Genomic DNA, 143,774 nt, shown 5'->3' with positions numbered 1-143,774 from the left:
GAATGGTGTGTGTGTGTGTGTGTGTGTGTGTGTGTGTTTGTGGGTGTTTTAAAGGGACTTTGGGTTTAGTGGCAGCATTCCACCATTAATCTGATCCTGTATAACTTTTGAATAAATAGTTCCTTTCCTTTTTACCAAACTCTGGCATTGAGAGTCACAATTCCTACCAGTGGCAGGCAAAGAAGAATCATAGAACAAAAATACCCCTGAGTGTTTCTGTAACAGTATGACTACTGGACTGAAAATTAAAAACATTGCTTAGAATTGACATTACTGTTACATTCTCCACACCAGTAGAAATGTTGGCAGTGATACAGCACCAGGTATTAGAGTAACCTTGGCACTTGAGCTCTGGCTGAGAAAGATTCAGAGACTAGAGTCAAACTATAAGAGAAAGTTTATTTTGATAGAGGTAGAAGAAATGAGTGGTAGAAGAAATGGGCTCAGGAAAATGAGTTAGAGTTGAATAGTTGAATAAGCGGGCTCAATAAACAAGAAAAAGAGAGATATGCACCTTGACAGAAAGAGGGAAGAAAGGCTCCAGCATGCTACGAAGGAAAAGAGAGAGAGAGAGAGGGCTTGGAATTCCTGTTTTAGGGCTTTTATCTGGAGGTCTCAGGAGGATCTCAATAGAATATTCATCAGCTTTCCAGGTGTGCCCCCTGGGGGGCCATGGTCTCCACTGATCGGTCTGTAGGAGGTCATTAGTCAAAACAGTTGGTCCCGTTGTCAGCCATGGCATTGCTGTGTCTTATCTTACTGCTTCTCTGAGCCTGAAGCTGAAACATAGCTGAGGCCTAGGTGTCGTCTGTAGGGGTCAGTGCTTTAGGGAGTGGTCCTGCAAGGGTTTGTAGTTTTGCTGGTTACTAGGCACCCAGGGCTCTCCGCCCTGGTGACTCTGCACCTGGCCTATTTTTCCTACTCCGCTCATGCCTATCTAACTACCTATTACAGAAATGCCTTCCTTCTATTGATGAAATTGTCCCTCCCCTTCTCATGGATACCCATTGTCTTTGCCTCCTAATCAGAATGTTATCTGGGCTTCTGCCTGAATTAATGATTACCAAATACCTATATTTATTCATCTTAAATAAATGCTCATTTGCCTCTTACTTTGAAAGGACCTTTTATTTTTAAGTTAACATAGTTTGTCTATTCCTCCCATAATTGGGTCTGATTTTGTGTCATAATTTTAAGAAAAAATTATTAGGTTCACACAAGTTCAAAATTTTTTATCTTTGATGACTTATCTCCTTTAATACTGTAATCCTTAAAAAATTGTTCTGCCTGCTATTAATATTCTACCTAAGGTAGTATATGTCTAGTATATGTTCTCTCTGTTTTCAGTCTTTCTTTATAGTTCTTTAGGTTTGTCTCTTGGAAATGACATACAATTTTTTACAAGATTTAAAAAATTTATCTGAGTATCTACTTTTAATTGGTGAATGTAACTAGTTTATATTGATAATGATTACAGAAATATTTGGACTTATTTCTGACATTTGTATATATACACACATACTCTCAGGGCTGATATTCACCTAAAACAAGTTGGTTAACCCCTTGAATTGTTACAAATTGAAATTCTTGCACCTGATTGTTGTTTTGGAACGTCACAGTGGCCCCCACACTTGACCTTCACCTGGTGTGGCAACAAAAAGGGCAGTGCTTGTCTCGTCACAGGGAGGCCCTCCAGGACCTTTTCCAAATCTAATTGGTCAGCAAACAGGCCAGAGAGGTGGCTTAATATTTTATTTAAAAATATTTTGAATATCATGAAATATGCTTTCTCTTTGTTTTTCTACCTTCCTTTGGATTATTTTAATTTTCTTTGTTTAAACAACGGGTGGAACAGATGATACTAGAATTACAAGTGTATCAATAAATAATTACTACTAAATACATTTACCAGAATACCCCTCGAAAACCTCAAAATTTATCATGTCAAAAAATGAACCTAGGTCCTTTGCCTCTCAACCTGCTTTTTCTCATGGGTTCTGTATCCCACGTGGGATATCATTTCTGCCAAGGCATCCGGCTGGAGATTTGATAGTGACTTCATTTCCATCTGCCAGAACCACTTTTCAGGTCCTAGAGATTGAGAAGGATTCACCATGAAGCTTGCAAATTATGCTTGCAGGCGGTCCCCATGGGAGAGTCTCAGGAATGTTTTATGAGGTCATATGTTTTTGTAGAATTTGCAAAAGTAAGCTATTTAAAGTGAAACCAGTGAAGACAGATGGTTCTTTCTACTCTGATTTTTCCTCCATCCCAGTTCTTCTCAAGCCCCTCATGTTGGAGTGGCCATAGGCATTTTGGAGATCTATCTAGGGAAAGGTAAGCTGAAGATACCTTTAGTTTCAGTTTAGTAGAATATGTTTATGTTATCTGTGGTCGTTTCTATTTGTAGTTATATTGCTGCTAGTCTTCCCAGCGTAGGGAATGGCTTCTAGGATCACCATTCTGATTCAGCCAGCTGAGTTATAAACATGTACCACAGCATCTGTTTTTGGAAATACCCATATGTTGCCATGTATAATGCATATTTTTTGCCCAAATTTTTGAGGGAAAATAAGGATGTGCATTATACATGGATAGTACTAATTCCATACCTATATAAATGTTTTTAATTATTTTATTTGTGTTTATGTGTTAAAAGAGTAACTCTAAAAAGCAATAACAATATCTGTATGCAAAATAATACCCTGGAATATGATAATCAGTTTTGTATATAAGTGAAAAATTGAATTAAAAAATTGAAATGTCCTTGGCTGGTGTGGCTCAGTGGATTGAACACCCTTCTGCGAACCAAAGGGTTGCTGGTTCGATGCCCAGTCGAACACAAGTGGGTTGCGGGCCAGGTCCCTGGTGAGGGGTGTTCAAGAGGCAACCACACATTGATGTTTCTCTCCCTCTCTCCCATGCTTCCCCTCTGTCTAAAAATAAATAAATAAAATCTTTTAAAAAATTAAAAAATAAAATGAAAGGTTTCTTTTCCTCAAAGTTTGGGCCAAAAATGTGGTGCATTACACATGGGAGTGCATTATGCAAGGCAGAATATGGCATGTATGCAGTGGCGGAGAAACAAGCTTTGTCATGAATGGAGTCAGAAACTACTCTATGGGAAATTCTTTCAGTCATTGTATATGTAAAGTTTTAAGCATGTAAGTCTATTCTCATCCATGCCTATTTAAAACAGATTAGGATTCTTTCCTATAGGGAATATACTTGATAAGGCAACAGATACAATTATAACATACACACATACATAAATACATCTTCTTTGAACAATTCAGGAAATATATTTTACTAGAAACCTTGTGTGCTAAGGCACAAGCTGCAGGAGTACTACAAATAGAAGTACTTCTGTGTGTGAAATTAAATATTTTATACATCTACCATATCAGATGGCATCTCAGCTTATCTGACATATTTGATTCTTATGAAATATGTACACTTCTACATGTACATGCTAAGGAAAGATGAAAGTTTATGATGACTCGATGTAAAATATATCTAAAGTACAACACAAAACTCAATCCATCACTTTAATAAGAATATCCATCACAAACTGGAAAATACTTGTGTCAATATAAGAAGTATTTAAGATTAGACACTGCACAAGAAAACTTAAAATGCCTGAAATCTCATAGCTCATACATGAAATTTGATAGAAAGTTTCCACTTTGACAATAGTTATAACATTTGTGTGATATTACTAGTGGTATTAACCATTTGCAACTAAAATAGTTTATTTTGTAAATTTTATAAAAACTTCTGACCATACTGGAGGAACTGGAGTCTTTTTGTTCTATCTGACAAATATTATTACAAAATTCTGCCCTGGCTCAGTGGACTGAGCGTCGGCCTGCGAACCAAAGGGTTGCTGGTTCAATTCCCAGTGAGGGCACATGCCTGTGTTGCAGGCTAGGTACCCAGTTGGGGTCACACAAGAGGCAACCAATTGTTGTATCTCTCGTACATCAATGTTTCTCTCCCTCTCTTTCTCCCTTTCTTCCCGTCCCTCTAAAAATAAATTCTTTGTTCACAGATTTTTCTTCCTATTTCCTTTTTCTTTATTTTTTCATTTTATTGTTATTATTTAAAATTTTTTCTTCCTAACTATTTCTTACATCAGACCCTCAGTCTCCATACCTTAAGTACCACTGTCCTAGTTTCCAGGCCCTTGTGATCTCTAGGCTGGATTTCTGCAGGATTGTTTTAACTGATCTTGCTGGCTCTAGCTTCATTGCCCTGAAATCTGTCCTCCAGAGTGGTACAGGATGCACTTGTGACTATATCACTCCTTAAGAACCACCAGGGGCTCTCCACAATAAGGTTAAGTCTCTTAACCTGACACATAAGACCATGCCTCCCTGTTTGCAGCCCATATAACTTGACCCCGGAAGTGTCAAATTGCTCGCAAACACTCCTCACCCACCGTACTGTGACATGCCCCCATACCTTTGCTCATGCTGTCTCCTTGTAGGTAGTGCCTTTCCCTTTTTCAATCTGGCAGCAACTTCTCATTCTCCAAGATTCTGCTTAACTATCATTTTTTATCAAATAGAACCCCTTGGATTTCCCTTTTCACAATAGGAGACTAAACACGTGCTCTAGTCCAGGGGTGTCAAACTCATTTTCAGGGGGGGCCACATCAGCCTCATGGTTGCCTTCAAAGGGCCGAATGTAATTTTAGGACTGTATAAATGTAACTACTCCTTAACAGTTAAGCGGGAGTTTGGCACTGCCGCTGGGTAGAAAAAAGGTGCTGGGCCGGATAAAACAAGGTGGAGGGTCATATTCAGCCTGTGGGCCTTGTGTTTGCCACCTGTGCTCTAGTCTCTCCTCAGCTGCAAACCCCGGAAATGACAGGAAAGGAAAAAAATTAGTGTCCTCAAAAATGAGAGCAAAGAATGTTCAGAGAAGCAGAAGTGCTAAGGAATATCTGAGAAGCCAAAAGCAGACCGGATGGGATTTAAAATTGCAGCCCAGCTTATGAGCAGTGGTCAAGAATATAATATGTGTAATCTTGAATGTATATACTATGCACTATAAAGGTGGGAGCAGAGACAAGTGTACTCATGCCCAGAGGTAAGGGAGGATTGGAGTAAGAAGGGGTCAATGGCGTACTGATGGGTGGATTAAACAATAGCCTCCATGGAAGTAGGTGATGAGCTGACTCCTGAGCATCACCCTAAACCCCACCATTGCAGACAAGATGACCAAGACAGACACATCTGTCTGCAGGTATGAACTGTGTCAGGGAGTGAGAGACAGAGCAAGGCCTTATGGATGGCAAAGCCAGGGAGTAATGGGCAGCAGCTAAGCCCCAAAAGCCAACTACAAGAGCATCCACCCAACAGTGTATCCTGCCCATTCTGTACTCTTCCTGAAAGCAATGTGGAACACACATTCATGGAATGGTTTTTACCCCTCTATCATAGTGAGTTATGCAAGCATATTTCTTGCAGGAAATCTCACAAGAAAACATGGGTTCACTGTCAAAAAATTAAATACCCGTTGGAGAAGCACCAACACCATGAAAGGGAGACATAACTGAGGGAACAGAATAATAATTGCTAATATTTAGTAAGCATTTAAATATCAGGCACTATTGTAAACATATTGCATATATCAAAAACAGTTGTCTCTGCCCTGGCCAGTGTGACTCATTTGGTTGGAGAGTTATCCCACAACCTAATTGGTTGCAGGTTCAATTCCTAGTCGGGGCACATACCTGGGTGGCAGTTTGATACCCGGTACAGGTGCATATGATCTTTGGTTTGGCACATACATGAGGCAACCAATCAATGTTTCTCTTTCTCCCTTGATCTCTCTCTAAAAGTAGTGAAAAAATGTCCTCAGGGAGGATAAAAAAAAACCCCAACTTGATCTCTAACAGCAACTTTTTAAGGTGGGACTATTTTCATCCCCATTTCACACATGAGGAAACTAAGGGGTAAGTAATTAAGTAACCTGACACAAAGTCATACAGCTTAGTGTGTGAAGCCACAATTCAAACTCAGGCTGTCTGCCTACAGATACCAAGGCCAAACCAGAACAAATAAGACAACCAGTACTGAGCTTTGAAGTAAGTGTAATTAATATTCTCAAATAAGAGAATATAAAAAAGACTCAATTAGAGATGTTAGAAATGAAAAAATTGTTTAAAGAAATGAAAAATACATTTATAATAAAAAAAAAGAAACCCACCTCAGTGGATGAGCTATGAGGTAGTGGAAGAACTAGTGAGCTACAAAATTGGACAAAGCAGTTTTCTCTGAAAACAACAGAAAGGGATATATTAACAGAAAGTAGAAAAAAAAACATGGAAGATAGTTTCAGAAATACCAACATCCGTCTATCAGGTTTAAAAAAAGAAAGAAAGAAAGAGAACTCTAGCCCTGGCTGATGTGGCTCAGTGGATTGAGCGTCAGCCTGAGAACCAAAGGGTCACCAGTTTGATTCCCAGTCAGGGCACATGCCGGGGTTGCAGGCCAGGTTCCCAGTAGGGGGCGATCGAGAGGCAACCACACATTGATATTTCTCTCCCTTTCTTCCCCTCTGTCTAGAAATTAAATAAAATATTTTTAAAAGACACTAGAGGAATAGCTGTCCAGTTACCTGTGCTTCATTGGCAGGCAGTGTGAGTTCACTTCCTCTTCATCCCCGAATCCCGATAAAATGACCATAGAGGAATGGCATTGGTTACAACATGCAAGCGCAAGAGGAACAAGAAAGGAGAAAACAGTGGATAAGAATTTCCACAACATTTTTCTGAATATAGAAAGCCTATGGAGCGGTGGTAACTGAGTTGGCAGAATAGAGGGTGCTTTCACTTGTGTGACCCTAGAGGGAGGAAATAACGAGAAGCCCCCTGATTTTTCCCTACTGTATCCCTAGAGTCTCAGAAAGATTTTGCCTTAAAGATGTGAGGTACAGGGAGAGGTTGAAACAGGAACAGAGGTTTGGAAACCATAGGTCATCTCCCTATTCCCCTTCAGCAAAGGTCCCCTCTGCCAACGGGGGAAAAAGAGGCCTAATCTGTTATAGAAATTAAAATGTGGGGACTGAAGAATGAGAGATGTGAGGCACTACATTTAGGCAGAGGAGGTAAGGTATGGGGCTAACCACAAGGATTAAGCAAAAATCTGCATATTGAATGATGACATCCCAATCCCCAGGGCATGAGCAACCTGATTTACAATCCACAAGGAGGACCCTGGAGGAATCATCAGTTGAGAAAGTAAGCATCCCAGACAAGTTTCCCCCAATAACTGACATTTGCTGGTTCCTTCAATGCAAAAGCTGACTGATCCTCAAACACCCTGCAGTGAAGTCCATCATCCACAGCCTCACTCCCACACAGAGATTCCAGTCAGTGTTTTGTGCCTCATCCCTAAATGTGAATGTCCAACCAGGGGTCACCACCTTGTGAGGAAGGCCTTCGGCTGTCCTGGTTTGCCAGTGACTGAGGGGTTCCCCAGAATTTGGGGACATTCAGTACTAAAACTGGAAAAGACACTAGCAAACCAGGACAAGTTGGTCACTCAACTCCAGTATGTAAGAGCAAAATCCATAAGATTGGCTTTGCTTAATAATTTGCAAGCCTGACATTTCGTGTGCACAGCACAGTCATCTGCTATAATTTATAGCATCTAGTGGCCAAATCTGCCAAAAATTTTATAAAATGGTTTGTGACTTTTGCTGATCCTCTTCCAGCCTATGACATAATACACAGAGAAAAATATGGATGACACTGTTACTAATTTCCAGTTGGCTCCTTTTCTTTTTAACTTGGTCTTCAATCACTTGAAACCACTTTTGGATGGGCTGCAGGAATGCTTTCCTGCTGGACTCAGTGCTGCCCACCAGCCAGTGTCAGTTCTGAACGGTCAGTGCCTGTGTCACACAGGCTGTTAAATACGGTATCACCAGGCCATGTTAAGGATTACTGTGCCATCCTGCCCCACATTAGAGAACAGAAAGCTAAGCATTCTCCTGGATGCAAGTTACCTGATTTTGATACCATGGACTAGGAGTGAGTGGTCTTTCTTTTTTCCCAAAGATTTCATTTATTTATTTTTACAGAGAGGGGAAGGGAGGGAGAAAGAGAGGGAGAGAAACATTCATATGTGAGAGATAACATCAGTCAGTTGCCTCTCACATGACTCCAACCGAGGACCTGTCCTGAAACCCAGGCATGTGCCCTGACCAGGAATCAAACCAGTGACCATTCAGTTTGCGGGACAATGCCCAATGCACTGAGCCACATCAGTCAGGGCAAGGAGTGATCTTTCTTAATAGACAATTGTTACTGCTTCCTCATTACCTCCAGAAATAAGCACTACAAATTCTGGGTTGTAAATAATTATTTTAATAGATATCCTTCAACTGTAGAGAGATTTATAGAAAATAACTATAAATAGGACTTCTGGTCCAGATGGCAGCATAAGTAAATGTGGTACTCACGTCTTCCCACAACCACACCTAAACTAAACTACAGAACAACCATTGTTCAGAACCCCCTGAGAACAAGCTCAACAAAAGTCCTACATCTGGGGATTTAAAGAAGACACAGGAGACTGGCAGGGTTTGAGACACAGATCAGGCTGGTCCCATACCCACGTGTGGCAGATAAAAATCAGGGAGGCTATCTCTGCAATGGAGTTCCCCCTGAGGAGTGAAGGGTCTCACCTTACACCAAGCCCCCCAGCCCAGGGTTCCAGTGCCAGGAGGAGGAATCCCCATAACTTCTGGCTATAAAAAGCAACTGAGAAAGATGAAGGGCTTCTGGAGTCCCAAGCAGTTCCTCTTAAAGGGCCCATAGATGTACCTACTCAGATTCATTAGCTCTGAGCTCCATTGCTGGGACAGTAGCTCAAAAGGCACCAGGGACATACAGGGAGGAACTGAATTGTCCAGCATCAGTTCAAGAGCTGGGGGCGGGGTGGGGGTTGTATTTTTCCCAAGACAGAAGTGCTAGTAGAGACCATTGCTCTTTTGATGAGTCCTCTCTACACAGGACTGTCAGGTGGGGGCCATATCTGAAGCTCTATCAACCTGGCTCACACTGTTCACCCTTCTCTGGTGAAACCCTGAGGCCCTGCCCCATCCACCTTTTGAGCCCACCTAAGTTGTTCCCAATAGATTTTCCATATGTATGGTCTGTCTTGTCTCATGTTTCAAATTTTCCTAAAATTTCTCAAGTAAGCAGCATCTGGCCTCAGTGTGCCCCATACCTCTTGCTGGGTGGCCCCAGGCCTGGCACTAGCAGCAGCTGGCCTTGGTTTGCAGCTTGGCCTCACCTGGTCACCTCTAAGCCCAGCACAAGTAGCCATTATCTGCATAAAGTTTTGTAACTCATGCCAGGTGGTCCCAGGTAGAACACAGGCAGCAGCTGACTTTGACCTGCACCTCCCTGGAGGCCCTAGAGTCAGAGTACCCAATGGACAGTTTCAGACCATGTCAAAGCATGACTACCCAAGCACCTCCACACATGACACACTCAAGGGGCGACACATTCAGTAGGTACCAGAGCCCTGCTGAAGTGAGTCTTGCTCTGTGGGGTGGGCTAGTGCACAGCTGATCCTCCATAGTTGTTAAGGGTTTGTATTGGTGGTCAGAGGTTGGTGTTGGTGGTCATAGCCAGTCCTTTAGCAATTGGCCTGTGGGTAAATCCGTCCCATTGAAGTATCAACAACAATCAAGGATCAACTATAAGAGGAGGGTCTACGCAGCCTGCATGGTGGGACCACTTAGAGTACCCAGTTTGGGTAATAGGGGAGGCTGTGCCATTAGACCCTGCAGGACACCTACTACATTAGGCCACTCTACCAAGCCTAGGAGATGTAACAACTCTACCTAATACATAGAAACAATTACAGGGAGGCTGCCAAAATGAGGAGAAAAAGACACATGGCCCAAATTGAAGAACAAAACAAAACTCCAGCAAAAGGACTAAACAAAATACAGACAAGCAATCTACTAGATGCAGAGTTCAAAACACTGGTTATAAGCACGCTCAATGAACTGAGGGGAAGAGCAGATGAACTCAGAGAGAACTTCAACAGCATTAAAAAAGGACATGAAAACATGAAAAAGAACCAGAATAAATGAAGTATACACTAACTGAAATGAAGAACAATTTACAGGGAATCAACAGTAGAGTGGATGAAACCAAGAATAAAATCAGTGCTTTGGAATACAAGAAAGCATGAAACATCCAATCAGAACAGCAAAAAGAAAAACGAATCCAAAAAATGAGGATAGTGTAAGAACCCTCTGGGACAACTTCAGGAGGTCCAACACTTGCATCATGGGGGTGCTGGAAGGAGGAGAGAGAGGGCAAGAAACGGAAAACCTATTTTTAAAAATAATGACAGAAAATTTCCCTAACTTGGTGAAGGAAATAGACATATAAGTCTAGGAAGTGCAGAGAGTCCCAAACAAGACAGGCCCAAAGAAGCCCACACCAAGACACATCATAATTAAAATACCAAAGGTTAAAGACAAAGAGAGAATCTTAAAAGCAGCAATAGAAAAGCAGTTAGTTACCTACTAGGGAGCTCCCATATTACTGTCAGCTGATTTCTCAAAAGAAACTTTGCAGGCTAGAAGGGAATGGCAAGAAATATTCAAAGTAATGAAAAGCAAGGACCTACAGCCAAGATTACTCTATCCAGCAAAGCTTTCATTTAGCATCAAAGCACAGATAAAGACCTTCCCAGACAAGAAAAAGCTAAAGGAATTCATCACCACCAAGCCAATATTATATGAAATGGTAAACAGTCTTTCTTCTTTAAGAAGAAGAAGAAAAAAAAGATTAAAAAATATGAACAATGGGGGAGGTACAGGGAGGAGGGGGATAAAGGGGAGAAAAAGATTGGGACAACTATAATAACATTATCAATAAAATATACTTAAAATATGAACAATAAAATGGTAATAAATATATATCTATCAACAATTAAATCTAAAAAACAAAATAATGAAAAGCGGAAGAGAAATGTACTCATAGATATGGAAAGAATTTTGATGGTTACCAGATAGGAGGGGGCTGGGGGAGATGGGTGAAAAAGTTGAAGGGATTAAGAAGTACATATTGGTTGTTACAGAATAGTAATGGGGATGAAAAGTACAGTGTAGGGAACATAGTCAATAATATTCTACTAACCATTATATGGTGTTAGGTGGGTATAAGATTTATCTGGATGATCAGTTAGTACATTATTGAATGTCTAATCATTGGGGTGTCTAATCACCTGAAACTAATATAGTAATGTATGTCAAAAGTAATTGAAAAATTAAAAAATGAGTTTAAATAAATAAATAAATAAAAGAAGATAACTATAAGTAGTAAGTTACCTTATTTAGTTACTTTGTAAGTCCATTTTGCAAGCAGTTTAGCTAGCAGGGACCATTTTGCAAAATGAGATGTGTGGCAGACTTTTTTTGTGTGGGGCCAAATAGAGTATATGGTTACACATCTGCATCACAGGTTTCCCAGGCTAAGTTCCAGAACGTGGCACAGCACATTCGGATGTGGAACTGTAGAGCCTCAATTACCCATTTGTTGCATTATTACAGAACCCTCAAAATTCCTCTCAAAGCAACTCTTGGTTCTGCCAGCAGAGACTCCTCTGCTGCACTTTAGACACACCTTTAGAGGGGGCGTGGGTTGATCTTCTCTTGAAGAATGTCGTCTCGCTGGCACCTGACTTTTCATAAGAGGACCTAATTAAAGTCCCAGCTCAGTTTATTATTAAGTGTTGTGGCTCATTTCTTTTTTTTTTTATCTTTATTATTTTTTCCATTACCATTCAGTCCCCTTCTAGCCCCTCCCCCCCTTTTAATTTATTTTTAGGGAGGGGAAGGGAGGAAGAAAGAGAGGGAGAGAAACATCAATGTGTAGTTGCCTCTCACATGCCCCCTACTGGGGACCTAGCCCACAACCCAGGCTTGTGCCCTGACTGGGAATTGAACGAGTGATCCTTCAGTTTATAGGCCAGTGCTCAATCCACAGAGCCACACCAGCCAGAGCTCAATTTCATAATTGGCAATGAAAGTTACAAACACTTCAAGTAGAATCTCAACCTCATAGCCACAGTGTAATTTTTGAAAGCTTGGCTGAGAGAAATGCTGTTTGTGGACAAGTGCATGCAAAGTGCATATTGGATTCCCTCTCTAGACACATATTTTTAAATGTTATCAGTTTACTCAGAGCAGCAGAGTTGTGTGCTTGACTGCCTCCCATGGCTTCTTGAAGAATTACTTTGAATGTTTTGTGCTTTTGTTGGTGACCCCCCCAACTTTCACTGAGGGACATTGTACAAAATATGGTTTGTAACATTGACGCTGTATCTATTGTAGATATTGAAGATGTTACTTATGTCCTCAGTGGCCTCTCTATGAGGACCACTCATAGAAGTGAATTTGCTCTTTGGTCTCACTATCTGGAATAGTTGCTTTTTCTTTGCAACCTGAAAATACTCTGGATCTTATTTAATGGGTCATATTTCCCCCTCCCCGTCAGCTTCTAGGGTCTTAGAGCTACGTTGGTGAATAACCATGAGACCACACAAAGGGGGACTAAATCACTGAGGTGGGCACCGTTGGTGAGTATGGAATCAGAGCATGGGATGTGGCAAGATGCTCTAAGGGCTGTGCCTGCCATGCTGAGTGTCAGGGAATCCCCTCCCTGGACAAGGACTGGAGATGCCCATGGCTTCCTCCAAACCAGTCTCACAGAGGTGACTGCAGATCATCCCTCTCCCTTAGAGTTAGGGTTAGGCTCAGCTATGGTAGGGCAATTACATGAGGAGACAGGCATATCTGGTCCCACACCATTCTCCCTCACCTGCTTTCTCTCTTTTAACAAACACATCATTGCTGGTAGTCAATGGGCACCATGTGTGAAGTCAAATGCTATCTGCTTGCCATCGTTTCACCCATCACAGTCCCCAGGCACGACAGTATGTACATTCTTATTCTCAAGTTCACTTCTATTATGTAAGCCAGGGAAGAGGAATGCTGTAGACATTCAAAGTGTGGGCCCGGGAGTTGGAGGGCCAATTTCAAATCCTGCCCCACACTCACTAGATGAGTGGCTTTGGGTAAGACATTTAGTCTCTTCATCTGTAAAACAGGAACAAAAACATTCCTTACCAAACACAGTTGTTAGAGACATGTAATATAACTACTGTGAACTGTGTAGCACAGAACTTGACACAGCAATAGCTGTTGGCTATGAAGAAACACATTCTGGTAGTGAAGAGTTTGGGCCTTGGAATTGGAGGTACCCGAGTTCAAATTCCAGCTCTTCCCTGGCTACCTGTGAAACTTCGGTCATTTCTAACTTCTTTATTTCTCAGTTTTTTTGTTCTGTAAAATGGGGCTCATAATACGTGGAAAACTCTTGGCACACTGCTTGCTATGAAGTGTGTGCTTCATAAATAATAGTTCTCACTGCTTGTTGTTTAGCTCTAGCTAAACAGGCAAGAGGGACCACCTGAAGGAAGTTCTCAACAGCTATGTGCTAACAAGAAACCTCGGTGGTAACAGGAAACTGACTCCATCTCCAACATACGGTTGTAACATGGCTGCTTAGATGTACTCTTTTCTGTGTCCTAGGTGATGTACTAAGAGTTTTTATATTTCTGGCTTATCTGGGACTAGTTATGGTGGATCTTAATAGGTTGGGGGTCACAAGTACTGCATCAGTCTGGGTCTAATCAGGAGACAGAAACCACTGGGGTTTAAGCAATGAAACTTTAAAAACTTAATAGGGTATGATAAAGAGTAACCATAGGATCTAAGGCAAACATCATAGGGCTACTCTCCCTACACCTGAGGAAGGGTGCCCAAGGAAGGACAACCGGAGAAGGGAGTCTGTCATTGGAGAAGGTGTTGTGGCAGCCCCCTGGATGGCAGGGAAATTTGATGGTGTCCAACCCAGAGCTGGTCTGCAGTTGCTGGACAAGCAAGAGGCAAATCTCCAGTGGGTGGGTGTGTGGGTAGGTAGAGGGAGTCAGGGGGCATGGAGCACACAGTGTCTGTGTTGGGTGGGTCATGGGAAGACGATCACTAGGCCAAACAGGACTGCAAGGTCTCCAAGGGAGCTCTGGGCACATGACTGGGGCAGAGCACTGCAGGATATCCTACACCTGCCAAAATGAGCAAGAGAAGCCCCTCCCTCTTGCTGTGTTCTAGCACCCTTTTCTGAGAAAATTTAGCATTATGCTCACTGTAAGGGAAAGAAGCTTATGGGAATTCTGCCCTTATCATAGAGCAGGCATTGGTGGGTGAACTTGGAGCTGAGGAGTATAAATTAATAACTAGCACATACACCTCAGAGACATTTGAAGGAAACTAGGAACATGTGTGGATCCATGTACTCATGCATGTGCACATGTATATAGTGATCCACCCTGCTCATGGGGGATACTACTCCTAGGGTGTTCACAGACCCCAAGTGAGAGCACCTAGAAGGGAAGGTATTCAAAGGCTGGCTTGTTCATGGTTCCAGAGCAGCCACAAAAAAGCCCCACAGAGCACAGAACTCTCTGAGGGAGGTGCAGCAAGGTGGTATGAAGGAAATGGTCACGAGAGTTTGGCAACCCTGTCTGAGTTATGGAGTGTGACTTCTCTCCCTCTTCCTCTATTCCTTTCCATTGCTCATGCACCCAAGGGGAGACCTAAAGACTCTAGCGGGCTCTGGCCAGTGTAGCTCAGTTGGTTAGATGTCATCCCGTGGCTGAAATGTTGTAGGTTCGATTCCTGGTCAGGGCACATGCCTGGGTTGCAGATTTGATCCCCTGTCCAGATGCGTAAAATCCCCAGTCCAGATGTGTATGGGGAGCAACTGATCCATGGTTCTCTCTCACATTGATGTTTTTCTCTCTCTCCCTTGCTGTCTCTCTGAAAGCGATGAAAAAAATTTCCTCAGATGAAGATAAAAAAAAAAGACTCTAGCAGGTCAAGGCCATTTTCTTTTTGTATATTCATTCCCCACCGAGCCTAGCTAATCTATCAGCTGGAGCACACGGTGGGCACTGCGCCATGAAAAACAGGCTTCCTGGGTTATCACACAGACTCACGGACAGTCGTCGTGCTCCCCCAACTAGACACCAGATTCCCTGTTGGTAGCGACAAACATCAGTCTCCACAGTTTCTACTGCTCTAGCGCAGTAAGTACCTGCTTGTGGCCCTGCTGGGGGTGAGGGCTAAAAACTTCTCTCCTACCCGGCTCAACCTCACCAATGGGGCTGGATATTGGCATTAGTCAGAGAGTCCTGAAGAATGTAATTAATTCCATCAGGTGCTCAAAAAATATATGATGCATGAATAGGACTCTCTGCCTCCATCCCACATCTGCCAGAGTCAGGAAGGGGCCAGGAGGTGAGTGTATTCTGGATAAGACTACCCCTCCCTGCCATATCGCCTCTGGCAGAGTGGAGAGAGCCTCTGAAGCTCAGGCCCCAGGCTGTCCCTTATCTTCCGGACTAGGTCCATATGATTCTCTCAATCCCCTCCCCCAGCCTTGATTTTTTCCCTCATAGCACATAGCATTGCCTGACATGTAGTTCAATTGCCTGACCTGTCTGTCTCCCTCGATGAAGCATGGGATGTTTTGTCTCTTTTTTAACCTCTATACTCCAACATCTAGAAGGTACGTGGCATGTAGCAGGTACTTAATAAACATATAGAGAAGGGATGAATGAGTAAACAAAGCATCTTTAATGCCTTTTGTTCTCTGGGACTCAGCCTCCACTTCAGTCTTCTCATCAAGGGCCTCAACCACAGGTCTTCTCTCACACAGGCTTACCCCAACTATCCAGCATGACGATTTCAACAGTGTGCCATGGTACACTAGTGTGCCCAAGGGATTTTTAAAACATGCAATGCCTGCCCTGGCTGGTGTGGCTCAGTGGATTGAGTGTTGGCCTGTGGACCGAAGGAGCGCTGGTTCCACTCCCAGTTGGGGCACATGCCTGGGTTGTGGGCCAGGTCCTCAGTTAGGGGCATGTAAGAGGCAACCAATTGATGTTTCTTTCCCTCTCTCCCTCTTTTCCCCTCTCTCTAAATATAAATAAATAAAATAATAAAGATAATAAAATATGTAACACCTGACTATTTAGCCAAGGGCACTGAACTCTTTTCCCTTAGATTGTCAAATAAAAAATGACAACAGCCAACACAACAATAGCCATCTGGTGTGAATGAATCAAAATTATACCAAATTTTTCTGTCAGAAAGGCAAAAAATGTAATATATTTAAAAAATTTTTAAAGATATTATTTATTTTTATAAACAGAGGGGAAGGGAGGGAGAAAGACAGGGAGAGAAACATCAGTGTGTGGGTTGCCTCTCATGCACCCCCTTCTGGAGACTTGGCCCACAACCCAAACATGTGCCCTGACTGGGAATTGAACTGGTGACCCTTTGGTTTGCAGGCCCATGCTCAATCCACTGAGCCACACCAGCCAGGTCCTGTAATATATTCTTTTGATGTGACACAGAATTTTAGTAATTAGCTTATGTCTGCTGTGAGATGTCAAATGTTGAAAATTGCTGATCTAGCAGTTTCAGAGAATGGACTTGAGAGACAGGTTTTGGTTTAATCCAGACTCTGCCAACATGAGGCTTGTAACACATCTGTGCTTCAGTTTCCTTTATTTGTAAAACTGGGAATTTGTTGTCAAGCAGATTAAATGGAAGGTGAGTATAAAGGGCTCAGCACAACTGCTGGCACATAGTAAGTGCACAATAAACAACAGCCATTAGAGCAGCAACTGAGCAGGGTGAGGGAGAGCCAACAGCTGCCTCTGGCAAGCCATTGGCTGTTGGTTGGTAGGGATGCCTGGAGCATTGTGCTGAATGGACTCTGGGCAGGCCCTGCGCTCAGGGTTGGGGCGGGGGAAGAGTCCCACAGATGATTCAGGAAGACTTCATGGACCTGAGGGATGCTGGGGATGGGAGACAAAAGAAAGTAGTAGCTCTGATTAATGTGGCTCAGTTAGTTGGGCATTATCCTGTGGGGTGAAAGGTAGCTGGTTCGATTCGCTGTCAGGGCACACACCTGAGCTGGGGGTTCAGTCCCCGGTCAGGTGCATGTGAAAGGAAACCAGTCGATGTTTCTCTCCTTCCCTTCCCCTCTCTCTAAAAGTAAATAAATAAAACTGTTAAAAGGAAGGAAGGAAGGAAGGAAGGAAGGAAGGAAGGAAGGAAGGAAGGAAGGAAGGAAGGAAGGAAAAAACCCAGGCTACACATTCATTGTCCTGATCTAGACTTTCCACTGCAGCTCCTTTTCCTTTGCACATCTTGACAATTTGCAATGGTAAGAGCTCCTCTCTTGCCTGGAACGCTTTCTCCCCTGACCTCACAGTCCTTCACACACACACACACACACACACACACACACACACACACACACACACACACCCCTTGCTGCTCTTCTGAGTCCCAGCCTCCTTTTCTATGCTGTTCCTTTACTAGTCACAATATAGCATTTTTGCTTATTTTTAAAACTTTCAGGTCTCTTGTCTGCATATATAGATGGCAAATGCCTTCATGGTAGATTTTGCCTTTGAGACCTGTCAGCGTCAGAAATGTACAAACCTGTAAGAATTTTTATGAGTTTATTTGAGCCAAACTGATGATAATTGCTGGGAAGCAAAACCTCAATGAGTTGAGAAAATACTCCAGAGAATAGCAGGAAACCTCAGATTGGATAAAAATAAAATGATAGGCACTTACTTTTACACAGGTGGACACAGGATACTTAAGTCAACAATTAACGTGATAACAATAACAGTAACAATGAGGGGACTTGTGGTCTTTCTCTAGTGTGGTGCCTGTGCTTTGAGGGGTCTGGAAAAAGAAAATCTGACATTCCAAAGGTATGTTGTCACAGATGCAAAAAGACAACAGACAGACTCAGTTAAGGTAAAGATTGACCTTTGTTAGGAAAAAAATACTGTCCTAGTACATAACTACTCACCTTGAACTGCTTTTAGTTAGAAAGTTTTAATTTCAGACCATCCTAGGTGGTGGCTTTAGGCTTCTGAGTTTGTAAGGGCACCATGCATACCTCCCCTGAGGTTATCAGGTTTAGAATGTGGCCCCTTTTCTTCCACAGACCTAACATAGTAAAGCAGAAAGTGCACTAGGTTAGGAGTCAGAAAATCTGACCTTGTTGAATGACCTTGAACATATTCTCTTGTCTTTCTGAGCCTGTTTCCCAACTGAAAATGGTGATCTTAAAGTGCCTTCCCTGCCACCATCCCCCAGGGCTGCTGTGGGAATCAATCTTTTCCTGGTACATCCCTGTGTTGTCCTCTGCCACCATGTCTAAAACTAGAGCTTCTACAGTTGCTCGGTACATTTTCTCAGCAAAGGAGTGGGAGAGTGAGGGCTGCGAATGGGAGCAATGGGCATTCCAGAGGCACTGACAGCAGAGCTGGGAGAACAGTAAAGAAAACCCAACTTTTATCCCCTTAGACCTGCGATTGGGAAGTTAGGAGCTGGGAAAGCTACATGCTGTCACCTGCTGGTCATTTTCTGTGTAGCAGCATCAAATTTTAATAGTTCTGTAAAGCTCTTATTTAAATTTAGCGTAAGGAGGAGAGGACCAGGTGGATGGACCAGCATGATCTGTAAGGATGAAGAGAGAGGGCCTTGAAAGGTAAAGAGGATGTTTTAGGTGGGTACTGAGAAGGAAAGGAGGAATGTGTCCTAGGCAGACTAAGAGGAGGGTTTCAAGACATGCCCTTGGAAAGCTTGACATGTGTCCTCTTCCCTTGTTTCCTTGTTTGGGGAGCTGAAGGTTGGCCTCCAGATCTCTAAGTACATCTGTTCGGGGGAGCTTTGAAAGATTTCTGGAAGGAAGAGTGAAATAAACACCCATGTAGTCCCCACCAGCTTTAAGAAATACAATCCTATTGTTATCTTAAAAGCATTCTATTATACGAATATATTATAATTTATTTGCACATCCTACTGCAAATGGACATTTGAATTGTTTCCCACTGTTTGCAATGTTTGCTGCCTTGTACATCCATGTGCATGTGTTTCTGTCGAGTATATACCCGGGGTGGGGTGGATTGCTGGGTTGAAGAGCATGTGCATTTTCCGCTTTGTAGATGGTTGCAATTTATTATCTCAAGAGGTTGCACCAACTTAAAAATCACATCTGAAGTGTGTGTGTGAGTCCTTATAACTCCAAATTCACTACAAACACTGCCTGTCAGATATTTTAACATTTTACTCATTTGGTAAGATGAAATGGATTTTCATTTACTTTTTCTCAATAAATAATGAGCATGTTTTCATGTTTGCTGATATTTTGATTTCCTTCTGTGAAATATCTGTTTATTTCTTTTGTCTATTTTTCTATTGTTTTATCATTTTTCTTATTAATATGTAAGTTTTAAAATATATTCTGGATACAACTCTTATTATTTATGAATATTGTAAAATTTTATCCCATTCTGTAGTTTACTTGTCCAGTTTCTTAGAAGTGTCTCTGGAAGAAGAGAAGTTATAGATTATAATATAATTGTGCTAGACAAAATTCTAAGATGACCCCCATTATCCCTACCCTGGTATATTATCTCTGTCCCCCAGGAAAGTGGACCAAACCTGTGAACATGACAGGTATCATTCTTGATCATGTTGTACTGTTCGCTGTTGGTCCGGATCTACTCCCAGTCCCTAGAGACAGCCTGCATTGCCACAGAGCCCCGTCCAGCTTCAAAGCCAGCAGTGGCATCGCGATTCCCTCTCATGCTTTGAATCTCTCTGACTTTTTCTATTTTTTAAAAAAATATATTTTATTGATTATGCTATTATAGTTGTCCCATTTCCCCCCCTTCACTCCACTCCATCCTGCCTACCCCCTCCTTCCCACATTCCCCCCCTATAGTTCATGTCCATGGGTCATACATATAAGTTCTTTGGCTTCTACATTTCCTACACTATTCTTACCCTCCACCTGTCTATTTTCCACCTATCATTTATGCTACTTATTCTCTGTACCTTTCCCTCCCCCTCCCACTCCCCTATTGATAACCCTCTATGTGATCTCCATTTCTGTGGTTCTGTTCCTATTCTAGTTGTTATTTTAGTTTGCTTTTGTTTTGGTTTTAGGTGTGGTTGTTAATAACTGTGAGTTTGCTGTCACTTTTACTGTTCATATTTTGTACCTTCTTTTTCTAGATAAGTCCCTTTAACATTTCATATAATAAGGGCTTGGTGATGATGAACTCCTTTAACTTGACCTTATCTGGGAAGCACTTTATCTGCTCTCTATTCTAAATGAAAGCTTTGCTGGATAGAGTAATCTTGGATGTAGGTCCTTGTCTTTCATGACTTGGAATACTTCTTTCCAGCCCCTTCTTGTCTGTAAGGTCTCTTTTGAGAAATCAGCTTATAGTCTTATGGGAACTCCTTTGTAGGTAACTGTGTCCTTTTCTCTTGTTGCTTCTAAGATTCTCTCCTTCTGCTTAATCTTGGCTAATGTAATTATGATGTGCTTTGGTGTGTTCCTCCTTGGGTCCAGCTTCTTTGGGACTCTCTGAGCTTTCTGGACTTCCTGGAAGTCTATTTCCTTTGCCAGACTGGGGAAGTTCTCCTTCATTATTTGTTCAAATAAGTTTTCAATTTTTTGCTCTTCCTCTTCTCCTTCTGGTACCCCTATAATTTGGATGTTGGAACGTTGAAAGATGTCCTGGAAGTTCCTAAGCCTCTCCTCATTTTTCGGAATTCTTGTTGCTTCATTCTTTTCTGGTTGAATGTTTCTTTCTTCCTTCTGGTCCACACCATTGATTTGAGTTCCAGTTTCCTTCCCATCGCTATTGGTTCCCTGTACATTTTCCTTTGTTTCTCTTAGCATAGCCTTCATTTTTTCATCTAAAATGCAACCAAATTCAACCAATTCTGTGAGCTTCCTGATTACCAGTGTTTTGAACTGTGCATCTGATAGGTTGTCTATCTCTTTGTTGCTTAGTTGTATTTTTTCTGGAGCTTTGATCTGTTCTTTCATTTGGGCCATTTCTTTTTTCTTTCTTTTTTTTTTTTTTTTGTCTTGGTGTGCCTGTTACATAAAGGGGCAGAGCCTTAGGTGTTCACCAGGGCGGGGTAACACTGGTTGCTGCACTGTGATGCTGTATGTGGGGGAGGGGCCGAGAGGGAGCAATGGCGTTTGTTCTACTCTCTGCTGGATTTCAGTCACTCCCTCCACTACCCACAATCAAACTGGCCCCCTCTGGTGCTGACTCCCGGGTGGGTGGGTTTGTGTATGTTCTAGGACCCTGTGGGTCTTTCCAATGAACTCTCCTGTGAGGCTGGGAGTTTCTCCTGCTGCTGCCTCAACTCCCACAGGTGTTTTCAATCAGTGGTTTGAGGCTTTATTTCCACACACTGGAACTCTGGGTTGTGCAGTCTGTCGCCCGGTCCACCAGCTGCTGCTTTGGTGGCCAGCTGCAGCTTTGCCCACCCCGCTCCACAATCCACCAGCTTGCTAGGTCTGCCAACCTCCACCTTACCTCGAGTCCTCTCCACCTGGCTGCCCGTCCCTGCCCCTCCTACTGGTCTGGATGAATGTTTCTTCTTTATCTCCTTGGTTGTCGAACTTCCATACAGTTTGATTTTCTGTCAGTTCTGGTTGTTTTTTGTTTTTAAATTGTTGCTGTCCTTCTTTTGGTTGTTTGAGGAGGCACAGTGTGTCTACCTATGCCTCCATCTTGGCTGGAAGTCCTCTCTCTGACTTTTTCTGATTCTGATCTCTAAACCCAGGTTTGAAGGGATCATGTCACTTGGTCAGGCCCATCTGGATAATCTCCCTCTTGATGAACTTATACTCAGTTAATTAGTAATCCTAGTTATATCCGGGAACAAGGACCTGGAGACCACAGTCCCACAACCTAAAGGAGCTAAATCTGCCATAACCCCATGACCTGGGAAGAGGACCCAGGGATACAGAGGAAGCCACAATCCAACCAGCACCTTGATTTCAGCCTGTGAGGCCCTGAGCAGACAGCCCAGTCATGCCTACTTTGGGCTTCTGGCCTACTCCAGCTCACCCATGAGCAAACAAATGGGTGCTGTTTTGAGCTGAACTTTGTGACATTATTCATATGTTAGGTCTCTGCAACATGTCCCCTACCTCTCATTCACTTCTCTGTATTTTCCATCCTTTTTTTCCATCCTTTCTGAGCTGCAACTGCAGTTTTCTACTGACCTAACTTCCCCTTCCCTAATCTCTTTTGTTCTAACTTGTTAAATTGATCTACCAGATTCTTAATCTCAATTATTCTTTTCAATCTTATAATTTCTATTTGTTTGTTTGAATGTTTATAGTCACTACAGGTTTCCCTGTATTCCCTTCCCCCTTTTTTCTTTTTTAAATTGAGATATAATTGACATGTAACACTGTTTAAGTTTAAGGTGTACCATGGGCTACTTTGATACATTTACATCATTTATATAAGGTCATATGATTACTGCTGTAGCTTAGCTAACACCTGCATTGTGTCACATAATTATCACTTTTTTTTTGTGGTGAGAACATTTAAGATCTAGTCTCGTATCAACTTTGAAATACATGCATTGGTGACTGTAATCACTATGCTAGGCATCAGATCTCCATACACATTCATTTCCTAGTTGCAAGCTTTATTGAATTTCTTTTTAAAAAAGATTTTATTTGTTTGTTTTTAGAGAGAAAAGAAGGGAGGGAGAAACAGTGGGAGAGAAACATCAATGTGTGGTTGCCTCTCACATGCCCCCAACCAGGGACCTGGCCTGCAAGCCAGGCATGTGCCCTGACCGGGAATCAAACCTGTGACCTTTTGGTTCACAGGCCATCACTCAATCCACTGAGCCACACCAGCCAGCGCTACATTTATAAAATTGACGGTGGTGTATTTGAGTATGATTTCAACTGCTATGCAGTGATATTTTCCTACCTTTCTGGCATTCATTTCACAAATATTCTGTCATTTTCTTATCTTTATGGAGTATCTTTTCATACATGCCATGTTTCTCTTTGATTTTTACTTATCTGGAAATGATATGAGTTCCTCCTCAACTAGGTATTTGTAAGACATTTACTGGGGATGAGAGCAGAGGTCCCCAACCTTTTTGGTATCAGGGGTGGGTCTCGTGGAAGACCATTTTCCCATGGATAGTGGGGGGGGGGGCGGGGATGGACTTGGGATGACTCAGGTGCATTACATGCAAGCTCACCTCCTGCTGTGCAGCCTGGTTCCTAACAGGCCCACACTGGTACCGATCTGTGGCCCAGAGGTTGGGGACCCCTGCTCTAGAATACTGGAGACCTCCCCAGGACCCAGGGCTGTGTGTCTGAGTTATTTTAGCATTTATTTTTTCCAGGCTAATAGAGCTTGGCAGACACAGAGCTAGCTGCTGTCAAAAACAATCTTTCTCCTCCATCATACCTCACTGACAGAGGATGTGGTTACCCTGGGGCAATTTGGGGCAGTGTCTGGCAATTTGGTTGACTGAGGATAAAGACAGGTTACAGAAATGTTCAGAGCTGCCCTTCAAAGGAGGGGAAACTGCTACATTTTGCTGGCCAGGAGCTGCAGCTGGGAGTAATGGATAAGGAGCACCTTTCGCTGGTCTGCTGTGGGGCTAATGAACAAAAATCCTGGGAGTTGTGCTGATACACATGATCAAGATCCTAGCCTTGATCAGATAGGTGGAAGGCCAAAATGAACTAGGAGAAATTTCCTACAGGTTCATGTTAACATTCTCTCCTTGGGTTCAAGTAATTAATTTAAAAAATTCAGGCCCTGGCTGGTGTGGCTTAGTGGATTGAGTGCTAGCCTAAGAAGCAAAGGTTTGCTGGTTGGATTCCCAGCCAGGGCACATGCCTGGGTTGTGTGCCAGGTCCCCAGTAGGGAGTGTGCGAGAGGCAACTGCACATTGATGTTTCTCTCCCTCTCTTTCTCCTTTCCCTTCCCCTCTCTCTAAAAATAAATAAAAATAAAAGTCTTAAAAAAAAATTTCAGGATTGGAGAACTGACTCAGAAAGGGTCCTTGGGGACAAGTCTAGGGGTTTTGGTTGGCTCCAAGACTAAAACAAGTCCAATAAACTATTGCCACCTTTAGAAAGATTAATAAAGACATGAAAAGGGAAGTAGGGAGGTAATAGTCCCCTACTACACTGGTCAGTGTATTACACGGGCTTGTATTTGGTGTTGAGGGTACAAAATATACGAAGCTTACGTTCAAGGATAAGAAAGCAATTACACTGAAGATACCATGTAATGAGTGCTCTGGTGGGGGGCAGATAGTGCTGAGACAAAGTTGTCTTAACTCTGCAGGGCTAGAATGGTAAGGGAGGGCAGTCAGGAAGGCTCCCCAGAGACCCCGTGTCAGTTGATATCTGACAGATAATCAGGAGCTCTATAGATGGACATTTCAATCTAGATAGCCAAAAATGGATGGGAGGGACCAGCATAGTCCTGAGAGGAAATACTGTGTGTGCAAAACCACAGAGTCGGAGGAGTAGGGCAGGACTGGAACTCACCAGATTCAAGCAGTGAGACTACAGGTGGTGACTGGAGGAGAGGGCACCGTCTCACACACTCTGCTGTGGGCCTGGAGGCTACTGAGGGATTCTGGGTAGGCATGTGACATGATCATTCTGGACGGGGATGAGGAGGAAGGTAAAGTAGCAAAGGGATAAAAGAACTTTGGAGGGGAAGTCAGAAATGTGTAAAGGGAAGTGTCGTCAAGTTTCTGCTGTATGAGGTGAGATGTGATGCTCCATCCGTCTCCCCGGAAAACATGATGCAAATGATCCATTTCCAGGTAAGAAGGGAGGGAGAGAGGAAAACCACATGGAAGCAGGGTTAAACATGAAATGCCTGGGGAAGTCTTCAAAGGGCTCTTGTGTGGAAGGAGGAACAGACTTGTGTGAAGGTCACAAAGTGTCCTGTGGGTAGAAGTGGAAGGAGCCAGACTTTGCTTCTAATTAATTATTAGAACAAGCCATTTAGAAATAGGATAAACTGCTTCCAGAAGAACAGACCCCCCGCCCCCTCCCCCCCCCCCCGACTACTGGAAGTACACAAGCAGAGATTGGCTGTCCGTGTGCCAGAGAGGCTGCTCACATGAGTCCTGGATGAGGTAGGATGTTGACTGGTGACTCTAAGGTCCCTAAGCTTTTGATTGAGGCTGAGAAAGACAGACAGTCTCATCCCATTAGATCCTCCATTCTCCAATGATTCTTTCAGGCATGGAGACAGTCATTTTTCATTCACTGGAGGTTGTTAAACTCCACCTATATGCTCAGAGCAAGGCTTGGGTTACCCATGGCAGGTCTATAAAGAAATGTAGTAGGAGAAGGCAGAATTTGCAAGGAGAGCGGAAGAAGAAAGGTTCTTGTTGATGATTCAGAGTTCAGACTCCAAGAGTAAAGATCATTCCATCTGGGCCAGATGTTTATATATCATTTTCCCCTGAGGGCTGTATTCATTAGGGCTTCTACAGGATACAAAATCACCTTACGTGGCTCCCATGAAGATGCTACAGAGACTAATGACAGAGGTGTGGGCAGGTTAAGGAGACACACTGGGAAGGGAGAGGCCTCCAGAGGTTGGCAACAGGGGAGAGCCTTTACCACCACCAGGCTAAAGGGATCAAGAGAAGAAATTGTGTCCTGGGCTCCTTGAAAGCCAGAGCCATGGAGGAGGGGCCTCCTGAAGGAACTGTGATCATGAAGCCCACACCTGCAGACGGAGACAGAACGGTGAAGATGGCGGGAAGCAGGGAAGAAATACTGCCAGCCCTCTCTTCTCCCACCTTCCAGAGCCCCACTGCACCTCCTGTTGGTTAACCCACTGGAAGCCAGAGGCAAAGGAGCCAGAACTCAGTCTACAGAATGAGTGCTCCTTAGCACAGAGCAGACAGACAGGTGAAGTGGGGAAGGCATGACAAACAGAAGGACTAGCAGAAGGGTTCCTTTCCTTGCCCTTTGTGACAGACGCCGCAGGCTGCCCCACAATGTGTGCTGCCTGGAATGCAGACACATAGCGAGGGGCATTTGGGATCATGAAAATGAGGGCAGAACCCCGACAGGGCAGAGAAATTACAGGAAGCCTGGCTCCCAAAGCCACAGGGCTGTTGTCTCGGCCCCAGATGGGTGCCATCAGGATTGTTACATGAGGGAGTCCCAAAGTAGCAGTGGCTCGAGCTGCCAAAGTGTGCCCACTCAATCTATTACAGCCTTTTGTAGATTTTGAGGAGGATGGAGCCAACTCTCAGGAGGGTTTACTGCATGTTTTACAGTGGTCCACAGGGTTGAGTTCTCTTCTTACCAGGACCTCCAACCCTGCCATTGCTCAGAGCTGCTGTCACCTCGTTCAGGGAACCGCTCTCAGTATAGGAGTCACCCCTGAGCGGGGCAGGCAGTCTGGGGCTGGGTGACAGAGGCTGCACTCTCTGTCTCTGTATCCTGCACTGGTGTTCTCCTCACCATGGCCACCACCTCCCTGGTCCAGACAGCCAGTAGCAAGAATCACTTCCTGCAGGGTCCTGAGGGCAGAAGCAAAGGCCAGATGTGCAGTGCCATTCTGCTCCAGCAGGGGTCCCTGCTCATACCTCAGGGAGTGTAGGATGCAGGGACAGGAAGTGGAGAGGCGGTACAGGGAATGAGGGATGAGCAACAAGGCACACATTTGCAGGAATTACAATAACCCTATTTTTTACTAGTATTTATTCAGGTTACAGAACAATTTCACACAGTGTTTTGTGCCATCTGAGAAGCTTGGAAAAAGCAGTTTTCACTCCCATTTTGCAGATAAAAAGGGCTGAGGTGTAGAGGGGCAGAAAACTTACCCAGGCACATGTAACACCCATTTTCTGATATTCACGCCAGAGAGTCTGCCCCTGGTCCCAGAGAGCTCCACATGGTTGAAGAAGCACTTTCCTTCCTCACTGAGCATCTTATGAAGCAACACTTAGAAAATTCTGACCTTCTCCGTCCTCCTTGCTCTGGTTCAGAGATAAAGTGGTCATCAGGTGGACATCTCCTAGGGCCCAGCTCAGGAAGTTGGAATCCACCTAACTTTATAAGTGAAAGAGATGGTTCCAAAGAGCTTGTCTAGATACTTATGTTTTATGACAAAGTGTGGGGTGTGTATGGCGCATGTGTTGTATATGCGATGGCAGGTGGATATATCTGTGTGTCTGTGTAGACTGGTATGTGTGTTGGGTGTGTTCACTTGAGGGTATGTGTGGGGTGGGTGTTTAATGTGTATGACGTGATGGTTGGTGTGTGTGATAATAGTGTGTGTGTGCAGCTCGGGTATGTATGTATGCTGTGTGATAATTGGTATGTGTGAGTGTATAGGGTGGGTCTTTTTGAGTCTGCTGATTAGTGTGTGTGTGGGGGGTGTTGGTGTGTTCTCATGAGTGTATACAGATATGTGATGTGTGACATGTGAGTGTGCAGTATGGTGTGGGTGAGTATGCGTATGTGTGGGGGCAGGCCAGGTCTGGAACAGCGGGAGCTGGGACAGGACACCTGTGACCCCAGCAGCACATGTGTTGTGGCTCACGGCCCCTAGGTGCTGACACCAGCCTCACTGCCTGGCTAAGTGAGCATGCCCAGCTGAGGCCTGTTTCCATGTGTCGACTGCATGTTCTTTTGTTTTCAACAGGGCCAACTTCTCGGCACAGACTGTGATTTCACACTGGCCCCATCCCTGACTGCAGACACCATCTGGGCCACACCAGCTGCCTCGAGCTCCAGAGGGAGCTCCCCCCACAGAAGTGCCTCTCCCTGCTCAGCACAGGGAGAATCCTTTCTCTATCCTGACCCAGAGGAGCCATGTCAAGAACTCTTTGCCCTCCCTGCCCCTGAAAATAGTCAAACCGAGTGTCTGACGCCAGCATTCTAAACACCTAAATCCTTTGGCGGCAGAGGTCTGGTGGCCTCCTCAGCTGTCATCCTGTCAGGGAGGCCACCAGACCTCCCTCTTTCAGACCTGCAGAGCCACCCCTGCCCCTCCACCCACCTGCCCCCTTTTTGGTGGTCCCTTTTTCTTTTTATTTTTTAAAAGATTTTATGTATTTTTAGAGAGAGGGGAAGAGAGGGAGAGAAACATCAATGTGTGGTTCCATCTCACACGCCCCCTACTGGGGACCTGACCCACAACCCAGGCATGTGCCCTGACTGGGAATTGAACCAGCAACCCTTTGGTTCACAGGCCTGTCCTCAATCCACTGAGACGCACCAGCCAGGGCCCTTTTTCTCTTTTTAAAATAGAATTTACCCTTCTGTGTAATTTACTTCACATGTTTATTATTATTTGTCCCTCCTCACTAGAATGTAAGCTCCTTGAGGGCAGGGATCTATGTTCTGTTTTTCATGTGCCTAGAGGAGGGAGTGCATGACATTTAGGAGGCACTCATGGAGGGGAGGGTCCCCTCCTCACTGGGTCCTCCTGCTCACTACCTGGGGACAGCCAGGAGCAGGGCTGCAGATTGCGAGGAGGGGCTGTCAACTTTCCCGCCACAGGCCTGATGGGAGGGCACAACTGTGGGTGGGAGGGCAGCAGGAGGAAGAATGGGTTCAGTTTTGAGGACAAAGCTTCTGGCCTGGGATAGACTTAGTTCAGCTCCAGTCTGGTGAGGAGGGCAGATTAGTGTAGGTCAGTGCAGTTCTTTTCCTGGGCTGGAGGCTGTGGCTGGAAATCAGCATTTCGTTCAAGTGTGTTCTGGGCCAAATACACCTGAAGGCAGGCCCAGAGGGACTGTCCTTCCTCCAGGAGAACAAGACAGCTGGGCCTCACCTGCCTGGGCCACAGTGAGTCAAAAGAGCAGGTTTAGGACTTTACAGCCTACAAACCCCTGTCACAGGTATGGTCTCATTTGGGTCCCACAGTCCCCTGGGAACTGAAGTTCCCACTTTACAGGCAAGGAGAGAGAAGTGTGAGGGTGCAGGAGGCCTGTGGGAGCAGCTGGTGACAGACGGAACCCAGGACTCCAGATGCAGCCTCCCTCTTTCATCAGCAGCCCCTGTGATGGAAGGAGACTGACACACTCCTCTGTTTCCTGGACTGTGAAGTGGGCCCTCCAGGAGGCGGGACAACCCCTCTAAGCCTGCGCCCAGGTCCCATGCTGATGTCAGGAAGGCTGGGAATCAGAGTATCTGGGTTTGATCCTTAGTTTGGCTGCAGATTGGGCAAGCCACCGCTGCTCCCTGGGATTCAGTTTCCCTACCTGGACAACCCAAGGCCTGTCCAATTGATGGCGCCCAGGTGAGCTTCAGTGAGACTCAGACAACATTAGGCTTTGTACCTCATAGACTCTGCTCACTGAACAGAAACTTCCAGAGGCTTCCACAGGAGTTCACCTTTTCTCTTTCTTCCCACCTTCCCTTTCTCTTCCCATCCTCTTGTCCCTGTGCCCTGGGCCGTGTAATTTGAATAAAGGCCAGAGCACCTCAGAGCTGCTCTTCAGGGCCACTGCCCAGCAGTGCCTCCAGTAAGCCACTGTGGCCGCCACAGCAGCTGCCTGGGCTGGCAGGTGCCTGATGTGTCACTCATTCTAGTGTGGTCCCCATGACAGAACTGACACTTTATTGGGGAAAGGGGGCAGTGTTGGGGTGGGTGGTTTTTGCTCACCCCACTGTTTGAGTGATGATGGTGCGGCCTCAGGCTTTCAATACTTTCTCTTCAAAGTGGGGCCAATGGCGAAAACAACCAAATGTCCACTGACAGATAAGTGGATAAACGAGATTAGCATATCCACCCAAAGGAATGTTATTCAGCCACAAAAAAGACTGGAATACTGGTTCATCCTACAACACATGTGAGCCTTGAAAAGATTATGCTAAATGAAAGAAGCCAGCCACAGAAAGTCACATGTTGTGTGAATCCATGTATCTGAAACATCCAGAACAGGCAAATCCAAGAAACAGAAAATAAGAGTTTGTGGTGGCTGGGGAGAGGGGAGAATGGGGAGTGATTGCTTACCGAGTATGGGGTCTCTTTTCGTTGTGATGAAGATGTTCTGGAACTAGATAAAGGTAGTGGTTGCACCAAATGCCATTAAATTATAACTCTCAAATTGTTAATTTTATGTTACATGATTTTTACTTTAATTTAAAAAGTAGGGCTAATCACTAGCCCCCGGTGCCTGTACCTCCCCACCTACCCCAGCCTCTGGGGCCTCCAGATCCCAGCACTGAGCCCATGAACACCCCTCCTCCACTATCACCAACCGTGCTTCCACCCTTCTCCGATTCCAGGCCAGCACTCCCCACAGGGCTCCACTAAACTCAACGCAGCAGTCCCCGTTTAGCTAGCACCTGCTGTATGCTGGGCCCTGCTGAGTATACATGCCCAAGAAGCAGTCACTTTCTCTCCATCTGACAGTGAGGTGTGAGGTTCCCAGTGCTGATACACTGCAGCTCCCTCATGGGTGGCTAGACCTCAGGCCAGGCCTCTTGCATTGCCACACAAGGCCTGTCACCCCCTAAAACCACCCTGGATACCCCAGTACAAGCTTCCCTTCTGTACTACTCCCTCAGCTTTGCTCCCAGCTTGCTGCCATGTACAAGCCCCTGTGGGCACAGGCCTAGACTCAATGGGTCACATAACAACAGGCCCCAGCCCGTACCCATCTATCTGTAGCCTGGGCAGTGGCTAGAGCATGTCCCAACCTTTGGGCAAGGCCAGGCCTTCCTGGGACACCCATCTAAGATCAGGGTGTGACTCTCTTCCCTCTAAGGCAGAATCCCCAGGGCTTCAGAGATGACCTGTTGCTCTCAGTTTCACCAGGAAGATCCACCAGATCCAATAACTTTGATACCATAAGATTATGGGGAAAGATCTGCCATTCCTTTGCAAGTTCTTTTGCACTGTTGTCTTGCTGAAGCCTCACCGAGGTCCCAAAAGTGCAGAGTGACATCATGATCCAATAGGCAGCCTCTGCCACTTGAGTTCCTGGGTTCATTCCCAGTTCCATGACTTAGTCACTCTGTGACCTTAAACAAGTTACTTAACCTCTCTGAACCTCTCTCTGAGCAGTTCTTCATTACAAAGACAACTGCTCTAATTTCACTGGCTTGTGGTGACAACTTGGTTTTTCGCCTATTTCACGAGATGCTCCCGACACAAGGTTGCTTCCTGAATTGCTGTTATTATTGCAGTCCCTGTTTCACAGATGTCAAAGCTAAGGCTCAGAGAGCTGAAGCAACCTGTCCAAGGTCACCCATCTGGTGCTAACAGGCAATTGGGACCATGATTATTTCAAGATAGAATATAAACTTTTGAAGCAGGAGAAAAGAGCAGGGGGCAGTTCTTCAGGGGATGGGGACATCTAGTTGCCTTGAGGGAGACCAGTGAGGCTTGAGCCAGACGTTCAACAGCAGAGCAGGCCTGGGCAGAATGATGCCGGAACAGTGGGGCTCCAAAACAGGAGGACAGAGGGAGGATGGGGTTGTTGGGGAAACGAAGGGAAGGCTGCACAGGCCCCGCAGGCAGCACAGTTGCTTTTCTCACCTAGAAAACAAGGTGATGACACAGTCCTAGCAAACAGATGTAGTAGCCAGCCCCGAACCTAAAGTAACCACCAGTGGTGGGCAGAGGTTTCAAGGGACCCTGGGCAAGATATAGCTGGTACTGGAGTCAGCACTGGCCCCTGGGCCTGGGTCCTGAGCCTTCCGTGGCCCAGATGGGGTGCCTCTAGCATCTCATCAGGGTGGCTGTCCAACAGCTGCATCTGACAGATGAGGTAATGGGCCCGGAGGGGGTATAAGTGACTTGTTCAGGGTCCCAATACACAGCTGCATTGGGACCCAGATCTCATTCCCCATCTAGAACACCCTCATTGCACCACACTGGAAACTAAATGGGGAGGGAAAACAGGAAGCTTCTGGGACCTCATGGAACCAGATTAAGGTGCCACAAGGCCCCTGGTCCCCAGTGTCTCCCCAGACTTTATCCCAGTCCTAGGATCCCATCATTAGAGGTGATTTCCCTGGTGGTAAGGGACAACTATTCAACATTTGGGGTTACTTTATAAGCACAGGCAGAGACTGTGTACAGTAAAAAAATTATTCTTAAAAACATCATAGGAAGACACCTGGCGGACCTATCCACTCAGTCCCTCAACAAACCCACAAGGGCAGGTCCTCCCCCCTCACCCACTCTTTCTTTGGTGGGCACCAGACAAAGCAGCTGATTTGTGTTTCAAGGTCATATATAACAGTACATTTATGCTCACCCAGAATCACTCCCATAACCAAAAGGAACATGTGTGGTGCCAGACACTGGGGATCCAGCTGGGAGCAACAGATTTGGTCCTCCCATTGCATACTTCCTCCCAGCATATTGAGATCATGGGGTCTCCAGCCTGGGCTAAATCATTCTCACTCCTGGTCAGACGTGTTCAGCTGAAATAGCTTACATCCACAGCTCACGGGATGTTTGATGTCCAGGTGGGAGTGAATTATACAGCTACCTGGGTGCTCCTGGGCAGATAGATGATTGGTCTGTCTCTACTAGGCCATGTGATAGAGGGGAGAAAGAGCAAGGGCTCAAAAGCCATCAGACCATGGGAAGTGGGCTTAGCTGTATCATATTTCTGTGAGTAAATCAAGTTCCTTGTCCTCTCTAATTCTGTATTCCCTTATTTATAAAAGAGAAAAAGCAAGATAGTTGAGGATGAAATGAAACAAGCTTTTCATGTAACAAGCATTGTGCATGTGCGTGTATACACAGACACACAGACACACAGACACACCTCTGTTAGGTGGCAGATGTTGATGAGGACATGGAAAGGGAGATCAGAGATCCAACACCCTGGAAGGTCACACATAACAGTACCTTTATGTAGGAAGGCAGCTGGAAAAAGCACTTAGGGTCCTGGGTGGGAGAGAAGCTGGAAGACTGATAAGTGGGGTGCTACTAAACCAAGAGGACCCACCCCAAGTCCCGTCCCACCCCCACACAAGGTAGAGGTGTCTTGGAAAACCCAGACAGCCAGGGAGCAAATAGATGGACAAGAATCCAAACATCTAAGCCGAGGCCGAGGTTTTGGCCAAATGGAGAGCAGCAGGAAATGTGTCTCTGAGTTGAAAGACCTAAGAAACCGTGTGTGTCTGAGCTCCCTGCAGCTTTAGAGACATGGACTGAGAGGCTGGGAGTCTTCTGGATTCTGTCCAGAGCCCTGACTAGCCCTGCTCCACTGTCTATGTGACTCATGTTGGGGAAAGAGAGGAGAAAATACAGAGGCAGGGGAGGGGAAGGCACGCAGCTGTTCCTGAGCTGGGGGCCTCAGAAATTCGAGCCAGCCATAGGCTGCTACAGCCAAGAGAGGGCCTCTTGGAAGCCGACTTCTGAGGCGCTGGCCCAGCTTCACCAGCAGTCCTGAGATTAGCTCAGCAGCCTTCTCTGAGCTCTGAACATCTGCAGCCTGGAGTCTACTTCCCTCTCTCCCAGCCCCATAGGCAGCCCTCTATAATGGGGGGAGGGAGGACAGACAGCTGCCACATGGAGGGGGGTAGTAGGGGCCCCAAATGGTCTAAGACTCAGGGATTAGGACACAGCAATAGTACAGAAACTGCCTGGGCCTCATTCCAAAAATGCCTTCCCCTTTCCCCATTTTGGGAGCTTGAAGGAGATGGGACAAGAAAAAAAGGGCCATTGGATACCAGGGAGGTGCTGGCTACTTTACCTGTTACTTGTACCTATCTCAAGGTTGGCCTTATTATTTCCATCCTTCATTTGAGAAAACAGGCTCAAAGACATTAAGTAACTTGCTCACAGTGACCCAATAAGTTAGTATTAGAGCCAAGATAAAAACCCAGGCCAATCTAATTCAAAATCCGGGGTCCCATCTTTATCTGGGCCCCAAAGAATTATTAGAACAAGGCAAGTCAGAATGGATGCCAGGATGGGGCTAGCCTGTCCAAGGCTAAGGGCAGTCATTGGCTTTTTCACTGACGTAGAGCACCACTGAAAAGGAGGGAAGGGGCAACAAAGGCTTTGCAAATTGCTCCTGCACTATCACGTCCAGTTCTCACATTTCATTCTGTCCAGAAGAAAAGATCAGGTGAGAAGACAGGCCATAGGAGGCTTGGCTGAAAACACTGGGGCTCTGTAGCTTAGAGAAGACTCAGAGGAGGCTGTGTTGTTGTGGGCCCTGAGCAGACTCATTCTGTGGGACTGATTCATCCAGGATAGGTTAGGTGTTGCTGCAATAATGTACAATCCCCAAATCTTAGTGGCTTACACAACCAGGCTTATTTCTTGCTCATATCGCATGTTCAGTACAGGTCAGGAGAAAGCTCTGCTTGTTCTCATAACTCAGGAATCCAATCCAAGTGGGGTTTTCTCCATACATGAGTGCCTCAAACACTGTGCATAGGAAAGAGTTGAACTGTGCACTGGCTTTTGAAGCTTCACATTTCACTGGCTGAAGGAAGTCACATGGAAACATTGAACTTCAGGAGACCATGAAACTCAATCCCATACAGTGCCTAGGAGCAGACAGAAGTGTTTGATGGGCAGCACTAATGACTACATCAGGGCCCAAAGAGGTAACTCAGGCTATGGGTAAATGCATTACAAAGTTGATCCTTAAGTCCATTTAAGCATGAGCTTCCCAGGGACATAGTGAGTACTTGCCAACAGAGGTGGACCTCCCCAAGGCAGGGTGGATATATTGCAGGGGGGTGGTAGAAGAGTCTCTGCCCTTACTGGAGTGATGGGATATGGCCTGTGTGGCAGTAAAGGGCAGTGGCAGTTAAGGGCAAGGGCTGTGGAGCCAGAAGTGCTTGTGTTCAAATCCTGTTCTCTTATTAGCTGTTACTTTGTGCAGACTATCTAAATCTCTGGGCTCCAGTCTCCTCCTCTGTTATGTGGTGGTAATAACAATGCCATAGAGTTGTTGTGAGGATTAAATGAGATACTATATGTAAAACCTATTGCACACCATGCTGGCACATGGGAAGGTCTCATCAAGTCAGCTGCTTTTGTTGTTCTCATTCTTACCCAAGATCCTGTGATCTGTGTCTCCTGGAATCCTGGCTGCATCCCCTCTTGGGCCTCTTACATCCCTAAGACATTAGTCAGCAGCCAGGGCAGAGCTGGGAGAGTTCTATGCACTTCTCAAGCGGGCTGCTTTTTCTGCCACTGTCACATAGTCTACAGAGGCAGGGTGCTTTCTGGGATTTTCTCTAACTCCACCCCCAGTATGTTTTCCTTTCTTCTTGCCCCCTAAGCCTACCTGAAAGGAATTACCTTCTTCAGTTCATCCCCAAATCTTCCTTGACAACAATTGATGTAATTATGGTCTCCAGGATTTTAAAAGCCTTTTCTACAATGTCATATAAATGGAGTCTTACAGTATGTAGCTTCTCTGCTATCTCTTAATTTACCTGCTTTATTAAGGTTTGGCCATATTAGCTGGGAGATGACTCTACCTCTCCTCCAGCTTTCTCCCTGTCCAGTTGGATCACTGGTATTTGTTCCTTGGTTGCTTTTGTGTAACTGTAATTAATGTGTGTGACCTTTGGCTGTACACTGTATCCCTCAGGCCCCACAGTTTCTGAGATATCAGTTTTTGGAGCTATCAGTGTCTCCAAAACCTCTAAAATGATCACTTTAGAACCTTCAGGAGTAGGTATGGCAAAGTGGGGTGGTGTGTTTCAGAAATGAGTGCTGCAGGAGCTTAGAGAGGAGAAGGAAGTTAAGAGAGGCTGTCTGGAAGAGGTAAGGTTTGAGTTGAGCCTCATCCACTCTTCACAGGTCAGCTGCTGGTCAACCTGCTCTCTGGGTCTGTGAGCCTTGACCTGCAGTACCTCATCCAGACACCAGGGGGAACACAAGTGGCTTTGCTGGGACCCCTATGCTCAGATGGAAAGAAGGCCCACTGGGCTCTCCTTACCATTATACACACCTTTGAGCAGGGGGAGAAGCTGACTAGGTTCTCAGCCTTCAGCCCTCTATCCTGACAGACGGAGGCTTGAATCCATGAATATGGTCTAAAAATAAACTGTAGTTTCCAGGCCTTATGTCCATTGATACTGACTCAACTGCATTCCAGCTTCTCAAACTGTGGCCCCTGGGCCCCCTGTATGGGAATCAGTTTGTTGAAATGTAGATTCCCAGGCCCTGCTCTAGACCTCTTGTCAGGAAATGGGGCCCAGGAATCTGCATGTTTAGTACTCAGTCCCTGTTCCTCTCATACATAGGAGAGACTGACAACCTCAAGTTCAAGGCTCTCCATGATCTTAGCCCATCAAACGTCTTCACCCTTTTCTCTACTATTTTGCACAGCAGTGTTCAGGTAAACGATCTGTAATGTGGGGAAACACTGCACATCTGATTCCTGCAGTTATAGTGCAAACCAGTGTCAAAAGCCCTATAATGAAGAAGCCTGTATGACTTTGTTAAATGTAGCATTTTCCAAATTAATTGACAGGGAACACTCTTTTTCCATGTTTAATACTTACATCACATGTAGCACACCTTGAGAAAGGTCACCCTGACTACCGTCAGGCCTGACCCAAATGTTACCTCCATGGTTCCTGCAAACATCAGACATTTTGCCACTTCTACACCATGCCCTAACTCTCCCCTGGCACACAGGCCTAAGCTAACCCTCTCCGCAAAAGGATTCCTAGATCTCTGTAGGATGCCCAGGGCTTTTCAGGGCTACAGCCCCAATACCCACCTCAGTCATATTGCATTTTTTGGTCACTTCTTGGATGCTCACCTCTACTTCTTCCCTCCCTTTGTTCTTGAGGAAAATTGTAGACACAGGCCCCTCTAGACAACATCTCCAAGAGAAAAAAAAGGCAAGATCATTCCAATCCCCCACAAGCTGAACCCATTCCACAGCCTGAGCCCCAGCACATTAGCCTGGTTCCTTCTCAGTTCAGCATCTCATCATCCATCATGCTGCACCATGCAGGCTGGCTTACTCATCACTGCCCTGGGCTGATCTCCAGAGGAGCAAAGGTAAGTGCATGTGCTCAAGAGGGACCCAAAAGTCACTGCAGCCAAAGTCAGAGACACATGGATTTCTACTCTCCACTTATCTAGCCATGTGGTTCCCAGACTTTTATAAGTAACTCCCAATTTATAGGGCCAAATCAAGTTCCCAACTTTTAAGTTTGCCAGGAAGCCCATTAAAATATTATCTGATCTGCACTTCTTTTTTTCCCCAAAATGTAGTTCCTGGAGCCTTTGAATGGGAATGTCATCATTTTATAAAATAATTTTATAACAAATTTTAATATCAACATTTTTACTTTAATAGCAAAACAAGAAAGAGAAACAGACTGTCCAAATAAAAAATGTTTTCCAAGTTAATAAATTTAGGTTTGTGAAACATTCATTATATTGCCCTCAGTTTTTCTATTTTGTGCAAACAAATCAACAACTGACCACACACCAGCCTGTGTCCTTGGGCCAGGGTTTGGGGAGCAAGCTGGTGTGAGCGTCTGGTTTCAGCAGAGCTCCAGCTGTGCTGTGATTGTGATACTGAGGTGGTGTCAGTGCTGGGCTTTCAGTACATATTTCATGAAATATTAAGACCTGATGCTTTAAATGAAAAGGAGGTATTATTGCCATTGTTTTCTATATGTGGTCCTTGTGCTGTTCCGAGGGTTGAGAGTTTAAGAAAATTTAAGAAAATGATACCATCTGTGAACACCTAGCATCTACTGTGAGGTTAGGGATGGGCCTAGAGCCTGTGCACAGTACTAGTCACTGCCCTCTGGGTAGCATGGTCAGGAGGGTGAAGGGTGGACACCCGCACAGTGAGGGGAATAAAAGGAGGAGCTGAAAGTATGCTCTACAGGCGATGAGCCCCAAGAAGGCTGTTATTTGGGCATCCTATCTCTGAAGGACTGGCCCAGGAAGAGTGAGCTGCCTGTCACTCTGAGACCCTGGAAAAAAGAGCTAGGCCCAAAAGAGCAAGAAAATACAGAGAGGCAAATTTAAGCTTAATAGAAGAAAGAAGTTCTAGGAATCAGAGATGCCTAAATATAGGAAGTGAGCTTCTCATTCATTACTGTGCACAGAGGTTGAACAGTCATTAGTCTGGGAGGTGATTGAAAGGATTACTGCATTTAAATGGAAAAAATACAATTAAATAGAAAAAACCAAAAAAAACAATAATTTTAAGCTTATAGTACTAGACATGTAATAAGTTGTTTTGGTACAACTGAGTTTTAAAATAGTCTTGAGAGGTATATAAAACTTATTCTGATTTCAGGTTCAAGATGGCAGATTGAGGATACACTGCAGTGAATGAAACATAAAATGCCTGCCTTTGTGGACCTTACAATATAGAAAATCCATAGATTTTACATTATCCTTGAGACACACAAGAACTGGAGGATAGAGTAGACTAAGACAATGCAAGGAAAAAAGAAAGGCAATTATAAACTCCTAGAAAAAAGATAAGAACAATGATAAAATGCAATTTAATTATAACATACTATTAATTACAATGTAAATATTATGTAGTTATAAGTATACAAACATTATTTTTGATTTTTAAAAACAACTTATCTGCAAAGCATAGAAGCTTAATGATGATTAAAGAGAGAGTGTAAATGTTAACAATCTTGACAACATAAAAATAAATGTATAATAAGTATATACTTGAATTAGAGGGGCAAGTGAAATAAAAGATGAAAGAATTAATAGTCTAGTCTTCATACAGGGTTGCTGAGATATTGAATTGAATTGATGAAACAAGGAATAGAGGTATAAGTGCATTGTTTAAATGGTCAAATGTAGCCAGTGGAAGATTAGATAGATAGACAGATAGATGGAACAGAGCTGAAGAGAAAAAGGAAGGAATTTATACAACCTAAATTCTCATTTTTTATATGATGGAGTCAATGGATTACCTAAAGTTGGTAAACCAAGAAATAGATCTATAGCATTTTATTTGGAATTATAGGGTCTAACTACTTATTTATTTTATTTTTATTTTTAAGTATGTTTTATTGATTATACTATTACAGTTTTCCCATTTTTTTCTCCTCTTTATCCCCCCTCTGCCTTGCACCCCCAACCCTCCAACATTCCCCGCCTTAGCTCATGTCCATGGGTTGTATATTTAAGTTCTTTGGCTTCTCCATTTCCTATACTATTCTTAACCTCTCCCTGTCTATTTTATGCCTAGCAATTATGCTTCTTATTTCTTGTACTTTTTTCCTTATTCTCCCCTACTCTCCCTCCCTGCTGATAACCCTGTATGTGATCTCCAGTTCTCTGGTTCTGTTCCTGTTCTAGTTGTTTACTTAGTTTGTGTTTGTTTTTAGGTTCAGTTGTTGATAGTTGTGAGTTTGTTGTAATCTTACTGTTCATAGTTTTTTTTTCTATTTCTTAGATAAGTCCCTTTAACATTTCATATAATAAGGGCTTGAGGATGATGAACTCCTTTAACTTGACCTTATCTGGGAAGCACTTTATCTGCCCTTCCATTCTAAATGCTAGCTTTGCTGGATAGAGTAATCTTGGATGTAGGTCCTTGCCTTTCATGACTTTGAATACTTCCTTCCAACCTCTTCTTGCCTGTAAGGTTTCTTTTGAGAAATCAGCTGACAGTTGTATGGGAACTCCCTTGTAGGTAACTCTCTCCTTTCCTCTTACTGCTTTTAAGATTCTCTCCTTATTTTTAATCTTGGGTAACTTAATGATGATACGCCTTGGTGTGTTCCTTCTTGGGTTCAATTTCTTTGGGACTCTCTGGGCTTCCTGGACTTCCTGGAAGTCTATTTCCTTCACTACACTGGGGAATTTTTCCTTCATTATTTGTTCAAATAAGTTTCCAACTTCTTGCTCTTGTTCTTTTCCTTCTGGCAGCCCTATGACTCTAATGTCAGAGTGCTTAAAGTTGTCCCAGAGGTTTCTAAGCCTCGCCTCACTTTTTTGAATTCTTGTTTCTTCATTCTGCTCTGGTTGGATGGTTATTTCTTCCTTTTGCTCCAAATCATTATTCTGAGTCCCAGTTTCCTTCTCTTCACTGTTGGTTCCCTGTATATTTTGCTTTATATTTTGGGTAGCCTTCATTGCTTCCTTCATTTTGCCACTGAGCTCAATCATTTCTGTGAGCATCCTGATTACCACTGCTTTGAACACTGCATCAGATAGGTTGGCTATCTCCTCATTGCTTAGCTCTTTTTCTGGAGTTTTGATCTGTTCTTTCATTTGGGCCATATTTCTTTGAGTGCCCCTGTTATGTTGCAAAGGGGTGGGGCCTTAGGTATTCAACAGGGCGGGGCAACCCTCTTTGCTGCATTGTGGAGCTGCCTGTGGGGGAGGGGTCAGAGACAGCTTGCTTGCTTTCCTCTAGCCCCACTTTCCAACAAACTCTCTCGTGTGAGACTGGGAATTTCTCCTGCTGTGGCAACCCCCACAGTAGTTTACAGCTAGTGTTGAGTCTTTAGTTTCCCATTCAGTCAGCCCTGCCTTGCCCACACAGTCAGCTGCCTTGCTATGTGTCGTCTCTGCTCAGCTGCCCATCTCCTGTCTCTGCCCCTCCTATGGTCTGGGTGAATGTTTCTTTAACTCCTTGGTTGTTGGAGTTCCATGCAGTTTGATTTTCTGGCACTTCTGGTTGTTTACTGTTTTTAGATTGGTTGCTGTCCTTCTTTTGGTTGTGCGAGGAAGCAAAGTGTTTCTACCTACAACTCTATCTTGGCTGGAACTCTACAGAGGCTAACTACTTAAATAAACAAAAGTGCAGCTGGTTAAAAGAGGTTACCTTGGGGGAATGAGTTAGGGTAGGGAAGATTGAACCAAGAAAGTTGTCTTTCATTATGCAAATGTATATATTTCTTGATTAAAAAATACAATGTAATATATTATTTCCACATTTTAAAATTGAAAATCTACCTTCTCCATTAAATAGAAACTGAGGTGGTACCAGGAACAGACACTGTATCTTATGACACCAGCTCCTCTGAGCTGCATGTGGCTGCACCAAATAACCCTGAGCTTGCTCCTCTGATTCACCACACATTCCTTCATAACTCTGACTCTTTCTTTTGTCCTTCTTTTGTGTTCTGTCCCTGCCTCTACTATAATGTTTATTTAAGTATTTGGTTACCCATTCATTGGTCTATCTTACTGTCTCATTTGCTAGACTCTGAAACCCTCAAGGCAGAGGTTTAGTCTATTTCAACACTGTACCCCAGCTTCCATTCCAATGCTTGCCACTGGGCATTCGAAAGTGTCTGGGGAATTTGTGAATGGGTGGAGCGCATGTGTCTTTGCCTCTAAGATTCTGGGCTGGTGGCCCAAGGCCCCAAACCCTGGCCACAAGCCTGACATCTGTGGAGGAGGCTGCTTTATTAGGTTCATACTCATCCCTAAATGACTCCCCTACTGCCAGCCTTCATACTCTGTCACCCTCCTGTTTTCTTGTTCTTCTGCACCCCAAGGCTAATCTGCATATCTCAGCACTCCCAAGTGGAGCCTCCATCTGGACTGAATTAAATAACTGACAGAGTTATGTTCCCAAGTCAGCAGGGGCTAGAGGGAGGCTTTGAGGAAGGGCTCAGGCTTTTTCTCCTTAAAGGAACTAAATCAGAAGAAAAATAATGTGCCCGTAAATTGTTGCCCAAAGGGCTGGGAGTAGGGAGATGGACAGATTGAGGAGCCTTCACTCTGTGTGTGTATCGGGGCAGGTCCTCAGTGTCTCTGGGCCTCCCCGTCCCCACCTGACCACAGGAGGGGTGATACATGCTCCGTTGTGGTGGGGACTAAGAAATGAGACAAAGCATGAGCAGGGTCAGGGGAGGGTCTGGAACAATGCTGGCTCAGAATGGGTGCTCAGCTTTCCTTCCTATCTAGTTCTTTTCTTTTTCTTTATTTTTGCCTTTTATTTTTATCACAGTTAATCGTGGACATAGTTAAAGAGGCAAATTATTCTTTTGTTACCACAAAAACCAGTTTCTCACCCTGTCCTCAGTATTTTTTCCCTAGAGGCAACCACTTCTTTTTCTTTTATTGAATTTATTGGAGTGACACTGGTTAACAAAATTGTACAGGTTTAAGGCGCATGATTCCACATCACGTCATCTGAACACTGTACTCTGTGTTCACCATCCTTATCCCTACTATTCACTCCATCACCTCCCCCACCTCCCTCCTCCCAGCAACCACCATACTGTTGTCCATATCCTTGAGTTTTTTCTCTTTCTTTTTCCCTTTTTCTCAATCCCTCTGTCCTCCACATCCCTAACATCTTCCCCCTTGACAGTTGTCAGCTTGTTCACTGTCTATGAGTCTGTTTCTATTTTCCTTATTTGTTTATTTAGTTCATTAGATTCCCCATACGAGTGAAATCATATGGTACTTGTTTTTCTCTCACTGGTTTATTTCACTTATTTCATTATTTCATAATGCTCTCCGGGTCCTTTCATGTTGTCACAAAGGATAAGATTTCCTTTTTTTAATGGCTGAATAATATTCCATTCTTATCCACTCAGCTACTGATGGACTCTTGGGTTGCTTCCAAATCTTGGCTATTATAAATAATGCTGTGATGAACATAGGGGTGCATAGAATTAGCATTTTGGGTTCCTTCAGATATATGCTCAGAAGTGGAATTGCTGGGTCATAAAAATGGAATTGGGTTCCATTTTTAATTTTTTGAGGCATCTCCATACTGCTTTCCACAGTGGCTGCACCAGTCTGCATTCCCACCAACAGGGCATGAGGGTTCTCTTTTCGCCACATCCTCTCCAGCACTTGTTGTTTGTTGATTTATTAATGTTGGTCATTCTGACAGGAGTGAGATGATATATCATTGTGTATTTTTTAAAGATTTTATTTATTTATTTCTAGAAAGAAAGTAAGGGAGAGAGAAAGAGAGAGAGAGAAACATGGATGTGTGAGAGAAACATTGTTTTGTTGCCTCTTGCACACCACCAACTGGGGACCTGGCCTGAGATCCAGGCATGTGCCCTGACCGGAATAGAGCCAGCAACATTTCAGTTGGCAGGCCAGTGCCCAGCCCACTGAGCCACACCAGCCAGGGCTTATTGTGGTTTTGATTTGCATTTCTCTGATGGTTAGTGACTTAAGCATCTTTTCATATGTCTATGAGCCATGTGTATGTCCTCTTTGGAGAAGTGTCTATTCAGGTCCTCTGCCCATTTTTTAAATTGGATTTCTTGCTTTTCTGGTGTTGAGTTTTGTAAGTTATTTATAAATTTTGGGTATTAAGCCCTTATCAGATGTATTGTTGGTGAATTTGTTATCTCATTTGCTAGGTTCTGTTTTAATTTTGTTGATGATTTCCTTTGCTGTGCAAAATCGTTTTAGTTTGATGTAGTTCCATTTGTTTATTTTTTCTTTTGTTTCTCTTGCCTGGGGCAATATCTCAGAAAAAAATATCACGACAAGAAATCTCTGAGATTTTACTGCCTATGTTTTTTTCTCAGATTTTTATGGTTTAGAGTCTAACATTTAAGTCTTTAATTCCTTTTGAGTTATTCTTGTGTGTGGTGTAAGAAGGTGGTCTAGTCTGATTTTTTGCATGTATCTGTCCAATTTTCCCATCACCATGTTTTGAATAGACTATCTTTATCCCATTGTATGTTTTTGCCTCCTTTATCAAATATTAATTGACTACAAAGGCATGGGGAGGCAACCACTTTCAATTCTTTTTAACAATTCTTTTGGTATTTACTTCCATATTGCAAAATAACTTGCTTGTGTTGATACTTTTAAAATCCATCTACTGAAGGACATCTTGGTTGCTTTTAGTTTTTAGCAAGTATGAATAAAGTTGCTATAAACATATGTGTACAGGGTTTTGTGTGAACATAAGCTTTCAACTCATTTAGTTGAATACTTAGGAGCATGATTTCTGGATCATATGGTAAGAATATGTTTAGTTTAGTAAGAAAATTCCAGACTGTCTTCCAAAGTTGCTGTAAAATTTTGCATTTCCAGCAGCAGTAAGTGAGAGTTTCTGTTGATGTATATCCTCTCCAGCATTTGATGTTATCAGTGTTTTGGATTTTAACCATTCTAAAATGTATATAGTGGTATCTTGTTATTTTAATTTATAATTCCTAATGACATATAATGTCAAACTTCTTTTCATATTTGTCATCTGCATATCCTTTTTAAAAAGATTTTATTTATTTATTTTTTTAGAGAAAAGGGAAGGGAGGGAGAAAAGAGGGAGAGAAACATAAATGTGTGGTTGCCTCTCATACATCCCCCACTGGGAACCTGGCCTGCAACTCAGGCATGTGCCCTGACTGGGAACTGAACCGGCGACTGGGTTTGCAGGCCCACGCTCAATCCACTGAGTCACACCAGCCAGACTGTATATCTTTTTTGAGGAGGTATCTGTTTAGCCCTTTTGCCTATTTTTAATTAGGTTGTTTGTTTTCTTATTGTTCAGTTTTAAGGGTTTGTTACATATTTTACTTAAAAAAATTGATTTTAGAGAGAGAGAGAGAGGAGAGAGAACAAAAGAAAGATAGAAACATCAATGTGAGAGAGAAACATTGATCAGTTGCCTCTTCTATGCACCCCAAATGGGGATTGAACCCACAACCTAGGTATGTGCCCTGACTGGGACTCAACCTGCAACCTTTTGGTATATGGGACAACACTCCAACCAACTGAGCCACCTGGCCAAGGCAAGAGTTCTTTCTATATTTTAGATACAAGCCTTTATCGAATGTGTGGTTTTCAAATACTTTCTCTCAGTCTTCAGCATGTCCTTTCATCCCCTTCACCTACGGAACTTTTATTGTTATTATGTGATTAATTTCAGAGTTCATTTTTGTTCTCCAGATATTCTTTCTTTGAGTTCCTTCCTTTTTGTTTCATGGATGCAGTAATTTTTCTTATCTCTCTGAAGATATTCATGACAATTTTTTCTGAAGTTTACCTCTCCATGCACAGCTTCTGTTTCTTCCAAGTTGCTTTTATTTCTTAGCATAGGCTTTCCTTGAACAATAGGTGATTTTTGGGTATCTTCTTGTCTGAGGAAGATACCAAAGATCTGACTGGATACTCTGTATGTGTGTGTGTATCTGGGGGTGTGCTTCATGACTGTGGGCTCCTTTCTAGGGTAAAGGAGCCAAGCATTTTGTTAGGAAGCCTGCCTACACAGTTCTTGCCTGGACCTGCTACAGCTAGTGGTTTAGGATTTGAGTGGGGGAGGAAGACTGGAGGTTTTAGTATCTAGTACATGCACTTCCATTCAACCCCTACTTTTAATGCTCCACACTCACCTGTGCCTGGTGTCTTTCTGTCTGGATAGCCTTATTTTATCCTCTCTAGATTACGAAGCTTCAAGCTTCTGCTTAGGTAGAAAACAGAGATTCTGCCACCTGTGTAGTGAGACAGGGAATGAATCCTGAGTTAAACTTGTTTTGGATTTTTTTTTTTGGTATAATAGATTGAGTTTATTCCAAAGGGAAAATTTCATTTTTCCCAAGTGCTTTAGTATTCTATGAGAATAACATCTAATGTCTTTTAATTTACTTGTGAACTACACTTTAAGATCAGAAATGGTGGTACTAAATGTATGTGTATTTATACTAATTTCCAATATTCTTTTGGGAAAAACATGATGAACTTATTTTTCTGTCATCCTAAGATAAGATTTTACTAAAATTCATACTTTTCTGTCATTTATTCATCCAAAGATTCAGCTTTATTACCCTTAATCTCTATTTATAATGAAGGAAGTTGGACAAAACATTCCTATTAGGAAATATTTATATATATTTTAGTTCAGTAGATTCTTCAAGGTATTCTGGCTAGCATTATCTATTATTTCCATTTATTTATTAAAAACAAACTTTCTGTTTAGGAGTCCTGTCTCCTTAGGCTCTTCTTAGATCTGAATTTCTGAGACTTCCCTTGTTTTTGATGACCTTAACAGTCTGGTAGAGTGTTGGTCAAGTGTTCTGTAGAATGGCCTTCAGTTGGGATATGCTGATGTCTCTCTCGTGGTTAGACTGGGGTATGTGTTCTTGAGAGACAGACCACAGAGGTATAATGTCATTCTCATCACATTGCTAAGAGTACATAACGTCAACGTACTTTATCACCTATGATGTAAACTTTGATCACCTGACCGAGGTACTGTTTGACTCTCTCCACCTTCCCCTCCCCTTCCATACTGTTCTCTTTGGAAGGAAGTCACTATTTACAGCCCACATTTAAAGACTGGGGAGTTATGTTCCCTCTCCTTGAAGGCAGAGTATTTATATAAATTATTTGGAATTCTTCTGCACAAAAGATAAATATTCTCTATTTACTTATTTAATTATTATTTGTATCAGTATGGACAAAAGGATATTTATTTTCTTCTTTGAGTTATAATCCAATACTATTTTATTTAGTTGTTCAAATTGTCCCAGCTTTGGCTCTGAGGAGCTCTTTCAGTGTCCTCTGGCAAGCCTACATCCTTGTGGGTGCATTGTGTGTGTGTGTATGCACTTCCTTACTTTCTTTTTTTTGTTTGTTTTTAAAGTATATTGTAATGATTATGCTATTACAATTGTCCCATTTTTTCTCTCTCCCTTATCCCTCTCCTCCCTGCACCAACTCCCACCCTCCAGCATTCCCTCACTTTAGTCCATGGGATATACATATAAGCTCTTCGGCTTCTACATTTCTTACACTATTCCTAACCTCCCCCTGTCTATTTTCTACCTACTATTTATGCTTCTTATTCCCTGTATCTTTTCCTCCCATTCCTCTCTCTCCCTCCCCACTGATAACCCTCATGTAATCTCCATTTTTGTGATTCTGTTCCTGTGCTAGTTGTTTGCTTAGTTTGTGTTTGTTTTTTAGGTTCAGTTGTTGATTGTTGTGAGTTTGTTGTCATTTTACTGTTCATAGTTTTGATCTACTTCTTTTTCTTAGATGAGTCCCTTTAACATTTCATATAATAAGGGCTTGGTGATGATGAACTCCTTTAACTTGGCCTTATCTGGGAAGCACTTTATCTGCCCTTCCATTCTAAATGCTAGTTTTGCTTGGTAGAGCAATCTTGGATGTAGGTCCTTGCCTTTCATGACTTTTGAGTACTTCTTTCCAGTCCCTTCTTGCCTGTAAGGTTTCTTTTGAGAAATCAGCTGACAGTCTTATGGGAACTCCTTTGTAGGTAACTGTGTCCTTTTCTCTTGCTTCTTTTAAGATTCTCTCCTTATCTTTAACCTTGGGTAATTTAATTATGATGTGTCTTGGTATGTCCTTCCTTGGGTCCAATTTCTTTGGGACTCTCTGGGCTTCCTGGACTTCCTGGAAGTCTATTTCCTTTGCCATATTGGGAAAGTTCTCCTCCATTATTTATTCAAATAAGTTTTCAATATCTTGCTTTTCTTTTTTTCCTTCTGGCACCCCTATAATTCAGATGTTGGAATGCTTGACGTTGTCCCAGAGGTTTCTAAGCTTCTCCTCATTTTTTTGAATTCTTGTTTCTTCATTCTCTTCTGGTTAGGTGGTTATTTCTTCCTTTTGTTCCAAATCATTGATTTGAGTCCTGGTTTTCTTCCCTTCACTGTTGGTCCCCTGTATATTTTTCTTTATTTCACTGTGTGTAGCCTTCACTTCTTCCTTTATTTTGTGGCCAAATTCAATAATTTCTGTGAGCATACTGATTACCACTGTTTTGAATTTTGCATCTGATAGGTTAGCTATGTCTTTGTCACTTAGTTCTTTTTCTGCAGTTTTGATCTGTTCTTGCATTTGGGCCATATTTCTTTGTCTCAGCACACCTGTTACATGGTAAGGGGTGGAGACTTAGTTATTTGCCAGGGCAGGGCAATCCTCTTTGCTGCATTGTGGTGCTGTCTGTGTGGGAGGGGTGAGAGAGGGAGCAATGCCACTTGCTCTGCTCTGGTCCCACTTTCCGTCACTTCCCTCACTTCCCACAAGCAGATTGTGCACTTTCAGGTGCTGATTCAACAACTGAACCTAAAAACAAAAACAAAAACATACTAAGCAAACAACTAGAATAGCAATAGAATCACAGAAATAAAGATCACATGGAGGATTATCAGGGAAGGGAGGGGGAAATGGGGGAAAAGGTACAGGAAATAAGAAACATAATTGGTAGGTATAAAATAGACAGGGGGAGGTTAAGAACAGTATAGGAAATGAAGAAGCCAAAGAACTTATATGTATGACCCATGGACATGAACTAAAGTGGGGGATGCTGGAGGGTGGGAGTCAGTGCAGGGAGGAGAGGGATAAGGGGGAGAGAAAAAAATGGGACAACTGTAATAGCATAATCAATAAGATATACTTAAAAAACAAGAAATGAGCTTCAGTGAACAGCAACAGTTAGAAGTTAGTGAGATGAGGGTGAACCAGTGAGGGAGACTGAGGGGACACAGCCTGAGGGTTAGGAGAGAACTCAGGCAAAAGAAGTGTCCTGGAGACAAGAGAAGAAGGTATCTCAGGACAAGCAGAGTTCTCTTGTATGAAATGTAGCCAGTAGACGAGGGAAGATGAACTCTGGGAATTGTTGGATTCAGCTTGGTAAGGGCACTGGAGATCTTGATAGGAGCTGTCTGGGGGAACTAAGAGAGGCAGAAGCCTGCTGGAGTTGGAATGAGACATTAGGAATACACGGAGAGGGAGTGTGTGATGTCACAGTGTCTCAGGAAACTGATGGGTCCCTTCACTGCACGTGGATTGTAGGACAGGGGAGGATGCAATTGGAAGAAGTCAAAGAGGGTTTGCGACTGTGTGAATATGCAGAATGTGGAAGGGCAAAGCTCTAGTTGCCACCCAGCATTCTGGCTTGTGTCCCTGGCAGGATTTTCTGACCTTTCTGAGATTGCAAAGATGGGAAGAGTAGCAAGTCTTCAAGGGGTGCTGAGGAGTTCAGCATGGCATGATGAGTTGGGGCACCCCAAGACTTTAAGTAGACAGGGCTGGGGTGCACTGGATATTCAAGACTTCAGGAGAGAGATCTGGTCTGAGATGCCGATTTAGAGATTAAAGAAAGACCAAGGCTGAAAGCTGGCTCTATAGTAAATTATCACAAGTATCTCCCATTTATCAAGTCCATTCTATCAGACATTAGATGCTTATATGCCTCACCTTGTTTGCTCTCGCAGCTACCCTGTGACATCAGTAGCATCACTTTCCCAGATGTGGTACAAATACTTGACAGTGTTAAGTGACTTGCTCAAATCACATTTGAATTAAATGGTATTTCAACATACAAACTGTCTTGACACCAAAACCCAGGCTCTTTCCAGGGCTTCTGAGTTTAGCAGGGACATTCGACCTGCCCCCCCCCAAACTACACAGTATGCCAGGCTTGGTGCTGAGGTCCTAGATGAGGGTCCTGTGGTGGCACGGGCACACAGTAGGAGATCTCTAAATGATGCTGGATTGGAATGTACTAATGAGTTCTGCCAAAGTCCATGAGTGTGGGCAGCCTGGAATCTGAAGCTGATCAGTTGTCCTTGTCCACTGGCAGAAGGTGTGCCTGGTTCAGGGCTGGTTGCCCTGGCAGAACCTAGGAAAATTCCCAGAGACAAGCTTCCTACGGGGAAGAGTTGACCAAAAAAGCTATAGCCCACAGAAAGTGTTCCTGGAGACTAGGAGCTGAGCAGCCACCTTCCCCGTTTCCCTGCATCTGCCTGCCTTGCCCATGTTACTACCCTTAGCCAGAGCTGCCAGTCCTAGGGACTTGATCTTGCCCAGGCAGCACAATTTTCTCTCTTGGGGTGGGCAAGGCGGTGGCTCCTCAAAGAGTTAAAGATAGAATTACCATATGACCCAGCAATTCCACTCCTAGGTATACACCCAAAAGAACTGAAAACAGGTACTTGAACAAATATGTATATGCCTCTTTATAGCAGCACTATTCACAATAGCCAAAACATGGGAACAGCCCAAATATCCATCAACTGATGAATGGATAAGCAAAATTTGGTATCATTCAGCCATAAAAAGAAGTGAAATAATGATACAGCTACAACATAAACCTTAAAAACATTTCACTAAGTGAAAAAAACCATACAAAAAAGACCTCATTTTGGATGACTCCATTTATATGAAATGTCCAGAACAGGTAAACCTACATATATAGAGTAGGCAGTTTAGGGGTTACCAAGGGCTGGAGTGAGCAGGAGGGAAAATTGGCATGGGTTTCTTTTTGCAGTCATGAAAATGGTGTGGAATTTGTGGTGATGATTGCACAACTTTATGAATACACTCAAAAGACTAAATTATACACTTTAAATGGATGAATTTATGCATGTGAATTAGTTGTCTACCTTTATCCACAGGGGATACAATCCAAGACCCTCAGTGGTTGCCTGAAACTGTGGATAATACCAAGCCTTACACATACTATGTTTTTTCCTATACCTGCTTACTTTTTCACTTAGAGGAAGCACTTTGCAGCTTCTCTGGCATATCCAAATTGCCAGTATCATGACTCTTGTGCTTTGGAGGCATTATTAAGTAAAAAAAGGGTGACCAGAACACAAACACTGAGATACCATGACAGTTAATTCGATAACCAAGATCGCTACTGAGTGACTAACAGGCAGATAGCATATACAGTGTGGAAACACTCGGCAAAAAGACGACCCATGTCGCCGATGGGACACAACTGAATGGTACAAGATTTCATCATGCTACTCAGAACAGCATGCAATTTAAAACTTATAAATGGTTTATTTTTGGAATTCTCCATTTAATATCTTTGGACTTCAGTTGACTGCAGGTAATTGAAACAGTGGAAAGCAAAACTGCAGATAGGGGAGACTACTGGACACCTTAATTTTTTTAAAAGCTGAGAGCAAATTCTCAGATCATGTAGGGACATTCTGTAGCACCCCTGATGTGTGAACACAGACTCTTGTTCCTTGTTCTTGTTCTTCACCTCCACCTTTGGCTGTGTTGAAGAAACAGTAAGTGTGGGGACATGGAAAAGGAGCCCTCTCCGAGTAGCTTGATCAAAAGAGAAGATTTACCAGATAGATGCAGGAATAGTTCATGATGTCTGAAGGCAGGCAGGGCAGGACTGGGGAAGTGAAAACAGGAAGGGAAAGCTGTCAGGAACCAAGGCAGCCCCTTTTCCAGCCTCCCTCCTGTCTCTGCTCCAAGCTCTGTCTCTGCTTATGTAAGAATCCACATGACTGCCCCAAAGGCCCTGTCTGTTTACCTCCAGAGCTCAACACTGGCTAATACCTGACCTTGACACTCTATGCTCCAGTTCTAGGATACATACAATCTGATAGGACCAATCCTGTTTTTGAATAGATTCCCAATTGGCTGAACCTCAGAAGAGGCTGGGGAAAAATGGGCCATTCCTTTTGTATTCTAAGGATAGTTTACACCACTAAGTGGTGGGACAGGCAGGCTGAAGAACACCTGACCCCTGGACTCCAACATGCTGTGTCATCTGTCTCTGCTTCTCTCTGGGTGTCAGCTTTGTTCCCTCACTGCAAGCTGGTGTTTTCTACATGGCTGCCAGCAGCTGCAGGTCTACACACCACGGAGAAGGAAGGATTCTTCCACTCCCAACATGAGGAATATCAGAGAACTCTGTTTAGCCCAGCTTAGGTCATGGAAAAGGACATGAGGTCAATGGAGACCCAGAGATGGGTAATAATCCAGCAAGGCGCTCCTTCTATAGACATGTGAACAGGGTAAGGACAGTTCCCAGGAAGAAGGAGAGAAGACAGAACTACAGATGTCTTCCGTAGGGTCTATAAAAGTTGGAGATTGGGACAGTATAGGAGCACTACCTCATCTGATCAATATGTGGGGGCATCCTGGATGAAGGCAGGAGTGGGGAAGTGTTTCCATGACAGAAGAGTTACCATCGGGTGCCTTCAAAGTTGCAGTTACTACAACAAATATTGGTAACTATCTCAACCGATTCTGATAATCAGGAGAGTGTCAGGGAGGCCTTCACCAACAAATCACCATAAGCGACACACCTGTTGAGAACCCAGTGTATGCTCAGTACTTTCACATTCCCAGAGCACCTCTGCAAATGCATTCTTTCCCTGCTTTTCAGAAAAGGGAAACTGAGGCTCTGAGAGACAAAGTCACCCATATCAGAGGAGCAAGATTCACTGAAGGACTTCTGACTCCAGCTTGGACTCCTTCGATAGTTGTGCATACCTCCCCCTTTGCAGACCTCTGAGGTGGCAGGGGGTCAGGGCTGGGGCTGGATGTGGAGCCTCGATGTGTGAGGCCAGATGCGAGCAGCCTAGACCTCAGAAACTGTAGCCACAAAGCCTGTGGCTGTTGCCAGACACTTCAGAGCTCCTGTGGGAGCTGCTGGGGTAGGAGACAGGCAGAGAGTTTGTATGTCTGGGAGATCACATCCTCCAAACAAACACGTCTATGAGGAAACTGGGGCTCCTCCCTGTGACGGAGGACACTTGTTCCCAAGCAATAAACTGTGGCTGACCTGGAGAATGGCCGATGATTCCAGGGAAGAAACTCATCGTTGCTCCATGGACTCCAAGGTGCTTTCCGTGAGGGCCTCCCCCAGACCTCCAATACAGATGTTGGGGTCCTTCTGTGCCCACCATCGCTGAGGAGACAGGCCTGGGAGGTGCCTGTTTGTTCCAGAGAAGTCTTGGGGGAAATGCAATCACTGTTTACACTTCCTGGTAAGACTGAGATTTGGGGCAGATGAAGCAGATGTGTCCTAGAAACCCCAGAGAAGACACAGAGGGGAAGATTCCAACCCAACGTGAAGAGACTTCTAATGGCGAGAGATGTCTGTAGAACAAATGTTGGTTACTCTGTGAGTAGTGGGAACCTTATCATTGGAGGTGCATGAGCTGAGATCAAATGTCACTGAAGGACAGATGAGGGGGAATTGCAGCAGCACCAGTGAGTCAGTCTATATGACCTTCACAGTCCTCTCCCAACCCCGGGCTTCCGGGCTTCCAGGCTTCTGTGCCCCTCTCCCAAGCTTTATTTCCATCCCATTCCTTTTTTTCTAGGGAATACTTATGGGATGAACATTAGTTTTGCTCCCCAGTATCTTTTACACCCTCCCAACATTCCAGGACAGCTGCCATGCACTTTTGGCAGACTGGCCCCACCTCCAGCCCTAGAAGAGTGTGAGGAAGCCCTGGTTAGTCTCAGCAGGTCAGCATGCCCCTATCTCTTGCCACAGTGAAGGTTTACTGGGTGGGCAGTAACTGAAGACTAAGGCAATCAGGCAGAGTATTCACCTGGACATAGGTTTTAGTTCAGGTGTGGGCACAGGACCTCAGTAAGACAAACCAGAGTGCAGTCCAAGACTACAGTGTGACCTCTATGGGAAGGATTGCTCCATCTCCCAATGGGCATGATTGAGAAGCACATGCCCAGAATAACAGATGTACTTGGTGCCCTTCCCATACCCCCTGTCCTATTTCCAATTGCTAGCTTTTGGGTTTTGTTTTTTTTTTTCCTTGAGGCTTTTTCTGAGGATTCTGGAGCTCACTCTGCCTGCTCCTAAGGTTGTTGGGATAACTCTGGTACATGGTTCTACATCATTCCCCCCAATTCCATAGTGGGATTGCTCTAGTTTTCAAAAGGTTCTTTTCTAGATGACCCTTTAGGCACTATTTCCCTTCCCTATCAGTTTCCCATTTTTTTACTGATGTTTGCTGGGATTGCCTCCCAAATAAACTATTTATTCTTACATCCCCATCTCAGGATGTGGGAGAATCTAACCTGAAGTACTTAGATTGTTGCTGACAGCCATGCTGATGCCGCAGGGGAGCCAGCAGTAGGATGAGACTAGAACCGTGGAAGAAGGCAGGCCAGGAGAACAACAAAAGTGGGTCCTCAGGGACATTGGTGAGCCATTGGATCCACCCTTGATTGAAGTCTAAACATTTCTTTTCCTCTAAACATTTCATTTATATGAACAACAAATTCCTTTCCTGGTCTAAGCCAGCTTGAGTTGGGCTTTCTAGTACTTGTGACCAAAATCATTGTGAGTGATTTCATTCCCACCATGGAGAACCCCAAGTGTGGCCTTGCAGGGTGGGGTGGGAGACAGTAGATGCTTGATAATAAGGAAGGGAGAGACAGCCTGCCATGGTAGACAGAGTCAGATGGATGCATTAAACTGTCAGCCCTGCCACTCAGAAGAGCCACTTACTTTTCCTCTTTCAGGCTTAGCGTGCTTATCTATAAAACAGGAGCAAAGTTATCAATCTTTCAGGATTATTGGGAGTTAAAAAAACACTTGAAAAGTGACTAGCATATAGCAAATATTCAATAAATGGTAGTTATCACTGATAATAGAAGAAGGAGAAAGAAAGGAGAAGGGAGAGGAGGATTTAATCTTGAAGACTGTCAAACAGAAATTCAGAGTTGGGGAGAGAAACAGGGAATGGCCCAGTCTGACTGGAGAGGAGGGTCTGTCTTGGGATGCAGAGAGGTAAAGGTAGTAGCTAACGTTATATAGCACTTTCTGAGCACCAGACATTGTTCTGAGCCCTTTTCACTTATTTATTCATTTAATCTTCACAAAAACTCTATGAAGCATGTACTATTATTACCATCACTTACCACTTTACAGAGAAGGAAACTGCGGCATGGAAAGGTTAAGGAACTTGCTCGAGGTCTCGGAGCAAGTACATGGCAGAGTCAGATTGGAGCCTAAGTGGTCTAGCTGCAGAACCCACACTTTTGACGTCACTCAGCTGATTCTTTGCAGCCCCGAGATAAGAGTAATAATACTGCAAATGCTAAGTGGCTTTCATTACAGGATAAGGCATTTGGGCTCTATCTAGTAGGCAATAAATGTTTACTGGTACAGGCCTGGGGACAGTGAGAACATTGCATAAACCCCTGGTAATTGGTTAAATAGCTATGGAGTCATCCTAGGAAGCAGAGTTTCATCCGATCCTTCCCACAGGAACAAAACCTCCAGTGTGTTTTCTAAAGGGGAATCCAGAGATCTGGGAAGCTGTTTTTACCCCAGTGAGAGATGAGCTAATGATGGAGGAAAAAGAATGATGGTCAAAATAAACTTTAAGAAAAACTACCAAATGTACCCTAAACTGTTCAGGAGGTTGGGAAACATCATTCTCCAAGGAAGGCAGGCTCTTACTCATCTTGAGACTGTTGAGGTTGAAGGAATACCATAAGGTCTTTTAAAAATAAACCCCAGGAAAGGATTTACATGTTCTTCTAAGTTTCAAGTCACACAGCTATCTTGCCCCCTACCCAAAGACCTAAAAAGATTATAGCAAAAATATTTAAAAGTCACCAAATAAATACATAACAGTTCTCAGAAATAAGGAGAAGATATAGAAGTGAACCAGAAATATGGAGAATCCTTAAGAAACCCAAAACAGATGATGGGCTTGGATCTTAAAAATAAAGTGTGACACAGAGTACAATATAATATCTGTGGTACATCCAAAGAAAAGCATCTCTGCTCAGCTAGAGGTAAGGAAGGGGACTGTGGCTGGAGATACAACCTGGGGAGTCCTTGGGATGGATCTGCCTGGAGGCCACCAGTGAGGGCACTGAATGGATGGAATCGCCCAGGGAGAGGGCACTCTGGGTAGTGTGAAGGAGATAAGGGCAAAGGTTATGAGAGGTAGTCAGAGGGAAGTGATTCTACTCAATGACCAATCATTCAGTTCCTTGACTCTAACCCTGAATGTCACCATCTTTATCACTCTCCCCAGAAGGTTTGCTGCAAGACATTCTTAGGAAGTTGAGAATGGATATGCCAGAGACAAGTTTACTGGTGGGATTCTTTCTCTCTGTCCCTAATCCCATCCACCATTTGTGTTATTTCCTTGGGCTGAGCCATAGCCAAACATGACCTTGCTCTGAGGCCTCCAGCTCAGAATATTGAGCCAATGCCCTTCCCTTCTCAATAGGTTTAGGTCTTCAAACCCCTCAGGAAGGATTCATCAAGGGCAGGGGGGTTAGGACTGGGGCCCTCTCTGGGACAAAGATTTGAAGCAGAGGGTCTTCTCACATGACTGAATTCACAGCATCCAGGACTTAACAAACACTCATTCTCCCTGCTACATTCAGGAGATAGAATCTCAGCCTTTGAGAAAGGAAGAGAAAGTACTTCTGGTTGAACTTGGTGGGTTGAACACTGACATTAGCTTTTACCCCATCATTTTCTAAAATGAGAGTAAAAGATCAAGAAAAGGTAAACCAATAAAAATAATGGGACTACTAGAGGGAATTATGCAACATAATTTTCCAGGCTGGAAAGCTCATGTAAGAGGGTAACTAGTGTTAGTAGAATAGAGAAAGCTGAATTATAAAAAGCACAGGTAAAAAGCCATGAGGCAAGCTAATTTACAGTGCAGAAGCCCCAAAGGCATGGGAACAGGTGACATTCCTTTCCTATGGAAGTGAGTGTGAAGGTAGAGCCAAGAAGAGGAATGATTGGTCAAAAGCCTGTTTAATTGCCCAACTGATTTGAAAATTTATGTCCAAGGACTTCTGGTCAAGATGGAGGCATAGGTAGATATGCTTTGCTTCCTTGCACAACCAAAAGAAAGACAACAACCAATTTAAAAACAAAAAACAACCAGAATTTCCAGAAAATTGAATTGTATGGAAGGCAAACAACCAAAGAGTTAAAAGAAGAAACATTCATCCAGACTGGGGTGGACATGGGAAGCCAGGGAGGAGAGGATGAGTGGCAAGGCAGTTGCTGCTAGGCTGGGCAGACCCACATTCATTTGTGGATAAACCGGGAGGAACAACTGGGGAACGAGAGAGACCACACAACCCAGGGTTCCAGCATGGGGAAATAAAGCCTCAAAGCCTCTGACTGCAAAACCCTGTGGGGGTTGTAGAGGCACAAGAAAATCCCAGTCTCACCGGAGAGTCCATTGGAGGGACCTACTGGGGCCGAGAACACACACAAACCCACCTGCCTGGAATCAACACCAGAAGGGCCCAATTTGCTTGTGGGTAGCAGAGGAAGTGATTGAAAGTGGGGCAAGAGTTGAGCAAGTGGCATTGTTCCCTCTCTGATGCCTCCCCCATATACAGCGCCACAACACAGTGAAGTGGATTGCCCTGCCCTGGCCAATTCCTAAGATTTAGCCCCTGCCAAAGTAACAGGTGTGCTGAGACAAAGGAATATGGCCCACATGAAAGAACAGATCAAAACTCCAAAAAAAGAGAACTAAGTGATGAGGAGATAGCCAATCTATCAGCTGCAGAGTTCAAAACACTGGTAATCAGGATGCTCACAGAAATTATCGAAAGCCACTTTTCTGCATTGTGGTGCTGTATGTGGGGGAGGGGTCTGAGAGCAAACAATGCCACTTGCTTGGCTCTTGGCTGGCTTTCAGTCACTTTCCCTGCTACCCACAAGCAAATCGGGCCCTTCTGGTGCTGATTACTGGGTGGGTGGGTGAGTTTGTGTACGTTCTGGGACCCTGTGGGTCTCTCCAATGAACTCTTTTGTGAGGCTGGGAGTTTCTGCCACTGCTGCAACCCCCACAGGTTTCTACAGCCAGATTTTTTTTTTTGTTCTGTTTTTAACTTTTTTATTGTTGTTCAAGTACAGTTGTCTCCATTTCCCCCCCACCTCCACTCTCCTCGACCCCAGCCATCCCCACTTCCCACCCTTGATCCTATCCCCTTTTGGTTTTGTCCATGTGTCCTAAAAATGTGGACTGCTTCACGAATTTGCGTGTCATCTTTGCACAGGGGCCTTACTAATCTTCTCTGTATCATGCCAATTTCAGTACATGTGCTGCCGGAGTGAGCACACAGCCAGAAGTTTTGAGGTTTTCTTTTCTTGTGCTGGAACCCTGGGTTTTGTGGTCTGTCTTGCTCCCCACTTGTTTCTCCTGGTTTATCTGCATGAGAATGTGGCACCACCAGCCTCCCCTGCCTGGTTCTCCAGCCACCACCTCGCCACACCTCCTCTCCACCTTGGCTGCCCATCTCCGCCCCTCCTACCAGTCTGGATGAATGTTTCTTCTTTAACTCCTTGGTTGTTGGACTTACGTACAGTTTGATTTTCTGAGAGTTCTGGGGTTTTTTTGTTTTTAAATTGATTGTTGTCTTTCTTTTGGTTGTGCAGGGAGGCAAAGTGTATCTACCTATGCCTCCATTCTTGGCCAGAAGTCTCATTTCTTCATTCCTATTTTATTTTTTAGAAGATTTTATTTATTTATTTTTAGAGAGAGGGGAAGAGAGGGGGAAAGAATGGGGGAGATACCATGGTTGCCCCTCGAGCGTTTGCTACTGGGGACCTGGTCCAAAACCCGGGCATGTGCCCTGGGTTTCAACTGGGAATCGAACCAGTAACCCTTTGCTTTGTCTTCTGGTGCTCAGTCCACTGAGCCACACCAGCCAGGGCCTTAATTCCTATTTTCTGCATATACTTACTCCATGGGAGGTCTCATCCTGTCCCATGGATTTCAATACCATATCTATGTTGATGATTTCCAGCCCTAGTCCAGACCTCTATCTTTAATTTTACCTCAAACTGCCTACTTGACATCTCCATTAGAATGTCTAACAGACTTCTCAAATGAACCATATCCAATACTGAGCTCCTAATCTTTCTCATAAACCTGCTCTCCTGCAGTCTGTCCTTTCCATTTCAGTTAATAGCAACTCTATTTTTTCCAGTTGCTTAGGTAAAAAAACACTTGGTATTATCTCTCACAATCCACACGGAATCTATCAGGAAGTTCTGCCAGCTCTACTTTCAGAATATATCCAGAGTCCAACCACTTCCCACCACCCTGCCAGCTAACAAGCCATCATCTCTTGCCTGGATTACCAGTGGTTTCCAACTAGTGTCCCTGCTTCTGCCCTAGCCTGCTTCTAAGTATAATTCAGATCATCTCACTCCACTCACTCATCTCACCCTCCATGTCACACCCAACGTTAGTCACTATCCTTACAATGACCCACAAGGCTCTGTGTGGGACCCTGTTTCCTCTCCAAACTTTATCATCTTCTATTTTCCCTCTTGTTGTCCTGGGTCCTGCTCCATGTCCTTGAATATGGCCAGCCTAGTCCAACCTCAAAGTTTTTGAACTTGTTTCCTCTCCCTAGAATGCTGTTTCTACTGATATCTCCAAGGTTTTACTCCCTCATTTCATTCAAGTTTTCACTTATCACCTTCTCAGAGAGGGCTACCTTAACTACCCCATCTAAAACATCAACTGCTGGCTTTTCTTATCCTCCTTTCCTCCTTTATTTTTTCTTCATAGCACTTATACTTCATAACATGTTACTTATTTACTTACTTGTTGTGATGATTAGTTTTGGGTGTCAATCTGACTGGGTGCCCAGATACTTGTAAAATAGTAGTCTGGATGTCTCTGTGAAGGTTTCTTTGCATGAAAATAACATTTAAATCAGTGGACTGAGTAAAGCAGATTGCCCTCCCCTATGTGGATGGACCTGATCCAATCTGTTGAAGGTCTGAATAGAATAAAAGGCTAAGTGAGTAATAATTCTCTCTACTGGGGCATTGGTCTTCTCCTGCTTTCACACACAGACTTGGACTGGGGAATGTGTGTGTGTGTGTGTGTGTGTGTGTGTTTATAAAAGAGAGAGAGAGAGAGAGAGAGCTACTATTGGTTCTGTTTCTCTGGAGAACCTAGACTAACACAGTTATCTATTGTCTAAATTCCTTCACTAAAATGTAAGCTTGCTGAGAGTAAAATTTTTTTTGTAGTTTTGTGGACTATTTTATCTCCAGTACCTAGAACAGTGCCTGCACAAAGGAGGTACTAAGTAAAGTTTTGGTGAATGAACAGCTCCTCTCTGGTCTCTGCTTGTTAGGTCCTCCCTTCCAGGATTCCCTCCACATTGTAGCCAAGGTATCCTGTCAGAAGCACATATTCAATCATGCCATCTCTTTGACCAAGAATCTAGTGGCCTCAGACTGTGTGATTGTGTGAGGTTGTCCAGCTACCCTTGGCTTTCCAGGCCAATCTAGAGAAGGCTGATGATAGATGAATCTACACCAGAAATTTTCTGGGCAGGTGAGATGCCAGGCCAATGGGGCCAATGAAATGCTGACAAGAATGATAGACAAGATATACCAAGACAGGTGAGGTACATGAGGAAAGAAGAAAAGACAGGAGTAAGAGAAGGTGGGTGATGAAGTTGGAAGGAGAGGAGGCATGGTCTAAGAGAGATGTTTGCACTTTCATTGTTGAGGAGGGTGATTCTGAGTGGCACAGCCAGCATGTGGCCAGGGAAAGTGTGAGGACTGGAATACAGTGGAAGGGTACAGTCCTTGGAAATGAGGCTGTTGAGGAACTGAGAGAGCAGGTGGTGATGAACCATCATATAATTTCTGGTCCCCTCTGGAAGTGAAAGAAAACGAATTTACAATCGACACAGGAATAGCTGGCATGAGTCTGGACTGTCTTGAGCAAACTGAGACACGTAGTCATCCTAGTACTTAGCCACTCAGGCTGATGGCAGGCAGGCCTCAGGGTGGAAGAAAAGACAGTGCCCTGGTGTGATGTCACCAGGGACTGAAGGGGCATGCAGGCAGTTGAGCACCGTGTGAGGAAAGGTGGCATGGCCAAGAAGCTCACCAAGTGAGAGAAGCCTGGGTGGGGGGGTTATTAAGCTAGACAATGAGATTTGTTCAACCAAATACACAAGTCACAGCTTTTTGGACTTTTCCAAACTTTTTTCCGAGCCTCATAACTGTCCTGAGAGTTATCTATTGTGCTTCCTGTTTTCAGAAAATGAAACCAAGGTAGAGTGTGATTTAGGTGACTGACCCAAGGCAAATCAAGGAAGCCCCTGAAGTAGGGTTGCCGCATAAGAGACCAGGCACCAAATGAAATCTGAACTTCAGATAAACAGCAAATAGTATTTTAGTATAAGTATGTCTCAAATATTGCATTAGACATACTAATACTAAAAAAAAAATCATTGTTTATCTGGGCAAACTTGGTTTTGTTTGTTTGTTTTTTATTTTGTTTTTGCTAAATCTGGCAACCCAAAAGGAAGGGTAGTAGGCCAGAGTGGCAGTGTGATTCAGAGAATCTTGGTGGTGGCCCAGGAGGCTGGAAGAACAGGGACAGATCTGAATATGCCTGAGAGAAGAATGTCAGAGGAGGATGGCTAACATGGGTAAAGTACTCTAAACCGGCAGAGTCAGCCTGTGGACATGAAGGCCAATATGTGACTATGAATGGCTTTCTGCACATGCACTCATGATCAGATAGAGCCTTGGAGCCCACAAACGGTGCTCACATGTGTTATTTTAATTGGATCCTCCAGCTCTGGGGAGTAGGCACTGCACAGATCCCCCTGCCTAGAGCACTGACCAGGACACTAAGGTTCAGGGGGGTTTTGTTGAGGTTCTGCAGTTGGACTCACATAGGAAGGGGTCTTGGGAAAGGGCACCAGCCCATTCAGGAACCACGGAAAACCGTGAAACAGGCCCTGGGGAGTGTGGTGCCACTAAGGGGGCAGGTAGGGTGCAGGGGAAGGCCTCAGCCTGAGAGCCAGCAGGGAGAGGGAGGGGGAGGCAGGGAGAAGACAAATGACCAAAGCTCAGGATCCACTGGTAAATCATTAGCCTTCACAGAACACAGAAGCTGTGGGCTGTTATTATAAACGAATAAAATGAAATAAAATACACTAAAAAGGAAATACAATAAAGCAAAATAAATGAGCAAAACTAAAAAGAATAAAGGTGTCAAACCCTCTGATAAAGGTTCAGACAACTTGAACTCTCTCAGGGCCTGAGGTGGGCACAAAGCCTTTGAGTACAGACTGGGAAGCCCAGGGACAACAAGGGACAGTGGTGTCAGGCAGCTGAAGCTCTCGGTGACCTTATGGCATCTCTTATCTCTTTGGGCCTCACTTTCCTCTTCCATAAAGCCCAGTGGTGAGCTGAATAGCAATTCACAGCCTAGGTTCTTCAGAGGAGCTTGGGAGACCTTCAAGCTACTTTCCAATTGTCATACAACAGATGAGTGTGCCCTAGGTGCTGGGGTCAGTGCATTCATTCATCGGCATGAACAGATGCCCGACTGTGTGCCAGGCAGCTTACCATGTGCTAGGCAAGGTCTTTGCTTTCATGGGACCTACATCCTGGGGTACGTTTGGGAAGAGTAGGGAAAGACAGACAATAAATAAGTGAATAAACAAATAAACAAGCAGGAAGGCAATGTTTGAGTCGGAGCCCAAATGATCTGTGCAGCCAGGCAAATGTTGGGGGCTGAGTAGTCCAGACAGTGGAGATGGCCAGTACAAAGATCTGCAGGGGCAATCAAGCTGAGGGTGTTAGAACAGAAATAAGGCCAGTGACTACAGAGAAAGTGGGTAAAGTGAGAGGGAGGGGCAGGTTCTGCAGGACCGTGCCCAAGCTAAGGACTCTGGGTTTTTTTTAAGTGTGGTGGAAGCTATTTGAAGGGTTTAAACAGCAGTACAATAACATCTGGTAGATGTTTTAAAAGGTAGCATAAGAAATACATGTTGATCTCTGGCCAGATTGGCTCAGTTGGTTCTGTAAACCAAAAGGTTGCTGGTTCGATTCCTAGTCAGGGCACATGCTTGGGTTACATGTTTGGTCCCTAGTTGAGGCATATGTGAGAGGCAACTGATTGATGTTTCTCTCTCACATTGCTGTTTCTCTCCCTTTTTCTCTCCCTCCCTTCCCCTGTCTCTAAAATCAACAAGATGTCCTTGTTGAGGACACTGTGCTAAGCCAGGCTCAGAAGACAAATACCACATGCTATCACTTACGTGAGAAATCCAACAGTGTTAAACTCTGAGAAGCAGAGAGTGGAACAATGATTGCCAGAGCTGGGAGGAGTGAGAAATGGGGGAGGTATTAGTTGAAGGGTACAAATTTTCAGGTATACAAAGTGACTAAAGATCTACTGTACAGCAAAGTCCCAATAGTAGCAATATTGTATTGTATACTTAAAAATATACTAAGAAAGTAGATCTTAGGTTAAGTGTTTTCTCTCTCTCTCCCTCTCCCTCCCCCTCTCTCTCTCTCTCTCCCTCCCTCCCTTCTTCCCTCCTCGCTACCATACACACACAAGAAAAAAAGAAAAAAGAAATGTTATATCATGACCAGGTACACCAGTGATGTATACAAGTGTATGTTTTTTAAAATAAATGAAACAAAAGTATCACAAAACAATAGATATTTTGTGCAATGTATACTGATAGTCTTAATTCTTCTATTTCAATAAAATAAAAACCAAGCCACAACCCACTCATTGATTGTAACTTATAATGTCGCACTGCTTTTAGAACATCACTCTGGCTCTTGGCTGTAAAATGTATTGTGGGAGAGTACAGGGGGTTAAGAGAAGCAGTAGGAAAAGCAGTGAGGAGGGTGTTGCACAAATCCAGGCCCAAGAAGATAGAGGACTGGACGAGGATGTTGGAGATTACGACAGAAGCAGGTGGGCAGACATGGACTATATATCTTAGAAGCAGCATGGATGGGACTTATTAGTGAATTAGATGCAAAGAGAAGGAGTAGGAGGAATTAATAATGACTTTGTTTTTAGCTTGGGCTTTGGGGGAACAGTAGTGCTGATTACTGACATGGGTTACCCTGGGAAGGAGCAGATTGTAGGTAACCAAGAGTTCTGTTTGGGCTATGTCAATTTCAGTGCAATTTTATTCCTCTTAATTCATTTCTAGACTTAGAGTCAGCTCCAGAGAAAGTACAGAACAGGTAGAAAGCAACACCACAGTGAAATGTTAAGGCAAAATGAAAAACTTAGTTATATCTATTCAAGGCTTACTCTGTGCTAGGCAATGTTAAGAGCATTCCACATATCTGTTCAATTCTCAAGATAATGTTATGAAATAGGTGCTATCATTATCTGCATTTTACAGAAGAGACACAAAGAAGTTACTTTCTTTGTCTTTAGTCGCACAGCAAATACATGCCAGAGCTGAGATATAAACTAGGTCTGCTTGATTGCAAAATATAGCTCTGTCAAGGAAAGAGGTACTCAATTTCTGGAGGAGAAATCTTGACTCAGAAAGATGACCACATTATATGGCAGAGTTGAAAAACAAAAGCATGATTCATATCATAAACAGTGCATGCAATTTTTGATCTGCTTTTGTGGTAAAAATTATTCATGCGTATATATGTATAGATAAAAGCCCAAAGTGATTCCTATAAAAAAGCCAACACTGGTTATTCCTGACCAATGGGATTATAGGTGTTTTAAATTTTTGACACTGATAATATACAGCCATTGTAAAATAATTTCTTTAAAAAATAGGGAAAACATTGAGAGTGTTCTGTGCATCTAGTGTATGTGATACAGACAACATACATGGACAAATGAGGTGTGTGTTGTGTGGAGTCCTCAGAAAACCTGGACTCTCATCTCAGTACTACCTGTGATTCACTGTGTGGCCTTGGTCAAACCTCAAGCCCCCTCTGGACCATAGATTCCTCAGAGGAGGATCTTAAGAAAAGTGCCTAAGAGCAGTGGTGTCCTGATTAATGTCTAGCAACCAACTTGCAAAAAAAAAATTCTTGATTTATGGCATTAGCTAATTTCCATGATACAAATACTTTCACGAGTTCTACATCTGTACTTGTGACAAGCACAGATTGGGAAGGATGCACACAGCACTCTGTTATCTAGCTTTTCTGCCATGAACATACAGTAGTACATCAACCACCTCAAGAGCATAGATAACAGCAAAATATAATCCAATTATTAGGATGTGATGAACTAATTTTTAATAATGACTGTGTTTAACAATTGGCAGACAAAAATCCATAAAAATTTAGCAATCACCTCTTATGAATCCAGCATACCATCGTCTAGGTGTCTTTTGGGCTCAGATAAGCCAAAGGTCCAAGAGTAGAAGGAGCTATGAGCCCACTGAGGCCAGTAAACATGGGAACTGAGCCCAGCCCCTGCTCCTTGGCCCCACAAGGCATCTTGGCCTGAATCACAGTCTCCGGAAGGAGAGAAAGAAAGGGGCACAGGAGAGAAGGTCTCCAAGCAGGAAGACAGCGGCAGGAAGGGCTGACGGCATCATTGTAATCATGGGAGCTGTTTTTCTCTGTCTTATCAATGGCAGAGGCCAGGGAAAACAATACCTCTGGCTATATCACATCATGAGCCAAGAGGAAAACCCTCCAAATGTGGGTCTGTGATGAGTTGTCCAATTTGGGTGGGCCTGGAGTCCTTTCCCAGGCCTGAGCTCTCATGTTCTGCCTGCCTCTGCTTTCCATCTTCCAACATGTTGATTATACAGCTCTGAGTCTCAGCTTCCCCTTCTCCGAATTAGTCTAATGTGCCAGGTCCTGGAGACACTGGAAGGAGTAGCTGCCTGTCCTTCACTGTGAAGACCATAGCAGAAGCAAGGCCAGTCTTCTGGTTTCTTGGCTTCAGGTGTCCTGCATGGATGCCATCTACTCTCCGCATCATCTTCACTTCAGGAGCTGTGTAGGTGCTGAGCATATCACCTCCCTTTAGCAGGTTTGGAAACAGGTCCAAGGAGGTCAGGGCACCTGCCATATTTTTAACAGGAGTACCTGCACACACATTTGGCAAAATAAAAAAGTCAAATCAAGTGTTGGGGAGGGAGTGGACCCACAGCACCTCTTGTGCTTGAAATCATTTAGGTGTATCTTGTAAAGGTGAACAATTACATATCCTACAATGCAGCAAATGCATATACTCAAGAGATACTCTTGCAAATGCATGTCAGGAAGAGTCCTAGCTGCAGTGTTGCAGAACCATCAAGAGGAGAATGGTTGAATAAACTGTGCTATAGTCACACAATGGAAGAGAATACAGCCATCTAAATGAATGAATTATAGTGGTATACCTTAATATGATTAAAATTTAGCAGTGCTTCCCTGGCCAGGTGGCTCAGTTGGTTGGAGCATTGTCTCATACACCAAAAGGTTGCAGGCTTGATTGTTGGAAGGTTGCAGAGCACATACCTAGGTTGCGGGTGTGGTCCCTGGTCAGGGCATGTGCAGGAGGGAGGTGATCAATGTTTTGCTCTCACATCAATGTTTCTCTCTTTCTCTCTCCCTCCACCTTCCTCTCTAAAAAAAATTCAATATGCCCTGGCCAGTGTGGCTCAGTTGGTTGGAGCATCGTCCTGTAACTGAGGGGTTTGCAGGTTTAATTCTTGGTCAGAGTGTGTATGAGAGGCAACCAATCAATGCTTCTCTCTTGCAACCATGTTTCTCTTTCTCCCTTCCTCTCTCTCTAAAAGCAATGAAGAAATGTCCTTGGGTGAGGATAAAATAATAATAATAAAATCAATGAACATATCCTCAGGTAAGGACTAAAATTTAGCAGTACTATATTAAGTGGAAAAAGTGAGTTACAATGACGTCAAACATCATGATAGTCTTTTAATAAAGTTAATCAACAAATCAGAGATATATACTATATTTTGCCATGTATAATGTGCACCCACATTTTTGGCCCAAACTTTCAGGAAAAATATCTTTGGTTTTAATTTTTAAATTCAATTATTTATTTATTTACATTTAGATACTTGTTTTTTGTATTATAAAAGAATTTTAGTACTTATTTTTATCATATTATGGTACAAGAAATTTGATGTAATAAATAATTATAAAACATAAGAACAGAAAAAAGATATTTCAGGTACTACCCATGTACAATGTGCATCCTTATTTTTCCCTCAAAAATTTGGGCAAAAGAGTGCTCATTATATACAGCAAAATATGGTACTTCTAGAATACATGTATGTAAGACAAAACTATATAAATAAGAAAGCAAGAGAATGATTCCACATGGTGATTATCTCTGGTTGGGGGAGGCTGGGGAATTGGCTAAGGGCAGACCTCATAGGTAGATATGCCATTGCCAAGGTATGAGTTTTTATATTGGCTGGTTTGTTCACAGGAACTTACATATTAATAAACAAACAATTAAATTAATAAAAATATTACCAAGCAGGGATTATGGTTAATGTCCTTCTATGAGTGCGGGCTGAGGGAGAGGGAGAAGGTTGGCACTGGAAATCAGAAGACTTGGCAGCTGCCACCAAGTAGTGTTCAAAGGGACAATTCAAAATCACAGAGCCAGAAGCCATGTAATTTTCCTCTTCTGGGCATCAGTTTTCATACAGTAAAATGAGTTGTTTAGACCAGATCATCTTTGGGTCCGTCTATTTTCTGATCTAGAGCAGGCTCTGCTGCTATAACAAATAAGCACCAACCTCAGTGGCTGACCACAAGAAGGTTTGTTTCGAGCTTACTCAGAAGTCTGAGAGGCCCTCCTGGCAGCCCTCCTGCAATGCTGAGTTAGGGGTCTGGCCTCTGTCATCTCGAAGTCGTTCACTCCCTCCCCTCCAGAGTGGGAGATTGAAAATGTAGAGAACCCACAACTACTCTTGCTGTCTCACTAGAGACACAGTGTTTCTACCACCATCCTCTGGTCAAGAATGAGTCCCATGGTCCCGGCCCTGCTGCAAGGGAGACTGGGAAACAGAGCAAACAGTAGCTCTCACTACCATAGCCCCCTGCATCTCTATAATCCTCTGAGTCCCTGAGACCAGATTTAACAATTTTCTGTCCCTGAGACTACAAACCACAATGGCTTTCTAGTTTAACTCATTTATTAAGTAAACAGAGGGTCTGCTCTGATTCAGCATTGGGCCAGGCATAAAAGCTCAGTCTAGTGGTGGGGCTGGGAGGGAAGAGGGTGAGAAGGGATGACTGACCATTTTATAAATATCATAATACCATATGAACACTCTGTAGTTGAGAATAAAAGATAGACTAATGGGGGTGTGTGAGAGTGGATGTAGGAGTTGTGATGACAAAAGGCTTCTTTGAGAAAAGAATTTTTTCTGCTAGGTCTTGAAGGGTGAGAGGAGACTTCCAGGAAAATGAAAAGGGATGACTCTTCCTGGCAGGGAACAGCGTGTGCAAAGGCATGGAGGCAAGGAGGGCCTTGCTTGAGTAGGGTTTCATTAGAAGGTAGGGCACCAAGGTGGTATTGGGGTTGAAGAGTAGGTTGTACTTGCAGTTAGTGTGGAAAGGTGGACTGGAGTCAGAGGACAAAAGGGCTTGAATGTCATGTTCAGTACATGTTTGGACTTTATTCAAAGGGCAGCCATAAAAAGATTCTAAGTAGGCAAGAAAGACCAAGGAGTAATTTGAAGGGCAGTTTCAACTCCTTCCAAAGTTTCCTTAGCCAGCTTACCTTCCATTCTTTGATGTGCGTAGGACTTCTCCCAATGTAAAGAGCTCTGCACACTTCACTTTAGGGTGAGTATCTTATCCTCATCTTCCAAACAGATGTCCCGTAAGCCTAAGTACGTACATACTTCAAAGCCACTCTTCCTTGTCCCCTGCAAGAGGACATGTTCACATTTGACCACTAGTCCTGAGTGTCTAGGCATCTTTCCAGCACTAAAGTTCTGGGGTCCCTCCACAGGCTGAGACAATTGATAAAATGTATGTTTTTTAAAAATAAAAGTGGGTACAAAATTGGAAGGAGAGGAGAAAAGTCATTCCTGCCTGTAGCTTCTATGTCAGAAAGGGCCCATCTCCACCCCATTACTTTTCTGAGGGTCGTTCCTTGTGTAATGGGGGCTGGGGTAGGGCTACTAGGTCTATTCCTATGACTACTAGGAACTAGAGGTCCAAGGGCTTCTGCCAAGTTGCTCTGAGCCATGCATAAAAGGCTGGGAGGAGAACCCAGCCTTTTGACTTCCAGGCTTCTGACATCCAGGCTGCCACCCCTCATGACCACCTCACAGTGCCTAACCTTGAAACCAAGCAAGCACTCTCCAAGGGTCTTCCAGAAGCCAGGGCCTTCTGAGTGCCCAGTGCCTTCTTGTGTCCTGGCATTCAAGCAACAGTGGGAAATTTTTATACACAAGGAAACTGTAGAGCAGAGGATATTTAGGTTGCCAATGTCACACAGCTAGGGAGGAGACAGTCTCCAAAAGCCCAGCACTTTATACAACTCAGAACCAATGTGGAGTGGCTGGCTGAATTTAAGATTCATAGGTCTTTCCATCTTTTGCACTTCTCTTATGGTCAAGAGTCAAGGGGTGGGGCTGACATGGTCAGGCTGTCCCTAAGGTTTTATTATCACAGTCCTGCACAAAGATATCTGGGGTTAGTGGTGCTGAAAGGAAGCTATCATCCACCAAGTTGTATGCCTGGCAACAAGGGGGCCGTATCTGTGGGTGGAGGAGGTACCTTTTGCGTGTGTGTGCATGCATGCAAATGGGCGTGCAAAGGTGACTTCTATACAGGATTTGAGCCCGCTGGCATTGAGGACATCCTCTTTTCTAATCTGTACAAAATCACCATATAGGTTAGAAATTGTCCTGGGAGGGTGGATATAAGTCAAGGATGGTAAATTGTTTTCATCTTCTGGGTCAACTCTATTCTTAGTGGCAACGCAGATGGCTATGTTGAGAAGGAACCTGAACTCATGTCTGGGAAGGGGCACTGCGCTCAGTGATTTCTGGCCTGGGTAGCAGATGGGCAGTGGCGCTTGCAGGGAGAGTATTTGCTGTTTTGCTATCACTGCTGTAAACTGACACCTTCTGTGTCAACACACAGCCCCAAGGAACCCAATGCCCAGTCCTGGCCCAGAGGAGAGGGGAACCTTAGCTTTTGCTCTTTATTCCTGAGGCATGGAGTGTGGGCAAGTTTAAGAGGGTTAGGGATTCCTTTTGTATCATAAATCACTATGAGACATGTTTTAGAGAAATAAGCAGCATCAATTTGCACAGGATTGTGAAGCCCCCTCTTCTGCTCATCTCTGTCTGCCTTTCAAGCCCAAACTGAAAGCTGGTTCCTCCATGAAGACCCACTTGCTCTTCTTTCTGAGGTTTTTCCTGTCTCTCTGAGCTCAAAGCTCTTAAAACAGCCAAACACCTATCAGACCTGTTGCCTGGGCAACTTTAGGGGCAGATACTTCTCTACATATACTCTCCTCCTCCCAACCACCACTCTAGATAAATTGACTATTACTCTTATTAAAATCATTAATGCTATGTATCCCTGCCACATGATTGCTTATTCACAGCTAGCAAAGCACCTTCTTGTTCATACTCTTATCTGACCCCATCAGCCACTAATTGAGAAAACTGAGGTTTACAGAGAGGGCAGAGACTTCCCTAAGGCCACTCAGCCAGATTTCTTTTCTCCAAATCCTGTCTCCCCTCCATTGTCCCATTCTGAAGACTACAGGGTAGACAGAGTCACCACAAAGGGAAGGAGACAGGAACCCAAGTCTCACCTTAGACTTCCCTTCTACCAGCAGTTCTGAGGACAATGCTGCCATGTCAGGAGACTGCCAGACCAGGACCAGCGAAGGGAAAGTTAGGATGTGGAGTGGATCAGGAGCAGGTGGCTTAGCCATTAGGCTTTCTGCGTGACTCTGGGTGAGTCCCTTTCCTTCTCTGGCCATGGTGCCTTCTCCTCTATAAAGTAAAGGCTTTGGCTACAACCTCTGACATTTTAAATGCAAGGCTTCTTAACGTGTATATGATGGGGAGTGGGGAGGTACAGAGTTTAGCTATGGCCCAGTCTTCTGGGCCTCTGACACCCATCAGGTCACCCTTACCAATCACCCCACCCCCATCCTACAGGAGGTGCTGTCTCAGGGAATCCTGAGAGGTCAGCTGAGGAGTTGACCTCAGGTCAGTCAGCTGCTATCTAGGCAAACTGCCTATCAGTTGCTCACATTTACTGATCACCCACTGGGTACAGAGCCCACATGTTAAGCAGGTGTGCTGTGGGCAAGGAGAGGGAGAAAAATACAAAACCAAAGCAGGATTCAGTCTTCAAAGGGGAGCATAATCTGGCCATCCTTCTGTCCCACTATTTAACCATTGACTTAGCAAACAGTTTTGGATCATCTACTACCTATGTATGCATCAGGTCCTATGTAAGGGTGGCGGGGATTTGTGAAAGGGATAAAGGCCATTAGTGTGTTCACCAGGTATGACAAGCACCCTCACAGCATCAAATAACTTTGAAGGACAGGGAACCCAAACCACATGTCTCTAAGCAGGTGTCAGACTGTCTCAGGCTGAGACCCATGACAGAAGGGTTTTGTGTGTCTAGCAGTTTAGTTCACATGCTCCATCACTGCCTGTTTATTGCCTTATACCTGGTGGTAATGGCCTGACCCCTAAAGCAATTTGATTTTGCAACTCACACTAGGACTGCCTTCAGATTAACAGGACTACCCTTGCCCAGGAGAAGAGTGGGAGGCAGAGACAGAGAGCTCTAGCCGGAGGTGAGTGTTTCAGGGTCTTCTCTGGGCTCCCCAACTGCTTCCTTGTGCTATTAGATGTCCCCTCTCTGAACAGAAGTTTTCTCTATAAAATCCAGGGAGAGTCTGGATCAGTGTCCAAATTCTGTCTACCACTATGCCCCACCCTGGAACCTCAAAGATAGTATAGCAGAGTTCCAGAGATGACCCCAAATATTTTCAAGACTAAAATGGTTATCATATTCCTAATGGTGTGTGTGTACCTTTTCTTTAAACAAATAGGTTAATACTGTTTTAAAGTATAAAGGACACTGTATAGAGGTTTCTTTGATAAATAAAATATTAAGATATGATTGGTATATGAGCTATGGTTTGTATCAACAATTGCAAATCATTTGATAGATGAAATCTTTAAAAACATGATCAAATGAGTCAGAAAAAAATTGAAGGGGCTCTTGGTTAGTGACATGGTGGAAAAGAGCTTCATTGGTGTTCACTGAAGTCCTTTGAGGTCCAAGTACCCACAGATGTGGGTGGATGTAGATCATGGGAGAAATCTTCGTGGAGAGGGGTGGCAGAGAGCTAACCTTTATGGGATATCTTCTGATTACCAAGCTCAAATTGGTAAATTCACAAATATCCCCAGAGATTGGATGGTGACTGTCCCAATTTTACAGGTTGACTCTCATAGCTTAGGTGCCACACCCTGGTTATTTAGCTGGAAGGTGGCAGAGCTGGCACTTGTATGTTGGTGGAATGGCACCAGAACCAGGTTTGAGGTGGGAGAGGTGACTCAGGTCCCCTCCAGGAGCCTTGACGCTAGGTTCCTGGTGCTGGTGCAGTGCAGGCAGCGGGTGACCACCTCAGAGTGAGAGGGCCCCAGGGCTTTGGGGTGAGTCAGGTGGGGGCGGGGGCTCACTCCAGGCATACTTGGACTAGCTGGGTTGTCCTGGGAGACATGGGGTGGGGGGTGGCAGTCGTCTTCCAAGCTCCCTCGGACCCATCTGGTGTCTTGGCGACTCGTAGGGCCCCGCGGATCTCGGAGGAAGAAAGGGACGAGAAGAGAGGCTGGCCCAGAGCAGAAACAGGAGAGGGAGAGGGGGTGGGGAGAAGGCGAGGGAAGGAGGCGGGGAGTCCTTCCTGGGGCAGGAACCCAGGCCCCCCTTGGCAGGGCCGGCCCGCAAAGCGATTCTGCAGATGGAAGGAATTAAGTGGGAGGGGGAGGGTCCTACAGTGATAGCGAGAGAAAGGAGGGAGAAGTGAGTGAGTGAATGTATGTGTGTGTGTGTGTGTGTGTCTGGGTCTGGGAGGGGCGGGGGAGACAGAGACACATCAGACTAGACGGAAATGGAATGGACGAAGAGACACAGTGAGACGGAGCCACAGAGAAACACGGGCAGAGAGACAAGGGACACGGGAGATAACAATCTAAGAGAGAAGGCAGAGTGTGAGACAGGTTGGGAAAATATAAAAAGAAAACCGAGCGAAAATGAAGTTACTGGAGAGGATTTGGAAAGAACGAGAGACAGAAGAGAGCCAAGGGCAGCACAAGATGAGCTTGATCAGCACGCTGCTGTGCTGAGTTCCCGTAGACCTCGGATTAAGACTAGGGGCGCCAGGGGAGGGGTGGGGCCTGGAAGGGGGCCGCCCAGGGGCAGCCCTACACAGAGCTACAAATTTAAATGACTCTATTCCCCTCTCCGCCCCGCCCCGCTACTTTATATTCAAGAAGACAGCCAATAGAGGTCGAGGAAGGTGCTAGAAGGGGAGTGGCCTCCGTGGGCTCCACCCCGAGAGCTGTCGCCGAAGGGGTCAGCATTGAGGCAGATAGCGGATCGCCGCGCGGAGCGGGGCGGGCAGAGCGAAGTGGGAGGGCCCAAAAGTTTCCTGCCCAACTTTCGCTGCCTCCTTCCTCCGCCCGCGCGCGCTGCAGCCGCAGTTTGGGGAGGCGGCGGCGGCTGCTGCGGGCAGGGCGCAGGGAACAGGGCGCAGGCGATCGCCGTCGGGGCGCGGGCGGCAGGCAGTGGGCGCAGGCTCCCCGGTGCCCGCCCCTCCGCTGGAGGTGGGGGGCGCGAGCGGGCTGCCGGGGAGGGACCGGCACCGCAGCCGCAAAATGAGCCTGCTGTCGGCCATCGACACGAGCGCCGCCTCGGTTTACCAGCCGGCCCAGCTGCTCAACTGGGTCTACCTGTCGCTGCAGGACACACACCAGGCGAGCGCCTTCGATGCCTTCCGGCCCGAGCCTCCCCCTGGCGCAGCGCCTCCAGAGCTGGCCTTCGGCAAGGGCCGCCCGGAGCAGCTGGGCTCGCCCCTGCACTCCAGCTATCTCAACAGCTTCTTCCAGCTGCAGCGCGGAGAGGTGGGTGCCCCTGCGCGCCCCCGCCCTCTGCCGATGGCCTGGGGCCTTTTCATATCTGCCCCGTTCTTCCTGGCCTGGCCTGGCTCCGTATTGCCCGGCCCCGCTTGGCTTGGCTTTGCTCAGCTCTGCCAAACTCGCTGCCCGAAGTCCCCCGGGCGCTGGGAGCGCGTCACCTCCCGGCTGAGCCCAGCCGGGAGCAGCTCTGGCGCGGGCGGGGCTCTCCCACCCCTCTCCTAGCCCGGGGCACCCAGCTCAAAGGGGTCAGGGGCGGGCCAGATGGTTGGGGGGCTCCGGATTCTCTCCAGACAGCCAGGGCGCGGCCAGGGCAGGGAGCCCCTTCCAAGTATCCTTCCCACACCCAGCCCCATCCCCCTCTTGGCCACCGCTAGCTGGGACCGACCGAGCAGATTCTACTCCGATCTCCTCTGGAGGGGCCTAAAATCTTTTCTCCTTCGACCTCGGTGGTTTCCGTCCCGAAGTGCACCCTGGAGTGACTCGCCCAGAGGGCTTTTCCTGCTGTTCGCACACTGGGACCCCCAGATACATCCTCCAGCTGCTCGCCCTCCCCCGGCCACATAGGAAGTGGTTTTTGAGGGCTTGACCCCACAGACTACACTGTCCCCCGCCCTCCCAGCCTGGAAGGAAATGAAAGGGAAATCCTTTTGAGCTCTTGGGAGGGGGGCTAGTAGGGGGAAAGATTCCAGCGGCCCAGTGACTTCTCTAGAAACCTGGGCCCGCTGCTTACAAAGTCTGCTGTTGGGTGGATTCAGTTACAAAGTGGAATGGGCAGTGCATCTTCCCCAGCTAGATAAACACACAAATTGCCAGGAACTCACAGCCCTTTTTGAGGGTCTTCATAGTCTTCCAATATACGACTCCTCTCTATCTTCAGCTGGACTCCTCCTCCCCCTCTTCCCCCACTCCCACTGATTCCTGCTTCATTTGTGAACTGCAGACACCCTTCTGTGGCCTTCCTTCACTCCCCTTCTGTCAGCTCTCTCTGTAAAAGTTCAAGGGGAAGGGGTGAGGGAGAGGACACACTGTGAGGGTCATTTTCCTTCTAGATTTGAGCACACCGGTTAGTTTTAGGAGAGTCCGAGGCCTGAACGTATGCAGGAGAAGGCCTGTGTAGGTAGGTACCAGTGTGCTGGGGATGAAAGGTGAGACAGAGGGTCGCCCTTTCTGGCCCCATCATGCGTTCAACTCTGCCATTATTGACTAGGGGAGACGTGGACATATAAAATGCTGGCCTCAGGCTAGAGGTGGGCCAATACCAGGTGAGCTGCGAGAAGGACTGGTTGACCTGTGTTGGGCTGGTTGGGCACAGTTGAAGGAGAGGAGCGTGGAGAGGCAGCCTTTGGTGCCAGGAGAAAGAATTTGTATGCCAAAGCTCTTTGTAGACTGTAAAGCACTCTCCACACGAGGAATTGTTTTTGGCTGGGAATCTTTCTTTCTTGTAAGAGAATTTGCTGCCTCTTCAGGGAACTGGCTTCGAGGATCAGTGACTTTGGAGGACAGTTTGTGAGGTGTTTTTTCAGTGAGTGGGTCTTTTTGGCTGTCTTACCAAAAATTTGTTGAGTTTTGTGTGGGCCTCTGGGGATTCATTCACGGGCTTGTGGGGCCCAGATTAAAAGACAGACGGGATGATACTGTGTGAATGGCTGGGTGATTTCATGGAGGTCCTGTGGAAACCATAAGGGGGGAGGGTGAGTGATCTACAGGTCAAGGGGGGGTCCCTAATCACCCCTACCAGCCTTCCTCTGCTCCCATCCTATGGTGGGTCTGTGCTGAGAGGGCCTGGGAGTTTTGGCCATCAGGAGTCCCTTGGGAGGAGGATGGTGTGCTTCATCTTGGAAATTTCTGGCATCCAGAATCCTAGCAAGGTCTGTGTCCTGTCACTTCACTGCTGCTTACCTCAGTTTCCCCATGAAGAGGCACATTCCTTCACTGGGGTCAGTGTAAGGAGCTAGCCAAGGTTATGTAGAGCAGTGGTAGAAAAGTCTTTCATGACCTAACTTTGGGGAACACCCCTGTCTCTGGGCCTCGGTTCACCTATCTGTTAATATAATCTCAGGGTGGTGTGCATGGGATCTGAGAGTTATACAAACAGGAGAGGATGTACCTAGAGACAGGCTGTATGAGGGAGGTAACAAGGGATTCTCCTGTGCTCCTAGGCCAGTGGCTTCCTGGGAGGGGCTGGAGAACTGTGCTTGCTGACTTCCAGAAGGCTCTCTTGGCTTCAAGCTCACTTACTCTCACCTATCATCCACTTCACCTCCTAAACCCTCTTGGAGCCCTAGCTGTGCTCCTTCAGACAGGCTTCTCCTGCATCTAGCACTTAGTCAGTGACCTAATGTGGATCCCAAACAGCCATTGGCTGAGAAGGCAAGAAAAATACCCCACAACTGAATGCTACCAAGGGGCCAGTTGAAAAGGAAGCAGGTCGTGTGTGGACTGGAGGGGACTCTATGAAGGAACGCAGGGACCCAGGAGCGTCGCCATTCTGTGCGAGGCCTGGCAGGCCTGGTGGCAGTGCCTGCGAATGTGACTTGCATGCTGACTGCTGACCACAGCCTGTCTGCGCCAGTCCCTGTGCCAAGAGCCCACCCCCTCCTGCACCACCCCCTGGCTGCTCCCACCACAATAGCAAAACACCATGAATGCAGCTGGGATTTGGGTGGGGGGTGGGGAGGTTGAGGACATGGGGGCACAGAAGCCCATTGTGCCCCTGGAACCTCAGCTCTGGAAGCTGAAGATAAGCCAAGGGTTCTGAGTGGAACAGGGGCCCTAGAAGCAGAGAGAAAGGTGGCAGAGTTCATGTGCAAGTGCAGGAGTAAGCATCAGGAGGTGACTTGGATGTTTGGGGGTGCTCCTCAGCTCCTCAGCTTGTGGTGAGGGTACCAGGCCAAAGCAGGCACAGGCACTTTGTGCAATTTTTTAAAAAGGCATCTAGGTCTAGAAACTGGGCCCTGTGAACCCTCTTTCAACCCATGATCTGTGGCAACTATATGTCTTTGGAGAGAGACGCCTGAGGCCCTTGGCTTAGCGCTATCTCTCTCTCCAGGTACTCAAGGAAGGCAGCTCTTAGAGGGAGGGGGAGCTGGGAGGCATGGGGTCTTCCCTGCCATGTTTTGTTTGGAATTTAAATTCACAGCTGTGTATGTGCTGTGGGACCCCATTTCCAGAAAAACAGAATTATGACCTTCTTGACATTAGCTCTTGTGCCCCTCAGAGTGATGCCCAGAGACCCGCCTGGGTAGTCCCTGTACCCTCTTAAGGGGAGAGGTGGCTATACCACCCCGGGTCAGATTAGGGAAGCCCCTTTCTTTCCCTCTTCCTCCAGGGACAGGTGTGGCTTGCAGATGTGGCCTTATGGTCAAGTAATGCTTTATGGGGATTGTGGGGAAGGGCTTTGGGGTTGAATGCATCTGGAAATCATAGCATCCTGTCCCTCCTTTAGAGACACACAATGCCCTCTAGCACTGTAAAGGCTCTGAGAAGTCCTGCAGCACAAAACCTACTAACCTGCCTTCAACCCAACATTTTCCATACCTATTTGACTGGAGCACATTTTTGGCACAGAACACCTACCAGTGTTTTTTGGAACATCTCCAGACCCAGGGAACACTCTATCGAGGCAGACGTCTCCCTTATTGGATAGGTCCAACCCTTAGGAGGCTCCTCTTGGAGCTGTGAACCCAGGGGCCCTCCCCAGGTCCTAGCACCGTCTTCTGCAGCACTGAAGGACCCCCCTCCCCACCCCTTTACCACTCTGACCTGGCTGTGGGAGATTTGAGAAAAGTGGCAGAGGTGTCACAAGGCTTAACAGATAGGGCTTCACCAATTCTGCATAGACAGGGTTTGTAGAACCCTAGGAGGAGCGACTATGGGGTCCTGTTTTAAAAGGACACCAGGTCTTGACAAGTCTTCTGAAGGTTTTGATGTGTTCCCTGTGCCCTCCACAGGGACAGATGAATCAAGGGGTCACATTACCAGTGTGGATGTGTAAAACAAAGCCACATACCTGTGTGAGGATGGGAGTTTGCCTCACTGGGGCTAAGAGTGGGTTTTAGGAGCTGAATTTGTTCTCAGCAGCCTTTGTAGTCTGTATGGAGTGGGGTGGGGGTACAGACCCAGGTCCTGGGAAGAATGACCGTTCTGGCCCAGACAGGAGTTTGAGAGGATGCCTGGCTTCCTTCGGCCACCCCCAGGAAGCCAAGCTGTGACTCAAAAAAGAACTGTCATTCGAGGGCCTATTGGCTGAGATGGCCTGATCCACCCTCCATCAAATGAAGTTAACTGGGTGGGCCTAGCCTCAGAGAGGAGACCGCACCTCACAGAACTTATGAGTCAGGGGGTAGTGAGGAAAGCAAGCAACATTAGTAATTACTAATTAGCGGTGACAGAGAGCTCTGTCAGCACCAAGAGGAGGGCCCTGTGGAGAAGATGCTCTTGAGTAGCAGTCGCTTACTCTCCAGTGGTGCTTTAATCTTAGCCTCTCTTTCTTCATAGCCTCCACTTTCAGAAGAGAAAGCAGAAATCTGGCTGGTCAGCCAGCAAGTCAGTGGCAGAGCCAGATCTAGAACTCTTCTGTAGTCCAGTTGCAATAGTCTCAGTGTCTCGTCCTTCCGGTCTCTAGGGTGGCTCTCATCTGGGCTGGACCATTCTTGTGGGTACCAGTGCAAGGCAGGCCGTACCCAGGAGCATTCTGTCAAGCCTCAGTGCCTCTGACGTTGTGTTCTTGATCCCAGACCTTTTGAGGAGTGGTAGCACTGGTCATGGGTACTGGGTCCCCTGCTGTGCCCCTGCTCCAGCCACTCCTCAGACACTCAGCGTGGGACTCCATGGGATGTGAGTCTAAGGGCAGCCTCGCTTGGGAGAGGCAGAGGAGATGGACACTGAGCACTTACTTTTGTCTCATATTATAACCTGTGTGTAGCATCCACATTGTCTGGATGGAGAAACTAAGGCTCTTCAAGAAGAGGATGAAACAGTCAGGAAATCAGTGGTAGACCAGGGCTGCAGCCTAGACCTCAGGATGATTGAACTGTCCTCTGTGTGTGTGTGTGTTTGCAGCCCTAGCATCTGGTCATTAGCCAGTGCCCAGGATGTACTAGGTGCTGAGGTAATGTTTACTAGGCGGATAGGTAAGAGGATGACTTGAATTGAACCTTCTCCTCTTTTCCTTCCCCAGACTTGCAATTATGTGAACATTCTCCTTAGTCTTGTAACCTTTCATTTTATCTCACAGAAGTAATGTTTGATGGGATCTTGGTTAATTGGAAAGAGGATTTGGGAGATGGTGAAACTTTGTCCCTGGAGGAGTCCCAGCAGAAACTTAGGTGTGCTGATGGTTCTTGACCTTCTTTGAGAATCTGAAGATGCCTAGAGCTTCTCTCCTTTCCACTATGGACACAGCACAGCATACATGCACATGCAGTACACATGGTTGTGCATGATTTCAAGGGGATCGTGGCACCTTCATGTCAACAGTGGAGTCCTCATCAAGGTCTTCTGGGCAGAGGGCTTCATTGTGCGAACCATGAACACCTGTCTCGTGATTGGTGACTTGGGTAGGAGCAGGAGGATGTGAGTGGGGACAGGGTGTCTCCCCTGTGTCCTCTATGCCTTGTCCCGCTGACACTTCTCCTCCATCTCCTCGTCCTTTCCCCATTTCGCTCTCCCTGCTCCTCTACCAAAAAGATCATGGATTGCTTATTTAAATTAGAATGTCTCATTGAGCACTGGCTGTGTTTGGGAAATCGTGTTTTTCATGTCCCGGGTGAATGGACCTCCAGGAGGCAATGGTGCCCTTGCTGGTCCTAGGCAAAGGGTTGCCTGGGTGAAGGTGCTGGTTCTGCCACCTTCCTGACCTACAGGTCAGCTTTGGACCATGGAAACAAACAGGAGCAGAGCTGGAGTCTGCCTGTGGCTAGGGAAACCTTCCCTCCAGGTGTGGCTTCATTTTCCTATTGGCCAACTTCTTGCCTTGACAACTGGTTGTCTCTTTTCCCTGAACCCAACCCATATCCGCCTCTGTTCATGTGTATAGGGTGCGTGCCTGTGTGTGTGCACTTGACTCTGGGGCTGAAGCCCCAGTAGACCCTAGGGGTAGAAGTACAGATCCCTTGGAGAAGGGGTGGAGTCATTTGTGAGATAAGTGGTGTCTTGTCTCAGAGAGAGAAGTATGGGTGTGTATGTATGTGCAAGTGTGTATGTGTGCATGCACGTCTGTGTGGGGGGGTACAGAGGAGACTTTTGGGATAAGGAAGCAGTTGTGTTCAGCTGATGAAAGAGCCCCCACATAGCTGGGGACTAGGATCAGAGAGTTTCCCCTCTGGGTTCATCTCAGGCCTGCAGGGCAGGGCTCATCGTTTACTTCAGCCAGGCCTCCTCAGATGCTGCCCTTCTCATTGGCTCACCCACTATCATGTCCTTCCCTGCAGGTGCTGCTCTGTGTCTGCCCGCTGTCCCTGCCTCTCCACTCTGCATTGGTGTCTTCTCCCTCTAGGCTGGCCTTGGAAGCTTCTGTCCACCTGCCCTAATTCTGGCCTGTCCCCCACCTACTGTGCCCTCTTACTGTCCTGGTATGGGAAGAAGGATGGGGGAGAGGAGGAGCACAGCTTGGCAGGCTGAGTCAGCCCTGGAAGTCTCTGTCTCTATACCCCAGATCCCTCAGCAGAACCACCAACCCCAGGGCCCAAATCCCTCACATAGCCCAGAAAAGCCAACGCCTCATCTTGCCAGTGCCGAGGGGCTTGGCAATATGATGTCACAAGGCCTCTGTGCCAAGAAGAGTGGTTCACACCTGGCATTTTCCTCTGGCTCCCCTTCCTGGAGGGGAAGCCAAGCCTTGGAGGCTGTGTTGTGGCTGGAATATAATAGGCCAGCAGATCTGGGTGAGTGTGAATCTCCTCTCAGCTGCACACTTGGGCAAGTTCCTCAGCCTCTTTGAGCCTCAGTTTCCAGTTCTATAAAATAGTGCCGAGGACTAAGAAAGGGAAAGGATCTACTCAAGTATGTGACACAACTAATATCAGGATAAACTTAGTGTCTTCCCATCTAACTTTCCCCAGCCACCAAGCCAGAACCTTGGAGAAGTTCCAACGATGGACGGGAGTCTGATACTCTGTTCCCCAGATGTGGTGTGAGGCTCCCACACTTCTTGCTGGCTGCTTGGGTCACCGACCTAAGGAGGAAGGACAGATGGTTTTTTCCCCCAGGCTGGTGATTTGGGCCTTGATGGACCAGAGGCTTCTGCCCATCACACTAGTGGGCTGCTCTCAACTAATACTCAGAACAGCTTAATCTAGGGGGAGACCACCCTCCAATTTGGTCCACAGGAACCTGGAGACCTCAATGTAACTCTGCAAGGTGTTAAGGCATCTGTTCTCTCTTCCATCAAGTGGGGCTCTAGGCCCTTCCCTGCCTGGGATTATCTGTACCAAGGACTGCCACGGGTGTAAGGAGAGGCTCTGGAGTGACAAGCATGGCAGAATCTTTGCCTTCAGGATGTCCAGCCTTGTGGACATGAGGAGGCATCACATGGCAAAGAGATTAGAGAGAGACTTAAGAGCTCCTTCAGGCAAGGACGGAGGAGTCATGGGGTGGGCCCCACCCCCCACTCCCACCCCCACCCCCCACTCCCACCCCCACCCCCACCTACAGCACTGAGGGACAGAGCTATGGCAGGAAGGTCCAGGAGACCCCTGGAAGAAGCTGGGGCCTCTGTGATCAGCAAGGCCTCAGGAGCTCCTGAATCTGTGCTGTCACACTGTCCTGTGGAGTCTGAGGCCTGAGTAAGAGGAAGGGGTGGCTTCGAGGCCCCACCACTAGAGTTAGAACCAGACCAGGAGCCGGGGCCCGGAGGAGGTCGGGATGGACATAGAGAGGGCCTCCTGGAGGTGGACAGCAAGTGCAGAACTGGAGGCAGAAAAGCACTTGTCCTGTGGGATGCAGAGAGGAACATCTCTGCTGTTGCAGAGTTAGGGGCTGCCTGAAAAGGGAGCTTCTGCCCAGTCTTGCCCTCAGCTACAGATGGCAGGACCTGAAACAGATGGCACCCTTGTTGATTAAGTGCAGTCTGCATTCTTAAGTTCAGTCAGACCTTAAGAAAGTAGGGCTGCAGGAATCATCAAGTTTGTCCACCTTCCCTGCTCCATTTTAAATTTTGCCCCTGGGAAACTCAAGTGGTCAGGCCTCAGCTCTGCAGCCAGAGAGAGGGGAGGAAGCTCTGTGTGTCCCAGCTTTTGCTCTGTCCAGTTGCCATAGGCCATGGAAACATCTGAGAGGCCGACTCACCTTTCACCTCCATGGCCTGAGCTCCTCCTCAGACTTTTTCGGAGAGGAAACAGCTTGCTGCCCCACCCACCCTTTGCAACACTGGCAGGCAGGACTGGCCTGTGGGCCTGGCTGTGTTCCCTGGTCTGTGCCCCTGGTCCTTGCTGGGTCTCAGTTTCTCTATCTGTGAGAGTGAGGTTGTATCAGCTCACCACTCTCTGTCCTGTTCTAACTCTAAGGTGGCATCCTCTTGAACTGGGGCTGAAGCAGCCATGGGGGACAGGCCAGAGGACTCTAGAGGTGGGAGCAGCAGTGAGGAGAGGAGCTCTGGCCTCCCCTCTCTGACCTGGAGCTGCCTGTGTGACAGGGGCAAAGCTGGGACCCTCTCGAGGTGTCGAGCTGCCAGGGAGAGGGCAGCCTGCTCAGAGGCCTCAGGCTGCCTGGGGATACCAGCAGGGCTGCCCATGGGCAGGAGAGTGTGGCCGCACCATGAGGGAAAAGTTTTTCAGAGTGTAATTAGCACACTTTCTGGCACCCACGAAGCTTCCCCTTCCTCTCGACTATTAGCTGCCAAAACAGTCCTGATTCCTGTGGACTTGCTTCTATCTCATCCAGAAAAGAAAAAGGAAAAAAAGAAAGAAAAAGGGGGGAAAAGAGGGTTGTTATTTGTGAAATTGCATTTCCCAGCCATGAGGGTGAGTCACACATTTAGAGCTTCAAGTTTCGTGTTTGGATGAACTTTCCTCTGGGAGGCTGGGGCTATGCTGCCCTCCCTCAGGCCTGTGGGGTGGGGAGAGGCCTAGAGTCCATCTACTGAGAGACCTTGACAGTTGGAAAGTCCAGGGGCTCTGCCAGGTGGTTGTACCTGAACTGCCTGGGAGAGCTTTAAAAATGCGTATTTGAACTTGGGGTGGGGGAGGGGGAGTTAGTGTTTAATGGGGACAGAGCTTCAGTTAGGGATGATGAAAAGTTTCTGGAGATGGACGGTGGTGATGGCTGCACAGCAATGTGAATGTACTCAATGCCACTGAGCTGTACACTTAAAAATGGTTAAATTGGTAGATTTTATGCATGTATATTAACCACAATAAAAAGTGTGGACTCCAGGTCCTCAGTCCCAGGTGGCTGCTTTGGTAGGTCTGAAGTGGGGTCCACAAAACTATTTGTTAGACGTTTCCCAGGTCATTCAATGCAAGTTGGAACATCAGCAATCTGTCCAATGGGGACAATGCCTCATTATTCCCCATTGTGAGCATCAACTATCCTAATATATGTAAAGTTTTCAGGGCCTAGTACATAGTTGGTGCTCAGTTATCGTCTAATCTCATTTCCATCAGAACCCTCCCATACCATTTAAGGTTGTTCAATGTTGGTTCCCACACATTCAGGGATGGGGACCCTCCACCTCTCAGGTAGGGCCACGCCATTTTGGGCCACCTGAGAGTTGGAGTTGCCCTCAGATGAATGCAGGTTTGTGTGGTATCTTCCACTGGCCCTGGGCTTCATGGTGGCCCTGGTCAGTGGTAGAGCAGAGATGGTCATAGGAGCCTTCGAGTTCTGTGCCCAGGTGCTGGAGGCTGGCTGTGTGTTGGGCCTTGGATGTGCTGTCTGTGGATTTCCTTCCAGATCCTAGGCTTCGCTCTAAACCTGCACGAGAGGGATCAGAGGCCCAGAGAGGGAAGGAGCCGGCCCAGGGTCATGTAGCAGGGTGTCCAGGGAGCCAAGGGGAGTGTTGGCACCCAGACAGTGAGGGCTGTGTCCTCTAGAGGGTGAGTACTAGGTTCCCGGGGATGGAACAAGCAGGGAGGCTGAGGCAAACATGTGTGAGGGGTGGGCTCTATCCTGATTATGTAGGGTGCCTGGTCCCCTGGTGCCAGCTCTTAGCTCACCTTCATCCCCTTCTCACACTGAGGGGACACAGAAAGAACTATCATCACCCTGGGCCCCTGTCTGCCCTGTTTTTGTAAGGGAGACTGAGGCAACTATCTCTCAGGCTTTCCTCACCCATCAGCCCGGGGACTCTCAAGAACAAGGCCATGTCTCTCCATTTAGACCCAAGGCTCCCCAAGGCCTGTAGTTCATTCCTGGAGTTCCTGGGCACCTGAGCTGGGGTCAGGCAATGCCCAAGCCCATGGCTGGGTTTGCCATGGACCCTCCTGACGAAGCTGCCTCTTTCCTGCCTTGGCCTCGCCCCAGGAAAGGGGGCCCATGGCCTCACCGCAGGCCCGCCTTCGCTAAATTCCAGTGTGCTTGGCCGCGGAGCCTATGACTCCTATAAATAGAGGGTGTATACACCAGGAGGGGGCCTGGGCTGCGTCTACTTTGAAGCCAGGCAAGACATCTGGTTCCTGTCAACTGGAGGTGGGAGAGGTGGGCAACTTCCTCCCTGGGCTCCCAGAGAGCTGGCTGGCTGGGCCGAGGGCTCCCCGGACACAGTCTGCGCAGGCCTCGTGCCGCAGGAGAGCAAGCAAAGCACTGACTTGCAGTCTGCTCTTCTGTACAGCGGAAACTGTGCAGCATCTGACATTCCTCTTCATTACAAGTTGAGGAAACTGAGTCAGCTCAGAGATAAGTGTCTACAGTCACTCTGGCAGTAAGCGACAGAGCCCCAAACCTAGCAGGTTGTTTTCTGCTATACCTGCTTATCTCTTGGCAGTGTGTAAAGAACTAATGATAATAATAATTATCGTTATCATCACCATGATCATCACCACTTACTGAGTGGTTCCTAAGTGCCAGGCAGGAGATAAGTGCTATATGTTTGTGATTTCATGTTAGTCTTATAGAAACCCTAGGAGGTAGTTACCATTCCTGTTTTCCAGACGGGGCCGCTGCAGCTCAGAGTGGTTAACTGGTGTGCCATGGACACACAACCAGAGTTGGATTAGAATTCAAGCTCCAGGAGGCCAGAGCCCATGGGCAGCTGCTGGGTCATTATGAATTCACATGTGCGTGCCCACCCATGGAAACTTCCCCTAGTTCATAGGTGTGAATGAGTGTGTCCAGGCCTTCCAGAGCCCTCACAGCCTCTGTCCCCGCAGGCACTGAGCAGCAGTGTGTACAAGAGTGCCTCGCCCTATGGCTCCCTCAACAACATTGCCGATGGCCTCAGCTCCCTCACCGAGCACTTCTCTGACCTGACTCTCACCTCCGAGACCCGAAAGCCCAGCAAGAGGCCCCCACCCAACTACTTGTGCCACCTGTGCTTCAACAAAGGACACTACATCAAGGATTGCCCCCAGGTAAGGCAACCTGGCCCAGGTGGGGCTTGTGGGCTCCCTACTGACCTGTGTAACAGTTTCTATGGGTAGATGGGTAGGTCAGATGGATCAGCTCCCCCCCTGTCCTCTTCCATGAGCAAGTGGCCCTGTGGCTCCCTCTGGTCCCCACCTTTTTGTCCCTCTGGTATTTCTGAGATAAGTCTGCCTGGTATGAACGGGACAGAGGCTCAGCTTGGACCTGCACTGGTTAGGTAGCAATCTGGGTAGGGTACCCCAAAATGAGGTTTTGGGCCTTGAAGGCCCTACTGGTCTTCCTGCCAGGGTGGGTCTTGTTACAGTGAAGTGGGATGGAGGCCAGCGGCCTCCTCACAGCTCTCTCCTGAGACCCCATCTCCTCACACTCACAGGGAAGGAATGTGGGCTCCAGGCCAGGAATCCAGATGTGCACCCCCTCCCCCAAGCCCCACTTCTACCTCCTCTGCAGTAGGCTCCTCAACCTGCTGCCTGTGAGGACGGAGGGGGGCCTGCCATAACTCTGTGCCCCCACAATGGGTCTGGGTGAAGGCATTGTGGGGCTGGGGAGCAAAGGGGACCGGGAAGTCAAGGGTGTGGGGAGCAACCCCTGTCTCTCACCAAATGCTTCGCCATGACTGAGTGGGACTTCTGAGGCTGACCCCACTCACGAGATGACCCCTGGCTCTCTGATAGACATGGCTTTGGAATCCTGGGAAGAGAGGTTAACAGTTGTTTTAAATATGGTATGAAATTATCAGTGATTTTTCCCTACTACTTTTTCATATTTTCCTATGTTCTTAAGATGTGGTACTACTTTATTTTATATATGTAATGGAAACGGAATCCTGTAAACTCAGAAAATCCATGTTGTCTCACCCTCCAGATGTTGGAAACTGAGGGCCTGGCTGGGTGGAGCTGGTCCCGCCAGGACCAGCGGGAGGCTGAGATGTGCTTCCAGCTCACCACTCCCATCACAAATGGTCATGCCGTGCTTTTTGTCCTTGCTACTTAAAGTACAGCCAGGCATAACTGAATCCGTGTTGCCTGGGAACTTGTCAGAAATACAAAATCTCAGGCCCACCCCAGAGCTGCATTTTAGTAAGACTTGCCCACCCAGTGATTCATGTACACCAGCAATCTGGCCTCCCCCTCCCCCTGGGCAAGAGAGGCCCTCCCTGGTTCCTGAGTAGTGGGAGCTGACCCACTGATGGCTGTTCTTCAGATCCACACTCCGATGGGCCCTGTCTATCTCTCAATATGTAGTGAGCAGGGGCCCTGGGCACAAGGGGATCTCAGCAGAAGGTGAGGCCCTACCCCCAAAGCGTGTCTGAATAGGACAAGGGGCAAACAAGCAACTAAGGATCCAGATGGTCTTCAGAGTTGTGTCCATTGGCCCACCTAGTCAGCACCTCCCTGTGCCCTCCCCAGCTGAGCCCTCAAGCAGAGGGACTCTGCTCTCAGTCATTCACAACAATACCTTGAAAACCTCCCTCTATCCTCTCCTGCCTACAGTCTGTGAGGTGGGCAGAGCAGGACTTAGCCCCACGGAAGGACACAGGCAGTGTGATAAGTGCTCTCGAAGCATTATTTCATTCATCACAGAACTGCCGTTTGTGTAAAGTACTCTTATTAGCCCATGTTACACGATGCTTTGTGTGAGCCAAGAACTACACAGGATCTTTGAGCTGGTCAGTGGAGGAGCTGGGCTATTACCCCTCCTCCCTCACTAGACAGGTGACACTCAGACACCATCAGGGGTTCTCGGGGCTCCGAGGAGGTATGCTCACACTGGACTCACAGCCTGGGAAGGCTTCCAGGGGAAGGAGGGCTTGAATGGGGCTGGTGGGTCGATGGGAGAAAGGTGGCTGTGCCTCCCACAGTGAGACCACTATCCAAAGGCAACAGATGGTGAGCCAGAGGTGGCAGGCTGGTGAAAGAGTGTGTGAGTGTGTGCGCACACACTGCCTTCTCTCCAGACAGAGTCAGAGCTCTTCTAAATGTGGGCACAGAGGGTCCCTTGCCCTCAGTGCCTCTCACTTTCCAGTGCAGGGCTAACCCTGGTTCTTCCTTCATGTGGGTTATACAGCATGTTCACTTACCTCGTGCAGGGCTCTTAACTCTCTGGAGAAACAGGAGTCATGGCCCTACTTTACAGTTGAAGAAACAGAGTCTCGGGGAGGTGGAGTGCTGAGGAGAGGGCAGATGTACATGAGCACCCTGCTCTTGGCCTCCTGGAGCACCCATGCCACTCCAAGTGAAGCACCCATGGCCTGCAGAGCCTCAGTTCCTCCCTTGAATGGGTAGAGGCCCTTTTCTGGCCTCATCACAAACCTGATTCTATCTGGGACTCCCGCAGGCCCAGGCATCTCCCTCCACCCTTCACGAGAGGTGGGAGGGCAAGGGCTCAAAATATCAGTTTTACCATCGGTAAAATGAGGCTAATGAGGACACTGACTCATAGGACTGTGAAGGTCCATTGAAATAATGCGTGGAAAGTGCCTAGCACAATGCCTGGCACACAGTGGGCACTCAGGAAATGTTGGCTAGCATTATCTTTTTCTCCCTTGGGTCACAGTGGAGAGTGTGCCCTCCTGGCAAGGTACTAGGTATTTTGGCAGGCTGGAATTTAATTGGATGCCCCCAACCCCTCACCTGACCACAAGCGCAGGGGCAGTGCTGGGCGAGACTCACCCCTGTGCCTCTCACTGTCTGACCCCCGTGCCAGCTCAAGGAGCCACACCCAGCAGGTGCTCAGTGCAAGCCTTCCTGGATGAAGGGACACGTGGGCAGGGCTTTCTTAAGGCATGGAAAACTTTGCTCTGAATAAAATGTTACAAAGAGCTCAGAATATATAATATTTAAGAGTGGAGTGCTTATTTTGGTAATAGCTTTAATGAGATCTAATTTACATACCATATAATTTACCTATTGAAAGTGTACAATTCAATGATTTTCAGTATGTTCACAGAGTTGTGTAACCATCACTATGACAGTTATAGGACATTTTTATCACCTCACAAAGAGACCTCACATTCTTTAGCTGTCACCCCCTATTCCTCAGCCCCTAGTTAGCCACTAATTTATTTTCTGTCTCTATAAATTTGCCTATTCTAGACATTTTACGTAAATGGAATCATATAATACATGACCTTTTGTGCCTAGATTCTTTTGCTTAACATATTGTTTTCATGCTTCATTCATGTAATATCATTTACCAGTTCCACAAGTTGGGGAGTGTTCCATCCTGTTCTATTTTCTGGTAGATTTTGTGAAAAATTAATATTAATTCTTTTTTAAATGCTTGGTAAAATTCATCTGCAAAACCATCTGAGCTTGGGCTTTCTTTTGTGGGTAGATTTTTAAAATTACTAGTTCAGTCTCTTTACTTGTTATAAGTCTATTCAGATTTTCTATTTCTTCTTGTGTCAGTTTCTGTAATTTGTGTCTTTCTAGGAATTTGTCCATTTCATCTGTTATCTAATTTATTGGCATACAGTTCTTCATAATATTCTATTGTAACTGTATTTATCTCTGTAAGCTTGGTATAAGGTTCCCCTCTTTCATTTCTGATTCTTGTAATTTGACTCTTTTCTCTTTTTTTTGTCCTTAGTCTAGCAAAAGTTTTGTCAGTTTTGTTGACCTTTTCAAAGAACCAACTTAGGGTTTAGTTAATTTCCTGTACTATTTTTCTGTTTTCTATTTTATTACTTAACATTCTAATCTATTAAGAAATTGTGGCAAAGTACATATAACATACAATGTACCATCTTAACCATTTTTAAGTGTATAGTTCAGTGACATTAAGTACATTCATATTGTCATGCCATCGTCACTTCCATCCACCCACAGAACTCTTTTTTACCTTGCAAAATGGAAGCTCTGTTCCTTCCCATTAAGCAATAACTCCCTCTCCTTTACTCCCCTAGACCCTGGCAACCACCATTTTATTTCCTTTCTCTATGAATTTCAGTACTCTAGGGACTTCTTATAAGTGGAATTATACACTATTTGTCCTTTTGTAACTGGCTTATTTCACTTAAAACGTCCCCACGGTTCATTCATGTTGTAGCATCTGACAGGATTTCCTTCCTTTTTTAAGGCTGAATAATGTTCGCCTGTGTGCGTGTGTGTGATCACCACATTTTGTTTATGCATTTATTCACCAACGGACAACTAGACTACTTCCATCTTTTGGATATTGTGAATAATGCTTCAATGAACATGGGTGTACAAATATTCCTCTGAGTCTTCACTTTCAGTTCTTCACTCTCATCTTTATTATTTCCTTCATTCAGCTTGCTTTGAGTTTAGTTTTCTTTTTCTAGTTTCTTTTCATATGTACAGCACATTATCAGTGGATGTCACTTCATTATAACATTGATGAGGTACTGTTGGAAATTAACTGCTATTTATGTCAGTTATCCTATGGTAAAATCAGTTTCGTTATTCATTGTTTCACTTAAAGTCACACAATCGATCAATGATGTAAATGAGAATTTACTGTAAATGTTTACAACTATACATTTTCCTCTGAGCTGCATCTGTAAGTTTTGGTATGTCGTATCTTCTTTTTAACTTATCACATGGTATTTTCTGATATCCCTTTTTCTTCTTTGACCCACTAGGTATGTAGAAGTATGTTTTTAGTATCCACATGTGTATGAGTTTCCCAGGTATCTTTTTAAAATGATTTCTAATTTTGTTCTATTGGAGGTCACAGAACATACTTTATATTATTTCAATACTTCTAACTTTATTGTGAATTGTTTTATAGCCCAGCTGTGGGCTATCCTAGAGAATCGTTCACATGCACTTAAGAAGAATAATCTGCTGATATTGGGTGGAGTGTTCTAATAGATGTCTGTTAGCTCTATTTAGTTTAAAGTGTTGTTCATGTCTTCTGAATCCTTGTTGATGTTCTGCCTAGTTCTTCTGTTCATTATAGTAAGTAGGGGTATTGAAATCTCTGTTATTGTTTTTGTAAAGATTTTTATTTATTTATTTATTTAAATATTCCCCTCCTTTCCCCTCTGGCTAGAAGGGAAGGGAGGGAGGAAGAGAGGAAGAGAAACATCAATGTATGGTTACCTCTCACACAGCCCCTACTGGGGACCTGGCCCACAACTCAGGCGTGTGCCTTGACTGGGAATCAAACCAATGACCCTTTGGTTCACAGGCTGGCACTCAATCCACTGAGCCACACCAGCTAGGGCTATTATTGTTTAATTGACCATTTTTTCTTCAGTTCTGTCTGTTTTTGCTGTATGTATTTTGATGCTTTGTTCTTAGGTTCATCTATGTTCATAATTAATTGTATTTCCCTGATTGGTTGATCTTTTCATTTTTGATTGATTGAGAGAGAAAGAGGAAGGGAAAGAGAGAGAGAAAGAGAGAGATCTATTCATTGACCCACCCATTCATGTATTTATTGGTTGCCTCTTGCATGTGCCCTCCCTGGAGATTGAATTTGCAACCTTGATGCATTGGGATGATGGTCCAACCAACTGATCTACCCTGCCAGGGCCATCCTTTTTATCATCATAAAAATGCCCTCTTTATCTCTGGTAACATTTGTTGTTTTAAAATCTATTTTTTCTGATATCAGCATAGCCAGGTTTTTTTAATGGATGCTGTTTACATGATAGATCTTTTTCTTTCTTTCTTTCTTTTTTACTTTCAGTCTGTTCAAATCTTTGAATCTAAAGTGCATGTCCCGTAGATAACATTCAGGTGGATCTTGGTTTAGTTTTTATTCAATCGGACAATCTCTGCCTTTTGTTTGGATCGTTTAATCCTTTCAAATTATTGATAATGCTATTATTAATGCTATTATCGATATAGTTGGATTTAGGTCTGCCATTTTACTTTTTGTTTTCTAAATTATTCCTGTTTTTTCTCATCTTATATTCCTCTTTTACTGTTTCCTTATGAATTAAATGATGATTTTTAATGTAACATTTAAATTTCTTTAATGATTTTTTTTTACTATTTTTGAAACTATTTCCGAAACTATTTCCTTAGTTATTGCTCCAGGACTTATCTTATACATCTTAACTTATCAGAGTCTGCTTCTGATTTATACTAACTTAACTCTAGTGACTAGTATGCTTACATAGATCTAGTCTTTTTTCCTTGCTTTTGTAGCATTATTGTTACATTTTATATCTATATATGTTAAACATTCAACAGTACTTGTTATAACTATTATTTTGTATAATTTTATGTGTTTTAAAGAAGGTTGAAAAAGAAAAGAAAGCAGTTACATAATTGCTGTATTGAGAAAGAGAGAGAGGGAGGGAGCAAGCGAGTGCTCTGAACTGTTTGTCAGATTAGCCTTCTTATTTCCCATTCCTGGTTCTCTTCACTTGTTACTGTAGATTCAAGTTACTTACCACCTGGAGTCATTTTCTTAGCCCAAGACAGGTTTGCACCCACCTGCCTCTTTTGTGCTGTTATTGGCAAATATATTTATATATGTTATAGGACAAATAGTATAATTTTATGCATACTGTTTTATACAATTGCTTTTTACATCAGCTAAGAGAAGAAACAAAAGGAAATATTTATTTATACTGTCTTTCACATTACATAATCCCTTTATCAGTACTCCTTGTTTTTATTCACGTTTATTTGCATTCCTGTTTGGGTCACTTGCTATCAGCCTGAAGAACTTCCTTTAGTATTTCTTGTCAGGGTGGTGTACTAGCAATGAAACCTCTGTTTTCGTTGACCTGCTATCTCACTTTCATTTTTCGAACAGATAGCTTTGCTCGGTATAGAATTCTTGGCCTACAGGTTTTATTTTTCTTTGAGTACGTTGGATATGTTGTCCTACTTCCCTTTGACCTCCTTTATTTCTGATGAGAAGTCAGTTGTTAGTATTATTGGAGTTCTATTATAAATGATGTCATTTTTCTCTCGTTACTTTCAAGATTTCCTCCTCGTTTAGCTTTCAGCAGTTTTACTATCATGTGTTCATTTGTGGGTCTCTTCATTTTTATTTTACTTGAGGTCTCTTGAGTTGCTTGGATGTGCTGATTAAAGTTTTTCATCAGATTTGGGAAGTTTTCAGCCATTATTTCTTTGAATATTTTTTCTGCTGCTTTTTTCTCTCCTGTGAAGTGATTTTTAAATGGTCTAAATATCTTTAAAATGGCCTAAATGGGAGTGGAATGTGCAGAACTCTAAGCTAGCCCTTCCTAGCTCCTGAAGTTATTCGTGCAGCCCCAGGGCTCTGAGGCAGGCACAGTGAAAATGCTATTAAAACATTGACTGCCAATGCCCCAGGTGGCATAACACAGGAACCAGGGGATGGGAATCTGTGTTTTTCCAATCTTAAGCATGTGATAGAGGTATCAAGAGCTCAGCTCATCAGACCAGTGGGGCTTCTCATAGATCCCTGGGGCAGTGTAGGGGATTGGGTTCTTCAGGGAGATTGGGAGACCTGAAGCAGAAATGCAAGGCACTGGAGACCAGTTTCCAGTTTTGCTGAAGGACAGCCCCTCTCATGGGGTGAAGCTGTGCCTGGACTTGGGTCTATCTCCAGCCAATGCCAGGACTGGCTCAAGAAGTCTAGGGAGTCAAGAATGTCTACCATGCTGTTCTTGAAAAGCCTGCTTCTACTGTTGTGCCAGGCCTCTAGGTCAAGGGTAATAATAACATTAACAACAATGATAATAGTTTCTAAGCATTGAGTTTACCATTGAGTTTAGCATGTTTTGTGCATCAGCTCATTTAATTCTTTAAAAAACTCTTATCAGTCAATTGCCAGATCATAAAACTGAGGCCCAGAGAAGTTAAGTGACTTGCCTAAAGTTGCACAGCTAGTGAGCAGCAAAGCTGGAATTGGAACTTGGGTCTTCCTGATTCAAGAGCCCATGTTTTTCAAACTAGGTTCTACTATCTGCCTTTGCATCCAAACCTTGATCTCCACTATCATTCTCAGAACGTCAGAGTTTTTAAAAAAGATGGGTTGCTAGAAATAATGAGGAACAAGGACAATGTAGGCAGAGGACATACTAGGCTTGGTCTGGCCAAGTTGGTGTGTCCAGTAGATTCTACCACTGGCCCAGCGAGTGGGCATCTGCTGTCTCAGTGCAGTCAGGATGCCAGGGGTGGATGGGGGCTGCCCACTGGAGTGGCTGCAGAGATCCCAGGTGGCTGTAGAAGAGTCACAGTTACCTACCTACCTGCCTGGGCACCTCGTGCTGGCCTCTGCACACCAGTGTGGCAGGACTGTGAAGACCTGAGCAGCAGCATCTTGCTCTGAGCCAGCTGCACTTGCCTGCATACATATATGGGTTTGTGGTGGGGACTTGGCTCAGTGTCACATCTGTGCCCAGGACACACAGCCTGTTTAGTTGAGCCAGGCCCAGGACTTACTACAATCCCCCAACCCTTCGTAAGCTCTTACAGTGTACCAGGCCCATGCTAGATATGGCCCTACCCCTGTCCTCCATGGGACAGACTGAGACACTGTTGGCCATTCAGGGTGATCAGGGCTACAGTTGAGGTTTGCAGTGAGAAACCAGCTCTGCCTGGGCTTCATGGGAGGCCTCTGAGAGGAGGAGTCTGAGGCAGGGAAGGCTTCTAAGCAATTGTGTATATAACGGGAGTTTGCTTTCCGAGCATTGCGGGGCCTTGGTGACAGCTGGCACTCTGGGTGCCTAGGGGGAGGAGCAGGAGGTGTGGCTGCAACAGGTGGTGAAAGGCCTGTGTACCAGGCTGCACAAACTTGGACTTTATCTGGAGGGAAGGGAAAGCCATGCAAGCGTTTCAGGTGACATGCTCAGATTGGCATTTTGAAATATCACGCTAGTGGCAGGTTAGAGGCCAGGCTGTAGGAGGCAAGACTGCTAGCAAAACCAGTCCAGGAACGTGGATAGAGGATAAAACCAGATATAGGGCAAGGGTGAGCAAAGGTTGGAAGTGAGGGGACAAATTCTGGACACCATGACAATGTAGCATCTGTGGGGTATGGTGACCATGAGGGTGAGGTGAAGAGGGATAAGGTGTCAAGGGAGGCTACCAGCTTTTGAGGTGGCCACCGGGGCAAGTGGGGTGCTCCTAACTGGGATACACATTTACCTGCCTGAAATGATAGGCTCTCCCTCATGTATTCATTCAGCAAGTATTTATGGAGCACCTATAATGGGCTAAGCATTTACAGATGCCACAGCGAGCAAACCAGAAAAGGTTTCTGCTATCTTGGAATTTACCTTCTAGTTGGTGAAGTTAGACAGTAAGCACAAGTTAATAAGATAAGGAGATATCAGACAGCAAGAAGTGTTCTGCAGAAGCTGAGTGGTTTGACAGAGAACTCCAGGCTGACTTCTCCAGGACAAATGGCAGGCCTGTGATTCCTTAAATGCCCACAAAAATGTTTTAATGTTTATTTACTTTAAAGCCAGAAGAAAAGAATAAATGTAATAATAATGAATCCAGCCCTGGCCAGTGTGGCTCAGCTGGTTGGAGCATCGTCCCCTAACGGAAAGGTTGTGGGTTTGATTCCCAGTCAGGATACATACTAGGGTTGCGGGTTCAATCCCCGGTCCAGGCACATACAAACCCCGGTCTGGGCACATACAGGAGGAGGCAGCCAATGGATGCTTCTTTCTTGCATTCTTTCTCTCCCTCTCTCTCTAAAAGCAATGAAAAAAATGTCCTTAGGTGAAGATAAAAATATATATATTAAAAATAATAATGATAATAATCTAGCCTGGATAATGATTGTCTTTATACCAATGCAGTCATAAAACACCAGTTTTAACAACGTTTCATGGAGGAATGGGCCCATAAAACTCATCCTGTAGCCCTGAAGAAGATCAGCAGGCTGCTTTAGGTTGGGTGGCCACCACGGGCCTCACTGATGATAGGATGTGGAAACTCCAGATACTACCTTCTACCTAAAGGTCAGATAGGGTTAGGGTCCATAAGCCAACGTAAGGACCCTGATCTTCGTGAAGGGACATCTTGTGGAGATCAAAGGAATAACTTCAAGTTTTTAACCCAAAGACCAGAGTTCAAGTTCCAACTCTGCCACTTACCGCTTGTGCAACCTTGAACAAGCCATTTAACCTCTCCTCATTTCTGAAATGTATCTGTAATTTGGGGCCACCTTTCCTCATTTCCGAAATGGATCTGTAATTTGGGGTCAGTGCACGGCTTCCTGACCTGATAGTCCACTCATCACCTCTGTAGGAATAGAGACTGGGGTGCAGATGGGGGCAGGACATCCAGAACCTGGTGTCCTTTCCCTAAGCCCTCTGCCCACCCTTCAGAGTGGTCAGGCCCAGCCGCACCCAGCCTGGCAACCATCCATCAGGCACTGAGCTGAAAGCAGAAATTCTCTAAGCCCTCAACCTCCACTACTCCCAATATATCCTTGGGGGGTGGGTTACTTCTTTGAGGGAGGCTTGAGGGGTGTTGTCACCTGTGCCTCCTGTGTCCAGCTGAGGACGGGGCTCTGTGAGGGGTCTAGGGAGGGCCTGCGCCTAGGGAAGCTGCCATTCCTGAGTCAGCATGCCCAGGGCTGCTAATGAAATCCAGATGTCAGACAGAAAACAATCAGCACCCCCACCCATCTGGCAGCTCATGTTTCTTGGAGATTGCAAAAGAAGAAAAATAGAGCAGGGAAAGAATCGAATCCTAGAACAGCTGAAACCTTAGAGGAGGCGTGTAAATAGTTTCAGGGTCCTGCTGGGGGAAGGGACAGGAGGCAGGGGGAAAGCAGAGACTGGTCCAGATCCCCTTTTCCCTGACCCCGGTCTTTGTAGCACTCTGGACCCCATCCTTGCACCTCTCCCCAGGGCGGAGCAGGCTGGTCCCTGTAGGATGTCCTAAGGAGGCAGGAGGGCCTAGGCCACCAGCCGGTGTCTGTCTCCTGCCTGGGGTTTCCAATCCCCGACTCAGGTGCTGACTTCACTGCAGGCCTGGGTTTCATCGGGCCTGAGTGGCTGAATCCTGGGGAGGGACAGGCAGAGGGGACTGATGCTATGTAAGATTTTCCCTGCAGAACCTGGGGCCCAGACCCGTCAGTGTACCGGTTAGGGAAACATGTTTTCTCACAGCACAGGTCAAGGACTACGTGTTATGAAAGATCAATAGAGGGAGGAAGGGAACAGGTGGGGAGGGAAGGAGGGACAGGGGAAAGAGGAAGGCAGGGCGAGAAGACAGACAGTGTCATGACAGGGCTGCACCGAGGGAGACCCGGCCGGGGCCTGTGTGCAGGGCAGGCGTGCCTGCAGGGGCCTCCTCGGGAAGCCGCGCTGGCGCACTGGCGAGGTGGGGGGGGCCTGGGCCCTGCCCTTCCAGCACTTGGCACAGAACCTGGAATTTTGCAAGTGCCCAGAGAATGCTAGCTGGGGTGGTTGTTGCTGGGGATGGTGTGGTGACTGCTGACACTGGCGAAGTCCCCAAACCAAGGCCCTCTCCTTGTGCCTCAGTGAGGTGAGAACAGCCTCAGAAGCCAGCCCACCTGGGTCGAACCCCCTGCTCTGCCTCGGACTATCTGGGGGCCTTTGGGAAAATTAAATGTCTCTAGGCCTCAGTTTTCTCCTCTGTAAGATGAAGATAATAAAAACCTTCCCCATGGGAAGTTGTGAGGATAAATGAGTTATTTTATACAAAATGCTTAACAGGGAGCCTGACACCTCATACGCACCCTGGCACTGCCGTATGCTGTTGTGACTATGTTAATGACCCTCATTATTATTATGCCTCAGCTCAGCTAGTTTGAGGTGTTCCAGAGGTGCTTCGGGGCTGTGGGGGTTATCAGAGGGGGCTCTGGTCCTTCATCCCACCCTCATCCCACAGAGGGGGACTACCATAGGCATGGGCTGCAGGGAGGTCATGTGACCAGGCTGCGCTTTCTCAGGCGCCTTAGGGTGGGGGCAGGGGCAGGCTCTGTTGACTTCATGTCACCCAGGTTGGCTGGAAGGGCGGCCAGGCAGGGACTGGGTCCTGGATGCTCTGCTTGGCGCACGTGGGTGCTCCAGGAGGAGGGGTGGTGGGCATGGCTGGAAGGTGCCCAGTGCCACCTGTGGGCTGTCAGCTCCCCTCTGGCCAGGCAGAGGGATGGGCTTGCCAAGTGCTCACCCTGGCACAGACAAGTGAGAGCAGCTGCAGGGGAGATGGAGGGCGGGGTGCAGGGCGTGGGGGCACACAGGACAGTCACTTGTACATCCTTCCTGCTGCCCCAGACTAGCAGGAAAGAGTCCCAGAGGACCAGTTTCACATCCTCACTGCCAGTTCTCCTTTTAAATGGACCACAGCTGGTGACTCGGGGCTCCTGTGTCCCCATACTTATTGGACCTCCCAGGAATCTTGCCGTATCAGTTGGCCTCACCTTCTTAATCCTCTGCCCATGGGCCTTGAGGGACGGGGATATTGGCAGAGCCTGGGAGCTAGGACCTATCCCTGGTTCTTGAACTACCTGCAAGGCTTAGTGGATGGAGACTTGGAGGGAGCACTTGCATCCTTGCACTGAATAGTGTCACCTTCTCCGGCAGCCTTCTCTGATTTCACCTGTCCTCAATCTCAAAAGGATTGCCCTCCTCTGAACACTGGAAGGACTCCATTCACTCACTCACTTATTAATAACCCCTGCCCATGGCCTCCTGTAGGCCACACTCCTGACCTGAACCTCTCACGTGGGTTGTTTTTCTCTTGGAGTAGCTCGGGGCAGTTCTGTAGGCCCCATGGAAAGTTCTGATGGGGTCATTTTCTGCTCCCCTCAACCTCACAGGACATGAGAGTGCAGGGTAGCTAAGTCTTCTTGAAGTGTTCTCAGACCTCACTTCTGCCCTGTCGTACCTGTGTCCTGGGAACATTGCACAATTCCACCTGGGCATCTGTGAAATGGGCTCACCACCTTGTGGGGTGTTTGTGTGCAGTGGGTGGGCAGAGCAGCTGATTTCACTGCTTGGTGGCCAACATCACTCAGTAAGTGGCAGCTCTCTTGTTAATACAGCAATACTTGTCAGGTTGCGGGGTCCCTGAGCCTCATCTGCCCTCCTTGTACAGTGAGAACCTGGAGCTTGGCTTTGCGGGGTTTGTGTGACTTAGATGAGAATCAGCCTGAGATACCATGGCACTGAAGCCTCCCCTTTCCTTTCCCTGTCCCATCCCAGCCAGGCAGCTTACCCATACACACAGGTGCACACACACCGGCACACACACCTACACACCTGGGGCTTCCCAGCCACCGTGCCTTTGCTCGTGCCACCCCTCCGGACTGCAGTGCCTTTCCCTAATCTTTTCAGCAAGGGAAGGTTTATGGGCTTCTGGGGTGTGTGTGAGCCAGGGGGCTGCTGTGGCCCCTGCCCTTGTCTGCCAGGGGTTCTCTGAAGTATACTTGTGATGGCAGTGGTTAGAGAAACCACTCACAGCATCTGGGGTGCCCCCTTCCCGGGATGGGGCTGGAGCCTGCACCAAGCCCCTCCTGTATCTTGTGGCTTTGTCTGGAGCAGGAGGTGGCCCAGTCTCCTCTGGGTTTGAAAACTTGGTACCACCAACCTGCCCTGCCTGTAAGAGCTGGGCTTCCTTTCCCTCAGGTTCCCCCATTCTAAGGTTTAGGCTGCAGAGAAATCAGGGTACAGATACAGGGCAGGGGCTCCCATGGTGTGGGAGACCAGAGAAATGAGACCTCCCTCATACATGGCCTGTGAAGCAGCTCCCTCTCATACCCACTTTCTCTCTATTCATCTCTCCCTGCCTTCCTTTCTTCTCACTTTTCTTTTGCAACAAAGTAACACAGAGAGGTTAAGTATCTTGCCCATGGTTCCATAGCTGGTTAATATCAGGCATTTCCCACCACCCCTCTCTGCCCACAGGGACAGATCCATCCACCAGGACATGCTGCGCCTGCTGTGCTCTGGTCCAGGCAGAAACCAGGCTGCAGGAGAAAGTGCACCCCTTGCTTTCATCCCCGCCTTGCATCCTGGTGTGTTCCTGGCTTTGGCTAGGGAGGGAGGCTTTGTGCAGGAGCAGTGTGTCTCTCATTTCACAGGTTGGGGTAATGGTGAGGAGGGGGCTGTCCCCAAGGCATGATGACAAGGGGTAAAAGCTGATAGGAACCCAAGCTCCTCCGCTTCTTGCTTGGGAACATGAGGCTCAAACAGAGCTGTGTGTCCCCTCCTCCCACAGGCCTTCGGAGCTCTCCCCAGCCATCAGTCACTGTGTTCCCAAGAGAAACTCACACAACCGGCTTAGTATTTGGTGTTTCTTTTTTGACTATGATCTTGGGGCAGGGTCGGGGTGGGGCCAGGAAGTCCACAAAATCACTAGCACAGTGCCTGGCACATCTTGAGTGCTCAGCAGATGTGAGCTAGTGCTGCTGCTTCGATACTGTAGCCCCAGTGTCTGCCGTGGCACCTGCTGCAGAGCTGGGGCCATCGTGTGGAGAAGGTATTAACAGAGCAGCAGCTCTCTTGACAGCTCACGCTCTTGGGGAGCATGGGCCGTGTTCCAGACACTGCTCTGAGCACTTTATACGTATTGACTCATCTGATCCTCACAACAGCCCTCTGTGCACTATTACCCCCACTGCACAGAGGAAGAAACTGAGGCACAGAGAGGGTAAGTGACTTGACCAGGGTCACACAGCTCAGATATAATCCCCAGCAGTCTTGCTTCAGAGGCCGTGCTATCGTAAATATTGAATATGTAAGAAAGGAAGGAAAAAATGAACAAGGCCCAAGTGGGATGTGGGGAAGGAAAGGAAGGCAGGGAGCTGACACTGGCTGAGTACTCTGAGTGCCAGGGACCATGCTAAGTCCTTGCACATCATCGATGTTCTCAGAGACATCAAGGAATTCCCCCAGGGTCACATAGGACCCAAGGGCACCGCAGGGATTTAAGCCCAATGAGCCTGGCTGATTCCACCTACTCAGCCCTCTGGGAGCCAGGTCAGTAGCCAGCACAGTTCAGCCAGGGTTCCCTGGAGACCCCTGGCAGGCCTCAGGGCAGAGGAGCTGGCTAAAACCTCCAGGTCTGCATAGTTGAGTGGGAGGCAAGACAGGGAGTCGCTGGCTGAGGTAAGTCAATGCCAAGGTGTATGGCTCTAGCTAGCCACCGAGGAGTAGTTTAGAGGAGGGAGCATAGCCAGGTGGGTAATCTTTTTTTTTTTTTTTAATTTTTATTGTTATTCAATTACAGATGTATGCCTTTTCTCCCCATCCTTCCACCCCACCCCAGGTGAGCCCACCTCCCTCCCCCACCTCCACCCTCCCCCTTGGTTTTGTCCATGTGTCCTTTATAGTAGTTCCTGTAATCCCCTCTTCCCACTGTCCCTGGCCGCCCCCCCCCCCCCCCCCCGGCTCTGGCTATTCTTAGATTGTTCTTAACTTCAATGTCTCTGGTTATATTTTGTTTGGTTTTTTCTTCTATTGATTATGTTCCAGTTAAAGGTGAGATCATATGGTATTTGTCCCTCAGCCAGGTGGGTAATCTTGAACAAACCCCTTGCCCTCGCTCCATCTCAGTTTCCCCTTCTGTGCAGTGGGCCCTGCAACATGCATTTCGTCTGTCCCTCGGAGTTGCTGTGTGGATCTCATGATCTAACAGAGCTGGGAATGACTTGCAGGCCAAGCTGAACAAAAGTATGTATCCTGAGGGATAAATAGATTGTTATTTATGAAGAACATCTAAAGGCTTGCCTCCCAGAGTGTGGTCCATGGGTCAGCAGCTACATCACCAGGAGCTTATCAGAAATGCAGATCCCTGGGCCCCACCCCAGACCTGCCGAATCAGAATCAGCACTTCCACAAGCTCCCAGGTGACTCGTGGGCATACTAAAATTTGGGAAACTTTGGTCTAAGGGCTATCCGGGCTTCTACTTCTCCACTCCTGAGGCTCCCTCTTGGACCTTCTTTCCATAGCCCAAAGGGGTTCTTGGCTGGAAATTGCCATCTCTCTGGAAGAAACACTCCAGCCTAGCAGGACCTCTGCCCTGCTTAGCTGCTTAGGAGCTGTGAGAACATCAGATGAAAACCAGGATCAAGCATGGCTCTGACAGCCTCTGTTGCTGTGGCAGCCCCTGCTGAGGCCCCACCCCATTTGTTTGGGAGTGAGGCTCCTACTGGAGTCAGCAAGGCCAACCGGACCTGTAACAGGGGCAGGAGAGAGGGGCACCCTCCCTCAGCCAGGGTGCAGAGGCTGGGGATTCCCTCTGAGCAAGTAAGGGCATTTGTGCCCAGACAGTTTCCATCTTTATGCAGGAAGGCAAAGGGCTGAAACTACAGCTGGACTGTTTCAAATTAGACATAAGAAGGAACTTCCTAAGTGATCGAGAACAAGCCAGCAAAGGATGCTGCGGGCCCCACTACCTTAAACGTGTGGCCCTGCTGGGTGAAGTCAAGAGACAGCTGAAAGGGATTCCCAGAGGTTCTCTGTCCAGCCTCTGCCCGGAGGCCATGTAGACCTAGAGAGGCAGAGTGATTTGTCTAAGGCCACACAGAAAACTAGTGACAGCTGGCTCGTGACTCCCAAGGCCTTGGTTCTTTCTTCATTGCAGGCCTCCTTAAAGGCTGGGGATTGACTTTGATGACCTTCATAGTGCCCCTCCAGCCCTGCTTTGAAACGACCTGAAGGGCTTTGGGCATGTGGATGTGGGGAGGGAGGGCTGGCTTTGTGAGCCTAGTAGCCCCCAGGAGTCTCACTCTGTCCTGGCCCGAATGGTGCCCAAGACCACTGGGAACACCCCTGGAGCAGGGGGTTTTGGAGGCAGATGTAGTGAGTAAGAGAAAGGGCTCCTGGACCCAGAGGGGTCCAAGGAGAGGGAACAAGTAGAGAAAGGTCTGAGGGGGCTGACCTTGGTCTAGAGGTGGGGGCCCACCATGTGTGTCCTTGGTCAGGTCCATGCAATCCCTGCTTTTCCCTCTGTAATATGGAAGAGAGGGTCACTAGATCAGTGATTCTCTCCTGGGACTTCACATTAGACTCAACTAGGGAATTTTTTTTTTCTTAGCTTGGTGCTAGAAATTCTGGTTCAGTAGATCCAAGGTAAGCCTGGCCGTGAGCATTTTTTTTTAGCTTTCCTGGTGATTCTCATACACCCTTGTCCATGTCTGAAGGGTGTGGAGCTCCGGCAGGTGTAGAGAGAGCCTCTGCAGGTGAGCAAACCATCATTGTCCTTCTGAAGGCCTGGGGATGCAAGGTTATAAGTTCCGTAGGACTCGAAAGCCAATATTCCGGGGCATCCCACTCCTGACACTGTTCAATGTTCAACCCCCCATTCTTAGATCCTGTGATTACAAAGTTTTATTTTTATGAGAAACTAGGTTCTTCACACTGGACTGTTCTGACAGTTGGTTGCTCTGAGTTTTTTGAGTCTGAGGTTCTGTAACCATTCCATATCTAAATTCTGATTTTGAACTCTTCCACATATTTCTGTTTCGATGTGCTTTATTCTTTGAAATGATGATTCTCCACGTCTATGATTCTAACATATTACTATTATGGATTTTAGAGATTCTACTAATCTAAGCCATTAGGGTGCTAACATTCTTAAAAGTTCTAAATTCAGCGACTCTGTGATCTGTCATTCCATCCGGGTAGTTGGCCGCCAAGGCCTGGAGCCCGGCCTTTGTCTGCCTGATACAAGGTGGCGATTGTGTGAGCTTGGATGCATGCCCCCTCCCCTGCTTGGCCTGGATGGCCTCTTCTGTGCGGCAGAGACAGGATGGGGAGAGCAGAGACCCCACAGAGCTCTCTCTGCTCTGGCTCTCGCTCTGTCACTGCCCCTAGAGGAGTGGAAGGCAGAGCAAGTGTGAGGGCCGTGCTTGCCCACACAGCAGGAAGGAAGGGCAGTGGCTCAGACGTGGAGCAGCATCTCTTATTCACTCAGTTCACTGGCCCCGTCTCACAGTAGAGCTGTAATTTCCCAGAGTGTCAGTGTTGGCTCTCAGACACTGGAGTCTATGGCATCCAAAGCATCTCCCCTAAACACACACACCCCAATTCCAGACGGGAAAAGTGAGGACCAGAAGGAGACAGTGATGTGCCTGATAGAGATGGTACCCAAACCCAGGACCCCAAACTGGCCAGCTACACCATGGTGTTTTCAGATAGTCCTTCTTAGGCCTCACTTTTTGCACAGAACCATCAACCTCCTATAGGACCTAGCTGACTTTTAGGTCTCCCTGAGGTGATGGGTTCCAGCTCTATGAGTCAGGGTTACAGAAGCCTGTAGCCTGCTGGATTTCAGCAAGCCTAGGAATGGCTCTCCCTGGCCCATGTGACCTCCCCAGCCATTTCCTGCTTGCCACACCACAGGCTCTTGTTTTACTTCCCCAGGACTGCTGCCCGCAGGCGCCAGTGCATGTGAGGCTCGGAGACCAGGAGACAGGGGGTGGGCTGTGCACAGTCAGGTGTAGGGTGAGGCCCCGACACTTACTCCCTGGGAGATCTTGACAAAGTCCCTCCTCCTTGATGGGGGCTGGTGGATTGTAACTCCCAGTTACTGTGAGAATTAAATGAGACCCTACACCTGACAGGCTGGGAGGGGGCTGAGACCAGCCTCTTCCACTGCCAGCTTCTCACACTAGCACAGAGCCCAGCTCTGACCATCACCTTGTGTTTGTTGAAGGAGACTCAGTGGGCTTGTTTATATTTACTGAGAGGGTGACATTTTGGATTTCAGAGACTTTTTTGGGTTTTCAGAAGGTTGGCAAGATAGGGAAGAAAGAGTATAAAGGAAGGCCTTGGACATCTGAGATTTTAGGCAAGTGTCCACATACTGATAATGAGGGTTGAGGTCTTCTATTTACTGAGTTACAACCACGTGCCAGGCACTTTGCATTCAGAAGCTCATTAAATCTTCTCAATTCTCCACCCAGTAGATTGCATTATCCCCACTAGAGAGGTGGGAAGCCAAGGTTCAGAGAGATTCAGAAACTACCCCATGCTCTTGCTGCTGGTAATAGCAGAGTCAGAATTTGAACCCAGGTCCCAGAGCTGCACACCTTAGCTGTCTTTCACTTTGCTTTTGAATGGCTGAGAGGATACAGGTCATGAGATGGACAGCAGGCACCTCCTCATGCAGAATGGAAAGACATTTCCCAGAAGAGATAAGTGTGATTGCATTTTTCCTTCCCTCCACATGATTCTCCTAATTTTTCATTCAGTTGTTTTTAATCATTCCAAGAACTCCAGGGCTGCCAGCCCTGGACCTACCCCCAACCCACTGAAGCTTGCGGAGGTGGATGTTTTGCAGGGGACTGCACAGCCACACTCACTGCACCTGTACAAGGAGCTCCAAGTGTGCACGCTGGCACGCACACCCCTCCCCCATGTGTTGCTGTGCACATACACACAGAGGCCCATGCCACCAAGCCCCAGGGAGCCACGAAGCTCAGCCAACGTGCCTCCCTTAGGACCATGGAACAGGTTTAAGGAGGAGCTTCTGCTGCCTTCTTGCCCACTTCTTTCCCTGTCGGTCAACTTAAAAGAGAGCTGGCAGTTCATCTTAAAGTGTGTACCCATGAAAAATAGCTGTGTGCATCCTTCCTTGTGAGTCCTGCCTGCCCGATGTGTGTGTCTGCAGCCGTGTGCCCGCCCAGGCCCAGTTCAGAGCACAGGCTCAATGCCCCTTTGTGGGCAGAGAAGGAGGCTTTGCTTTGGGGCCTCCACAAGTCCAGGTTGCCCACGTCATCCAGGTAGTTCCTTCCACTCCTGCTGTTCTGGCCTTCTGGGCTGCTGGGAGCAAGGCAAGGATGGGAAAGATGATCGGGGACCAGTAAGGAGCACTGTGGATGGGCTCCAGGGACCGGGGATGGTGGGCTTCCAGGGACTTGCCTTGGGTCCCTGTACCAAGTACTGCCCTGGCGTCACCCCTGGAGAGGGAGATATGCCCCCCTGATGACATGTGTTAGGTTAAAGAGCCCTCTCCTATGGCAAAGCAGCCCTCTGAGGTTGAAAGGCCCTCTGAGGGATCATGGTGGTCTCCCCAGGCTGAGCAGGTGGCTCCAGAAGGCACGGGGAGAGTTATCTGGAAGTGGGCCACCCTTCCTTCCTCTCTGCATGTGCTTCTGACTGTCCCTGAGCACTGGATTTGGCTTCAACAGGTCTGAGCTCTGTCCTGCCCTGCACAGGCTGTGTGATGCTGGAGGTCACCTCACCTCCCAGAGCCCCTGGTAATCAATTGCCTGAGGACGGGGGTGGGGCATGTAGAGCAGTATTTGAGTGTATTACTTTATCTGTTCATTCAGTATGTATTTATTGAGCACCTACCAATTGCCAGGTACTGTTCTGGGTGCTGGGGACATACCATATGAAAGAGAAGGGGAGAATTCAGCTCACGTTCTGTTGTCCAACAGACAACAGAGAAATAAAAACAGATATGCTGTGGTGTTAGGTCATGTTCAGACAGAGTTGCCAGGCAAGCCTCTCTGAGGAAATGCAACTTGAATAGAGACATATGAAGCAGGGAACAGATGATGTGGAGATCTGGGGGAAAGAAATTCCTGGCCTAGGGAACAGCAAGCACAAAGGCCCTGGGGTGAGGCAAGGATGTGCTGGGCCTGCTGGAGGAAGAGCGAGGCCAGAGTAACCCTCTTGACAGCTCCAGCTCAGAGGGAGAGCTGGTTGGGAGAGAGGGGTGGAGGCACAGGGCTGAGCACGTCTTCAGCACTGCTGTCCCTTCTCCTGCCTCATCCCCCAGCTGGGCAGCCCTCCTCTGGGGGACATAGATGGGCGCTTGTCTTGAGAACACCCTCCCCTCCCCCGCCTCTTGGAACACTCGAACACTAGCAGTGGGGACAGGAAGTGTCGGCCCTTGCTTCCCAGCTGCCTGGGTGGGACACCATCGTGCTGGACTGGCCTGCCCAAGGAGGGACAGAAGGCCTATTGAGCCTGCTCTCTGGACCAGTAGGGACAATAGCCACACTGAGGACCAGGAACATGGGCTGGCATGCTCGTCCAGGAAGTCACCAGACTGCTGCCTGCCCCCCTCCCCATGCCACCCCAACTCTATCTGACTTTCTCCTCTAGCTACTTATTTCATGCAGATAATAATGTCCAAAATGGTTACTTTGTCCTTCACCTCCTCCCCAGAGGCCCCCTGCTCTGTGCCAGACCCATTCTGGGCCTGGGGCTCAGAGAGGAGTCCTGCATGGCCTCTGTTCCTGGGGAGTGGCCTGGAGAGGAGGCAAAACACTCACAAACTGAGTGGGGCATCCTGTGTGCTTCCTGCAGAGACATACAAAGTCCACAGGGGCTGGGGGATGTCAGCTGGGAGGGCTGAGAGGGAAGGCTTCCTGGAGGAGGTATCAGGATTCTAAAGTGCTTCTGTAGCCAGGATCACATTTGGAAGGCACAATAGCCATGTGATACACCCAGGGCAAGATTAGCTCCTGTGACAGGCCCAGAGGCATAGGAAGGAAGCAATGGCCCCTTTCTTACAGCAAGCCAGGGCTCATTCCAGACACTCGGCGTCTCCAGTCTGTGTGCTGTCTACTTGGGGAGCATTTGCACCAGAGGATCTGTAGGAATCACCTAGGCCAGAATGCTAACACAGGCCACATGTGCCTGTCACCCCTGCCCAGGGCCATGATGGTAAGGCGGACATCACCAAAATCACGCCATTTTGGCATGTTGAGCTAGGATACAGCTACAGAAATCTTCTCAGCACTGTGCTCTGGTAGCAGGTAATTGGTGTGGGCACACAAGGTGAAGTATGCACCTTTCCTGGTTCTCTTCCCTCCCTTCATCAACACCTGGGGAAACTGGTCCAGGCAGGAAAAGGACTTGTCTAGGCCACAGTGTGTTGTGGCGGGGGTTAGGGAGCGGGGGGCCATTCAGAAACACCCACCTTAAAGCAGTTTAAGTTGTGACAGTTCAAAGGTTGGGACAGAACCTGCCATGTGGCTGCCCTCGCTGAAGAAAGGATCCCCACTGGTGTCTATTATTGTGCCCCCATTTCTTCATAGCCCTCATCACAACTTTATGTGAATAAAATACTTGTTTTTTTCTTTCCCATCTGACTGTAAGTTCTTGGGGACTGTTAATCACCCTGCTCCAATGCCTTGTGGATAGGAGGCACTCAGTACGTGAGTATTGAGGGCATGAGTGGGGGACCTGGGGGCAGGCAGTGTAAGTGCTACACGGTGACTATCCCTCAGTCCCTTTCTTGCTCCTTGGCTGGTTGTTTGCAGCCCCCACCCCCCACACACTCACCTTCAGAGGACAGTGGGACCCCTGGCAGCAACATGGGCCCAAGCAGCAAGCTGGCCAGATACATGCCAGTATGTGGTCAGCAGCCAACTCAGGTGGGATGGTACCTGAGCTTCCTTTGGGGAAACTAAGGCCCAGGGAGGCCCACTAATCAGCCTGGAGTGTGACAGGCTGAGCAGGAAGCTAAGCTGGCTGGGATCTTCTGACTTCTGGCCAGGCTTCTGGGCACCCAACCTCGCCACCAGCCCCCACTGTAGCTCAGGGGCTGACTTTTCCTGACAGCTGGCCCCTTGGGCCTGTATACAGGTCCAGTGCCAAGGCAAAAAGTGGTGGTGGGGGCAGGGGCAGGAGATGCCTGCGGGCCACAGGTTTCTTTGCTCTCCAAACGGACAAGGCAAGAGCCCTGATCCCCAAGCAGCCAGGCTCCCTGCTCCCTTCATTGTTTCCCATGATAGTTTCCAGATGCCCAGGAGTCACAGGTTGGGGCTGGTCCAGGAGAGCCAGGCCAGCCCTCCCCCAGCATCTTGCTACCACCTCCACCACCCCTGCTTTTAAAGAAACGGCCCCTCCTCCCACCACAGGCTGTTGCTCCATCCGAGCCTAGCAGCCTCACCGTCCTGCATCCAGCCCAGCTCCGGGAGTGAGGAGCCCTGGGCTCCACTCCCGGCTCTGACCCTAACTTGACCCTAACTCCATGGCTTGGACTAGTCCCCTTGCCTTCTCTGTGTCTTTGCTTCCTGAGCTGTAGAATGAGCATTTGGGGAGTGGGGAGTGTGGAGAAGATAGTTTCTGACTGACACTTCTACTTGAACAATATCATCTAGAACATCTAGTGGTTCCCAAAGTGGGACCAGCAGAGTCACTCAGGAACTTGTTAGAATGCAGATTCTGAGACCCACCCTAGACCTAGGGATTCAGAAACTTTAGATCAGCATCCAGCGGCCTGTGTTATAAGGAGCCTCCAGATGGTTCGATGCCTGCTCAAGGGTGAGAAATAGAACTAAGAGCCTTGGCATCAGGAGTCAGAAAAAGGGAATGCAGACTTTGTATCTGTGTGGCTTGGGAAATGAGCCTTAGTTTTCTGGTAAGGAAAATGGATGGATATCCCTACCACTGTGTGTGGTAGGGTCACTGAGCTGAGTAAATGAGACAGTTAGCACACAGCCTGGTCAGCCTGGCTCCCATACCAGAGCTTTTCTGGGACAGATGCTCCCTGAGGGCAGGTCCCATGTTTGTCTGGCTCTGGCCACAGTGTCAGCACTTTGAAAGACCTGGCTTGGAACCCTGGAAAGGGGCTGTGTGCAAGGTTGTAGGGCGCGTTGTACACTGCTTTCCCTCAACCTGTATGTAGGGTCCTGGTGCCGCCCGAGGGGCCTGAGGCACAGAGAGTGACATGGTGAGCCCAGTGAAGAACAGAGACCAGAGGGGCCCCCGCAGTCAAGGGAAGCTTCCAGGGGAAAGTGCGGCTTCCACTCTGAGAGACTAGCATCTGCCACGTAGTGGGCCTGGCATGAGCAGCAGCAGGTGTGAGAATGAGTACCACCCGCTAGCTCCCTCTTCTGCAATGGTCACGTACTCCCTGTTCTGCCTTCTCAGGGTGCCAGCAGGGTTATAGTCATGTGGGACTGCCCATAGACGAGGGCAAGGGCACCCCAGAAGATCAGAGCTGCAGGCCACATGGAAGGCATGTGGTCCTGTGAGAGTCAGCCGGGCCTGGGTTTAGATCCTAGCTCTGCTACTTTCTGGCTGTGTGACCTCAGGCAAATCCCAACCTCTCTGTGCCTCAGATTCCTCATCTGTAGGAGCTATATTGAGAATGGATGTAATGCTGCACATAGCAATAGGTGTAAGGGTTTTCCAGCTGGGGAACCTGGGGCCCAGGGAGGGGAATGGAGCATCTGGGGCACCCAGCAAGGTGCCATCATCCTGCCTGCTGCAGAGCCACGCTGGGCACCCTTGCCCTTTCGAACAGTATGGAAGGGACAGTTCTGCAGACTTTTTCAGTCCCTGGGTGAAGAAACAAGGTCAGCTGCAGCCTGGGCTGTGGGGGTGGGAAGTGTCAGGTTTGCTTCCTCACTGTGATCCCCTGAAAAGTCACATCAGAACAGCTCTAACACTGCCAGACAACCACCTTCCCACCAAGGGGAAGAACATGGGGAGGTTTGTGCTGTCTCTGACGCCGTGACCATGAGAGGCACATCCACACACACGTCCACACACAAATACACCTGCATGCTCACGCATGCACACACACCCTCTTCCCTGTGAGTCACTCTGATTTCCAACGCTGTCGACACTGTGGAACGACAGTAAAAGCTGGCAGATGCCTGGACTGACCCCCAGGAACCTCTTAACTCCTGCCTTATTACAGTTGCCACAGGTTACCTTGAAACCAATCCATAGCCTTCTGGACCTCATTTGGCAATGAAGGTATCAGAAAACAGCCAGAAAGCCCAGGGTTCAAGCCCTGCCACTTACCTGCTTTGTGACCTTGCACAGGTACTTAACCTCTCTGGGCCTCCGTTTTTTCATCTGGAAATTGGATCACAAAGAAGCTATCTACAAGGCAGGTGCATGGCACACAGCGTCGTGTCTGTGGCTCCAACACGCACCTGCTGAAAGGTCTCCGAAATAGATAGCTTGCTTCTCCCATTCCCTTAGTGGCCAGATGAGGAACTTGAGGCCAGAGAGAGGAGGGATTGATGTGAGAACAGAGCCCAAGCTGGAATCAGGCCTGCAGCCTCTCCGCCCCAGCCCCTGGCTCCTGCCAGAGTGGCCCTAAACTGCTGACTTCAGTGTTTTACCGGCCAGGGCAGATCAGATTTCTTTTCTGGCACTCAGCCACTCTCCACACCCTTCCCCCACTGCTATTTTGAGCTGAGTTCCCCTGTCCCCTCTTCCTGGGGCTATAGCTCTCACACCCAAAGTCTCACCCCAGGTTGAGGCCTTTCTTCCTCCTAACCCACCACCTTCCTGCCCACCCCCCCAGCCCTGCCCTCAGGATTTGGGCAGAGCCTCCCTCCAGCCAGGTAGGGTTGAGCTGGTCACAGCCACATCTAGCCAGGTCACATCTGACCAGGCCTCGCCTGGGATGGCCCCAGATGCAGAGCCAGGGACCAGCCTACCTATGAAAATGCTGGCCTGAGGCAGCCTTCCAGAGTGGTCAGCACAACCCAGGAGGGACGTCATTATCACCTCCTGCATGTATGTCCTCGGCCCTGGTCTGCACACCTCACCCATCATGGGCACTGTCACACCTATGTCTCCTCCAGCTACCGATGTGCTCTGAGGCCCACCTAGGATGCTCTGAGGGAAGCAGGGGATGTGGAGGGCCTCGTGTGCCCACCGCACGCTTAGACACTGATAGGAAACAAGGCAGCAGAGACAGCAGTTTGTGGAAATCTTTAAATTTGGGATGAAATCCCTGGCATGCAGAGGCAGGGTGAGAGCAGGACATGACCTGAAGCAGAGTGAGTGGTGCAGGCCACAAAGTCCCCTGGGCATTTGGGGAGCCAGGACTTTCTCTGGGGAGGCAGCAGGAGGGTTCACAGCTAGTGCATGAAGCTGGGACTCAGAAGGTGGGGTGAGCACCCAAAGAAGAGCAGTTAACCCTGACTGAGATGTGGGAGGCCAGAAGGGTATGCTTTGAGCGTGGCCTTGAAGGCTGCATGGACCTACACTGGGTGGGAAAATGTTTGGGGCATAGAGAATAGCAAGAGCAAAAGGGGGAGGGAGGAGATGAGATGCATCTTTTGTAGGAATTAATTTTGTAGGTATTGTTGTTTGAGTATAAGTTTTGTAGGAGGGAGTAGCAGCAACTGTTAGAAGTTCAGCTGGGCCAGATGGCGAAGTGGCGTGAAAGCCTGAATGTTTGCCCCAGTCCTGTAGATGGTAGGGGCCCTAAAGCCTGACATGGTCACTAACATACCTGGGGGAGACTCTGCTTGGTTGCATGGGGCTGTGGCTATAGCAAGACAAGGACCACAGTCAGAAGAGGGGGCTAACTGAGCTAACGGGCCCCCAAACAGGAATCTGGAATCCCACTTGGGACAACAAATGGTGTTTAGACTCTGAGTAGCATCCAGCTGTGTGCCAGCAGGGTGGTTGCCAATCTTACATCCATCCCCTAGGCCAGCAGCAGCAGTCACAGGAGGAGAGGAAAACCCAGGCCTTTTGCAATCACTATGATTCGGATGTTTTCCACCCCTTTGGACTGGCCCCTCTTTCCCTCTCCGCCCCTTAGCTCTGATCTGTGCAGTTTGCTAATGGAGGAAAGCCAGAAGCAGGAAACAGATAACTTAGGGAGTGGCTGTTCATGTGATTAAAAAGTCTGCTTTCCAAAAAGTTTTGCCAGAGAGAACTTCAAATTGTCTGGCCTTGGGGCAGGGTTTGGAAAGAGGAGTTTCTTTTGACCTCTGGGCTGGGGTTCCTCAGGGCTGTGGACACCAAGCCCCAAGGCATGTGGGGGTGCTGGGGCCTCTACACCCCTCTGGGTCCTGGAAGGGCTTCCTTGGCCTCTGTGGTTTCACCCGGGCCTGTTTCCTCTTTCCCTGCGGTTCATTGCCCACCTTCTCTCTCACCTCCCCTGTCTCAGTGGCGGTGCCCAGTCTTCCCACACTGTCCTCAGTCTTGCTCATGCCCTTGGCTCTTACCACACCCCCACCTCCCTGTCCCTTATTCCTGATGTCTTCTGCCTCTCTACCCTGTCTCTCTGTCTCCCCTTGTTTTCTCCTCTCTAACTGGCCCTTTCCCTCCTCTTCATGCCCCCACTCTGTGCCCCCTCCCCAGGATTTTCCTGAGACCTTTTCCTGGCACTGTGAAAGCTTCCATTGTTCCCTGCACTTTGACAAACCCCAGTGTTGTGGAATCAGGATGGCATTTCTGCGGTGGCTTTGGCTTGGGAAGTGGGTGGGAGGGGTGCCGAGGAGGCTGGGCCTTCTGGGCCCATGCTGGGCTGCGGCAGGAACCCAGAAGAGGGAAGGGGGCCGGGGGCAGGCAACAAGGATGCCTGTGCTCAGACAAGGGGGCCCTTGAGGCTCCGGAGGAAACCCAGGGGGGCCTCGTGCAGCGTCCTTCCTCTCTCCCAGCAGCCTGCAGGCCTCCAGGCCCAGCCCACCTGTCCTCTGATCGCCTGCTTCCTCTGGGCCTCGCTGGCGTCTGCAGCTGCCTGGACCAGGCTGCAGAGGCAGAGGCAGCCCTGCCGCCTGTCTTCCGAGGCCACGTCTGTGGGCACTTGTGTATGGGAGTTCCCTAAATCAGTGTCACAGAGGACATGAGAAGAAAAAGCATGGGTTTTGGCACTGGACAGACTTGAGCTCAGAAACTGGCCCTGCTGCTTACTAATTCTGTGACTTCAACAAATCACTGCCCCTATCTCAAGCCTCGGTTTCCTCATCTGCCATTAGGGTTAAGAATATTCATTTCATGGGGCTGTTGCACTGATTAGAGATCATTTTATGTGTCATGCATTGGCCCCACACCTGTCACCTGGCAGGACTGGGTGAAGAGCAACCTCTGCCTGAGGATATGGATCCATGTGTTTCTGCAGATGGGAGTCTGCCTCGGGCTTGGGTCTGAGAGTGCGTGACCAATGGTGTTCATGACTGGCTTGGGCAAAAGGGTCAGAGGGCTGGCCCCTGTGGAAGGCCCTGGGCTCTCGGGGCATTCCTTGTCTGTCTTGTTTATTTCCATATTTCTGGAACATTCCACAAAGTCTTGTGCAGAGTGGGTGCTCAATAACTGTTAATTGAACAAAAGAATAATTGAGGTGGTGATCAGGGGTCGGGGTCGACATCAGAAGTGAGTCCTGTGCTAGGAGCAGGTTTGTTCCCTAATTTCCTCATAACTATTTCATGGAGAGGCTGTGCGTCAGGTGGGAAATGTCGATTTTGAATCGGCAGATAGGACTCAAGTCTGGGCCCCACACCTGTGGGGCCCTACATGGGACACTTGGCTTCTCTTGGCATCAGTTCATCCTCTTGTCAAATGGAGGGGCTGCGGGGTGGGAGATTGGGAAGTGGGCGGCACATAGTAGATGCTTACTAAAGGTCAGTATTCCAGCTCTTTCACAGCAGCTCCCTCACTTGGGCGCTGAAGAAACTGAGGCTCTGAGACAGGCGTGGGGCAACCAGGGCCCAAATCTGGGCCTCTGGCTGTAGCCTCCCCACTGGCCCAGCCCCGAGGAGACACAACAGGGAGGGCAAAATGGCCCTGCGGGCCGAGAAAGGTTGTTCAAAAAGACCAATTGTCCCACCAAAGAGAGCAGGGCACTACCTCCTCTGGGGAGAACCCTTAGCCTCCAGAAAGGTCCCCCAAACCCTCTTGGACTGTACAGGAGAGGCCAACAAGGCTGCACAAAGAGTCCTGGGCCTGTGGGCCAGACCCCCCTGCCTCTTAGCCTTCATGTCATCATCTGTGCGGAGGGCATCACAAACTCCTGAGACCCAAGGCTCTTCCTGTCTTTCCTCATGGCCAGGACCACCTCAGTGGCCCAGCTGCAGGACAGCAGGCAGAGCAGGCAGGACAGTGAGCCAGCAAGGGGCCCATCTGTTCCTTATTTTCTCCCCCTGCTCCTCTGGCTCCAGCCAGTGCCTCTCAGCTGGACCCACTGTGGGGCCAGCCTAGAGTTTCCCGTTTCTCATCATCCTGGCTGGGCAGGTTCCTCGTCTCTGTGCGATCCTGGCACATTACAGGACAATTGAGAGTGGGCTTGAGTCAGATGGTCTGGGTTCAAACCCACTTGGTGGGTAGTGTAGCTTTGGGCTACACTTAACCTCTTCATGCCTCAGTATTCTCATCTGAAACCTGGGCCTAATGCTATCTGGTTCATAAAGTGACTCAAAGAGGGTCTGGCCCTGACTAGACACCTAATTCATGTGTCTGTTAGTCTGTGCCAGAGCTTGGCCAGGCATAGACTGCTCCCCTGGGCAGGCAGAGGTGGTACAGCCAGCTCTAGGATGAGACCTGCCACTGGGTCGCACAGCTGGGACTCAGCACCCTAAGAGCAGATTCTGTGCACCCCGGGGTAGAGCTGGCCTGGAGCCATGCTGTGCAGGGCGTAGCCACAGGTCTTCAGCAGCCCTGCTGGGCCTCCACCTCCTGAGCCCAGGGTTCCTGGGGTGCTTGCTCTGCCTCAAGCTACCAAAGGGGATAGTGTCATCTCCCTGCAAAAGGGACTCACTCTAAAAGGGGCCAAGAGGAGAGTGTGATTCACTCCTGCCGGGACTGTGGGAAGCATGGCAGGGACATTAATGGGCAGAGTGACCAGCTAGGCTCTAGCTGTCCTGTGACAGGTGTGGCTATCCTCAAAATCGAGGGAATAGATGGGATCCAGGAGGTGGGAAGCCCACTCCATGGCTGGGGGCAGGGCAGCTCTTTGGACACGAACGTGTTCCAACAGAACCAGCAGCCCCAGGTCATCAATGCCCTACACCCAGCCCTCAGTTCCTACACCAGCAAGAGGAAAGGGTGAGGGGACCCGGGGAGTTTGGACAGAACCTCCATCTCTTTTGGGAAAGTGCAGGGCGCCCCCTCGTGGACAGGCAGAGCATTGCAAGCCAGGAAGTCTCACCTACCTACTCATTAAAGACGGTTCATTAATTAGATTAGAGCAGGCTGACTCCTGGAGGCAAACTCTGAACACTTCTGGCTGATTTCCTGCCAACCCTTTTCTTGCACAGTTTTTCTTTTTTACAGTTTTGCTCTGGAAGTAGTATATTTTTGATCACTTATCCTGCTTTCTTTATAGCATTTTCCCAAACCCTTAAAAAAATCCTCATAAGTATTTTAATGGCTCTGTTGTCATTCATTCAATGGGTGTAACATCATTTAGGGAATCAGAGCATCAGTGTTGAATGTTTGGCTTGTTCCAATTTTTCACTGTCAAAAACAGTGCCATAATGAATGTCCTTGGACAGCCTTTTGGTCCACATCTCTGATCGTTTTTAGGATGGTCACTCAGAAATAGATTTGCTGAGGAGAAAGAATGGACTTTTTTCCTTTTTCTTTTTCTTTTTTTAAGTTCGAAGGCTGACTGTCAAGTCGCACTATAGAAATACAGTAGGAAATATACCTGTTCAGCTCTTACCTCCAGCAGCATCTGAGAGTGCTGCTTCCCCATATCTGCCCATCTGGCTTTCACCAGCAACAAGAGTTGGAAGGACTACAGAGTTAGAAGTGCCCTCAGGGTTACCTGGTTCAACTACCTGACCAGGGCATAAGTCCCCTTGGCAACCTCCTTGGTAGTTAGTGAGCAACTAACTACCTAGCTTCTGCTTACACACCCCCAGTGACAGGGAGCTCACCACCTTACGGCCAATGGCCATAAATCTCATGAGTTGGTGAAAAGAAAACTCTGAAGAAGTGGTCAGATAGTGTCAGCATTACCTGCATCTCTTCCCAAGATGCTTACTCGCCTGGATGGCTCCTCCTCCTTCCTCACCCAGCTCTGCTTTCACTGCTCCTTGGCACAGGGCCTCCTTCCTACTCCCACGACAGCTGCCACCTCCCACTTCCCAGGCTGCCCTCCATGGCAATTCTAGCCCTGCTTTGGAGGTCAGGGAACCCGATCCCTCCTCCCTGCTCAGTCCTCGATTTGCTGTGTATCCTTCAGCAAGTCTCTTAGCTCTCTGGTTCCCAGAGGGCCCATCTGTGCTATTAGAGGTGGTTTCTGAACCTCAGTGAGCTTTGCCCAGGCTCTGGGCAGGTCTGATTCCCCAGAGGAGTATGTGGCAGGGGCCTGGGTCAAGAGAAGCTGGTTGGGCCTGGCATCCTTCCCAACTGAGGCGGGTGGCGGCCCCTGCAGAGCCTTCGGCAGTAACCGTCTGTCTCATGCTAAAGTTTATGAGAAGAGGCTGTGCCTTTCTGGGAGGAGACAGAGGGACACTGTAGGGGGTAGAGAAGCCTTTGTTCTGTCAAAAATTCCTGCTCTCTTTGGCCCTGCCCTGATCTGTAAGCATAAACAGTGTTGGGACTGAGCCCTTCCAGGAAGTGGCTCCTAGCCTCCATCACCCCTGCCTGCTAGCCACAACTCTCCTCTGACCTGCAGGAGGGCAAAGCCACTGGGCTGGGCTCAGCTTAGGGCCTGGGGACCTGGGGGATTTTTCCTCCTGAGCACAGACCTCAGCTTCATGATGGGGACACACTTGGGGGTTGATGGAAAAGGTGAGCCAAGTGTAACCTTGTGGGAAACCACACTGGGCCAAGCCTCTTGCTCCTCACAGTCTGGAAACTCTTTGGCAAGCCCTACTCCTTCCCCAGGCCTCAGTTTTACCATCTGGTCAATGGATTGATGATATTCCCTGCCCCACAGGGTTATAGGAAGAGGTGAATGGGGATCTGACAGGACATGGAGCCCTGAGCACAAAACCAACACTGGGACAAGTGCTTCATAAATGTCTGTTCTCTTCACTCTTCTCTTTGCTAGCAGAGTCTACAGTTTCCACGGCTCTCTCTATCTCTGTCCTTGCCTGGAATTCCAGAAGCTGAACATACCTAATGCTGTTCCTTTCTCACTTGCCACGTCCCCCGCAACCCAAGGATAGCAAGCCTACCTCTACCTGGGCCTCCCTCCCACCTTGGAACTTTCTCCTTACAACATATACCCATCGGTCTCAGTCCTAACCTCCCCATCAGCTAGAACGCATCTGCTCCCTCTCCCTGGGCAAGGCCCAGGAGAGAACCACACTGAAGTCACGGATGGGGACTGAGTACTGCCCCTGAGCTGAGACTTTCACGTGCGTGATTGCATCCCGTCCTTCCAACCGCTGTGAGAGGTGGGCCCTTTGTCCTCGTCCTGGGTTTCCGAGGAACAGGGAGGTGGAGTGACTTGCGCACTGTTTCAAGTGTTTTGCATGTATTATCTCATTTAATCCTGACAACGGTCTTATTTGGAGTCCTATTGTTATCCTTGTGAAGTATCTTGCTCAAGATCACAGAGCTAGGATTTGGATCCTGAGTCCATGCTCTTAACCTTACTTCATAAATGGGCAGTTACCCAGGCAAACAGTACTATGGAAATAGATGTTTGTTAAACTTAATGGCATGTGAATTCCCCAGGCCTGTTGTTAAAATGCAGATTCCGAGTCCACAGATCTAAGGTGGGGCCTGCGACTTTGCATTTCTAACAAGCTCCTAGGGAATACTGCTGAGGCCAGTCTAGGGGCCACAGTTGAATGGTCACCATATAGGACCTGCATTTCAGGCTGTCTTGGACTCAAAGCCTGCATGTGCCATGTAGGTGACACAAACTGCCGGGAGCAGCTGGTCGGAACAGAGCTGGCATCCGTCTGACGGGGTGGCTACTTTGCAACCTCAGCTGATAGACACCATAAGAATTCTGTACCAATGTGGTCATGTTTCTATGTGAAATCTCCCATTTTTTAAATATTGGGGCAACTAAATTGACTTTATAAAACACTATGCAGCTTGTACATGAATGTCCACATTAACATCACTCATGATAGCCAAATATTAGAAACAAATCTCTGTCATCTGATGAGTGAATTTACATAAAACATGGCATGTCCATACAATGGGATATGTTTCAGCAACAAAAATGAATGAAATAGTGATACCTGCTACAATATGGCTGAACCGTAAAAACATCACACTAAGTAAAAGAATTCATCCACAAAAGGACAATTACTGTATGACCACACTGATATGAGATATTTAGGACAGGGAGATCTTGAGAGTCAGAGAGCAGACCAGTGGTTGCCCAGGCCTGGGTGGGATGAGGAGGTGGGGGCAGGGTGGGGAGTGACTGTTAATAGGCACAGGATTTCTTGGGGGAGGGTGACAAAAATGTTCTAAAATTAGATTGTAGTAATGGTTATATAACTCTGTGAATATGCTAAAACACATTGAATTGTATACTTTAAATTAGCAACTGTAGAATCGTATCTCAATAAAGCTATTTAAAAACACCATGTAGGAGGCCCTGGTTGGTGTGGCTTAGTGGACTGAGTGCTAGCCTGCGAACCAAAGGGTAGATGGTTCTATTCCCAGTCAGGGCACATGCCTGGGTTGCAGTCCAGGTCCCCAGTAGAGGGTGCGCGAGAGACCACCACACTGATGTTTCTCTCTCTCCCTCTCTTCCTCCCTCCCTTCCCCTCTGTCTAAACAAATAAATAAATAAAACACCATGTAGGAGAAAGCTTGTCTCTTTCATATATAAAGTGCAGTTACAAATCACCAAGAAAAACACCAAACCCCAGCAGGGAAAAATTTTATAAAGGATTCGAGCTAACAGTTCATAAAGGAAGTACAAATGGTTCTTAAATGCATGGGAACATCTCTCTTGCTGATAATGGAAGACATACAAGTTGAAGCTCCTCTGAGGGAGTTTTCTGCCTCTTGGACTGGTGACCATGAAAGCTCTCTTGGTGAGGAGACAGGACGTTAAGTTGGTGCCCCTGGGGGAGGGCAGTGGCAATTTGTCATTGCCTTTAAAATTAAAATTGTGCATACTGACTTTATTTCTAGGAATTTGTCCCACCAATGTTTTCTCTCTCTCTCTCTCTCTCTCTCTCTCTCTCTCTCTCTCTCTCACACGCACACACACACACACACACACACACACACACACTCAGAGTTATCCCCTGGAGTGTTGTAACAGTGGCAGAGTGGAACCCACCTGGATGATCTGTGGCAGTGACTGGCACACCCTGGGACTTGCAACTGTTAAACAGAAGACAAGAGCTCTGCTTCTACTGATGTAGGAACAGGATATTTTATTATATTTATCTTACAATAATATGTCCAAAATACATTATTAAGTAAAAAGAAAAAAGAAAGATGCAGAACCAGTATGATGTTGCTACACGAGCGAGGGACAAGAAAGCATGTGTGCGCATGTTTGTAAGTGTGGAGGGTGTCTTCAGGGTGGTGCACAGAAAAGAAATCAGGATCGCCTCCAGGTGGGGAGCGGGTGGCTGGGACAGGGTGCGGCGAGACCCACCTACACCGCACAGGCTCCAGGATGCTGTGTTGCCTCTTCAATAACCACTTAAACCATACCCAGTGTGGACCAGCGAGCACCTGTGTGCGGATTCCTGCCACCACCTGCCACCTCTTTAAAGGTCTGAGTTAAAGAAGTAATTCCTAGTCACCATCCAGTACTTTCCTCCCTTAAATCTGAAAAAGATGGGCAACCCCTGTCCTGCCACCTCCTCTATTCTCTGTCTTCTAGCCTTGGATCCTGCGCATGCTCTGCAGTGACCCTGGTGTTCTCTGGATTGGGGACGGAGTGCTTGCACTCATGGACACAGGGTGTGAAAGCTGAAGAGGGAGACTGTGGGGACCCCGTGGGGGCAGCATTTGGGCCTGGTGGATTCCAAACCCTGTGTTTGCTTGCTGTCCCCTAGGCACGCCCCAAAGGCGAGGGTCTGACCCCATACCAGGGCAAAAAGCGCTGCTTCGGCGAGTACAAGTGTCCCAAGTGCAAGAGAAAATGGATGAGTGGGAACTCCTGGGCCAACATGGGGCAGGAGTGCATCAAGTGCCACATCAACGTGTACCCGCACAAGCAGGTGAGCTGGCAGGGCGGGCGGGCCGGCGGGGAAGCAGTGTGGCGGTGGCTCCCTGAAGGAACAGGGAGGGCGACTTTAGTCCTCCTTCTTATGACAAGGAGGAGACCAGGTCCCTCCATATTAGCTCTTTCTTCTCTTGTCTCATCTGAAATGGGAGTGAGAGAAGGGGAGGAGGGTAAAGAGGCAACTGTACCAAGCCCCCAAGACTGCAGACCCTGGGGAAGTTTGAAAGTTAGGAACTGGGTGCTATTGGGAGACAGAGTGGGGTGTGAGGGTGATGGGATGCTGTAGAAAGTGTGTGTTTTGTTCATTTATTCACCCAGTTGACTCCTGTCTACAGGGCAGCTGCTGTGCCGGGCACTGTGCACAGGGCTAGGGGCCCAGGAGCCCAGGGGCCTGCCTGGTGGGGAGGGTTGAGGCAGTTGGCCCCAGGGAGGACCTACTCACTGCAGGCTGCAAGGGGGAACCTGGAGGGCCAAGGAAGCTAGACCGCTCACAGTAGGGGTGGCTTCCCTAGGAAGAGGGAGGCGGTAGCAGGTGTGGATACCCTGAGGCCATAAGGACTTGAGGGGCTCCAGGCCTGAAGCTCAGTGAGGGAGCAGGAGAGTGGAGGGGGAGCAAAGGAGCAGAAGCTGAATGGCACTCCTGGAGCCTTGGGGGCCACAGGAGGAAACTCCTGAGCAACATGCCCCCTGCTTCATTTTGAGACAATTACTCTGATTGTGTGTAGAGATGAATTTGGGGGGCGGAGGGAGGATGCTAAGGGATTGTAAATGGGGCAGCCAGTGGGAAAGCCATGGCCACATCCCTTGTGAGCTGGAAGAGGTCTGAATCAGGGAGGTGGCTCTGTATCTGGGTTCAACACAAAGTGTCACCGGACTGGGTGTAGAAGTTGCGGGAGGAGCAGGGACCCAGAACAGCTACACTTGGGGCTTGAGCACCTGAGTGGGTAGAGGTGGTCATTACTGAGGTGAGTGGCCTGGACTGGGGTGGGGCGGGGTAGAACATAGGTGTTCTAGATAATAACAAGGGTTCTCTGATGCACATGTCACATTTGAGATGCTACTAAAAATCCAAGTTGAGATGTCAAGAAGGCCTGTGGCTGTGTCGTTCTGGAGCTTAGCTGAGAAGCCAGGGCAGCTCCTACATAACTGGGTATCACTGACCTACAGGTATTAAGGACTGAGTGAGATTTCCCACAGGATGTGGAGAGTGGAGAATGGATTCCTCGGGCCACATGCTGCGATCCCAGTATTTGGGGGTCAGGTGCAGGAAAAGGACCCAGCAGAAGGAGAAACAGGGGATGTGGAGTCCTAGGGATCAGAGGGAGCACTGTTCCAGGGGACAAGTGGTGGTTGGTGCTAAGATGTCAGTTATAATGACCATGGAGAAGTGCCCTTGAGATTTGGCCACGAGGAGGTGGTCCTCAGGCTTCATGGGTCATCCTTTTCACGTGGGAACTTGAACGACAGCTGAGTTTTGAGACCCACTAAAGCTGATGGTCTGCTGGTCAGGCACAGGCAGAGTGGGGATGACAGCTGACAGCAGACCTGCTAGCAGGGTCGAGGCCACGGGGCCATCAAGGGAGAGGCTTCCTGGGCCAGCCTGCAGAGGGAGTAACTTCTTGGTCCACCCTCTTGAGGGGGTTTGATCATGGAGAGAAGCAGACAAATGGGACAGTAGCTGGAGTTGGGAAGGTGGCATTGGGGTGGCTGTTCCAGAGATGGAGAGCCTGGAGCATATCTCAGGCAAATGAGATGGATCCAGAGGAGAGCAATAGGCTGAAGATGCAGGGGCAAGAGTATGCCTTATCTTGCTATGGGAGGGATGGAGGGGGTGGGGGTAATAAGGAAGATTGATGGTTTGATGGTGCGAGGATAAGGAACGTCACTTCCAAGGCTTCTGTTTTCTCAGTGAAATGGGACATGAGGTTTTCAGCTGAGAAGAGGGTGAGGAGTGTGGTGGGCTCGAGGAGTGGGCCTACCAGAGAAACCTGCTGGACTGCCAAGCAGCATACTCACAACTGTAGCCACAGCCATCAGCCCAGTCCTGTGACTCTCTCTAGCCCACTGGGCAGAATGGGCAAGAGATGGTGAATGGTGCTATGTACAGGGCAGAGGTTTGCGGGTGGGGGGAGTGTTTCAGAGGGAGGAAGGTCAAAGAGTTGGGCATATCTGGACAAATGTGATAATGTATGGTCCTGGGGTGTTAGCCCACGTGGCAGGAAGGGGAGCCAAAAGGGCCCTGATGGAGAGGTGGGGCAGGGACTGGGTGGAGGTCAAGGAGCCAGTGAGCTGGACAGAGAGGAGTTTCTGAAGATGACCCAGTCCAGGGGCTGATAGGAGAGGAGGTCACTGTTGATGAGGTAGTCAGGGCACCAAGAAGCCGGGCTGGGCGAGTCTTCCCTGTGTAAGCTGAGTCACAGGAAAAGTGGCAGCAGCAGGGGTGGAGGAGGCCTAAGGGAAGGGGAAGCCAAGGGTGGGGAGGTGGCACTGGGAGCACTCGGGGAAGGCTCTCCTGAGACAGTGGCGTCAGGCTGCACTCTGATGGGGAGTAGAGGGTCATGGACTAAGGAGGCTGGGTGGGAGTGGCAGAGAGGGGGCACTGCTGGGGAAGGAACAACATGTGTGAAGTGGGGGACAGGGCATGCACAGAGCATGGGAGGAATTGAGGGATGAGGCAAGAGCATGGAGTTCAGGCCAGCATGGGGCTGGTTGGAGGCCAGAGTCTCATGGCAGAGACTTTGGTCTCTATCCTACTAGAAGAGTGAGGAGAGGGTTCTCATGGTTAAAAGGTTCTGTGATTTCATGACTCTCGTGCTGGCCTCCACCTCCTGTCATTGCAGACCCCCCTCTCCTACCCCTGAAGACTTTCATGGTTCCCATCACCCACACTGTCACACACAGGCAGACAGACATGAAAGTGACTGCGGGCCCAGTGGACGAGGGTCAGGCCCGCATCCTAATGGCAATGAGGGAGAGGCCAAGGCCCTGGAGCGCCAAGACAGGCCTGATGACCTGACGGATGGGTGGGCACGGGGCACATGACATGCACACAGTGTTTTGGGACCACAGTGTCCTGGGATGAGCCTGGGGTGGGCCATCTAAAGGAGACTGCGTCCCGGTTCCTGGAGTTTTCCTAGTGATTCCTGAAAAGGTCTGGAACCTCAGTCCAAAAATACCAGCCCACCATGTCTGATGGTCAGCATGCTCTCCCTTCACATTGAACTCTGCTCTCCTCAGCCCTTGGGCGTGGCTGGTACCGTTCAAAGGGTTCATTCTTCTCCTCCCTGGAGCCTTCCTTGAGAGCTCTCTCTAGGCCTGTGCAGGCACTGAAGGAACATAAAGCCGGGGCGGGGGGGGGGGGGCTGCTAGGTGTTCCGGGAGCTTCCTCTCCACCCAAACAGAATTCAGTCAGACAGGTTAGCAACTGGCATTCAGAGAAGTCCTGGCACAAATCTCAAGCGTGGCCACCCTCCAGGTACCATTCGCCAAGCCCTGCCCACCCTCCAGGTGTGCTCTCCACAGGTGTTCAGTTCACCCCTGTTTCACAGGGAGGCAGAGCACAGTGCTGAGGATCCATGCCACCTCCCCAGGGCCCCCAGGTGGAAGTGTGCCTCTGAGTGGAACTTGCCCCTGTTTGGAGACACTGGCACGATCCTGGCCCTGAGGCACACAGGCCCAGTTGGTATCCCAGCTCGGCCTCCCACAAATGGGACCCACGTGCTGAACCAAAGTCCCAGGTTTCCGGTGCAGGAGAGAAGAGGAGGGGTCGCAGGTAGATTTCAGTGATAAGAGAAGACAGCAACGAAAATTATGACAGCAGTGAGCGGTGGCTAGGCACTCCCCTGAGTACTTTATACCTTCGTCCTCTCAGCCGCCCCATGAGGTCAGTTCTATTACTTCCCCATTTTACAGAGGAGGAAACTGAGGCAAGGAGTGCAAGCAACTTACCCAAGGTTAGTAGAGAAGCTGGGAATCATGACAGGGATCAAGTTTGGGGCTGGAGGGGGCAGAGGAGTGGCCTGGGTGGGGATGAGGGGGACCCAGAATGGCCCAGTTCCTGCAGGGGCTCAGATGGACAGGTGCTTGGGTCTGTGCTGGGGGTCTGGAAGGCTTAGTCCTTGTGACTTTCATACCCTCTTTGACCTAAGCAGAGAGGCATGGCCCAAGAACCCAAGGCTAGTGGGACCCAAATTCCCGCAGTGGCTCCAGCCTCCTGGGCCCCTGACCCTATATTGCCTTAGCACCTTTTCCTCAATGCCAGGCCCATTCCTGACTTACACCATCACCCCTCAGTCCGAGCACAGCCTCCCTGACCACTCTTCCCTCATCTCCATACTCAGGATGAGATTCTCCCAGGCCCAGTCTAGGAAGATCTTCCAAGAGCATGTGGCACTGTCCCCCTCCTCACCCCACCCCAGTCATTCAGCCCTTGTTTGTTGAGCACTTACTGTGTGTAGTAGGGAGACTGAGGCCCAGACAGGACACAGAACTTGAACAAGGTCATTCAGCCAGCCAGCAAAAAGGGCACCTAGGACCCAGAGTTCCCATCACCCTGACCCCCACCTTCCCCCGTCTCCTTTCACAGGGGTCTTCTCCCTCAGGGAGGCAGCAAACTGGGCAGAGGGATGAGAGGATGGTGTCAGGAGCTTTTGAAGAGCTGAGAGGAGGGTCTGCTTTATTTCTCCTGCCCCCTGAGCTCTGACCTCTGGGGCAGCCATCTCCTGAGAACCCTCCTCTTCCCCTCTCCTTCCTTCCCTGCCACATCTGTTTTCTGTCAGGCTCCAGCTGAGTGCCCCACCCCCCGCAGGCCCTGCCCCCCATGGAAGAAAACACTACAGGGCTTTGCCTCACTGCAGGGGTGGGGTTTGGCCTGGGGTGATCAATCCCAGCTGCTGCTTGTTTTCCCTCCATGGAGGGGAGTCATCTTGACAGCCTCCCCCAGCTCCTTCGTCCAGGAGCAGGCAGGGCTGAGGCAGGGCCCATGGGAGCGGGAGGAGGAGAGGCATTGATAGGGTCACAGCCAAAAGGGATGGAGAGGATATTGCAGGGGCGGGTCCACAGGCACTCAGCTGGTTCCCCTGCTCCCAGCGTGCTCCCAGCCCTACATAACACTAACAGTAATAATATATGATATTAATTCTATCCAATACTTTGCTTTTTATGTGCCAGGCACTGTCTTAACAACTTTGCATATATTAGCTTATTTACTCTTCACAACAACTCTGTCAACTAGGTATTAGCCCAGTTTTACAGAGGAGAAAATTGAGGCATAGAGAGGTTAAGTGACTTGCTAAATGCCACACAGCAATGATTAAGTCTTGCAGAGTTCTTTATGGTAATAAAGTATTTTAAGAGAGTCATCCCATTTAGTTCTTTTTCTATCACATGTACAGCAAATGTTATTAGCCTTCCACCTAGGTTACAGAGGAACAAGTTGAGGTTCTGGGGGAGAAAGTTCTTGCCCACCAGACCTCAGCAGATAAGTGAAGCTGCAGCCCCCTGGGTAAGACCTTTAATGTCTTAGAGTCTCAGTTTCCTCATCTGTAAGGCAGATAGTAATATATCCCTCTCAGGAAGGTGAGGTTAGGTGCTATGATTTATGTGGCAGCAGTTTGCAAAGTATAAACCATGGGGAGCAATGGGGTGTCAGGCCTGCTTACTCTGGCCACTCTGGCCCCACCTGGAAGACTGGTTCAGAGAAGGAGCCCTGGCCAGCATGAAGAGGTGGGAGGAGAGTGGAAAGCAGGCTGGGTTTGCTTTCAGTGGAGGGGAGGCTTCTGTGTGACCCCTGTGTGGCTGGGATCAGTAGGACGGGGGTACAGGCACCCAGGTCTCAGTTCAAGATTGGGAAGCTCTTCTTACAGCTCAGGCAGTGAGTTGAGCCAGTGAGCTCAGCAGGCCTGCAGGGAGCTCCCTAGCCTCAGGGCTTGTAGGCCATGCTCTTAGATGTTGTAGGTGTCCACTGAGATGTCTGGGAGGGCAGGGGATATGACCTTCCTAGGCCTTCCAGCAGGGAATCCTGGCTTCAGCTTTTATTGACTCTATACCAGCTGGTGTCTCCTCCCATTCATCATCATCATCATCATCATCATCATCAACAACAACAACATGAATACCATTTATATGCTATCTCATTCTATTCCTGATCTTCATTGAGTTGGAACAGCAATCTCATGAGAAAATCGTTATCAATATCCCCTTTCAGAGAAAGGGAAATGGAGGGTCAGAGGTCAGGTGGCTTGCCCAAGGTCACACAACTCGTGGGTCACAGAACTGGTGTTCCAGCCCAGGTCTGATAGGGAGCCAAACTGTCATCTTTCCTTTGGCCAGGAAAGCCGGTTATCTGCAAGCCCCTTGAGGCAAGGCTATGGCTCCTGTCCTTTTTCTAGTCTGTCCCTGTGTGATTTTAGGCCTGGAAGCACAGGGATGGGCTTTATGCCTCCTGGGTCACAACCTTGCCACACAGTCCCTGCTGCACTCATGTCCCAGAGCCCTCTGCCTCTGCATGCCCACACTGCTCCCTCTGAGTGTTGCCTTGGGCCAGGCACTATGTCATTGGGCAGAAAAGCCACTATTCAACTTTGGAGCAGCTTGCAGTTTAGTCAGGGGATAGTGCTCCCCATGAGGGTCCTTCTAGGGCCATCCGGGGTCATGGTCACTGGCACTGAGACTTCCTGCCCACCACCAGCTTGTAGCTCCTGCCCCCTTTCCTTGGCATGTGGCTCCCTGCTGGCCCAGACCAGCTTCCTCTGAGTCCCCCAAGTCCCTGCAGGGGACCCTTCTACAGGCAGGGCTTCTGGGTTGGGGCCATGCTAACTACCTCAGGACATGTGCCTAGTAGCACCCCTACATTTTCTAAGGAGACAAGGCTTTGCTGGCTTTTGAGAGCCAGGGAGGAAAAAAGAAGGAGCAGGGAAGTTCCCTTTACAACAGAAACATGCCTAACAGTTTATAATTTCCTAGACCTCCAAATCCTCTAGCGCTCTGTAGACACGTTGTGATGGTTGCCTGCCTTACAGATGTGGAAACTGAGGCTCCCTGAGGTCACACAGTGAGTGAGCAGCAGCATAGGTCTGGCAAGTAACCTCCTTACTCTGGGCCTCAGTTTTCTGTTAGGTAACAGTGAGGTTTTGCTCATGTAGCTACTCACCAAACACAGCAGGTGCTGTGCCTGGCCCTGACAAGTGGAGCATTCAGAGTACCAGCTGCTAGCCCCTCACAGAACTGAGGGCACACTTACCCTGAGCCTAAAGAGCTGTGACCACGTCCAGGTTAAACTCTCCTTGAGTCCTGAGGCCACACAAACAGGCATGGGAGTAACCGTAGCCAGGGAAGGAGTACTGCGTCCTGTGGGTCAGGAGGTGTGGTCTTGGGTCTTCTTTGCTCTGGGCCTTGGTTTCCTTATCTGGATAAGTCTGTGCTCCTGTCTGTCTCTACCCTGGGCTTTTGTGAGCTGTAGGTGGTGGCTGCTCATAGAGTACTGGGGAATGGCTAAGTGGCATCCAGACCCAGGCTGTGGGGATAGGACTCCCCCCCACAGCCCTGGCTCCAACCCAAGGACAGTGAGAGGCCTCAGCCTGTGCCTCCAGGGACAGTGAGAGGCGGGAAAGGCCCTGGTGCCTTGGGAAACAACCTCTGTGACACAGTATACACTCTCTGGGCCCTCCCTGTGTGTCTGTCTTGCCCCCTCTCTCTCTCCAACCTCCCTCTCTCTCCTTCTCTCTCTCTGTAACTCTTCCTGCTTCACTCCGTGTTTCTGTCTTTCTTGTTGCCCCCTCCTGTCCCCACCTTGAGCCCTCTTCCTCCTTCCTCTCTGCAGAGACCCCTGGAGAAGCCCGATGGCCTGGACGTGTCCGACCAGAGCAAGGAGCACCCCCAGCACCTGTGCGAGAAGTGCAAAGTGCTGGGCTACTACTGCCGCCGAGTGCAATGACCAGCCCGTCCTCCACACCTGCCACCCTCCTGCCAGCCAGAGAAGACACCACCTCCCCATGTTCATCCGTGTTGCTGCATGTCCCCATGTGCGTGGGGGCATCCTCACAGGCATGCGGGTCTGGCAGGGAGGGTCCTAGGTTCTTGTCTTCATGTGTGTTGACAATGTTGACAAACAGTGTTACTGGCGTAGCCATAGCTGCCCCACCAAAGACTGGGTCTCTGAGACTCTCCCGGTGGGCCTGGCGTCTGTGTAGAAGGACTCGGGTGAGCAGAGGTTGAGGCACTGATCCCACAAAGCCCTTGGGGTCCCCTGCAGGCCCTCCCCCTCTAAGACTCCCTTTGGGCTGAGCAGCCTTGTATTGGCCACAAGTGCACTAAATTGACTGTGAATCCCAAAGCCTGTAGGGGATTATTTCCCCAAGACCAGCCAGGCCGTCTTCTCCCAGAACCTTCTAACTTTTCCCGTGTACAAAGTCACTCTCAGAAAGCCCTGTTTTCCTGTCCTGTTTAAGTCAGCGGTCATGGTGAGCTGACACCTGTCTGAGCAGCTGCTGGGAGTGGGCGTCTCTGCCCGACCCACTTTGAGCCCTAAACCTGATCGCCTCTGACATCACTGGTGTTGCACCCAGGTTCTGTGTCCCCCCTTGTAGACCCAGAGGTTGGGCAAGGGGAGGCAGTGGCAGTTCCTCCCCCCACTCACCTCCACACACTTTCCCCACCAGTTTGGATCTTGTCAGCCCCATTCCCTTCCCTTCTCCTTCACCTCCCACCCATGCTCCGTCCCTGATTGAGTTTTTGGGCCCATTGTGGGAGCCACTCTGGCAGGAAGGACACGGGCCTGTTGGACCAGAGTCCTGGGTTCAAATGCTGGCCCTGCCACTGACAAGCTGTGGGACTTGGGAAGGACTTGTCTTCTCTGGGCCTTGGTTTCCCCACTACTTAAGCAAGAGAGTGACACTGGAGAGCAGAGAGGCCTGTTTCAAGTCTCGTCTGGAATTCAGCCTGGCCGGGCACCCTCTCCTGGAGCACAGGGCTTAATCTGGAGCGTTTCACTAGGTCCTGTACTCCACGCTGTCACCCATCAGTGGGTCATTTAAGTCAGGCTGAGGGAGCCAGTCTCCCCTTGTCCTCCCTGCAGTGCCGGCTGTGCCTCTCATCTCCCACCCCTGCAAAAGTGAAGGGGGACCTCCCCTCCACCTCACACAGGGCAACCCCTAGACAAGCTGCATAACCTCTCCTCTGTAAACCGGAGACTGTGATTTCCTACCTCCCAAGGGTAGCAGGGAGGCCTCTCGACTCTCACATTGGTCAGGGAGGCACTGTCCTGGCAGGTGGGAGGGATCGCATTCTCCTCTTCCATCTTCCCAGTGAGAAGCCTTAGTTTTCTTTTCACACCATTCTTCCTTTCTCCCAGGGACAGGGAGAAAACTGGTTGTCAGGACTGAGTCACTTGATTTTGCCCCGATATTATGCCTCTGTGGAAAAAAAATCAGACCATGAAATGGGCCTGAAATTCAGTGTTTACCATGGCTCAAGGACACCCACCCGGTGCCCAGTTGCCTTTTGTTTTCAAATGAAAATGTTTGTACAACTGAGGAGTTACAGTAAAGTGTTAACCAGGGGTCCAGGGAGTGAGTCAAAAAGATGGAGTGAGTGTTCTGGAAGCCAGGGGGCTGCAGTGTAGATTTCAGGGGCTCATGCGCTCTGGGCACTTGGAAAGAAGGTATTGACCCCAGCCTGAGCCCGAGAGCTGCCTCCTCTGCCCGCAGTAGCAATGCCTGGCCACTGACCGTGAGTGCCCTCTCTACCCACTGGGAATGCCACTGAGGAGTCCTAGGCCAGCTGTTCCCTGCCTTCTCCACGGTGTCAAGGTGAGCAGGAGTCGCCCTGGCTGAAGGCACTCTGTCCTGGAGGAGAAGCTGTTACTGTCAGTCACCTTAGGGCATGGCTCAAGATACTGTGCTCAGCGGTGGGCAGTGTACTTGGCTCAGCTGCCAGGATGAGGCCCCAACCCTTCCAGAGACCTGGCCCCGCTGTGGAGCGTTGGCCCCAGCACGCCCAGGACTTGCCAGTGGTGCTGTGATGGTGGCGGAAGCCCGGACCCTACAGAGAACCCAGACTCAGGCTGTGAGAGGCCAGGGCCCTCCACAGGCCAACAGGAGATGGGCTATTGCCCCACAGTGACCTTTTCAGTGGGCGTGTCCAGCTGGCAGCCATTGCCCCTGCCATCTGTGCAGAGCTGGCCGCCATGGGGGCTGGGCCCTCTGCCCGAGGCAGCCCCTCTGTACTCCCCATTCCTGTACTATTCTGGCTGAATTTGGGAGCGCTCTGTGGTCAGCAAAAGCCACTGATGTCCAGGCTGATTGCTATGAGAACTAAGTGTTCAGAGGGCCTGGGAGCCCAGGAGGCAAGAAAGTGTGTGGTGTTAGTCGTGTTGAAAGGGACAATCGCCTGCAGTTAGCAGACCGGTGGTCTAGCTGGGAGATAGCAGTGTTTACCCCGTATGAAGTATTCAGTAGTTCTACTTGTGAGTTTGTATTTATTTTGAGTTATACTTGACACAGAATTCCTTTTTTTAAAGAAAAATACTATTTGTGTATTTTGAAAAAAAATCATGGATGTTAAAATTTCTGCATGGTTGTCAATTACTCTCACAACACTGAATTTGTTACCTTCGCCCGAAAAATCTTCACAATGACTTTTGTCTGTATATATTTGAAGGCCTTTTTTTAAAAAAAAAAAAAAAAGAAAAAGAAAAAGAAAAATATAATTGTTTGATTTTTGAGATTAAAAAAACAAAAAGAGGCATTTTCAAAACTTCAGAGCTTTCGGGAGGACAATAGAATATCAAATAAAAATTTCTGGAAGTATTTTGCAAACCTTCTTGAGCTACAAGAAAATATTTATGGTGAGAACTTTTCTCTTTTGGGGTTTTTTTTTTGGTTTGATTTTTTTTTTTTACTATACTTTGGTCTGTAAAAAGTATGCAACTGAACTACATTAAGAAGGAAATATTGTCTACATAGAATATTATATGAAGTTGGTACATAATTCTGATGAGGAAAAAAAAAAAACCTTCGCAATTCTTTAAGCCATATTGTTATTCTGTGTTGTTTTTTCCTTGGATGAGAATATCAATATTAAGTAGTTAGCATATTATTCAAGTACTTAGACTTATTAATATGTTTCTGTCCTGTATTTATACACATGTGTATTTGGAAAGTGTTGCCTTTCTACAGGAAGCTATTATTGAATACATAGTGAAAAGGGAATGGTGACCCCTCTGAGCCTCTTCAGCTGAGGATCATAACAAACACAGCATTGTAATCCACTTTCTCTCACTTTCTTCTTATCTTATTATGGTTATTAGTTTTGCAGGGGGCAAGGTGGTGGGCCAGGGAAAGAAGGGGCCTGTGATTAGCCCCTCTGTGGCCAGCCAGCTCCAAGGATGGCCTCCTTGACCTGGTGTGGGGGCCTGTCAGCAGGGCCCAAGGAGGGAAAGAGGAATGGAGGTCTTCGCATCCCTCTGCATCTGCCATCTGAGCCATGCCTCGGGGCCACAGGCTCTTTGAATTTGGATTTGGATTTGTCAACCAGAGTCCTCACCTGCCCTCCAGCATCTATGGACTTGAATCTGTCCTGAATGACTGTTTAACCCAACATCACTACATTGTAGCCCAGTACAACAACTAACCCTGAAGTGTGTGTGGGGGGGAGGTGTTCCCCGGGGGCTGGTGGCAGCAGGCTGGTTGCTGTCTGCTGCCAACCTCACCGTTTGACCTCCTCCACTCCTGTGGGGTGACCTGTCCATGCTATATCTGTTAATATGTGTGCGTCCAGCTAAAGAGACAAACAACCCGTGGGCCCAGCTTGGAGGGTGCATGGAAAGGCTCCTGACCTCTCCAAAGTGTCGCCCTCGGGATGGCATTCCGTTGTGTGCCTTATTCCTGGAGAATCTGTATACAGCTTGCCTATAGACATATAGTCTTTTCGTGCTGTATTAAAAGAACTTTAAAAGCAAGAGAGGCTCATGGCTTTCCTTGTTTACACAGAGCATCAGTGTGAGGCTGGACACTCACACAGATCCGTGGGGCTGACCGGGAAGGGAGGGACTTGGGGTGCCCGTCTGCTCTCCTGGGCCTAGGTCAATCTGTCCTTGCCCTGCTTCCACATCGTTAATTTGCCTTTTTGTAGTCCCTGTGCCCCAAGTGCGCACTCTCTGCAGGGTGACAGCCTTCCCCAAGTTGGGCCCCAGACTGGGCGAGATTGTCAGCACATTAGGTCACATGTTAGCTCAGCGATGGGACTCCCGGGGTGACCATATATAGGAGTGAATCTTCCTCGGAGCTGGAAGCCCTGGGCCTTGCCGCCCCTGCTTACACTTGGCCCTCTGACCAAGGCTGGGGTTTGGGCATCACACAGTCAACAAAGCGAAGTGTCCAGGGCCTCCTGGCAAGTCTCCAGGCAATGGAGCAGAGGGTCCCTCTTCTGAGCAAGCCGAGAATGGGCCTGGGCTGTCACGTGGTGGGTCTCACTGAGGGCCACAGACAGGAAGACATGACTTGCAGGGCTAGGGAGCCTCAGCAAAGAGACCTGCACGGGAGCCCTTCAGCCCAGTATAGGTACTCTGCTCCTTCTCAACCTTGCTGCTCACCAGAATCACCTGTGGGAGCCTCGGTGACACCCGAGATGCTTACACTGTCAGCCTGGGTGTGTCCTCAGGTTCTTAAAGCCCCCAGATTAGTCCCATGTGCAAGGTTGAGAAGCACTGGACTTTGCAATGGTCCCTTGTGGTCCTGTGGCGGTGATAGTGACATCAGTGAGGAGGCTGGGGGCGGGGGGCTCCAGCCCTGCTGCAAGGGTATCACATTCTGGAATCCAGCCAATTACTGCTCAGAATACACTGCCTGAGTATGTGTGTGTGGCGGGGCTTGGGAGGGCTTGGAAAGCCAGGTTCTTATGTAAAATGTTCCAATTTTTTAATTTTGGCAACTAGTTTACTAAATGTTTGAATAGCATACATGTGCACCATATGTCTGTGGGCCAGCTCTGGACAGCAAGCAGCCTCTGAGACAAAGCAGAGAAAACCAGATGTGAGTCCTTGGGATCAGGGACCATGGATGGGGGAGGGGAGAGGGACAGGCAGGGACAGAGACCCCTTACGCCAGAAGCAGGACCCTTGTCTTATGCGGGGTGCACAGCAAATCCCTGGAAGCCACCAAGCCCTTTCCTGATTACTGGCATAAAGAGAGAATTCACCTCTGGTGCCGTCCCTCAGGGTGTGTGAAGAGGCAGCAGGGTCCGGTTCAGTCTGAACACAGGTGGATGTCCACTGGTCAAGCTGGTGAATGGGGAGGAGACCCTGCCCAGAGTGGATGGAGGAGAGACCACCTGTGAGTGCTTGCTGCCCAGCAGACACTCTGCCAGCGGCCCAGGGAGGAGGCTGCCTTCCCCAGGCAGACCTGAGGGACACAGAGCTGGGTTTGTCTCAGAGCGCCCCTGACCCCCAAAGGGGCTTCCTCCCCCCCCTGGCTGTGTGAGGTTGAGCAGATCCTTGCCTCCCTGAGCCCCAGCTTCTGCGGGGTTAACATGCAGATGAGATGGCTCAGTGAACACGAGGCCCAGGGCATGGCGTGGCACCAGGAGGACCCAAGGGCTGTGGATCTCTTGCTCCCATTGTTTGTGGCTCAGGCAGAAACTCCTTGTCAGAGGTCACACAGGAAGTCGGGGGGCGGGAGGGGCTGTTGTGTGTGGAGCCAGCCTCCACCCCGGCACCCCTGCATCCATTTGTGCCCCCAGCAGGCACTCACTGAGCACCCACCGTGTGCTGCAGCTGAGGCCCCGGGTGCACGCTCGGTTATCTGCCCTTGTGTGTTAGTGTGCATGCGCCTGTGTATTTGTTTTGTTCTCCATGGAAAGAAAACAAACCCAAGGTAAACATAGTCTGTCTTTCGACATCTCCCAGAGCTGTGGAAACCAGTAATTCCCCTGGACAGGAAGGATTTCCGGTTGGACTTAATGTCCATGTCCAGAGGCTGCCAGCTGCTGAGGGCTGAGAGGGAATAGAGTCTGCTGCAGAAAGAGGTGTCAGGGGACTCAGAGAGGATGGCCCAGCTCTGAGCCCACCCCTGCCTTCCTTCTAAACTGACACCCATACCCATATTTCTGTCTGGGCTGAAGTTGAGGTCCCCAATGAGGGAGGGCTCACGGAGGTCACCCAGGGAGCAGGTAGCAGAGGCAGGATTTGAACCCTGAGTTCTCACTCTCAGTACAGTGCTTCAGAGGCAGACCTGGGGCTGAGCCCCAGGCAACACCTGCACCCAGATTTGCAAAGGTGAGGCAAGGAGTGAAAGCTCCAGGGGCTGAGGTGGTCTGAGGGACAGGAAGCTCCAATTCACAAAGTCCTTGGTATAAGGAGCTTTGTTGGCACTTGCTCCAGACACAAGGGAGGAAGACCAAGGCAGTGTCCCAAGCCTTGGGGGAAAGAGGACGCAGGGCTCAACCACCCCTCCTCCCCACCTCAGCTCCAGAACAGCTGGAGCTCAGGGTCCCTCCTGTGACCCAGACAAGGCTCCTAGCACCACCCCTTCTCGGAACGTGTGACATGGAGGCTCTGTGCCCTACTCCGTGCCTTTATCTGTAATCCAGGGCAATCAGGACACACCAGCCAGCTGAGGTGGATGCTGGGCAGCTCCTGCACCCAACACACATTCCATGGTGGCTACATCCCTGCCCACCCACCCTGCAGCCTCACACACTGAGGCTGGGCCCAGGTGGTCATTGGCCTTCTGTGCTGGGTCCCACCCACAGGCCCAAGTCTCTCCTGTGTTCTTTTGACAGTCCTCATAGGAGCTAGGGCAGGGAACAATATGCCAATATGACAGGTGGAGAAACTAAGGCCCAGGAGGGCCCTGGTGCCCAAGACTGACCAATGGGACCCTCTGCTGCACCCTCCAGCCTCCAAACTCTGTGCTGTTTTGATCCCAACAAGACTCCGAGAGGATTTCGAGGAGCCTGTGCAGGCCTTCAGCAACATGTTATGGCATTTTGGGGGCCAGCCCAGTGCTCTGGATCAGAGCTGGGTCTCATGATGGGCTGCGGAGTCAGCCACCTCTACTGCCAGATACCCTGACCCCAGTTCCCCAGGGCCTGGGAGGGGAGAAGGGACAGGAGGGGCTGAAACAAAGAGGGACAGGGGCTGGGGAAGGCTCACCGCCCCTGCAGTCAGGCCTCTCTCTGTTCCCCAGAGCTCTGGCTAGAGCCAGGAACAGCCTGTTCTTGGGTCAAAGGCCTTCTAAACAACCCCCTCCCCCATTTATTCAGAGATGTTAGAGGCCCTATGCTGCCCCTGCCACACACACTTAGACACACTCACACACACTCATCACAGTCACACATACTCACACACATATACTTGCACATGCAGACACACTTATCATACACAGACACACTCATTACAGTCACACAAACACATGCACATATGTATACTCACACACAGACATACTCATCATACACACTTGCACATACAGACACGCCTATCACACATACACTCAGTCTCACATGCACATTCACACTCACAGACACACTCATACACACAGTCACGCACTCATACACTCGCATATTCATACTCCCACACACACTCAGACATACACACCTTCACACACACAAACACCTGTGGGGTGGGGAACCCTGGGGCACATTCTCCAGCTCGAACAATGCAGTGTCCACAAGCCCATGCATCCTGGGTACCCCTCTCTCACCCCTCTTAGCTAAGGGTCACCTTTAGGGAGGAGGAAGCTCCAGCCCTCTACAGGGTGTGGACTTTTTGCAAACCTGCCCACCTCCTTCCCACAGGCCATGAGTCTTACCACAAGCCCTGAACCCCTTGTGTGGTGGGAGAAGCCAGTCCACTACTTGGCTCTACACAGCAAGCCAAGTCTGTCCTTGTGGCTCACACAGTGGAGAGAATCCGTGTTTTGTCAGGTGTGACAAGAGCACTGAGGGCATGTGAAGATGTCCTCGTCGATTAGACACCTACGTGTTTGTGAGAGAAGTGAAAATGCCTGTGCTTCACTTCCAAGTAATCCAGAATATGGGACGGGGTGGGGTGTTTAAATGGGACTGGCAAAGTGATGACAATGGCTGAGGCAAGACAGGACCTGGGGACCAGTTGCGCCCCTACTTCTGTGTGTGCTCCACTCCTGGGCAGGAGGTGGACTCACAGGGGAGCCAGGCCAAGGAGATGTACCAGGCAAAGTGGGGGTCCCCAGATGTGTCCTCAGACACACCCAGAGCCCCCACATTCCTCTGGGGGCTGCTTGGCCTTTGTCCATGCATCTCCAGTGCTGCTGTGGTTTGGCGCATGGTAGGTCCAATGTGGAATAAACCAATAGATAACATCCGGCCGAACATCCACTGAGCCCTCTGTGTGCCAGCCATTGCACTATGTGATTTACATGCGTCGCCATTTTTGATCCCGGCCACAACCCTGTGAGGTGGGGGTACAGTGAGCACCATTTTACAGATGGGAAGCTGAAGTTCAAGCAGGTGGAATGACTTTCCAAGGTCATACAGCTAGCAACAACACAGCACCTCCTAGGACCCCCCCCCAGAGCCACTTCCCCCCACTCACCCTCAGGGAAAGGCAGGTCCAGGGCTTAATCCCTGCCTCCTGCCACTGTGCCTGATCTCAGCCTCTGCACTCTGCCTGGGCCCCTCACATCAGCCCAGGTGGCCTGCCAGCCTCCTGCTGTAGCTCAGATTCAATAACCAAGTAGTACAGGCCCTCACAGTAGTTATTGCAGGCCTACATGGAAGCCAAACTCACGCCAAGCCTCCAGCACAGCCCCCAATCCTGTCTCCACCTCTGTCCTTGGAAACTTCCCAGAGGGGCCCCTGTCCCAGTTGCAGGGGGAGCCCTGCTCCTGTCTCCACTGCCTCCAGGGAGAACTAGGCCAGTACCTGGGCTTCTTTCCTGGGCACTCGCTCACCCTTGCCCTTCTTGCCTGGCCCATGGCCTCCAGGAGTCCCGAACTCAGGTCAGACATGCTCCCCTGTCCTCCATCTTGGTCCAGAAAGTGAAGGGGGTCTTTCTCCCCATGCTGAGCACACCATGCTGAGAGCTGAGCAGCATTCTCCTCTACTACCTTCTCAATATCCACACACTCACACCTGTTGTCACTTCTTGAGGTCAGGGCGGCCCTACAACCTATGGGACAATTTGGGGTCCAAGTTCTGCCTCATATGTCTGGGATCATGGCACCTGCTGTGACATCATCCTCACTCTGGCAAGGACTATGGGTCATATGGACTGGAAACTGAACTATACCTTCGTTACTTACCAGCTGTCATCCTAAGCCAGTCACCTCCCCGCTCTGTGCCTCGATTTCCTCCCTTGTGGAATGGGTATGTTAATGCCCACCTATCTACCTGAGGGTCATTGCCAGGACTAAACAAGATGAGTCAAAATGCTTGGCACCTGGGACGTCCTCAAAAAGTTATTAGCTACTGCACTGGTTACAGAGGTGGTAATAGTCACCTGGGCCTGTGCTGCCTCTGAAATTGCCCCCCTCCACGATTTCCCCTCTGCTTTGGCCTCTTAGCTCTCAGCCCCATGAGCTATGTATTCTGAAACCCTCACCCTGACCAGGTGGCAGGAGATGAGGAGCCTACATCCCCTCGGACTTGGATCTGACTGGTGATTGGCCTGTACGCCATTCCTCTTCCTTCCTAGGCACCCACACGCTGTTAGTTCAGATCTGTCTGGCTTCTGTTTCAGTTTCCCTCTTGTGCTGAAGCAAAAGACCCTCAGTCAGCATGTAACTGGGCCTCCTGTCCCTGTGAACCTGATCCCAGCACCGCCCCACAGTAGAGACTACTTCAGTGTGGCCCTGCTCTTCACCCACATCCTTGCTAGCTCAGAAAGCCCCACTTTCAGGGATCTCCTGATCCCCTGCTGTCCTCTGGTGGCTGAAGCTGAGAACTGCAACTTTCCTGCAGGCAGCAAACCTGTATGTAGGGTGGACAAAACAAATACTTTTCTCCACAATCCCAGATAAATCCTGACCTTCGCAGCACAGGGCTACCCAGGCATCCATGCACCTATCCTGGGTAAAACTGTCAGGTTGTAATATCTGGGTCCCTTCACCCAATTATAAAAAAATGCATGCACAATGTGAAGTGGAAACAACACAGAAAAACAAGTAGGATATAAAAATTCCTAGCAGCCCAGCTTTCCCCAGAGATCACTACTGTGCAGAGTTAGGCAATATCCTTCCATAGTCTTTTTGGTTGTGTAAATATATGTGTGTGTGCCCCACCCTAGAGATCCTCAGAGACTCCAACCCACCAAACTTACAGGCCCACCCAAGCTGCTTTTCCATATGAATGGCTGGTCCTGGCTCATGCTTCACAACTTCCTAAATCCTCAAAAACAATCAGCAGCTGGATTCAGTGAGCCCCCAGTCCCCCACCTTTTGCTAAGTGGTTCCAGGCCCGGTACTAAGGTACAAGCAATAGCCAGCCTCCATTCACAGCGTGGCTTTGCCTGGTAACCTCTAAGCCCAGCACAAGTAGCAGCCATCTCAGACTGCATTACAGCCCAGGCAGGGTGGCCTTGGTAAAAACACAGGTGGGGGCTCACCTTGGCCTGCACCACCCAGGAAACCCCAGAGACTGTGCACCTGGTGGAAAGTTAGAGACCATGTCAGAGCACCACCAACCTGCCCCTGCACAGTTGATCTTTCATGGAGGGCAGAGGATGGTGGTCACTGGTGACAGCTAATCCTTGCAACTGACTGGCCTGGGTAAATCCTTCCCATTGACCTGCCAACAGCAATCAAGGCTCAACTACAGGAGGAGAGTGTACTCAGCCCACAAGAAGGGTGTACTTTGAGTACCCAGCTTGGGTGATAGGGGAGACTGTGCCACTGGACCCTACAGAACACCTACTACATTAGGCCACACTACTAAGACAGGGAGTCCTAGTAGCTCTACCTAATACATAGAAACAAACACAGGGAGGCTGCCAAAATGTGGACACAAAGAGATGTGACCCAAATGAAAGAACAGAACAAAACTGCAGAAAATTAACTGAACAAAATGGAGATAAGCAATCTATCAGATGCAGAGTTCAAAACACTGGTTATATGGATGCTCAAGGAACTTCGTAAGGAACTCAGTGAGGACCTCAACAGCATTAAAAAGATCCAGTCAGAAATGAAGGACACACTAATTGAAATAAAGAACAATGTTCAGGGAAACAACAGTGGAGTGGATGAAGTCGAGAATCAAATCAATGATTTGGAACATGAGGAAGCAAAAAACACCCAGTCAGAACAATGAGAAGAAAGAAGAATAAAAAAAAATAAGGAAAGTACAAGCAGCTTTCGGAACAACTTCAAGACATCCAACATTCACATCAGAGGGGTACCAGAAGGAGAAGAGAATGAGCAAGACATTGGAAATCTATTTTTAAAAATAATGAAAGAAAACTTCCCTAACTTGGTGAAGGAAATACACATGCAATGCCAGGAAGCACAGAGCATCCCAAACAAGATGGATGCAAAGAGGCCCACTCCAAGATACATCATAATTAAAATGCCAAAGTTTAAAGATAAAGAGAGAATCTTAAAAGCATCAAGAGAAAAGTGGTTAGTTCCATACAGAAAAGTTCCTATAAGACTATCAGCTGATGTCTCAAAAGAAACTTTTCAGTCTAGAAGGGATTGGCAAGAAATATTCAAAGTCATGAAAAGTAGGCACCTACAGCCAATATTGCTTTACCCAACAAAGATATCATTTAGAATCAAAGGGTACATAAAGAGCTTCCCAGACAAAGCTGAAGGAGTTCATCATCACCAAACCATTATTATATGAACTGTTAAAAGGACTTATCCAAGAAAAAGAAGAAAGTCAAAACTATGAATATTGAAATGGCAATAAGTACATATCTATGAACAATTGAATCTAAAAAACAAACCAAGCAAACAAGAACAGAGACAGAATCATGGATATGAAGAGTGTTTTGATGGTTGCCAGGTGGGAGGAGATTGTGGGGGAATGGGTAAAGAGGTGAGGAGATTAAGAAGTACACATAGATAGTTATAGATGAGCCATGGGGATGTAAAGCACAGTATAGGAAATGGAGTAGCAAAAGAACTTACAGGCATGACCCATGGACATGAACAATGGTGTGGGGATTGCCTGAGGGAATGGAGGGATGCTGGGTGGAGAGGAGCAAACGGGGAAAAATTGGGACAACTATCATAGCATAATCAATAAAATATAATTAAAAATATATGTGTGTGTGTAACTTATACATACACACACACACACACAATGTCTGTCCAGAAGGTATCTGGTCATGCAATATGAAAAAAAAGGCACTTATTGAACAAGATACAAGATACAAGAACCACTGTACATAGGACAATGGCACCTCAGTCCCCTTCAAAGTAAGCACCTTGGGACCTCACACAATCCTCCCAATCGCCATCAGCTGTCCTGTTGTATTTTCCTGGATGTCATTGTCAGCCTGAAATCTCTTTCCTTCCAAGGTGATTTTAGTTTTGGGAAAAGCCAGAAGTCACAGGGCACTGAATCTGGGCTGTGTGGGGCTGAGTCACCTGGGTTATTTGATGTTTCACCAAAAAACTCTGCACAAGGCATGGTGCATGAGTGGGCACGTTGTCATGATGAAGCTGCCAATAACCAGTCACCTATAGCTGCAGCCTTCTGAATTATCTGGATAGTTTCTGCCTAGGAATGTTCAAGTTTAATGCAAAATCTGATGCAGATTCATTGTTCTACTGTCTCAGTCATTTTGAATGTGACGGCCACACAGTACACATGCTCACTCAATGGCATCTACCACCCCACTGACTAATACAGTGAAGTTGTCATTGTTCACACATGCACATTCCAGTCCACTCTTCTTGGCTGCCAGGTTACATCGATGTTGTACAAACTGTTCTTGTTATATCAACAATGGCTGGACTTTTTCCAGACAAACCTCGTATACGTTAACAGAATTACACTTGACACGCTCTTTGGTGACCTGCTTTTTTCATCATCTTTCCCTGTTAGCAAAGAGATCTCCCTCATTTGTCTAATAGCCGGTTATATTCTTCTGTTGAGTAATGTATTTGTCAATTCTCTGTTGAAGCATTGTTGTTTTTAAAAGTCAATCTCTTTTTTTAAATTACTTTTTTCTTTAGTGCAGTAGGAAGATCTGGAGTCAGGAAAGCCAGGGTCTAACTTGACAGGGCTCAGGCCACTGTCTTTGATGACATTCTTGTGCCTCCCAGGCCTCAGTTTCCCCATCCACACACTGGGGCACCGGGCTTCATCCAGAATCCCTCAGCCCGGCAATTCCTCTGATCTGTGATTTTATTGGGTTGGCAGAGCCTACAGGCTGCCCTGGGGTCATCCATACAGTTTGGGGGCCGGTAAAGGGAGTGGGTTTGTGAGCCTAAAGACTTATTTGAGGCCTGGAGCCCTGTGAGCACTTGGATAATTGTGGAGAAAAATGGTCTGCACTGCTGCCTGTTCAGACTCGAGAAGGCCTGCTGCCCCTCAGGAGTGAGGCTGCCTCTGAGGGGAAGACTGAGGTCTGACCCATCTTCTTCTTCTGGTGCTCCCTGAGGACCCCCGGGATGGCTGATTTTCCTTGGAGGGGAGTGGGGGCATCTATATCTGGCTCCCCCAACCCTGTGAAGACAGTGTATGCCAAGTAATAAGAGAATGTATTCTCCTTGTAAATACTTAAACAATACAGAAGGTAATTTCTGCTTCTGGCTCAGATGGCGTAAAAGAGACTGGATTTACCCTCCTGTTTTAAACAACTAAACTGATGGACAAAATGTATGATACAATGGTTTTCAGACATTGGACATAGCAGCATAGAGCAGAAATTCTTGAGAAAAGGAAAACCAATGAGGTAAGCCCTACAGTTGCAGATGTCCTGCCAGGACAATTTTCCAGGTCACCATGCAGGGAAGGGAAAGCCACAGAGCCTAGCATTGCAGAGGCGGAATTGGGAATTTAGGAAGGCAGAGGTTGGGTAGACTTTTCAGATCAGAGTACGGGAAAGCAGAGAGCAGAGCCAAGAACAGGGAAGGGCCTAGAGAGGAAGGAGACCCAGAGAGAGGGCTCTAGGCACATGCTCACTGCTCCCTCAGTTGCTTAGCTGGGAACTGACAAGCGCATGTGTGAGGAAATCACCTACAGCTGGCAAAAAGACCTCAAAAAGGCACAAGCTGGACTAAATCCCCAGAGCTCACAGGGGCCAGAAACAGTTTGTGTCCCCACCAGCCAAAATGCAAAGCCTGGTAATAAACAGGGGAGAGCCCTTAGAATGAACTGGGCTCTGCAGGGGGCAAAATCAGTCCTTGACTAACCTGTTCTGGTCTCTTCTAACAAAGCTCAAAAGGAAGCCACAAAAGAATAAAACTGTTTCCAAAGAACTTATCTGCCTTCCAGAACGAAGCCTAAGAATATTTATAGGAATACAAAAAATGTTCAGTACTTCAGTTAAAATGTCTGGCGTCCAATAAAAGTTAGGTATCTGGAGAAGCAGAAGTATAAGACCCATAACGAGGAGGAAAAGATTAATAAAAATAGACAAGAATATTAACAGTCATTATAACTGTATTCCATATGTTCAAGAAGGTAGAGGGAAGCATGAACATGTTAAAAAGAAACCTGGAAATTACTTTTTTAAAGATCTAAATCAAACCTTTATTGGTGTAAAAAGGTTTTTTTGATATGAAAAATACACTGGATGGGATAAACAGGAAATAAGACTAATGAACTTGAATAACAAGTTCTGGAAACTATTTGAAATGAAACACACAAATATGAAAAGACTAAAAAGAATCCCCCAAAAGAACAGGGCATCAGTGAGCTAGGAGTCCCCAACAGAGAGGAAATAGAGTAAAATGTCAGAAAAAGATATTCAAAGAAATAATTGATAAAATTTGATGAAAACTATAAACCCAGAAATTCAGTGAACCCAAACACAAGAAATAAAGAAAACCACATCACATAACATTATAATCAAACTGCTTAAAATCAGTGATAAAAGAAGATTGGGGAGAAAAGGATACATTACATACAGAAGAACAAAGTTAAAATGGTAGCACTCTGCTCAGAAGGAAATAAAGGAATTTAAGCCTGAAGACAGTGGAACACCATCTTTAAATTACTGAAAGGAGAAACTGTCATTTCTAACTCAGCAAAAATATTTTTTCAGAAATTAAGGCAAAGTGAGGACATTTTAGATATTCAAAAATAAAATAATTCATTAGCAGCAGACATGAATTATAAGAGATATAAAGGAAAGTCTTTTGGTCAAAAAAACCAATACCATGGTAATCTGCATCTACAAAAAAGAATGAAGATGTTGGAAAAATGGTTACAATGTGAGTAAATACAAAATACTTTTAAAAATTATAATTGAAATTTATTTAAAAGATAAGTGACTGTTTAAAATCACAATATGTTTTGTAACATGGCAATGGCATGACAACAGTAGCACAAAGACCACAAAGGGAAGAAATAAAAGCATATTGCGGTGAGATCCCGAAACTATATGTAAAGCAGTACAATGTCAGTTGCAGGCCAGCTATGTTAAGTTTAATATGTATACTAGGCCTTGGCTGGTGTGGCTCAGTGAATTGAGTGCAGCCTGTGAACCAAAGGGTTGCCAGTTTGACTCCCAGTCAGGGCACATGCCTGGGTTGTAGGCCAGATCCCCAGTGGGGGCCACATGAGAGGCAACCATGCATTGATGTTTCTCTCCTTCTCTTGCTCCCTCCTTTCCCCTCTCTCTAAAAATAAATAAATAAAATAAAATAAAATAAAATGTATACTATAAAACTAAAGCAACACAACAAAGAAGTACAGCTAATAATCCAACAGAGGAGGTAAAATGGAATAATAAAAACTCAATTAATCCAAAAGGAGGCAAAAGAAGAGGAAAAAGGAACCAAAGAACTATGGGATGAGTAGAAAAAAAATATCAAGATGGTAAAT

General features: G+C 47.6%; 1 protein-coding gene and 1 non-coding gene across 2 annotated transcripts; one reads left to right on the top strand and one right to left on the bottom strand.

The window, feature by feature from the left end:
- Positions 1 to 57,653: 57,653 nt before the first annotated feature.
- LOC112305684 (U6 spliceosomal RNA) lies at positions 57,654 to 57,760 on the bottom strand. The gene has a single exon (XR_002974842.2). It is a non-coding gene; the product is annotated as a U6 spliceosomal RNA (small nuclear RNA).
- Positions 57,761 to 73,142: 15,382 nt separating this feature from the next.
- Positions 73,143 to 131,754, top strand: ZCCHC24 (zinc finger CCHC-type containing 24). The gene is made up of 4 exons (XM_024561385.4): positions 73,143 to 73,583; positions 84,905 to 85,105; positions 119,635 to 119,799; positions 127,624 to 131,754. The coding sequence occupies exons 1-4, from the start codon at positions 73,338 to 73,340 to the stop codon at positions 127,735 to 127,737; spliced, it is 726 nt and encodes a 241-aa protein (XP_024417153.2). The 5' UTR covers positions 73,143 to 73,337; the 3' UTR covers positions 127,738 to 131,754.
- Positions 131,755 to 143,774: the final 12,020 nt, after the last annotated feature.

Source organism: Desmodus rotundus, chromosome 4, assembly GCF_022682495.2.
Source record: "Desmodus rotundus isolate HL8 chromosome 4, HLdesRot8A.1, whole genome shotgun sequence".
NCBI classification, from domain to species: domain Eukaryota; kingdom Metazoa; phylum Chordata; class Mammalia; order Chiroptera; family Phyllostomidae; genus Desmodus; species Desmodus rotundus.
The sequence above is the reverse complement of the archived record's forward strand: the minus strand, read 5'-3'. Positions and strand labels throughout refer to the sequence as shown.

What these genes read in the sequence shown, in the direction of transcription:
- ZCCHC24 (XM_024561385.4), top strand. Translation starts at nt 73,338, where the DNA reads ATGAGCCTGCTGTCGGCCATCGACACGAGCGCCGCCTCGGTTTACCAG. An exon ending in TCCAGCTGCAGCGCGGAGAG is followed by an intron (nt 73,584 to 84,904) that starts GTGGGTGCCCCT and finishes CTGTCCCCGCAG; the next exon opens with GCACTGAGCAGCAGTGTGTA. An exon ending in ACATCAAGGATTGCCCCCAG is followed by an intron (nt 85,106 to 119,634) that starts GTAAGGCAACCT and finishes GCTGTCCCCTAG; the next exon opens with GCACGCCCCAAAGGCGAGGG.